The 144,179-nt window shown below is 39.1% G+C and overlaps 3 protein-coding genes across 3 annotated transcripts; all 3 read right to left on the bottom strand.

Moving 5' to 3' along the window:
• Positions 1 to 1,504: 1,504 nt before the first annotated feature.
• LOC137498581 (uncharacterized) lies at positions 1,505 to 5,590 on the bottom strand (the record flags this gene model as incomplete). Its single annotated transcript, XM_068226446.1, has 3 exons — positions 1,505 to 1,552; positions 2,531 to 2,577; positions 5,569 to 5,590. Coding segments are annotated over 3 exons (117 nt in total), but the record flags the coding sequence as incomplete, so codon positions are not given.
• Positions 5,591 to 7,921: 2,331 nt separating this feature from the next.
• Positions 7,922 to 60,838, bottom strand: LOC137502379 (uncharacterized). The gene is made up of 5 exons (XM_068229422.1): positions 60,759 to 60,838; positions 58,466 to 58,646; positions 44,645 to 44,768; positions 10,813 to 11,084; positions 7,922 to 8,254 (listed from the first exon to the last, which is right to left on the bottom strand). Exons 2-4 carry the CDS (start codon positions 58,607 to 58,609, stop codon positions 10,957 to 10,959), a joined length of 396 nt encoding a protein of 131 aa, XP_068085523.1. The 5' UTR covers positions 58,610 to 58,646; positions 60,759 to 60,838; the 3' UTR covers positions 7,922 to 8,254; positions 10,813 to 10,956.
• An 18,861-nt stretch (positions 60,839 to 79,699) lies between these two features.
• On the bottom strand, positions 79,700 to 112,748 carry LOC136881574 (hemolymph lipopolysaccharide-binding protein). Its single transcript, XM_067154161.2, has 5 exons — positions 112,662 to 112,748; positions 105,425 to 105,601; positions 93,017 to 93,140; positions 87,531 to 87,803; positions 79,700 to 80,005 (listed from the first exon to the last, which is right to left on the bottom strand). Exons 2-5 carry the CDS (start codon positions 105,566 to 105,568, stop codon positions 79,851 to 79,853), a joined length of 696 nt encoding a protein of 231 aa, XP_067010262.2. The 5' UTR covers positions 105,569 to 105,601; positions 112,662 to 112,748; the 3' UTR covers positions 79,700 to 79,850.
• Positions 112,749 to 144,179: the final 31,431 nt, after the last annotated feature.

Below are 144,179 nucleotides of genomic sequence, written 5' to 3' on the forward strand. Positions count from 1 at the left end.
TATATTTATCCTATATATTTCTAAGATCATAAATGGGACTTTTCACTGTTCATAGTTAAAATTTTGAGAGCATTACTGTAAGTTTTTTTTTTTTTAATTGGATTAGTTCGTTCTTCTCATAAGCCATTCCACTTTTCATTCCTTATTTAACTACGTCTTTTGATGGATCCTAATCCCTTTGTTCCTTGTAATATAACTTAATATTTGCCGCATTGTGTATTCCTTTACTTCTACCATTCAGATCGTGAACTTCATAAGCGTTGTTTCCAAATGACCGATGTATAACAAATGGTCCATCGAATAAATGTATGAACTTTGCGAATATTTTAGTGGATACGTTCGAGATTGCTGGCTTCCTTACTAATATAAGGATTGATTTCCCACGAGTCTACTCGTGTAATAACTATGAATTTTTCATTGCGTTTTCAACATTCTCCTTGTCTTTCTATAGATAAGTTAACATTCTTCTCCTTCCGTCTGGTAATCTTGACGTCCACTTTCGTTCGTCTTCTTCTCTTCTTGCTTTCGTTTTCACCTTTGAACATGGTTCTTTCTCTTCATACGTATTTGCTTGCCATTTCTTTGAAGTAACCTTCAGTTTTCTTATGAATCGTTTGGTCAGTACTGTGCTAGCCTCAAGTAAATGAATTTCTTTCTCTTCTTCTTGCAAATCTGCCTTATGCATGTTTACATGATTCTGCATCTGCCAAATTTCTGCTTGAACTATCTTGGTTTCCATTTTTCTTCTTTTTCTTTGTCTCTCCTCCATTCTCGCAATTTGCTTCATCTGCTTTCGTTGCCATTCTTCTCGTATGTCTGGTTTTTCTGGTTTTTCTCTTCTTATTTCTTCTCTGAATAGTTCTCGTTGTTTCTCCTTCGGTTGTTCAATTATTTTCAGTAGTTTTTCTTCTCGGTTTTCAACATCTTCTTCTTTCTTCTCCTCCGGTTTCTCAGCTTCTTCTTGTGATGATCTTCGTTGATTTTCATGTTCTTCTTTCTTCTCCATTCCTCCTTTAATTTCGGCTCTCCATTCATCTATAGTGTTAATGATCTCGATTGCAGTTGATCGTACTTTCAAGATTTCTTCCTTTATCTCCATTACCATTATTCTGTGTTTTTTTTCTCGTTCCCTAGTTATCTCTTCCATCTTTTCCTGATATTTGATCAATTCTTCCTTCTGTTCTTGATGACCTTTCTTCATCTCTTCCTTCATCTCCTGCTTCATTTCTTGTTTCATCTCTTCCATCATCTGCTTCTGCTTCTCTTCTTGTTTACCAATGATTTCTTCCTTCATCCGCTTCATCTCCTCCATCATCTGCTTCTGCTTCTCTTCTTGTTTCTTCTCCTTTTCTTCCTGTTTATTAATAATTTCTTGCATTATCTGCTTATGTTTTTCTTCTTGCCTCTTCTCCTTTTCTTCCTGTTTATGAATAATTTCTTCCATCATTTGTTTATGTTTTTCTTCTTGCTTCCTCTCCTTCTCTTCCTGTTCTTCCTTCTGTTTTCTCTCCTTCTCTTCTTGTCTCTTCTCCTTTTCTTCCTGTTCCTCCTTCTGTTTTCTCTCCTTCTCTTCCTGTCTCTTCTCCTTTTCTTCCTGTTCCTCCTTCTGTTTTCTCTCCTTCTCTTCCTGTTCTTCCTTATCGCGCTTTCGGTTTTCTTCCATCATTTGCTTTATGGCTTGCAACATTCCCTGTCGCTCTTCTTTCTGCTCTTTCTGGTATTTTTCTTGCTTCTCCTCCTGTACTCTCTGGTACTCTTCAAATTGTGCTTTTAATTGACTCAATGTTGACATCTTTACTTTTACGTTTTATCTCCGAATTCTCTATTATTTCAGAAAATACTCTAATTCTGCCCTAATTCCTCTATAGTTCAATATTCACAAATATTCTTATCCTTACTCACTCAACTGTACTGATACAATGCTTAAATATAGGCTTAACTACTCTGACTAGGCTTTGCTTACGAGGATGACCCAATTACTCCACAAAATATGAAACATTTACCTTAATGACTAAGATTCCAAATCCTAATTCTGGCCTAAATAATTAAAAAAAAATTCAAATAACTCAACTTATCATCTACTTCCTATATCTAAGTTATTTCATAATAAATGGTGACCAACATGTTAGTAACATCCCTTACATTCACTTACAATGTTTTATATTTACAATTATAAAGTCCTCATATTCTACTTCAGCTTCCTCTGGACAGAAATTCGATTTTTTTCTAGCCATCCTGAAATATTTTCTTCCTCTCATCCATCCGTTTCTCTCCCCTTTTACTTCTGATTATTATTATTATTGGGCATCTATTCGATTTCACAGTCCACTGTTCTGCTGTGCTTCCTTCGATCCCAATATAATATCTGGTCAAACGACAATTTTTTTTTTATCAGATATGACTAAATTTTGCATGATACCTCCATTTTCACTCCATTATCTGGTCCATACATTCAAAATCCTCTGTGAATCAACTCCTAAAATATACCTTTCCTTCTTATCAAGGCTCTCTCAGTAAAATTTGAAATTGCCACATGTTTGTGTAATTCTACAATACTCAACAACTCCACTTCTTGACCTTAATATCTTTCTCTTCATTCTGAATATGACGTAACATCATATGAATATGGTTTGATAACCAACATCTCTCTCCCACGGTGTTTTTCTCTTGAATTATTCCACTATTGCGGCATCAATTACTACATGTTTTAGCCACATTTTGCCCCACAGTGTCCTCCTATATTTGCTACAGATTACTCCCACGGTGTCTTTCTCTAGAATTGCCCCGCAGTTGGGCAGCCAATTAACTACAAGTTTTGGCGACCCTTTACTGCCACGGTGTCTTTCTCTATTTGCCACACGTATGGGCGACAATTAACTACATGCACCATCCCGCGTCCAGGTTGACTACACGAGTTTCCAGACTAGCTCTTGATAATACTTTCATCTGCCGAATATTCTTGGGTTGTGAGTTCCGCGTGAGAAAGAAACACCGACGGCCTACGGTAAATACCAACCTACGTAAATGAACGTCTTCAACACGCTATTAGTCGGTTACCGTATATTTTTGATACCAAAATTTATCGCAAAAATCAGATTATCGTGGCTTGCCAAGAACACCGTACATGATGTCATCATGATCGCAATGAAAATTAATCATTCCAAGCCTATATCTAGTACTTACTTTAAGCAGACATTGAAAGAATCCAATATTACTCTACTCAGTTTTTATTCATAAATTGATTTATGGATGAATTGGAATAAACGTTGATTACCTTGAAAATCATTTATACAGTATAGCAGGTTTCCTATTCACTCAGTTTCTCAATAATATAGATGTTGTCTTGAAGAAATAGGTTTGGGAAAACCTCTGATAAATAAATAAATAAATAAACTTAGGCCTTATTCATCTGACTCATAATCTTAGCCTATCGAAAAATTGTAATATAACTAAGTAATTACCAAGGGACTCAAATGAAAAGAAAAATAATTAAATTATATAATAAGTAAAATTACTCATCATAATTGTAAAAGTTGGATAATTGCAATAATTATAATTATTATAATGTTTGTAATGAAAGAATTATTTGGATGCATCCGAAAGTTCTAAGTAAAATAAACTATATTCCTACTATATACAATTCAAATTAAAGTTCAATTGGAAAATGAGGAAAACGCGAGGAAAATGGCCAATAATTAATCACTCAATTAATTAATTAATTAATTAAGATCTGGAATCTCTGAATATTTAGCTAAGTTGCTTCTCGAAATCATCAAGATTCAATTGCCTGAATTAAATTCACATACAATTACAGAAATGTATATCACTCGGTTGAAAACAGTTCATCTCAATGTCCACGCACAGTAGAAAAATCGTGTGAAAAGATTACTATTTGATCCTTAGGTATTTACTCTATTCGAAGTTTCAATTTGTTCAATGTTTCATATTTTGTACCAACTAGCCTCCATATAAGCAAAACTAAGTCCACTTTAAGTCGTAAGCATTTTCAAATTATTTCCATCGTAAGGATTACATTGCTAAATTATTCAATTATTCCTTTAATTCATGGTTAAATTTCAGTTAAAGTGCGTATATGACTTACCACAACATTTCCAAGTATATTACGATTAATATTCCAACGAAATACCATGTGTGGAAAAACTGACACATAGGAAGACTCTATCCTCATCTAAAATCCACATATGAAATTCTAAGTTACCAGTGATGTCTAATATTGCTCCAAAGGAAAATAAATAAATCGTAAGCTGACTTGCCGTAAGTGAGAACATATGAAAACAGTCGTAGTTATGTCAGTGGAGGTCTAAATGTTTATGTAAGTGATCTCTCGGCTCTTCGAAGATCCTACTTATTCAATTAATTCTTTAGTGATGGCATTAAGATCGTATCCTAAACTGTATCATATATATATATTAGGGAATAAAATAGCAATCAGAAACAGTACGTTTCACCTCCGACACCTTAGCATGTGCAACCCACACATACTACCATTTCTCGAAGAAATACTATGACCGACACCTTAAATAACAGTAACTATCACCATCAAAATACACTAGCAATTCATATGCTAACTATATTCATTATTTAACACTTCCATTATCGCGTAGCATTTATAATTGAAGCACTCATTCCATCAAAACACAACATATGTACTATCACCTGCACATATATATATATTCATTACCATTACTGTCATAGTATCAAATAAATAGTACACTGTAACCTTAAAATTGTGCCATCAAATTTCCTTGTAATACTCCCTAAATACGATCTTTACGCTTGCTCTTAGTTAAAACCATCATGCATATAAATATTAGGTTCCTCATAATACTCTAATATTTCACTGACAACAAATTATGAAAAATATCAATCACTTCTCCACTCTCATATTGACAGATTTACGAACGGCATTTCACTGGTACTTTAACGCCTATGTTTGGAATTTACGGTAACTTTGGATGAATACCTATTTCCTTGTGAACACACACACGTATATTAATTACGCACACAAAATGTTACTACATATATTATACATTAACCCAAAGAATAAGGTTTTCTACTTACGATACGACTTAAATGGGGACTTATCTTTGCTTATTGGATCTGGCTTCCATTTCGCTGTTGATCGTCATGGGATGGTAGGTCTTGCTCCCTGGTTCGGCTTAAGTAACAAGGAATCATCTCGTCATCACAGCTGACTACTATCCTCCTGGATCATCCATCTCGTCAAGCGTTACCATAGCCAGAGTAGTCCTCGCCTCAGCTTCTTAGAACATCATGACGGCCTCCATTGCATCAAGGACAGAATAATACAAGGCATTAGTGGATTTATACATGGTAATCTGCTTAGTAATGCTAATGTGGTCAGTATATTTGTTTTCTGTTCCGCTTAATTTGCCTATAAGACTCTAAATATCGTCTTGTTTCAAACTGCCTTGCTCGCCGAAACGTTATGAATTTTATGTGCTTTAAGGATTGCACTCTGTTCCGTCTACTTCAGTTCTCTTGATGTTATGCAGTATCGGGCAAATAAAATGTTCCGAGCCCAACCGTGACGTAGTGAAGCTCCAACTTGACGTTTCTTATCAGCTGGTCTTTTATCTCACGTATATGTCAAATACAGCTGGTGTTCGGCGGGTTATCGTTGACTTGATCTTATCTCTAACAGTAGACTAAACTCTCCAATTATTACTGGGTTTCTTTACGCGATTCCGTCTTTCTTGGTGTAGTGCTCAATTAAGAATCCTTTCTTTAATGGAAGATTTTTTTTTCAATAATGGATTTAAATAATCCGCTCTCGTCATTCTTTCGCACTGCCTTCTAAAAAAAGAATTCCTTCTGTGATTGCCTTTTGAATTTATCATCTCTTCAGTTCATACAGCTGTTAATTGTTTTTATTCTGACCCGCTAATAGCCGAAGCGCCATTTTTGTTCCAAATATAGTAACTATAGAACGGTGAAATGGCACACATACAAGTTTCAACATCTTTGAACTCTCCCTCAGTCTTTCTTCCTTAGCTATCATGCACTTTCTATCTAATTGATTATTTATTCGCCTGTATTGCTTTCTGCTTACATCACATTTGTATTAGTGTACCGTCACAATTAGTCAGCAAGTCTAAAACCTCCTGATACTTACATGATCTTGTCCTTCGCCGTAATACACCTGCAGCTAATCTACTGATCACAGCTAATGTTCATCACAGTCTACACTTGATTTTTGTGTTTCAATGAGACGTTTTATTTAGTGCTAATATAGTACGTTCTTTGAAACAATCCTTCACTCTCTTTTACATCAAATTATATAGATCCCATCCCCATGAATTTCTTATACATTAGAGATTGTTTCTGGACCATCAAGATGTGGTCAGTATTCGCATCACCGCCCGGGATGGTCTTGGAATCAAACACATTGTTTATGAATCTCTGTCTAAACGTAATGAAGTCTATATTATATTTTAGTGCCTCCAAATTTTGCTCACGTATGCATCCGTCGTTTGTTGTGTTTGATCCAACTATTAGCAAGGACTAAATTAGGATTTCAATATCCGACTACGTCTTACATTCCCTTGTTCCAGTCCGAATTCTCGTAGAATATTATCTTCCCTTCCTAGGTCTTCCACGGCACTTCATTCATTCACCATAATTGGATTCTCATCTTCTTTTCTATATTGCATTATTCCTGTTTCTCTTCATGATCCGCTGCACTAGTTGCAAATAGACCTGCAATATTGTGATGGTCATTTGCTTATCTTTCTTGATAACAATAACCCCTTTCAATATGCTGGTCGTAGTAGTTTATCTGCTGGCCTACTTTCTTATATATTTTAATCCAAGTCAAGCATTTCCCCTGTTTGATTTTATTACTGACCATTCTGAATTCGCCCGACCAAAATTATGCTCTTCCTGTCAACATACTTCGCTTACAACTATTATATCTAATTTTCCATCTATCCATTTCTCCTTTTGCCCCCCCCTTTTTTTTTTGCTAGGGGCTTTACGTCGCACCGACACAGATAGGTCTTATGGCGACGATGGGATAGGAAAGGCCTAGGAGTTGGAAGGAAGCGGCCGTGGCCTTAATTAAGGTACAGCCCCAGCATTTGCCTGGTGTGAAAATGGGAAACCACGGAAAACCATTTTCAGGGCTGCCGATAGTTGGATTCGAACCTACTATCTCCCGGATGCAAGCTCACAGCCGCGCGCCTCTACACGCACGGCCAACTCGCCCGGTTTTGCCCTTTTTGTCTTGCCTACTACAGCAATAGAAACATTCCAAGCAGCGACTCGCAGAATGTAAATATTTGTCTTACTGATGATTGCCCCCATCTCGTGTGGCGCCGACGCGGAAATCGGAGTGAGGCATTGTTTGATCGCTGCAATATTTTACACGGTAAGTAGCCATCACTAGTACATCATACATTCATCCAGAGAGAGAACTGTATGCCCTTAGGACTTAGTTACGGTAGTATATTTCCTTTGCGTTACAAACAGAGTTCAGCCAAGTTAAATACTGTAATATTACAAGACCATATCAGTCAACCTTCCAGAGTGACTCCCTTGCAACTTCGGAAAGACTTCCCATTTTTGGATGAACAACTGATTAATATTTTCTCTCGATATCTATAATATTTTCTCTCGATAACTACACATCTGATATGGTTGCACCTACGGCTCGGCTACCTGCTTCAATACGGAGTGCAAACATCTACAGCTCTCCAAGGTCATGTAGTTCACAGTCCACGTGGCAGAAGAAAGCACCGTAAAATATTATTTTATTCTGATATTATTTTGCTCTCTTTTATATAGGTAGTTAACTCAGTGCGCGCTCGTCAACTATGTACACTCAGACACTTTATTAGCAAATATTTGGTAATTCGATAACAAATTCACACAATATCTCCAGATTTTTTAAAATAATTATACATGAATATTGTTTATTAGTAGCCATTTTTTACAAATTCATTCTTAACATATTTTGATAACATCATTAAAAACAATTATTGAAGAATTAACAAATTACTGTAACATTTCAAACAGTTTTCATTTACTCTCTGAAACAACATAATATATCAGAAATATCACAGCTCATGTTCACATATGAATCCAAGTTTCCAGTTGTTGGGAACATCCACCAGCAGACTCCGAGAATCAAGTCCGCCGAAGTTTCTGCCAGTACCTCCATCAGGCTCTGTAGGGGCCCACTTGCTGTAACCGGATTTTGAAAGAGAAACACCTAAAAAGGGAATTGCATCTCTCAGATTACTATAATTTTGTTTCATATATTTCAGTGGTGTCAAATCAACGTTATTATGCTAATGTGGATTCCATTATCCGTAACTGAGGCACTTGGTGCGGCAGAGCGCTTAGCTCTACGCCCAGCAGCCTTTGCCCCCAGGAATTAACACGGTACTCATTTTGGTGTAGGGTGAGTGAACCTTAGAACCATATGCACCTCGTTTCTTAACTTTTTAGACTTCCTGACTGGGATTCGAACTCATGTCCTTCCGGGTGAACCGAACATGCCTTTACCACCTCGCTCAGGCAGCCTCTTAGTTGTGTAAAATACCGTTATAAAATAGAAACGAAAGACGTAACTGGATGAGAGATATTACACTGATGAACAATTGAGTTATATATACATGGCTAGTAGGGTATAGCATACAGTCTAGCACTGATGATCAGTGCCACTTAATACGGACAGATATTAGACAGGACAGAATCCACGTTTTGCACAACTCAATCGACAGCAACCCAGCGACTGAAGTCGAATAATCTTTGGAGCGAGGCAAGTTCCTTTATATCCCATGGCTGTACATTGAACCAGTCGACTACAATTTGGGAGAGATGCGCCGGTCCATATTTTTCTGTAACCCTGCTGGGAAGAGGAATCCATTGCTTCATGTACGAGACGACTCACGTGTGCCCTGCATTCCGAGCTTACCGACTGGTACATCCAGGTGACATTTTTCCATGCTTCGAGAGTCTTATGATCGTGTTCCGTTTCTGACTAGAGATTTTGAGCCTTGTGACGAGTGGAAAACAGAGGTACCTCAGAGTTACGGTGGCTTCGGTACCTCATTGAGAGAGAGAGTAGTTCTTGATAGAATGGCTGCCCACTCTTCCTGGTAATCCAGTACTGAATCTGCAACATAAATACTTCAGGAGCTCTAGATAAAGCAGACGTCCTCATCTTCACAACGCAAAACCACGTCGGAGCAGGAATGGTAGTCGAGAAAAACTCGAAGGAAATCTTCAATCAAATAAAAAGGTTAGATATCAATTGCTCGGTATTCCAAGCCGACCTATTGGGCATCATCATGGCTGAGGAATGGATAGAACTATATAAAACCTATACTTCAACTTATGCTATTCATGTTGACTCAAAAGCTACAATTTTTGCCGTAGCTAATAATAGACCCACCCATCCTCTCGCCACTCAAATCAGAGACAAACTTATTACCCTTAACAAAACGAACAAGATTACTCTTCACCGGATTAAAGGACAAAGGACTTCGGGGGAACGACAGAACTGTCTATCTTGCCAGGATTGCTGCCAGCTATAAATCTACAATAGACTACAAATCACCACCTCTAAAATATGCCAAACAAGTATTAACTGAATACTATACAACAATTTGGAACTCCATATATACCAGCTCCGAAGATTCCTTCCATACAAAATTATTCATTCCTAATATACCACACAGACTGACCTCATCTATCTGGCCCAACTTCATAACCACCCAGTTTATTACAAATCATGGTCGCTTTAAATCCTATCTCCACAAAATGAACATAATGGATTTACCACTCTGCAGCTGCCCGGAAAAATCTCCACGGACTGCTCGACACCTGTTGACTGAATGCACCACGTACTCGAGAGAACGACCAGCTGTGCTACGATCAACTCCCCTGCCAACGATTGTGAAATACCACTGGAACACTGTCCAAGTAACAGAATTCCTCAATAAAATCTTCCATTCACTTCATTAATTTCTCCATATGTTGTTATCATAACTGTAAATATCCCGTGATATACCTGTAGGTGAAACACGGGTTGTAAATATATTAGCTAAATTTAAAAAGAAAGGGTCTCTGCTGGACTGTAGCCCTCATATCCACTCTTACTTTCCAAGATACCTGACGTCGACTCCCGTCATCAATTTAAAGAACACTACAGCAATTGGTCGTAGTGTCGGTGGTTTTGGACGAAAGCATGTACTGATGGTACAGTCTTGCCACTATGACCTGTGGAACACCTAATACCTGGCCGTCTTCGAAGCTTGATTGGCCCCTATATATGTAACTAAAGATCTAGCCGCAATCAAACGAGCTGAGTTATCGTCTCTTACCCATTCTTTGCTCATTTGTTACTCAGTCATCCAGTACCATATCTAACAGTATCGCAACATCTACCCACACCATACTATATACACGTATATTCACTATGACGACCACGACGTCATTTCACTAAAACGGCCGCTATTTCTAATTCTGTTGCTCAACAGTGTAAATAAATAAAATGTGCAGCTGGTAAATAAGTATATATCACTTGATACTCAATGAGGTCCGAATACCTGGGAAAACGATCAGCCTAACTGCCTTAGCTTTAGAGGGCTCCTAGTTTGATCCACAGTTGTTTCGTGGAATTTACCAGTGTCTACTTTTATCCTTTGATAGCGTACACCTGAATTGTACCATTACAAAAAGACTGCACAGTAATGAATTTCAGCTCACGGAATCAGAAATGATGTTCAGTTTCCCAATATATTTCATAATTTATAAACATACCTGTAACAGTAACGTAGTCCCCTTCAGTATATTTATCGTGAAAGCCAGCGTAAACCCATACTGAATTCGAAGAACCAGAAAATGTCGGTTTTCTTGAGAAGTAGTCCTTCACAACATTGGCCTCGGCGTCAGAGTTGATAACAATCAGATGGGTCCCTCGCTCACACAGATCTCCCTTGCTGTTTCCCATAGCTGGGCTTTGGTGTGTAGTTTGTAGTAGCCTGTACCAGGAAACAATTCGTAATCATCTCTTCGAAGGGTTGTTTCTAGGACTGAAACATAAATAAAGCATCTTATTTAAACATTCATCGGGTTGGAAACAGAGGAACCTTAATCCTGTTTCTCTACTTTCTAGGAGACCCAGAAGACGCTAAAATGACCGTACATTTTTAGGTTTTAGCTAGTGTGGCATGGGTTTATTAATTGAATATTGCAGTAGAAATAAATGCAACTGTGCTTAATATGTAGGTTACAGGGTCTTTTTAAGCTTCATTCAGCTCTTCTGGAGTGTAGAAGAAAGTTGAATTCCTCTGTTTCAAACCCGAGGAATGATTATGCTAAGTCTGCTTGCTAGTGTTTAAGAAGGAAGAAATCCATAATGTGTTGTTTACCACTAGCAACATTGCATTTCACCTTGAGCTCTTATTAATTTGAAATCAATACATTTTTAGCTTTGTCGTCATCTTCATGTTCTTCATGGTTTATCTCTGATTTTCCGTGTCCGCCTCCTTTATTCTCCCAAGTAACATAACGTTCTCTCCTTTATTTACATTCATACAGCCGTTTTACACTATAACAGCTCTTCTACACAGAGTTCATTGCCTATATTATATCTGTATTGAAATCGTGCAGTAACCTGCCCAGGTACATTTCGCAATATCATGTGAATAACTGATCTTATTTTGATATTTCTTGTTTTTATGGTTATTTGGAATATTCGTATCATACGGACCGCGTACCCGATACGACCAACGCGTGGCTGAGCCAAGACCCGAATGTTTTAGGCCCCTGAACAAAGACCTCCAGTGGCTGGCGCAGCAGAGAGACGGAATAGTTGTTGCAGTCAAAACAGAGAGAAAGGAGAGGCACGCGGAGTTGTAGTCTGCATCCAGCCTCTATGGGAGTAGCCTATTTGCAGTGATCCAACTAATCAAGGGACGATTTCCCGTCCGTATTTACAGGCAGATTTTACATGTATAACCCACAAATTTGGCGAGCATGGAATAGGACATGGGAGCTTTACATATAAGAGCTCATTAAATCGAGCAGAATGTATACAGTCCAGTAGTATATTTAATTGAACATCTTTAATGAGATCAACCAGAGCATAGGACTTTTCCACTACACCAGATGTTGATGAGCGAAGAACCGTCTTCGCGGAGGATTCCCTGTCCAAGAAGCCCTGCCTGAAGAACACTTCCAAAATTGCACAATTTCAAGCTTTCGACTGTGAAAGAACGCGTTATCCAATTGAAATGGCAAATAGCTCTGTGGATCGACCGGGAGAGAAGCTACTATATGAATATTTATCGAGCTCTGAATTCCCATTATTAACGGAGCGATATTTTCAGAACGGTGGAGTCAACGACCACTCGAGCTTAAGTCAGCACAGTCCTGTAAAAGATAAGCCACCCCAACTAAAATGGTCTCTGGTATTCAAATATTCGTTGTATCCAGTGCATCTATTTTATTGTCACTCATGGTGTTCAGTTTATACGCTGTGTTGAGTAATTCATTGTATTCACTTTACTCGCTGCATTGATTGCTTGTAATCATTTAGTCAGCCAGGCGGCCATGCCACGACGTTCCTGCTTGTGGAAGTAGTTTTGCGAGATATAGTCAGCATTCTATAAGTTCAAGCGCTACGTCGTACATAGACAAGTTATGTGATACGGTGAGCGAGTGTTAATAGCTAGCAGAGAAACTTAGCAAGTTAGCCAGGAGTGTGTGAAATAAGGGATACAATTTAGCGTTTTGCGTGATAAAACAATCAAGACCTTTGTCTCTAATGAGGGACTGATTAGCAATCTATAGCAATTCGTTGCTATTCATAGTAATCTAGCTCACACCCTATGAGTAGGTTACCATTAGTATCTCGATAAACAAAGATAGGAGCTCACATGAACAATACTAACTTTTAATATAACATATTATATTCGCTTCCGCATGCCCCATAACGGCGAAGCAGTAGTATGGATGTCGAGATCCAAATCGCGCCAAATTCTTAGCAATCGTCGGGATACGAACTCGCCGTAGTGCCTGCAGAATTTCCAGTGCGTCAGAGAAAGCGTGGGATCGCAGCAATCCCGATTGAAAGAAGAAAACAACACTCCAGCGCTGTCGCGCAGACTTTGGACTTGCAGGCAGCGAAATGTTAGCCATGAGTGGTTAAGCTACCACGGAGACATCTCCAGGGGATGGTCTGATCACAACATTCCAGTAGATTAATATTTCATAATAAATTCCTGGCATGAATATATATAATAGCTTCAAATGTTAATTTAAGTTCCATGTTAAAAATTTTCTTTAGTGCCAAGATGCATTTGAATTGGAATTTTATTTGTATGTAGCAAGATGCTCGAGTCTCGAGTCTCATGTTATTGTTAACTTTATCTCTTTATTTATTTAATTAATAATTGTATTCAGTTCATTTGCATGTGGAATTGTTAAATTGTGTCCCAAATGGGCAATAATTATTTGTTTGTCGAAGCACTATTAGAAATGGGGGAAGCTAGTTAACAATATGGTGTACAGCTCACTTAATTTTCCGTTGACTCAAGTGAATAAGTTAGTTGGCAAGATCTTCCTGAATCATGACCATTAATTACGAGAAGTAAAACAGCACAGCATTTATGTCATAAGTGTAAGTGCATGAATGTAGGTACTCTTCATATAGGAGTTAGGCATGCCATATTTACGAAGAAGGAAAAATTGACCTGACCGAGGTACGAATGTGAATTAGCCACGAGCATGGCCGTGACGTTTTACAGTAGAAATTCCTTCGGTGGGGAGATCATTAAGATCAATTCTAAGAGCATTTGATTGGCGTGGATTACCAGTTCATGCGTGTGTGCGTTGGCGTATAGAAAGGTGTACAGGTGAAAGAAGTTCAATAATTAAACCGGACGAGGGTACATAAGTGATGTTCAAGAGGCATTTGAAATAATTGATATGATGAGAATATGTGACTGTTGTCCGCGGAAGATATCTGTGCTAACTGAGACGCGATTACAGGAATGCATTAATTAGGTCGTGTTAAAACACCGGATCCCGTGAGTTCTCCGAAGTTAAGCAACATTGGGCGTGGTCAAGATTTGGATGGGTTGCCACGCGCTGTTGGTGGGGGTTAAGGGAATGAAGGAGCGGAAAGGAACTGGGAACCCTACCGTACGTAAACTCCGGCTCAGGCACACCTCCGCGGAGGTTCGGACCTGCCTTCGGGCAGGAAGGAATTGAGCTGCGTTTTAGAATAATCCATCCCTTTATAAAAAGTGCTGCGCGGACCTAACCCCAAACCTGGACATATCCATTGCCTCATGATGAAAATAAAGCAAAGGGAGAGCGGGTGTACACTCTCCTTGCTGCCGACTACACGATGAAGTAAAGTCTGTTATTTTTACTGCAAGCTACTCCTCTCCCTCGTCCTAACTCACAAAGAGCGAAAATATTCATTTCATACTCCACCTGTAATTTACCACGGAGAACGCATTCGAGAGAAATGTAGAAATGACAATGTTTTCCCACCATTCCTTATTAAATGAGCCGTTAGATAGCGGATTTCAGATACCTACATCGGATCAATGGAACAGCGGTTCGATCCCAATCCAAGTGGCGGGTTTCAGGGTTGGATGTTTGAGGCCTTGCTGGGTCAAGATGACTTCAAGTGTGTGAACGGTGCATATTCATGTCTGTTTACAGGATGCGTTCCATCAAGCAGTGTATGATCGTTCTCTTGTAAAGGGTCTTACCTATTCAAGTTTGAAGAATCAAACTGGAGTCGAAAGTCGCCAATGTTGCTTTTTCCCCGTGTGTTTTATATATCGATTGTAAGTGATTCACCCAGAAATACCGCGTTATCAATACATTATTGATTTCTACTTAGGAATTTATGTATTTGTAATTCCGGGTATATGCGACCACGGTTTCATTGCTAATTGATTTATTAATTCATGTAGAAAGTATTCGTAGTTTTAACGTCACAGGTAGTACGACTTGTTTGGAAGTGCCACCTATTCTTATGTGTGTACCTATAAATATAAAATAACATGTCCTGACTGACTGACACTGACTGACTGACTGACTGACTGACTGACTGACTGACTGACTGACTGACTGACTGACTGACTGACTGACTGACTGACTGACTGACTGATTCATCATCACCGAGCCAAAACTACTCGACATAAAGAAATTAAATTTCGAAGATACATTTTTATTGCAATGTAGGTGCTCACTAAGGGAGGATATTTGGATATTCCGTTGCTAAGAGGGTGAAAAGGAGGATGAATTATAAAATCGGGTGTATCTATGTCTCCAAAAACACAGTTTAAAGACGTGAAAATTGGTATTTGAAACTTCTTTAGAAATAAGGAAACACGTATTTTTTTGTTTTCGGAAAATCCTCTTACCGGGGATGAAAAAGGTAAAAAAGCTTTTGAATACCTTTAATGAGAATACTTAAATCTCAAAAACTGAAGATGTTACAGTCATGAAAATTAGCATTTGGAATCTCCTTTAAAAATAAAGAAACACGTATTTTTTGTTTTTGGAAAATCTATTTAAGAAGGGGTAAACGCGAGTGGAATCGGGGTGAATTTTAAAAATGAGTATGTCTACAATAGATCTCAAAACCATAACTACAGACGTGAAAATTGGTATTTGGAATATCCTGCCCAAGTAAAGGAACACGCATAATTTGTTTTCTGATATCCACTTAAGTGGAAGTGTTAAAGGAGGTGAATTTTTAAAATGAGCACATGTACAGTATATCTCAAAAACTTAACATATTACAGGCGTGAAAATTGGTATATCTCTTTTAAAAATAAGGTAACGCGTACGTTTTTGTTTTCGGAAAGGACAATTAATTGAGGTAAAATGACTGAGAAATAGGGTTGAATTATTTTAATTAGATACTGGTGTCTACAAAACTGAAGATATTACCGACGTGTAAGTTGGTATATGCAATCTCCTTTAAAATTAAAGCAACGCGTATTCTTAGTTTTCAGAATATTCATTTAAGGGGGTTGTACAAAAGGGCTGAATTTTGGGTTGAATTCATTTTATGAGGATACTTATATCTCAAAAACTGTAGATGTTACAGACATGAAAACTTGTATTTGGAATCTTCTTTAAAAAAAAGAAACACGCATTTTTTCTGAAAATCTAATTAAGGGGAGAGGGACAAATGAATTGAAAAATGATTTGAATTCCTTGTTTAAGGATATTTATATCTCGAAAACGAAGTATGTTATGGACGAGATAAATGGTATTTGGAATATCCTTTTAAATAATGTCACACGTATTTTGTGGCATGGGAGGATGGGGGTTGTGGAATTGACTTAAGGAGTTGAATTCTGTTTAGGAGGATACAAATAAGAATTTGACTTAAAACAATAGACCCCTAAGGGGGTTTTGATTGGCGGAGAGTGAGGAATGATGACAAAAATATGCATTGTGGCTACTCCAACCACTACTCTTATACTTACATCTCCTTCACACAATATACATAACATTTGTTTGAGCGCCAGTTGCTTTTTTAAGAAAAACAACAAAATTCGGTAGAGCATACCTCTTATATCAATTATCTCAAGGCGTGAGGTGATAAACTCACATATCTGGCAATATACAGGGATATGGATCAGGAAAATATTAAGTTACTGTTGCATTTCCACAATTGAGGATTGTACATGGAACTGGAATCACTTATTATAATTAAAAATAAAACTGAGTTTATGACTAAATTTACGTCACAATGAACAATCATTGACGTCTTTTAATTTAACTAAAGAAATATATTGTGAGATTTGCGGTACTAAGAAAAGGAAAATTTAATCTACACAAAAAAAGCTATTGGCATGAACTTGAAGTGAGATGTGATATCGCCGCTGATTACACTCTTCTTCATGTTATGAATGCATAACATGTCTGATGCTTTAATTACCTGTTGTCTGCATACACCGCTGTTGAACTTGAAAATTCTTGGGAAAACCTGTGAGCTGAAGTCGGGAGCCGTCTGCTGTAATCTTCTTATGTCACAAGGAGTTGGCCTACATACCATGTACGCGTGTAGGGAGCTCCAATGTAATTACGTCCACTCAATATCTTTTAAATAATTGGAAAATATTATTGGAACATCTTGTGAAGTCCATCCTCACAAGAAAATGATGTTTCTTTATCAGCATAGTACCCGTCTCTGCTCGGATACAAGCACCACTTGTAGACCTCCTCGATTATTACCGGACCTCTTGAAAACACAACTCTTAGCTCTGACCATCACTCGAAGACCACTTCTTCCATTTGATACATCTGACTGTTACATATGATCTGCACGATATCAACTGCTTATGAACTGAGTAAGAACAGAATACCTCTCCCCACTGTCGCCTTGACTTTATATCACCTCGCGATGACGACTCCTCTCCCTACTCCTGTTCATCCCTTCCACTTCCACATACAGTAGCTGGCGAATACTGACACTTGGTCGCAATCACGTGTCCACGCACTGATGTCATCAGTCATGTGTCGTCTAAGCGTACCCAAGCGGTCCGAGAATGGCTATACCGAATGCGTCACCGGGAAATCTCCTTGTACACAACATTCCCAGTTAAACATAGCCTCGATTGCAAAATACTATGCCAGCTCATCTAGCCAAAGTTACAAGCCACAGCATGACAATATGAAACCAACAAATCTCACTTACTACAATACAGAATAATTACAAACATATTCACTTAACCTATGATGAAATACAATAATATACGTGATACCTAATTATTACAGTCTAAATGATGAGAAACAGAATATAAAAAATCAAATGAATCGGGTTAATAATAATAATAATAATAATAATGATGATAATAATAATAATAAATAATGATTGGAATCTGTAACCCTGTTGTACGGTTACAGAACGCCTCCCTCATGAAATAATCGATTAAATGAATCGATTGATTCATGAAATATCTACACAATCACCTGAAATCGAGTACACCATAGATACATGTATAAAAATGCCCTTTACAAATTTGGGTACATAGTATCATCCATCTGTATGTTCGTTGTTACACATATAAAACATTTATCAATTATCATTTTCACTTTGATTATACAGTATTATTTACATACAGATTACATTTCTTTCTCACTTCTGTCGTTTCAAACGTTCATTGAGTGTTCAAAAGTAGTTCTCGAAGACATTTCATTATATACACTGTCTCCAAGCACTGGAGTTTATTGCACTGCCGTGCCTCACTTATTATCACAACACACGCTAATTTCACTGAAGTCCTGTTCGCAATGCCAGCTTCATAAAACATGGTGAATTAACATAATAATGAAAATTAATCAACAAACTCACATGATATATTTCTTAAGATTTCTTATATTGTATGTGCCTACGATATTTCCTTCCTTGTCTTCTAATGAATAAGCACATTTCCCAATCCGTTTCACTACGGTGAAGTATCCCTGATATAACAAGAAAAACTTAGAAAATTGACCAGCTTCTGCTGATGACGGGAGTGGCACTCTGAGTAAAACCTTGTCACCAAGCTCAAATTCATCCAATATAATCCTACAAAAGTTATCATGCACAATCTTACCGTGTTATCCTTCTTAGGTATAATAACAAGTGGATTTAAATTAGGACTACATGATGGTTCAATTATATTATAATCTAGCATAATGTCAATCTGCTCTTCAACAGCGCTAGCGTATTTTAACGGAATGGGATATTTCGGTCCTACAAAAGTTGAGTTATCAATAACATTAAATTTGTGTTCGTAAAGATGTGTTCTACCAGGCCGATCGCTAAAAACATCACTATGTGATATCAATAATTCACACAATTCGTCCTTCTGACTTTCCGCTAAATTACATTTCTCCACTGTCTCATACAATTCATCTCTAGAATCTCTCTGTATAGACACATGGCAGACATCAATATTTTTCCTCATATTAGGAATTTCACAAGATCCTTCCGTACTAGAACACACTTTATTCGCACTAATTTCTGACAAAACATCATATGGTAAACTGACTTCCCTGCTACTCTTTCCCCAAATAAGATTGACATTACACAGATCAAAATTTAATTTAGCCTTGTGACACGTTAACCAGTCGGTACCTAAAATAACGGCATAAACTAAATTAGGCACTACTAAGCATGGTTGGAAAATACATTCTCCACTTATGCTAATGGGGACAGCTATTTGTTTATTCACTCTTTGAGACTTGTTTCCAACAGCTGTTACGATGAACGTATTCCTCACTGGAATTTCCGCTACCTCATACTTCTCTCTTAAAACTTCCTCATACAGCTTGGAATTTACACATGACTTCTCACTACCAGAGTCCAACAAAATCTTAACTTTTCTGCCCCATATCAGCAGTTCAATCGTCGGTGTAACAGTAACACTACTTAAATTATCCTCATTACATAATATAAGATCACTTAACAAATCTTGCCTTATATCTAAATTTAAATTACACTTATAAAATTTATTGTCTACGATTAAGTCGTCACTTAAAACATTTGAATTATTGCTACTTAGGTCACAATCATGTTCACTTACAACTATAGGCTGGTCGACATTAACATACTTATCTACCTTATACGTGAACTCACCATTTACGGACTGTCTCAGTGACCTGTTTATACAGTCCGTTGCGCGTTTAAAGTACTTGGTTCGGTTACGACTTGTTGGTTACACGCCTCAGTCGGCCTCCCCTGTTGCCTATTTCCTCTAGCGTCATTATTATTATTATTATTATGGCCTGTATTCTCTCGCCTCCCAGCTTCTGGTTGATTACCATAATCACGCCTCCCAGTCCTGAAATTTTCCGAACTATATTGATAATTTCTCTCCCTGTGGAAATTATTATTAGGTCTCTCCTGATATTCTCTTCTGTAGTTACGATTATTCATAGTCCTGTCCTGATTATTAGATTGGTTACCCCTTCCTTCTACATTCCTATTTAGTGTCCTACTATTATTCAAGCTACTACCTAAAGCATCAAAACTTTCCAACAAAATCTCCATTTCCTTAATAGTCTCCACTCTTTGCATACAAACAGCTTCTCTTATTCTATCGGGATAGTGCTTAGCCATAAGTCTAACTATATCAGCCTCAGGTCCAATACATTCTAAATTTCTCCACACCAAAACATGAGCCAAAAAGTATTCAGTCATTCTAACACCCTCGTTAGAATTATACCTGCCAAACATTACTCTCTCTCTCTCTCTACTCTGAACACCTTCACTCCAAAATTTAGCCATGAATTTCTCCTTAAATTCAGTTAGACTAGACATCGAGCTTTTATATACTTGAAACCAAGACTTAGTCTCTCCTACGAAAGCATTAGATAAGATCTCCAATACAGTTTCCCAGCTAATAATATTGTCTCTTAATTGAACAGCAAATTTCTTCTCTACTACTCTCATAAATTCCATCGGGTTAAATTCTTTCCCAGAAAACTTAGGTAAATCATGATCTCTAGTGATTAAACCATTATTTACAATTATCTCACGTACATTCTTACTATCACGCACTTCTTGCTGGAGTACTCTCTGGCAACTCAGAAATTTTTCTTCCACTGTTTCCTCAGTCTTTTCTTGAATTTTTCTTAATTCCTCCAACTTTTTTTCCGATTCTCTCACCTTCTGTGATAATGATTTCTGCTCACTCCCTAGATCACCTACTTCTCCAAGTTTTCTTTCCACCAGTTCTACCCTACTAATACATTTCCTAGTTTCTTGCCCCACTGTATTGGTTATCTTTTCAAACCTTTCTTCTACTAACTCATTGATTTCTCCTTTATTGGACTCGATCTTGGCGCCTAATTCATCAATCTGTTTGATGCATGTCTCACTAATTTGCTCTATTTCAGTATGGAGATTGCTCCGACCCAATTCCATCTCAGCTCTGATGTCACTACACTCCCTATTTACCTTACTTTCTAAATTATTAATTTGCTTACTTATTTCTAACACCTTATGATCTATCTTATTACTAACATCATCAATCTTCTTATTAATACTATTTATGACCTTACTCTGAGCTTCAATTTTCCCACTCATAATATTATTCTGAGATTCAATTTTCTCACTAATGACCGCTTCAATTTTCTCACTCATAATATTATTCTGAGATTCAATTTTCTCACTAATAACCGTTTCAATTTTCTCACTCATGGCATTATTCTGCTCAGTCATTTTGGACATCAGCAAATTAAATAAACCCACGTCAATCACCCCTTTACTTTGATCTTGCGTGACAGCGTTTTCCTCAGTTTCTACTATTTTCTGACTTTCAGCAGGTCCCACCTTAGTCACCAACTTCCTATTTATGTTACCACCTTGGATTTCCTTGGACACAATAACCTCAGCCTCATCACCTGACTGCATATTGCTATCCTTGTCCATCTTCGGTTTCCTACTAATTTTTCGCGATCTCAAAGCTATTTCCCCTTGCACTTCCTCTGACATTACCCCTTAAATACAAACTTCAACAAAATGACCTTCCTAAAATTACTCGGTGAATTTAACATGTGCGTACTCATTAAAAGAACTGATCCATGTATATTGCCATTCAGAAACACTTTTTCTGACCCTTTCGAGTCCCACGTTGCTGGCGACACGTTGTGGCTACTCCAACCACTACTCTTATACTTACATCTCCTTCACACAATATACATAACATTTGTTTGAGCGCCAGTTGCTTTTTTAAGAAAAACAACAAAATTCGGTAGAGCATACCTCTTATATCAATTATCTCAAGGCGTGAGGTGATAAACTCACATATCTGGCAATATACAGGGATATGGATCAGGAAAATATTAAGTTACTGTTGCATTTCCACAATTGAGGATTGTACATGGAACTGGAATCACTTATTATAATTAAAAATAAAACTGAGTTTATGACTAAATTTACGTCACAATGAACAATCATTGACGTCTTTTAATTTAACTAAAGAAATATATTGTGAGATTTGCGGTACTAAGAAAAGGAAAATTTAATCTACACAAAAAAAGCTATTGGCATGAACTTGAAGTGAGATGTGATATCGCCGCTGATTACACTCTTCTTCATGTTATGAATGCATAACATGTCTGATGCTTTAATTACCTGTTGTCTGCATACACCGCTGTTGAACTTGAAAATTCTTGGGAAAACCTGTGAGCTGAAGTCGGGAGCCGTCTGCTGTAATCTTCTTATGTCACAAGGAGTTGGCCTACATACCATGTACGCGTGTAGGGAGCTCCAATGTAATTACGTCCACTCAATATCTTTTAAATAATTGGAAAATATTATTGGAACATCTTGTGAAGTCCATCCTCACAAGAAAATGATGTTTCTTTATCAGCATAGTACCCGTCTCTGCTCGGATACAAGCACCACTTGTAGACCTCCTCGATTATTACCGGACCTCTTGAAAACACAACTCTTAGCTCTGACCATCACTCGAAGACCACTTCTTCCATTTGATACATCTGACTGTTACATATGATCTGCACGATATCAACTGCTTATGAACTGAGTAAGAACAGAATACCTCTCCCCACTGTCGCCTTGACTTTATATCACCTCGCGATGACGACTCCTCTCCCTACTCCTGTTCATCCCTTCCACTTCCACATACAGTAGCTGGCGAATACTGACACTTGGTCGCAATCACGTGTCCACGCACTGATGTCATCAGTCATGTGTCGTCTAAGCGTACCCAAGCGGTCCGAGAATGGCTATACCGAATGCGTCACCGGGAAATCTCCTTGTACACAACATTCCCAGTTAAACATAGCCTCGATTGCAAAATACTATGCCAGCTCATCTAGCCAAAGTTACAAGCCACAGCATGACAATATGAAACCAACAAATCTCACTTACTACAATACAGAATAATTACAAACATATTCACTTAACCTATGATGAAATACAATAATATACGTGATACCTAATTATTACAGTCTAAATGATGAGAAACAGAATATAAAAAATCAAATGAATCGGGTTAATAATAATAATAATAATAATAATGATGATAATAATAATAATAAATAATGATTGGAATCTGTAACCCTGTTGTACGGTTACAGCATTTATCTGAAAGCGTTTGAATTATGAGGTTAAAATTTCAAATGGTATCCTAGGAGTTAAATAACAGAAGGTTTAAAACAAATTTAACCGCTCGGGGAGTTAAATGGGGGTTAGGATCCGAAAACAAATGTATTCATTCCCTCCTCCGAAACGGTTTAACGTATGAAGACAAAATTCCAATAGCGGTATATATTTTAAATCCTAGGTGTGAATTAGGAACCATTTATCAACGTTTCACTCCTAAAGTGTTAAATAGCGCCGTGCACCAAATTATTCATCCCTCGAAAACTGTTTGACGAAGAAAGTCGTAATTTTATGAGAAAGGTCTTCTTTTATATCATAAGTGTAAAATATGGTATAAATATTTCTCCCTTAAGGGGTTTAGATGTTGGTTGACCCTCAGAAACACAATATCCATTCTTCCGAAACAACTTCAGGCACGATCTTAATTATTTATATAAGGGATAGTCTTTTATACCCTAGGTGTTAATAACTATTTTAAAACATTCACCCCTTAATAAAGTATTCATTCCTCCATTACTGCACGACGTAAAAATTCTAAATGTCACATGTTGGTCGCTTTTACATCCTAGAAGTTAAATAAGATAGGGTTTAAAACATGCAAATTATTCCCTAACGGGTTTCAAATTAGTGTGAGATCAGAGAATAAATAAATATTGGCCCCAAAACCATTTGATGTACGAACAAAGGGCGTATTTTACAGGCTCAGCTGAAAGTGGACCCTCAAAAATGTAAAACTTTGAATAATAACTTTCAGTTTTAAACCGTAGCGAAGCACGGGTATCTTGCAAGTTAGGTAAAAAGTATAATTTGTGTTTCCTGTGAATTAAGAACGTTATTGAAGTGAAGGCGCGATTTTTCCAAGAAATGTCAGAGACGTTCTAATTGTTGTATTCTGTAAATATGTGTTCAAATAAAATCAAAATCTCTTTATTTGCAAATTAGGTGTCAACCTCGGTGGCAAATGGTAAACTAAAATACATTATAATCAAGCACTAAATTTTAAATTAACAATAGAAGAAAAATTTCTTTCTAGAATACAATAATATACAATTTATGCTAACAATTGTTTCCTATTAAACAAACAGATCATCCTTAATAAATTTATATTCTTTACAAAATTCTACTTATAATATCTCCTATACTTACAAACATAGTCAACTCATATATGTATGTGGAATTACTTCAAATAATACTATGCGACTGGTATAAGATTAAAATTTACATTGCATTTATTTACTTTTTTTTTACCCATTTTGGAACCTAAGTAGCATAACGACCTGCTGCGTCTTAACCAGAGCCCCATTTTGCCACCACTTTTCAGAGTTCCTGAAGGGCCTTCACAGCTACCGTAGCGGTCCCAGGGCCCTCGAAGTCCCCACTGTACTTCACCCCTACAGGCAGTCCCCTACTTTGGCTGTCCAAACTCCATGGGCCAGGAGATGGAATTAATTTTTTTTACACACATTTTTATTTACAATAGCCTGCACTGGTCGAATGCCCTCTAACATTTCATTTATTTTCCCTGTTGCTGTTTATTCTCTTCTTGAATACCTGTACAGATTTTGAAAAGGATCAAACACTACCCCTGGTAAACTGTTCCACTCCTTCACGCCCTTCCCAATGAATTAAAATTTACCCCAGTCGCTTCTGCTAAAATTCCTTCTAATTTTATACTTGTGGTCAGTTCTGCCAATATAATTATTTTCCAACTGAAGCCTCTCACGGATTTCTCCCCATGCTGCTTCTCCTGTATAGGCTCTATATAATCCTATAAGTCTAGTTTTCTCCCTTCTCTTACTTAAAGTTTCCCACCCAAGTTCCTTTAACATTTCTGATACACTACTGTTTCTCCTGAAATCCCCTGTTACAAATCTTGCTGCTTTCCTCTGCACACTATCTATTTCTTTTATTAGGTATTCGAAAGAGACAACGTAGGATTAGCTTAAGTAAGTAAAGGAAGGATTCGAGCCAATTTATAAACGGCGAAATGAAAGAGAGAGTGGCATGCCACAACGAATAGAACGTACAGTATTTAAAGCGTGTAACATTTCATGTATCGAATTTGAAAATAATTGCCACCATTGCAGATTAGTTGGCATTTCGAGTTATACAGGGTTTTGATAAATATCACGTCAGTGAATAAATTATTGTCTAAACCAGATAGAATCAATTCTTATTCCTTGTAGATTACTATATTCCTCTTATCACAGTTACCCTACTTTCATTTGAGTTAATGTTTCGTGCCCACTTATTTCCTTCTACGGACGGTCTGCTACCCGTATACTCTGAGCTTTAGCTGGTGCTCAGTAAGAAATTAGGGGAATGGTACTTGATGATGGGGTCACATGTATTTGAGGTTTTTACTATCCCTAATTTCTTCACCGTGGGCATGTGTTCTGTGGCCCGAGTTACGCGAGGACCCGCTAATGTACATAATGGCTTCCGAACGTGGGCTGTGTTTCCCCAGAAAAGTCCTAAATTGTACATAATTAGGCGCCAACGTTTCGGGCAAAATGTTATTGGCGAGGTAGGTCTCTGTTGTCCACGTTGACCAAATGGTATATTTGTTGCTATCAGTGCGAGGACTTCGCTTTAAATGGGAATACCCATCGGAAATATATTATCAAGAAATCGGTGTGATTGAAAGCGAGCGGATGAGACATTAAACACAATTTTCCAATGTTGGTATTTTGCTAGGATTGAAGAATACAGATATGTATAGTCAGAGCGTGTGAATACAGAGTGTAATTAGTGAACGTGTCAGGTGTGCTTAAGCCACGACAAAGGACGATTGTTTCTCACCTGATGACTCTAATAAGTGTGACACGATTAAAGTAAATTAAAATTTCGCAGACAAAGTGGAAGTGTCGTGTGCGCAGTTTAAATGGAGATTCGCATGCCTGTCACTGGAGACATAGCGGAACTGAGACATTCTGAGGACATAATGAGGATAAAATGACTGGAGAAAATTCTTCAAATTTTACCAGTTACGGTTATATGCTAAATGTGACGCATTGTGTGGCAAGGCTTGGTAGTTTAGGGGACTTGTTCCAGGGTTAGTAAAATTACATATCGCGGTTATGAGGGGAAGCCTCATCCTAATACTCTTATTTCACATCGTAATCAATGCAATCTTGCCAGTTTGGGACGGGCAACTGCTTGCTAACGCATCTTGTCAAACTCAACGCTGATGATATTCATTGTCTACTGGGTATACCATGTTTCCAGTATACACAGACACCAGGCCCACTGTAGGTTGCAGAGTTGCCGGCTATTTAGTTATGGGAGAGGCTAAATTAAAATCATAATTTGCTTTATCGGACTGCCGATGTTGAGATCTTTCCTATCTGCTAAAAACGATCTGCATTCTTTGAATTATTCGTGACCAGGTCTGAACTGGTGGATGCCTATATTTATTGGTCAGTGATATTGTTATAGTGTGGGCAAGGATGGCCGATGTGAAGGGGGTGAGTTCATAGGATTTGATGGTGTGTAAAGAGAAAAGCAAAGGCATTTTAAGGGAAGACGAGAGGAAAACTCGTCGAGATATAGCAGAAAATTCGCAGCTTGCGCGAGGAGAAAGACTGTACCAGAAACGTAAGGAACTGTCGGAGATATTGACAGATGAAAGCTCGAACATGGAGAACAACGGCAAAAAAGACAGGGTTCTACTCGATGCAAAATGTCCCGAGACACAGACTCAAGATAAAGAACGCGAAGATAGGCGAGAATAGAGGCATGAGGAGAGGAGACAGCGGCAACAGAAGGAGAAGCTTGAGAGAGAATCACAATACAAGATGAAACTTTTTTGATAGACAATTGCGGAATAAGCGGGGGTTCCTTCCAAGGTTCAAGAGCCACTGCGAAAAGTTGGTAGAAAGGGTCGCCAAGTATGGCCAGTTGTACTGGAGTACCAGCGGGACAACATAGAGGTGCATAAAATATATGAAGAAGTAACTCCCTGAACATTATAGGAAGGATATAGCTTACGAAGATGCAGAGATGTTGAAGACACGCACTGGGGCACAAAAACTTAACCGAGAATTTCGATGCTAAATTATAGGAGATTGAATATCCCATTGCTGATATCATTCAACCAATGACGCAGTGGACTGCTGAATACGAAAAAGTGGAACTGGTGCCCAAGGTTTCCATGGAGCAGACAATAAATGAAGACACGAAATGTAAGTTAGAGAAGGTAATTTCTACGTGAGATGCAGAAATAAATATATTTGATTCTCAGGGTGACATTCAAATAGAGAAATCTGATGAAACGCGACCATAAGGCTCCGGAGATGGGCGATGGAGGAAAGATCGAATCAGATTCAGAGACTGATAAATTCTAATTAAGAACGGGGAAAATAGTGAAGGACGCAAGACATGGTGTAGTAGCAAGCCAGATGAAGTCAAAATGAGACGAAGTAACGATCAGGTGGGATTAATAACGCAGACTACACAGCATGGCATAGATGAGATACGGTCAGGAGTGGAGAACAGTCAGGGAATCATCCATAAGGGAGCTCAAGAGGTCATACAAGATGAGTTCAAGAAAGTTGAGCTTATGCCAGACTAGAATGAGCAAAGAAAGGTTACCGAGGAAGCTGATATGACTAACTCATCTAACGACGGAAGCCAACCTAATTATAAGCACTGCAGACAGGAACCGAATGCAGATGTGAAGACACACGCGACGCAGTGCATTTCAGAGGGAAAAGACGCAGGACCACGCCGAAAACTGAGCAAGGAACTCAAACGGCGGAAACAAGAATGGTGCAATGATAATGAGTTAAATGGACTGCCTAAGCAGTCCAGCCCATCGAAGAACTCGGGCCAAAAGTATAAGAAGAAGAAAAAGATGGCGACGCTGCGCAACATGAGAAGGATTTATTGAGGACCACGTCGAGAGTAGAATTGGAGACCTGGACGGCGATAAAGAGAGAAGCGACGTTACGAAAAAAGTATGAGATGGCCACCCGTACAGCATACCCGACGTAATGACTGATCACGGAACCAGGAGTACCGATATCATTGTGAGAACTCTGACAAGAAGGGGAAGAACAAGAACTTCGAACTATTTCCACCGTAAAGCAAAGACAGGGGCAAAAAATAAAATTATAATGTCATAAATTATGATTCTGCTACAAAAGGCTTAAATCGTACAGTATCTCCATCACGAGTATCTATATTTGTTCATACTTATGTGAACCAGGAAATGCCTCATGACTTGGGTGTCTACTAGCTTGAATCTTACATCATTTATGTATTTGTTTCTGTATATTGTAATGAAATAAACATACATACATACATACATACATACATACATTTTCATTATAGACTGTTATGCTTTCAGCGTTCAGTCTGCAAGCCTCTGTGAATTTACTAAACGTCGCCACAATCCTCAATTTGCAACTAGTGTTGAGGCCTCATTTAGTTCTATACCTCTTATCTTTAAATCGTTAAAGACCGAGTCTAACCATCGTCGTCTTGGTCTCCCTCAACTTCTCTTAGTCTCCATAGCAGAGTCCATTATTCCCCTAGGTAACCTGTCCTCCCCCATTCGCCTCACATGACCCCACCACCGAAGCCGGTTTATGCGTACAGCTTCATTCATCGAGTTCATTCCTAAATTAGCCTTTATCTCCTCATTCCGAGTACCCTCCAGCCATTATTCCCACCTGTTTGTACCAGCAATCATTCTTGCTACTTTCATGACTGTTACTTCTAACTTATGTATAAGATATCCCGAGTCCACCCAGCTTTCACTCCCGTAAAGCAAAGTTGGTCTGAAAACGGATCGATGTAAAGATAGTTTCGTCTGGGAGCTGACTTCCTTCTTACAGAATACTTCTGATCGCAACTGCGAGCTCACTGTATTAGCATTACTACACCTTGATTCAATCTCACTTATTATATTACCATCCTGGGAGAACACACAACATAAATACTTGAAATTATAGACCTGTTCTAGCTTTGTATCACCAATCTGACATTCAATTCTGTTCATTTCTTACCTACTGACATCAATTTAGTCTTCGAGAGGCTAATTATCATACCATACTCATTGCACCTATTTTCAAGTTCCAAGATGTTAGACTGCAGGCTTTGGGCACAGTCTGCCATTAAGCCCAAGTCGTCACCATAGGCCGGACGGCTAACTACATTTCCACCTAACTGAATTCCTCCCTGCCATTTTATACCTTTCAGCAGATTATCCATGTAAACTACAAACAGCAAAGGTGAAGGATTACAGCGTTGTCTAACCCCTGTAAGTACCCTGAACCAAGAAATAATTCTACCATCAATTCTCACTGAAGCCCAATTGTCAACATAAATGCCTCTGATTGATTTTAATAATCTACCTTTAATTCCATAGTCCCCCAGTATAGTGAACATGATTTCCCTCGGTACCCTGTCATATGTTTTCTCTAGATCTACGAAACATAAACACAACTGAATATTCCTCTCGTAGCATATTTCAATTACCTGGCGCATACTGAAAATCTGATCCTGACAGCCTCTCTGTGGTCTGAAACCAAACTGGTTTTCATCCAACTTCTTCTCAACGACTGATCGCATCCTCCCTTCCAAGATGCCAGTGAATACTTTGCCTGGTATACTAATCAATGAGATACCTCGATAGTTGTTCCAATCCTTCCTGTTCCCTTGCTTATAGATATGTCCAATTACTGCTTTTGTCCAATCTGAGGGTACCTTACCAACACTCCACGCTAATTTTACTACTCTACTAGCAAATGCACCCGTGCTTCGCTACGGTATTCTACATTGTATACGGATATCGACGTAAATACTGTGCGTGCAGCAAATGAGATTGTTTTTAAATTTCATGTCTCTTGGCCTTATCCGAGAAATAGCATGGGGAGGTCCACATACGTTGTTTCCAATGTAAAGTGAGGGTTGCGGAGTTGTGATGATAACGCCAGGCTCACTTGCCTACTGCCATTCACAATCGAGTTGGCAAATTTACATTATAATTGCAGGCCGCAATGCATACTGAGCGGTCACAATCGATTTGGGGAGTTTTAGTTACAATGGCAGACCCATTTCCTACTTTCAGACAGGTTACAGTTGAGGAGTTTTTATTATAATACCAGGCAACTTCCCTACCACCAGTCAAAATTGAGTTGTGCAGTTATCATTATAATGACAGTCCCTTTTTACTGCTGCTAGCCAGTTTACTGCCAGTCACACAGAATTAGTGAGTTTCCATGAAAATAGCAGGCCACTATGCCTAATGCTAGTCAAATTTTAGATTGGAACATTTGTTTATAATGGCGGGCACCCTGGCCTAGAGCCAAACACAATAGAGTAGGGGTCTTTCGAACAAAACTGCATGATCCCTTGCCTTCTGCAAGACAAATCGAAAAGTGAATTATTCATTAAAATGGTAGGCCCTCCTTACTAATGCCAGTTACACAGGAGTTGGAGAAGGACCCCATTCCTACTGCCAGCAGTCAAAGTCGGTGTAGGGAGTACTGATTACAATAGCAGACACATCCTTTCTCGATCGCTACAAATCGACATCAATGAATATATACAGATGGACATACGAAAGTATATGAATGTTTACAATATTGCAGACCTTCATTTACAGATTAACTGCTGCTAAACGGTACGTCATATCGACAAAGGATTGTACCGTAAGGCGCAGTATTTAGCGATCTAAATGGCTGGTCCTATGATATTTTCTCGCATCTAATCTATTCATGGGTCAGATTGAATCAGAAACGTTGAATAGGTTGAAATTTGTGTAAGATTATCTTACATTGCATTACTTTTCGGATAATTATGTGACATAGCATTTGGCTCACATATGGGTACTGGGTGGGCCAATGTTCGTGTAGAGTTTGATCATACTATCTTTTCTGTAAGTGATTGAAATGATGCACATGAGAAGAAAAGGTTTAGAAATTAATTTCCATTAAGGCAGGTAGATTTCCATTAAGTTTGGTTGTGTGTATTTTGAGGGAGTGCAAAATCACGGTTTCGGTTTCGTATAAACCCCCAATTAGTTCAGGGATTTAGAAACAATATTTGCCCTAAAACCTCCCCAAAGGATAGGTGGATTCTAAATATGAAGTTTGGTGGAAATATATCCAGTAGTTTTCAAGTTAGAGAAAGACAAACAGACCAAACAAACAAACAAACAATCAAACTAACTAACTAACAGACACCAAGGAAACCTACCCTTGGACAGATGGATGCTATATATAAAATTTGGTTCAAATATCTTGTTAGTTTTTAAGTTGTAAGAAGTACGCTTTACACGCACCCGCTCTTGCGTTAAGTCCGCTGGGATTTGTACCGAAAAACGGTCCGTTAATGATATCTCCCTTACTAAATCCTGTTATCGAAATGATGCACATGAGAAAAAAAGGTTTATAAATTAATTTTCATTAAGGCAGGTTGATTTCCATTAAGTTCGGTTGTGTATACTTTGAGGGAGTGCAAAATCACGGTTTCGGTTTCGTAAAAATCCCCACTCAGTTCAGGGATTTAGAAACGATATTTGCGCTAAAACCTACCCAAGGAGAGGTGGATTCTAAATATGAAGTTTGGTGGAAATATATATTTAGTAGTTTTCAAGTTATAGAAGGACAGACAAACAGACAAACAGTTAAAGAGACTAGCAGACAAACAAACAGACAAACAGACACCAAAGCTAAAAATGATGCAGATGGTCATTATTACACCTGAAACGGATAACTATACGGAAATTTTGACAAAATAATCAATGTACAGACACACAGTCGTTACGATTTTATTTTTTTGCGCTAAAACCTACCCAAGGACAGGTGGATTCTAAATATGAACTTTGGTGGAAATATATCCAGTAGTTTTCAAGTTATAGAAGGACAGACAAACAGACAAACAAACAGAAAAACAGACACCAAAGCTAAAAATGATGCAGATGGTCATTATTACACCTGAAACGGATAACTGTACGGAAATTTCGCCAAAATCAATGTACAGACACACGGTCGTTAAGATTTTATATATATAGATGACGGATAAGCATGAGCACGTTCAAAAGTGCAGACTTCCACTTCGAGATTCATATCTCCTAAACGGTTTATGATATTAAGAAACGGCTTGCGCCATCAGACGCCTCATTTATTGCTATACATGTTTGTTTCTAAACCATTTCCTCGTATCTCACATATTAAGGGGGTAAATTGAGTTCCAATTTTGAATAGGGTGAAATTTGGGTGCATTTTTAACATTTTACATTACATTTTGCCTACTTATGTATAAGCTAGAATCATGAAATTTGGTACACATATGTCCCTTAATCGTACCAATGTGCGCACACAACTTGATAATCCTATCATTCTTATAAGTGTGTCAAACAATAAAATATACTTGTAAAAATCACCAAATTTACGAACAATCCAGAAATACGGCCAAATTTAACGTATAAGGGAGAGAGATACGACAAAATGTCACAGGACCAAAGTTGTAGATCACTCCGAATTGAAGCGACGTTGTGCCATCCGTTTTGTGATACGACTTACCGTTTAGCTAAAAAATAGCTCAAAAGGAATGTCTGCACAGTCATTAAAATTGCCTCCATATTTCGATATCTTTGGGGGTATAAAGTGAAAAATTTGAACATCTTGGAATTGTCCCGTCGGTTAGGGACCAAAAGCTATAATTTCACCAAATTTCAATTGTCTACCTCGTCTCGCAGGTTGTGCCGCCATCTTGATTTGGGGAGATGGGGGATAAAAATGAGGAAATTCCCGAAATTTTTTAAGCCCACAAAACCTATAGGTTATCGTTTTGGATATACTATACGACTGTGTTCTTATACTGAGCCCAAAATTTCAGCCCCCCCAGCGTGCCCCCTTCAGGAAATTTTGAGAATTTCCGATTTTTCTAGGGATCCTGGGGTCATCAGTTTCCCTCGTACCAAGTTTCAAATTTCTGAGATTTCTGGAAGTGCCTCATTAATTCACGTCTTATTTCATTTTTAAATATTTATATATACATGGCTCCAGCCCGACTTGCTTTTATACATATAGATGACGGATAAGCATGAGCACGTTGAAAAGTGCAGACTTCCACTTCGAGATTCATATCTCCTAAACGGTTTATGATATGAAGAAACGGTTTGCGCCATCAGACGTCTCATTTATCGCTCTACATGTTTGTTTCTAAACCATTTCCTCGTATCTCACATATTAAGGGGGTAAATTGAGTTCCAATTTTGAATAGGGTGAAATTTGGGTGCATTTTTAACATTTTACATTACATTTTGCCTACTTATGTATAAGCTAGAATCATGAAATTTGGTACACATATGTCCCTTAATTGTGCCAATGTGCGCACACAACGTGATGATCCTATCATTCTTATAAGTGTGTCAAACAATAAAATATACTTGTAAAAATCACCAAATTTACGAACAATCCAGAAATACGGCCATATTTAACGTATAAGGGAGAGAGATACGACAAAATGTCACAGGACCAAAGTTGTAGATCACTCCGAATTGAAGCGACATTGTGCCATCCGTTTTGTGATACGACTTACCGTTTAGCTAAAAAATAGCTCAAAAGGAATGTCTGCACAGTTATTAAAATTGCCGCCATATTTCGATATCTTTGGGGGTAAAAATTGAAAAATTTGAACATCTTGGAATTGTCCCGTCGGTTAGGGACCAAAAGCTATAATTTCACCAAATTTCAATTGTCTACCTCGTCTCGCAGATTGTGCCGCCATCTTGATTTGGGGAGATGGGGGATAAAAATGAGGAAATTCCCGAAAACTTTTAAGCCCACAAAACCTATAGGTTATCGTTTTGGATATACTATACGACTGTGTTCTTATACTGAGCCCAAAATTTCAGCCCCCCCAGCGTGCCCCCTTCAGGAAATTTTGAGAATTTCCGAATTTTCTAGGGATCCTGGGGTCATCAGTTTCCCTCGTACCAAGTTTCAAATTTCTGAGATTTCTGGAAGTGCCTCATTAATTCACGTCTTTTTTCATTTTTAAATATTTATATATACATGGCTCCAGCCCGACTTGCTTTTATACATATAGATGACGGATAAGCATGAGCACGTTGAAAAGTGCAGACTTCCACTTCGAGATTCATATCTCCTAAACGGTTTATGATATGAAGAAACGGTTTGCGCCATCAGACGTCTCATTTATCGCTCTACATGTTTGTTTCTAAACCATTTCCTCGTATCTCACATATTAAGGGGGTAAATTGAGTTCCAATTTTGAATAGGGTGAAATTTGGGTGCATTCTTAACATTTTACATTACATTTTGCCTACTTATGTATAAGCTAGAATCATGAAATTTGGTACACATATGTCCCTTAATTGTGCCAATGTGCGCACACAACGTGATGATCCTATCATTCTTATAAGTGTGTCAAACAATAAAATATACTTGTAAAAATCACCAAATTTACGAACAATCCAGAAATACGGCCAAATTTAACGTATAAGGGAGAGAGATACGACAAAATGTCACAGGACCAAAGTTGTAGATCACTCCGAATTGAAGCGACATTGTGCCATCCGTTTTGTGATACGACTTACCGTTTAGCCAAAAAATAGCTCAAAAGGAATGTCTGCACAGTCATTAAAATTGCCGCCATATTTCGATATCTTTGGGGGTATAAAGTGAAAAATTTGAACATCTTGGAATTTTCCCGTCGGTTAGGGACCAAAAGCTATAATTTCACCAAATTTCAATTGTCTACCTCGTCTCGCAGGTTGTGCCGCCATCTTGATTTTGGGGGGATCGGGGATAAAAATGAGGAAATTCCCGAAAATTCTTAAGCCCACGAAACCTATAGGTTATCGTTTTGGATGTACTATACGACTGTGTTCTTATACTGAGCCCAAAATTGGAGCCCCCCCAGCGTGCCCCCTTCAGGGAATTTTGAGAATTTCCGATTTTTCTAGGGATCCTGGGGTCATCAGTTTCCCTCGTACCAAGTTTCAAATTTCTGAGTTTTCTGGAAGTGCCTTATTAATTCACGTCTTTTTTCATTTTTAAATATTTATATATACATCGCTCCAGCCCGACTTGCTTTTATATATATAGCTGAATCCATTTCATCCCTGCCTTCCCACTATACTTCACCATATCAGGTCTAATTTCATCTATTCCTGCTTATGACAATGTAGTTAATTTACCCTCCTTTCCACCTCCTCAAGCATAACTTCACCAACATCATTTTCCTCCTCCCCATGAGCTTGACTGTTTGTAACACCACCAGGATGATTTCCTTTTACATTGAGAAGATGTTCGAAATATTCCCTCCACCTCTCCAGTGATTCCCTGGGATCTATTATGAGTTCACCTGAATTACTCAAAACAGAAATGTTTCCCTGCTGCTTGACCTAGCCTTTCCAAGTTAATACCAAAATCTTCACATGACTTCTTTTTGGATTGAACAACTATTTGTTTTGCTCTGTTTCTTTCATCTACTTACAAATCCCTGTCTGCCTCGGCCCTTGTTTGGAGCCATTTCTGATAAGCCTTCTTTTTACGTTTACAGGCTGCTCTCACTTCATCATTCCACCAAGATGTTCGCCTTTTCCCATCTTTACACACAGTTGTTCCTAGGCATTCCCTTGCTGTTTCTACTACAGCATCCCTGTACGCCGCCCATTCACTTTCTATGTCCAGAACCTGCTTACTGTCTACTGTTCGAAACTTCTCACTAATCATATCCATGTACTTCTGTCTAATTTCCACATCCTGGAGATTTTCTACCGTTATTCGTTTGCAGACAGATTTCACTTTCTCTACCCTAGGCCTAGAGATATTTCGATATCTTTGGGGGTAAAAAGTGAAAAATTTGAACAGCTTGGAATTTTCCCGTCGGTTAGGGACCAAAAGCTATAATTTCACCAAATTTCAATTGTCTACCTCGTCTCGCAGGTTGTGCCGCCATCTTGATTTGGGGGGATGGGGGATAGAAATGAGGAAAGTTCCGAAAAATCATCGAAAAATCCGCGAAAAACTCGTATATTCCTAACAGATTGTCTGAATTCAAATTCTGTTAAGATATAGTCTAGTATGGATGTGCTACCCCTAGCCTCCCATGTGTAGCGGTGAATAGCCTTATGCTTGAAGAATGTATTCGTAACAGCTAAACCCTTACTAGCATAGAAGTCCAGCAAACGCTTCCCATTCCCATTAGCTTCCATATCTTCCCCACATTTACCAATCACGTTTTCGTATCCTTCACTTCTATTCCCGACTCTCGCATTGAAATCGCCCATTAGCTCTATTCTATCTTTGCTGTTGACCCTGACCACGATGTCACTCAATGCTTCATAAAACTTGTCAACTTCATCGTCATCTGCACCCTCACATTGTGAATACACGGACATAATCCTTGTCCTAAAACCTCCAACTGACAAATCTACCCACATCATTCGCTCATTTACGTGCTTAACAGAAACTATGTTGCTTGCAATGGTATTCCTGATAAAGAGCCCTACCCCAGACTCTGCCCTTCCCTTTCTAACACCCGTCAAGTACACTTTATAATCTCCTATCTCTTCCTCGTTATCTCCGCTTACCAGAATATCACTTACTCCTAGCACATCCACATGCATCTTTGCTGACTCAGCTAGTTCTACCTTATTTCTTCCATTATCCCCATTAATATTGATAGCTCCCCATCGAATTCCATTTCGGTCGCGAAGTTGTTTCCAAGGAGTCCCTCGCATGTCAAATGGGAGTGGGACTCCATTACTCCCATAGGTCCGAGGCTTGCTTAAAATGTTCTGAGCTCGGTAAATTCATGAAGCAGGATGCTGCCCTACTTGCACATAGTCCATGTGAGGATCTCTCCTCTAACGGGTTATGGACCACCGGTGAATTGTAAAATCCTAGCCGCCTGAGCACAAGGAGAGCAATGACTCAGAATATGTCCGAGATGCCCACTTCCATTCCATAGCAACTTGTATCCCGACTCTCAGGACCACTTACTAGGCCACTCAGCCGTTGCCCATGTTTCACGAACTAGGACGTGACTACAGTAACCCACAAACATGAACCATTGTAATGAAATATATTCTAGGAAAAAGAGAAAATAATTGCCTCAGCTCAGAGATACAAGGATTTTTTTCTCCATTCCGTAGAATACGTGTCTCTAGTAATTACCGTGGAAGGAATTTGTGCGCCATTGAGACAAAATGGTCGAGAAATAAGAGAAAAGTCTACACTCAAGTTAGTGTAATCGTTCATATGTCAATACCACGTAATTTTACCTCCATAATATGTGTGCAACGCAGTAAAAGGTCTTCCATAAATTAACCTATCAAATTGTATATTAAATAAACAATTCAAAATAGTTTATGTTAGCTCTACTTTTTCAATACACTTTTAATGATTGAAAATTATTTATTCATTTATACATGTTTCAGGAACAATATGCATTCCTTTCATCATGCTCATTACCCTGTCCTTTGTCACAATAGGCAGTTAATCATAACATTGTCAATTGCTCTGATATCATTTTCGAAATATCAAATATTGGAAAATCATATATTTAAAAGAACCTCTTGATATATTATATCCTTACCAAATTTATTTCCATTGGTCCTGTAGTTCAGCATATCAATGTAATTAAAATATCAGTTTTTTTTTGGAAATTGTCGCTGCAATTATATAATTTATTTCAATAATTTGAAAGAAATCATACTGGTGTGATGTTCCCTCAGAGAATGTTCCTGCAAAATTTCAGGAATTGTCAGTCAGTGATTTAGACGTGATACCGTTACGGAAAGCAGGGGGAGAGAGAGAGAGAGAGAGAGAGAAAGTGGAAGAGAGTGTGAGAGTGTGAGGGAGAATCTCGTCTGAATTCTTTTTTTAAATTCTAGGATTCCTTATATTAACTTTGTAATCTGCAGTACATATTTCAAACTCTATGCTGATTTTTGTTACGGCGAATTTGAGAGAATGGCAGAACCGTTTGGCATCCTAAAGCATTCTGGCATTCTGACGAGCGCTCATGGCCTGCAGATTTGCCGAGTATCTTAAAAATAGCGTAAATATCCCTTGCCGTATATTGATTAAAGAAAAATATAGCATTCTGATTGGCTAAAGCGCTCGCCAGTACTTCAAGGCCATCTGATCCGTGAGGGTGCTGAAGCATGTTTCATGATAGAGAGAGAAGTTGGAAGGGGATAAGCACGCATGTGCTGTCGGACGTCTTTCAGGTCAGCTTGGCCGAGAAGAAGCTATTCGGCACAATTTTACTCCTTCATCTGTAGTTCTCCGTATATTTGCTAGCTTGAAGTTAAATTTGAATATTTTCTTCTCCAGGCCATCTCCCTACGTATTTGTTAGCTTGAGTGATTTCGGAGAAATTTTAACACTGAGTCTGTGAACCTTTCCCATTCTGGTAGTTAGCGAACTGAATCGATCCTCCGTGTCATGCTATTGTGCTAATTTTCAATTTCGATTTGGCTGACTTGGTACTCATAACAAATCAGGAACAACTTTCAGTGAAATGAAATGTCGTATGGCTTTTAGTGCCGGGATATCCTAGGACGGGTTCGGCTCGCCAGATGCAGGTCTTTCTATTTGACACCCGTAGGTGACCTGCGCGTCGTGATGAGGATGAAATGATGATGAAGACAACACATACACCCAGTCCCCGTGCCGCTGGAATTAACCAATTAAGGTTAAAATCCCCGACCCGGCCGGGAATCGAACCCGGGACCCTCTGAACTGAAGGTCAGTACGCTGACCGTTCAGCCAACGAGTCGGACAACTTTCAGTTATTAATGAAATCATTGCCGTGCTCCAACAAAACAACACAACTGTTAAGAATGCATTAATAATCGATCATCCGGGGTGGAGGTTAGGGAGTACTAGAGAAACAAGTGGAAAAGTGCTTCAGTTTAGGGCTGCATGTTATATCAGTAACGTAGATAGGATAGTCACTGTTTTGCTGCCCAGCGGTTGAACAGTGCACATTACATTTTAAATTACTCTAATTAAAATTAAATTCCAAAGCAGATGACGATATTCAATTAGCACGGATCAACAGGGATAACGTTATTTCATTCCTTCAGGTGGGTAAATTATTAATTTTGGGGAAGATTTCAGGAAGATTTTGTCTTTATTCCAACACGCTTATCGGCCAAAAAAATGTATTCATAATTGTATTATATACTCTTTTCTTTGACATTTCTTCAAAATACGCCTCTTACATAAAATATGCAGTCAAATCCCCCGAAAAAATGTTATTCACTGATTTTTTTGCAAGAAATCTGTAACGGCGACTATCCCTCCGTAGATGGTGACGGATCAAGTGTTTTGTAACTACCAGCCATAATTTTAGCACATGATGATATCATGATTGAAATTTATTTCAAAACGTTCACTTCTGCCAAAGAAGTAATCATTTTGTCGAAAGTTGCAATTCTCAATTAATTAATTTGAAAATCATTGGGCTTATCACTCGGTGTTTCAAAACCATACACCAATGCGTCAAAAGGATGATTTTGAGGATGAAACCTGGCTACTTCACTTTCATCCATACATCTTGAATTACTTGGAATTAATGTTTTGCCTGCACATATTCTAAAAATGTGGAGCCATAGGTATGTGTCTTAGAAATATGAACGTTTCCCAGCGGTTCCTAAACGGAACGACATTAGGGCCTAATTGTAAGAAGTATGCACGAAAATAAAGCTAGACAGAGAATTGCCTTAACATCCGATAAAACACTTCCAGTTTTTCGAGAATTTACAATTCGCTTGGCATTTTGTATCACGAACAGTAAACCTCAAGGGACGTGAGTTTAGTGAGTTTTCAGGCACGGCCAATCGCAATGTTGTAATGTCCAGGGAGGAGGCTGCGAAAGTGTCAAAGGCTGCAAGGAATGCACCGAGAAGGATACTCCATGGTTTGAGTCACGTATTTATATGATTGCATTCAGAAGACAATGTGTTAGTACCCTACTGTTGGCAGCCGTAATGATGGTTTTCCGTGGTTTCCCATTTTCACACGAGGCAAAATCTGGGGCTGTAACTTAAGGACTCGGTCGCTTCCTTACCACTTTTCCTGTCCCATCGTCAACCTATTCACCTGTGTCGGTGCGACGTAAAGAAAACACCATTCAGTACAAAACGGTCGTATATAAGGAAATAATTCCATAAATAGTTACCCCACTGATCGTGTGATCTTGGCAGGTTTCAGCTACTTGTAAGTTATTACGCTTATCAATTAGTTAAAGAACCGATTTTTTTCTGAAATATTGACAAGAGGAGTTTCCATTAAATCTGGCCTTTTCAATTTCAATCCTCTCGTTATTTTTAATTATACATCCAGCTGAATCTACTTTCATCATGTAAAAATACTTAACTCGAAGTTTATTTTTGCCTAACATGCAGAGGTCAATGTGTAGGACATTTCTGAAAGTAAAGTAACGATTTAATTAGGTTCTTCCTAGTTCTCTATTAAACCCTAAGCGTCTCATTCAGTTTCTCGATTATATTCTACCGATAATACCTCGTACCTTCTACCAGGTGTATGCATAAGTTCTTATCTCTCTATGTGGTAAGGAAAACACATAATTTTCAAGGGAATTTCATTTTGTGTTTATTCAAATATTGGCCACCAGCTGCTACATAGTTCGCCCATCTTTCAGGTAAGTTATGTATATCATGCCAGGAAAACTGCTTGTCTTTTGCGGCAGACCATTCGTCGTGCCATTTTCCAACTTCCTCGAAATTGCTCAAGTGCTGCTTTACGAGCGCGGGTCCCACTGATGAGAAGAGGTGATAGATGGCGGCAGTTCGGGGCAGTACGGCGGGTGATGAAGGATATCCTATCCAAGCGATTTATAGGTGTCGTTCACTGCTTTTGCTGTGTAAGACGGAGCATTGTCGTGTAACAAAATCACTTTGACATGTCTTCTGGCCCATTCCCGCCGTCTTTCGATCAATTCATGATTTAAATTATCATTTGTTGGCTATAGCATTGTGCATTAAAGGTTTCGCCGGGGTTCAAGAGTTCATAATATACAGTACCAATTCGGTCCCGCCAGACACAAAGCATGGTCTTCTTGTCGAAGCGATTTGGCCTTGACGTTGAAGGACCGGCTCCGCTAGGTTACAGCCAAGGTTTTCTCCGCTTCGGGTTTTCAAAATATACACAGTTTTTCGCCATCCGTAACAATATTTTACAGAAATTATTTTCTTTCGTGGCGTTGGAGCAGTATTTCACAAGTGGCATTACGATTTTCCATTTCCCGTTCATTCAAATCATGTGGGACCCATTTACGCGAGTTTACTGATGTTCTCCATTGCTCGTAAACGTTTATTAATTGTTTCTTGTGATACATTTAGTGCTTGCGATAATTGCCGATGAGTTTGAGTAGGGTTATCATCCAGTAACGCCTGCATTTGCTCGTCTTCGCACTTTTACCGAAACCATATCTCACATGTTCTAACCGTTGGAGCGTGTTCACCATATGTTTCTACCAGCAAACGATGACTTTCCTCGGCTTTTTCTTTTGATCAGCTAAGAAAAGCAATGCGTGTTCTTTTTCAGGCACGAACGTCGACATGAAAACTGAACGATACAACACAGGCGGGCTCAACTTGTGTGTGTTGGTAGGACGAACAAACTGACGTATGCGTCAAATTCATACGCTGCGTACTCTTCGCTGGCTCCATCTCTTAGTTAAACAGGAAAATACTTTTGCATACACCTGATACATGCACGACTACGGCTTTAGTTTTATACTATATAGTGTTTCGCTTCCTGCAACGTCCACTCCACTGCGTTATCTTTCTTTCACCAGGAATGTTAGCAGAAATCCTCAGACGACCCAGTTCATACTTTCAAGAATTCACACGGAAATATCGAATAACACCACATAACTTAATAAATTCAGTGAAATATTGAGAATGATAAATCTATGTATATAAAATAAGAGTTTTGTCTGTACATTGCTCAGAATTGGAAAAGAATGGTATTTCTATATCGGTCATGTCCACAGTAACAAGGAAATGCACTTTTTACTTTTCCGTAATGTCTGTCTGTCTGTCTGTCTGTCTGTACACGCATCACTTGAAAACGGCTGAAGATAATTTAATGAAAATCGGTATGTAAAGTCGGGGCATGAACCATTACAATCTAGGCTATAAATAATGTTATTCACGCTGAATAAAATGGTAGTTTAGGGGAGGGCCTGAAATTTAATTTTCAAATATTTACATCATTAGCGGTGCTATCGATAAATATTACGTAACTAAAGTAATATATATAATTAAACTTCCGATCATTTACGTCTCATACATGTTTACCGTACCGGCTATGATAACGAAGCTATTCATGAATTTGCATTTTTGCTGCTAAGTCCGTATCGCCGCCGAGCCAAGAGAATTTAATGAAAATCGGTACATAGAGTCGGGGAATAAGAAACTACAGTCTAAGCTATAAACAATTTTGTTCATCCTGGAATGAAATTGTAGTTTAGGGGAAGGCACCTAAATTTAATTTTTGAATAGCCTACGTACAGTATGTTATTGGTCCTATCGAAAAGTACTGCATAACAAAAGTTAGAGAGAATACAATTTCCGATCATTTATGTTTTATTCAGTTTTTCAGTACCGACTATGGTAAGAGTGGTATTTCAGGGTCAGAAGAAAACTAAATGTGTGCGGCCAGTGTCCAGGATTCGGGAGATAGTGGGTTCAAACCCACTGTCGCCAGCCCTGAAGATGGTTTCGTGGCTTCCCATTTTCACACCAGGCAAATGCTGGGGCTGTACCTTAATTAAGGCCACGGCCGCTTCCTTCCCATTCCTAGCCCCTCCCTTTCCCATCGTCGCCATAAGACCTATATGTGTCAGTGCGACGTAAAGCAACATGCAAATTAAAAAACTAAAAACACATTCTTCTTTAGCATTCCATTCCTCTGGTTCATGCATTTCCTGATACTGCTCGTACGTAACACACTGGTTCATCATAGTATTCCAGCCATTCGATCCCTACTCTGACGGGCTGTTTTGAATGAGCAGTGTGCACATTTAAGGCAGAGGATCAGTTAGTAGTATGACCTGGTCTAGAATTATAATTTAGGCCACTTCCAAATTATAGCACCACAATTCACTAAATAATTCAAAATTCAACCCTGAAAAGAGCCGTTTCTTAAGAAAAGCTTCTTCCGCTTCACTTTTATTAAATCTACATTCATTTTATTCCAAATTAGCAGTAAAGAGGGGCTTTCCTCACTGGCCTGGAGGAAGACTTTGCCTCCAAGTCAGATAGTTCTTTCCGCGCCAGTGTAGTGAATTGATATTTTCCGAATCATCGGGTATTCCTCGGAGACAGATTAACAAAAAGGGCATAGTTTTTGCCCTGGGACTCTCCACTATTGGATCTCCCACCCCTCCTCCCGCCCTAACGAAAAAGAGGCGAAGAGTGTTCACGGATCACGGCTGTCTGCGGCTTGGTCATTACAACTCTGAAAATTTGGTTTGTTAGATCGAAAGCGTAGTGCTATTCGTTGAAAGTGAGAAAATGTGAGGTTTTTAATTTCATCGAGTATTTCATATGAAAACATTTCTTTTAATCGTGTCATTCCTACTGACGTCATTGTAATGACCTATGTTCACTTCAGTTGGGAAAATGTAAAAAAGGCAGGTGGAGATTGAGTGACTGCCATTATAACGCTCCCCAACTTGATTGTGACTGATGGTAGGCAAGCGGGCCTACCGTTACAATGAATATTACCTAACCCAGTCTTAATATGAGAAGAGACGTTTGGTGACCGCTCCGTCGCGTTTCTAGGGTGACGTTAAGAGCTATGCAATTTAATACAATCTTGCTCACAACGTGTACACTACCTAACCAATAATACTGTATACAATGTAGAATTCCGCAGCTAAGCATGGGTACATCAGCTAGTATGGAATAAACATAAGCCCTTTTCGTTATTTTCCAAAGGAATCAACGGAAATATTTCGGCACGGATACTAGTAAAACGATCAGATAGATGGTGAGAGACAAGCGATATCTTCGTCTTAAGGACTACATTAGTAGTTGAGAATGTCGTAGAATAAAACTTGAGTTACTGTGTACCGCTGTCTCTCTGCTGCGCGGTAATATCTGTCCACACTCATTCGGTACAGCGCTATGACTGCACCAAACTGTACCAAGGTGATGTGCGTTGATATCAGCAGCTTGGACTAGTAAAGAAGTATATAGGTATTAGGAGGTTTTCAGATGACCGCGTGTTCTAATATCAGCACTTGGTCCTGATTTCATTTCTTCTGATACAGTAAGCCGTTCGGGAATGTAAGGGGAATATGTGTAAAAAATAAATATCAAGTTAATACTGTGTGTTATAAAAGTACGCTAGGTGTGTAAGTAATAACAACGTTAGGTCGTTAATTGATAACCTGTAATTACTGAAGCAAATCTCCTGCAGTACTATGCAATGGCTTGACGGATACAAGACTCAGTATTACCAGAGACTGTTGTGCTCAGCCGAACCAGTTCACTATTGTTGCACAACGATCGGCCGTGCTCAATATCCAAGGATATCTCCCCGCTGCTGTTTGCAGTTACATCTGTACCCTTCATCAGATCTACCTGTTGAGAAAAAAACTCTATTTAAAAATCGATCCTCTTAGTAGATAGCATCAGTTATTTCATAACAATAAATTACAAATCATACGGATATATTAGCACACATCAAAGAAGATAATTTGGATTTTAATATATTGTGGGGATGGGGTTTGGTTACTCCACTTGTGTCAAGTTTCATTCGGTCATAATACCAAACATGAATGAGTTTCTTCAGTTCCACTAAATCTATCTAAGATACGAAGTTTTTTATAAATGTAATCTTTTATTAAGTTAGCATATACACATGGTTCTAAAATCCGTATTTAAAATATCCTTGGCATTTCGACAAAGATGGTAGAATGTGTCTTCCACGGTTTCTTTGTGACGTCGAAACTAGTTTGTACATTATATGTATAAACCATATATATTACACATGTTATAGACGTAATTTTGAAACTGAGCGGACCTTATTACGGTTTGTATACTCAAAGGAGCACCTTCAATAATAATACTGAAAAAAGAAAACAGATGGACATTAAAATATTTTCGGCACTTGCCGTTAAAAGATAACAGAAAATTTCATAGCGAAATGTTCTAACCTATCATTACGTCCTGTATTATGGATAGCAGTGATTTGAAATAAACGGAGTTTGAACGAGGATATCAATCGAATGTATACCGGTACATAGAAACTTTCAAGGTTCAACGAACACATCTCTACTTAACAAAGGTGCACTGACTTCAGGCAGTCATCCAACAATAACGATGAAAACGTATGAGTATCTCTAACATTTTTAGTAATATATCTGCTGTTATACGCCCTTAAAAAGTACTGTATTAAGGAAAGGATAACTGTCATCTTTACACAAGGCTATCCCGTGAAATAAATATGAATAATTTACACAAATCCTTAGTAATGTAACTCGGCGGTTTGTGAACCTTCGCGGTTATATTCTTCCATTAAACTGTAGACGTCATATGTCAGAGACGAGTTTCATCACTTTTCATTTTGCAAAATTATTTATATCATTAATAATAATAATAATAATAATAATAATAATAATAATAATAATAATAATAATAATAATAATAATAATAATAATAATAATAATCAATCTCTACTGATCTGCATTAAGGGCAGTTGCCCAGGTGGCAGATTCCCTATCTGTTGTTTTCCTAGCCTTTTCTTAAATGATTGCAAAGAAATTGAAACTTTATTGAACATCTCCCTATGTTAGTTATTCCAACCCTTATCTCCCCTTCCTAAAGACGATTATTCGCCCCAATTTGTCGCCTTGAATTCCAACATCAACTTCATAATGGCATCTTTCCTACTTTTAAAGACACCACACAAACGTATTCGTCTACTAATATCCTTCCACGCCATCTCTCTACTGTCACCACGGAATATGTAACTTAGTCTAGGCAGATCGTCTCTTTTATCCAAAGTCTTCCCAACCACAACATTGCAACATTTTTGTAACTCTACTCTTTTACCGGAAGTCATCCAGCACAAATCGAGGTGCTTTTCTGTGGAATTATTCTAGTTCTTGAATCAAGTAATCCTTGTGTGGGTTCCATACATTAGAACCATACTGTAGTTTGGGGTCTTACGAGAGACTTATATGGCCTACAACCCCTAAATACCCCCATAACCATGTGCAAAGAACTGTACCCTTTATTTAAAATCACCTTTATGTGATTACCCCAAAGAATATCTTTCCTTATATTTACACGGAGGTATTTAGAATGATCCCCATAACGAACTTTCACCCCATCAGCGCAGTAACTAAAACTGAGAGGACTTTTCCTATTTGTGAAACTCACAACCTGACCTTTAAACCCGTTTACCATCATACCACTGCCTACTGTCCATATCACAACATTATCGAGGTCATTTTTCAGTTGCTCATTATCTTGTAACTTTTGTAGTACCCTGTATAAATAACACCATCCACAAAAGGCCTTATCTGTGATACCAATTCTTCACTAATATCACTTTATATTTAAGAAAAAATTAAGTTCCAATAATACTGCCTTGAGGCACTCCCCTCTTAATTATTACAGGTTCAGATAAAGCTCCACCTACTGTAATCCTTTGAGTTCTATTTTCTAGAAATATATACCTTTCCTAAACCCAAACTGCCTTCTATCAAAGCAGTTATTCATTTCGCAAACATGTCCGATTTAATCAGAAAGAATGTCTTCCCAAAGCTTACATGCAATGCATGTCAAACTGATTGGAATATAATTTTCAGTTCTATGTTTATCACGCTTTTCTTTATACACAGGGTCTACTATAGCAACTCTCCGTTCATTTGATATAGCTGCTTCATTCAAACAATAATCAAATTAGTACTTCAGATATGGTACTATATCCCAACCCATTGTCTTTAGGATATCCCCAGAAATCTTATCAATTACAGCTCCTATTCTAGTTTTCAACTTTTGTAACTTATTGTAAATGTTGTTGTTATCATAGGTAAATTTTAATACTCCTTCAGTATTAGTCACCTCCTCTATGTGGACATTATCCTTGTAACCAACAACGTTTACATACTGCTTACTGAATACTTCTGAACCCTGAAGATGCTCGAACACACCAGAATAATAGCCTATAGTAATAATAATAATAATAATAATAATAATAATAATAATAATAATAATAATAATAATAATAATAATAATAATAATAATAATAATAATAATAATAATAATAATAATAATACCTAGGCAGAGAAAGTAGGAATAAAAGGTTTCCTTTCCGGGCAGTTCTCTGTTATTTGAGGTAGATTAAGCCCAGTCTCACGGCCAGGTGTATTTTATGATTCTCCAATATGAGAAAGAGAGAGAAAAATGGAACCCAGAACCTATAGAACCGTAGCCCACTATCCGTACCATTCAGCCGTAGAACATGATTTCGAATACATTTTCAGACAAATAATATACCAATATTAATAATATTGATTATACATGTTAAATTTGATACAATTTATTATTTTTCAGTGCTATGGTGAGAAGGCCGTAATCTTAGTATAGCACAATTAATCAATCACTACTCATCTGCATAAAGGGCAGTCGCCCAGGGGGCAGATTCCCTATCCGTTGATTTCCTAGCCTTTTCTTAAATGACTGCAAAGACATTGGAAATTTATTGAACATCTCCCTTTGTAAGTTATTCCAATCCCTAACTCCCCTTCCTATAAACGAAAATTTGCCCCAAATTGTCCTCTTGAATTCCAACTTTATATTCATACTAGCAATTGTACCCGTGCTTCGCTACGGTATTTCAGATTGTATACTGTACCCGCTCAAAGCCTGAGTCCCAACCAGCATTTATCTCAGGGAGTGTTACGGTCCGTATCTATCGCAATTCATAAACAATAAAAAATAATTTGAGATATAAGATCTCAAACTAAATGTAAGGGCTCCATCCAATCAGTACTACAGGGTTGAACGGGACACTCTAATCTTTATCTTTAAGGCTCATCATAAAACACACAAATTATATATATATTCAGATCAAAGAGAAATTATGAAGGCTCCGTCCTAGGAATGAGGACGGATATTTAAACGGTCACCAAGGGTTTACTATTCTACAAGAACAAGAACCTGGAACTGTTTCCTTGCAAATGCTAAAGGAGCATTTTATTTAAGTAAACAAATTAAATTTTACACACAATCAAAATCTGTTGACCCTTGATTTGCCGGTAATTTGGCAAATTATTCCTGAAAAATGATTATATACTATTTGTCACATTTGACCACCCTTCCATTTGGGTGGTGGAACCGTTGATGTCTGAAGGTATCAGATTTACCTTCGTTAACACCATGACCATATTTGATCATGGACCAATTACCTGTTGGCTAAGTAGGCGAGATCACATGGACCATGTTACCGCCTCCACTTTGATTGAGATGAGACCAACCCGGGAAACTACAAACTCTCCCCGGTTTCCTAACCAAGATATGCTAATCGTTAGTTGAAGGAATACGACAAAGAGACTCTAACCTAATGGTCCGGATGTAGGGATTTGCCTTCATTTTACACATTTTAACTTAACATATTATTTACAACCAATTGACATTATTACGTTAATTCGCCAGCTGACTTCCCTAGTATCATCCATCATCGTCATCCGAAATAATAAAAGAAAATAAATTTAAAAAATATTTTATTTATTATTATTATTATTATTATTATTATTATTATTATTATTATTATTATTATTATTTGTGGAGATCATGATTATCGTAACCCGTAATCATCCTCGGAATAATATTTCAACTTTTCGCGATTTTTATTTTCATCTGAAATAAATAAAAGTAGCTTCTTTGATTATTATTCTTCTCCTTCTTCAAATATTCTCATTATTATTATTATTATTATTATTATTATTATTATTATTATTATTATTATTATTAGTTAAAAATCTCAAATTTTTCATATCAACTCCCAACATCATTATTATGTCCAAATTATAAAAAAAGTAAATTATTCTTCAAAAAGAAAAGTATTTATATATATATATTTATTATTATTATTAATTTAAAAAAATTAATTTCGCCTGTTACACGGTAGTCCACTCTATATATGTTTAACACATAACCCCTTTTACAATTCCGATTTATTTTGGCACTAATCAATCCAGATATGATTTACTTGGAATATTATTATTATTATTATTAATAGTATAATTATTCTTTCGAGAATCTTTATTTTTATTCTCCATCTTTATAATTTAGTTACATACGTTCTCTCCCAAACAGAAATCACCAAGATCCGAATTCACATCGGTCGGGACATAATAGTGTTCGAACCCGCAACGTTATTTTCACACTGTCGTTAATTCATGGAGACCATATGCTCCTAAGACAATTCTCAAATCCCATAACACCTCGCAGTTGGGCAAATACCTCCAATCTCTGCAAGTGTTGAATTATTCCTTCCTTTTCCATTTTGAAGTCCATTTATCCATTGGAACTCTTCAAAACATTTTCACTAATTAACCCTCGGTGTGTGGACTCTATTCTGCCACTCAATACACCGGTATATAAATACAACCTCTATGTGGGCCTTAAGATCCATCTATTTCTTCATCAACATCAGTACAATTCACTTTCATTTCGGGCCGGATTTCTGTCCCATAAAACTCCAAATCTCAACCTTTGGCTCAAATCACTCTGGGCTTCAAACATAGCGTGACCATATTATCAAAATGCCTATCTCGTTTCTACCACAATTTATTTATGATTATTATGGAGTCCAAAACGTTAAATCAAAAATTAGTGTTAAAACCGGATTCACTGCCCAAATTATAATTATTCACGGCACATGTGATTTCCACATTTAAATTACTTTAATTTGCAATCATTCTATCCAACTAGGCCCGTGCCTTTATTCTCAAAGATTATTATAAAACACGCCTTTACACATTACCAAATTTTAATGTACTACTTCGACACTTGTACAGATTATTATTATTTTGTCCACTGGCGAACTTCGCGATATTTACAAACAAATCAATGGACTTCATTCCGTCCCACAACCATTTAAATCACTTGGCAATACTATCTCTGGATTATCTTAACAACATGCCTTAATATCTATAAAAGTTCCGATAACGGAAAAACACTTTGGAAGCACTTCTAAATGAATATTAACATTATCTTTACGTGAAACGTGCTCCATATCATATCAAACAACTCAAGCACTTGAATGAACAACTCAACCCTACTATACTCTATTTAATAATCAAAATTATGATGAGTGCTCGATCTAATCATGTACATATTAATTTGTCCCTTTGTCTATCTATCTTTGAATTTATATCACAATCAAGATACCATGATAAAATAATATGATTTCCTCCCCCTAACGATAGCAATCTACAAATATTTTAAAAGGTTACTCATCACTGCCATTGTAGTCTGCTAAAACCGGACGAGAAGCACAGGCCCCGTCCAGTCTTTAGCCCTGCATTCCACTGGTATTCATGCCAGCTTGAAGAATTAATCCTTGACCCTTTTCAACTTTACACATTTTGATTAAAAACCAATAAAATAACTGTTGCACTCTGGAATAACTCCCACCCTAAATTCTACTCACAAATTTTACACTCTCGGCCTTGTATCTAGCCCACTTAATGTAGATATACATTCTTCATTCCTTTCCCGGACTCTAGGAACATGGGATACCTCGGGATTCCCTTTACAACGGCCCGTGCGCGCACTTGAATTTCCCGTCTCACGTTCGTGTAGCTGACCAGGTATCAGTTTAGAATCGACTGTTTACTAGGTGACATAAACACTCGTGACCGTTCTCATGTAACGCACTTCCTAATCTGTTGGTAGAATCTCACACTCCGTAAGTTATGCTTTACTGAGTCCTATCTATTTGAAAAACTTCAACTAGTATACTGCTCAAGACTGTAATATGAGCTACATCACGTCATGAATCACTGTACTATGTAACAATATAATACTTCGAACCCTACTCCAGGAGTAAGTACACACACGCACCCCTGTCGTAATCACGGCTCGAACAAAATATCAGAAGTTGTCACGCACCCCTGGCGTGGTGACCGCTCGAACGCTGTGTCAAAAGTAGTTACGCACCACTGGCGTGGTGACCGCCCGAACACTTTGTCAGAAGTAGTTGCGCACCCCGGGCGTGCTATCAGCTCGAACACACTGTCAAAAGTAGTTACGCACTACTGGCGTGGTATCCGCCCGAACACTTTGTCAGAAGTAGTTGCGCACTCCGGGCGTGCTATCAGCTCGAACACACTGTCAAAAGTAGTTACGCACCACTGGCGTGGTGACCGCCCGAACACTTTGTCAGAAGTAGTTACGCACCACTGGCGTGGTGACCGCCCGAACACTTTGTCAGAAGTAGTTACGCACCACTGGCGTGGTGACCGCCCGAACACTTTGTCAAAAGTAGTTGTCATCCTTGTCCACGACCTCATATTTATACTTGTAACCCCTCTCTTCCGAGTTCACCGGAGTTCATCTTGGGACGCGCAGTCCCGATATCTTCATACGACACTTTGCGGTTTGGCCCGTGGCTTTAATATATGATCCAATGATGTAATTATGTTCTCAAAGGCTCTATACCAATTCTCAACTATTATCGTTCGCTGGTAATCGTTATATTTGCGAATTTAGCTGCCGTATCCTGGCTCGGGGTTTCGCGCTCTATTGTGGCGTCCTTTGCCTTCAGCCAATCAACGAATAGCGTCCATGAATTCTCAGAATCACACCATGCAATCTCCCGCAATTATTAACCTTTTATAAGTTTTATGGTATAGTAAGGCTCCTAAATTCCACTTTATTCTGAATTGATAATTCACTTCCTTCTATCAGTTTAATCCACGGAGTTAGCCTCGCTAATGCTTCTTACAATACGAAGTTGTCGCCTTGCTTTGGTCAAGTGAATTTTTCCATTGGTCCACCTAAACCACGTGACCGGGACGGCTCATATTTTTACTTCCAGTGCCAACCCCGCGTTCAACTCCCGCTAGTTACATGGAGATACCCGGCCATCATTTCTCAGAAATTTGCACCCGGATCTCTGCTCTCTTGTCACTACCTATTCGGCCCGGGGCTATGAAAACCTTCCGCAACTAGTCAACAACTCGTGCCTTTCTCTTTCCCCCTCGTCACGATTTCTGAGAATTCTAATTCTGCTGTTCATTGTTTTTGTTAATCTCAATGGAGACAACAGTCTGTGGTATGGTGAAACCTGCCATCACGGCCTGGCCTATTCGTACTGTATGTACAGTACGATCTTCTTGCTTCTGAAAATGAAATATATATTCCTCCATGACTAATTATAATTGCATGACGCTTATCACACCCCCACCAGGGCGCAATACGGATATCGAAGTAAATTACTGGCCATGAAGTGAATAATAATTTTTAAATTGCATGTAAATTGGCGTTATCCGAGAAAAAGCATAGGGAGGTCCGCAGACGATGTTTCCAATGTAAAGTGCGAGTTGTGGAGTTGTGATGATAACGACAGGTGCACTTGTATACCACAATTCATTATGTTTTAGAAACGTTGAATAGGATGAAATTTGTGTAAGATTTTCACACAGTGAATTACTTTTCAGATGCATATGCGACAGCTTCAAACACAGAATTTGGCGCACATATGGCTACTGGGTGGGCCAATATTCGTGTAGAATTTGATGATCCCATCTTTCTTATAAGTAAATCAAGCCATCAATTATACGTGTACAAAGTGCAAAATTTAGGTAAATTCAGAAATAGAGAAAAATTTAATGTATAAAGGATAGAGTTACGACAAAAGTCATAGGACCGAAGTTGTAGATCACTCCAAATTGAACGCTGATTGTGCCATCCGTTTTGTGATACGACTTACCGTTTAGCCACGAAATACATCGAAAGGAAGGACTGCACCGTCATTAAGATTGCCTCCATATTTCGATATTTTTCGGGGGGGAAAGTAAGAATTTTAAACATCTCGTAAATTTTCCGTCGGTTACATGCTAAAAGCTATAATTTTGCAAAATTTCAATTTTCTGACTCGTCTGGGAGATTGTTCTGTGATCCTTATATTGGCGAGTGGGTTAAAAATCAGGACTTTCAGGAAACTTTTAAGCCCATGAAACCTATAGGTTATCGTTCTGGATAAATATCACCGACTGTGTTCTTATGCAGGTATGAAACTCCCAACATGTACCCCTCAGAGAATTATGAGAATTTGAGATTTTTCTAGGGATTCTTGAAGTCATCAGCTTGTCTGGTACCAAGTTTAAAATTTCTAAGATGCCTAGAATGGCCTCACTAATTCACGTCTGTTTTCATTTTTATGCCTTAATTTATATATACAGTATATATATAGTACAGTATATATAGATCGCGCAAAACAGACTTCCATTTATTAGTGTGGATTATATTTCACCCGCTTCCCTAGTGGTTCTAGGGGCGTCTTACTCCCACAGAACATTTTCCAGGTTGTAAGTTATACTTGAATGTCATACTTGAACACACACGTCCATTACCTCGGTCATTTCTGACAATTTACTTTTTCACCCTTTCTCACCCCCTATGCCAAAGGGGGCTGAAGTTAGACTTTTAAATCCGGAATGTTACTATTCATCTCAGCGACCCGGAAAACTATGGAATCGGCAGTACATTCGATTATTATTATATCTCACTCCCCACTCCCCCACCCTAAAGGGGGCAAAACTTTGAGTTTAAAAAAATCGGAATGTTACTATTCATCTCAGCGACCCCGAAAACTATGTATTCGACACTATTTTCTATTATTTCTATATATCACTCTCCCATCGCCCCCCACCACGAAGGGGGCTGAACTTGGACTTTAAAAAATTCCGGAGTGTCACTGTTCATCTCAGCGACCCCGAAAAGTATGGATTCGACGCTATTTTCGATTATTTTTATATCTCAACCCCCTCGCCCCCCCTGCCCCTAAGGGTTCCTGGGCTGTCTTACCCCCACGTGGTTTGTCTCCTGATACTAAAAATCCAGAGTGTGCAATTCACCTTGGCGACCCCGAAAACTATGTATTCAACATTATTTTCGTTTAATGTTATATATCACCCCCATCGCCCCCCCCCCCCATATGAAAGGGAGCTTAACTTTGACTTTAGAAAAATCGGGAGTGTCACTGTTCATCTCAGCGACCCCAAAAATTGTGGATTCGGCACTTTTTCGATTATTTTTATACCTTGCCCCCCTGGCCCCCCCACCCCTAAGGGAGCTACGGATGGCTTACCCGCACGGTGCTCGTCTTCAGATAGTAAGTCATAAGTGTACCAAGTTTGGATGAAATTGCTCCAGTGATTTAGGAGAAGATGTGTCATTTACACACACATACATGCATACATCCATTTTATATATAGTAAGAAGAAGAAGATTATGCTTGCTTTATTATTACATGGAGAAATTTTATTTTGACACTGCAGACATCTAAACTTCACTGTATATCCGAAGAAATTATTCAAATCCGAGGAATGAATATTACTTCGCTCGCGGCATGCCCAATCACGAGAATGGCTTCAATAATATTAGTCATCAGTTTCAGAGTCGTGTTCATTGCAGAGGGCAGGATTCTTATTCTTAAGAAGGATAATTGGTGCCACAATCGTCCGCTCTAAGATGTTCGAAGGTATTCCAGGTGACTCCAAGTCTTTCGAAGCTCTGCCGTGTAGTCGATAGACTTGTAACTGTGTAGAACATCGGGTAATTCTTGTAAAAGTTGCTTGTTGAAAGAAATGAATGACATGATATATGATAGCAAGAATGAAGAGGATGAAACCCGCCGCCGGCAAATAGACCACTCCTCATAATAGCTCAAGACTTAACGTCCCGATCCGACGGACGAATCATCATCAACACCGTCATATGCCCTCACACCATATAAGGCCAAAAAACAGCTTCCTACTTCCTGGACGTAAAATGGCTCCTTGAATATTGTGTTCTCTACCTATCTTATGTACGTTGCCTAGCGACAGCGACTCTATGCATTTAATCTTGGTGACAGCACGTTGGGTTGTCATATCCCAATGCACGTTTTCCGATGATTTTTCGTTCATAACTCACCAACGAAAGCGAAAATGGAAATTCCGGCTTCGAGGTGCACTCGGACCCCCTTCCATCTACATATGTTCAAAATTTCAGATCTCTGCGTGCTGTAGATTTTGCTGGGCATCGCGCACAGACACACACACAGACAGATAGACAGACAGACAAACACTTCCTTTTATAATTATAGAGATTGTGACCTTTTATACTTTTAAAGACACCACTCAAACTTATTCGTCTACTGATGTCCTCCCACGCCATTTCTCAGCTGACAGCTCGGAACATACCACTTAGTCGAGCAGCTCGTCTTCTTTCTCTCAAGTCTTCCCAGCCCAAAACTTGCAACAATTTTGTAACGCTACTCTTTTGTCAGAAATCGCCCAGAACAAATCGGGCTGCTTTTCTTTAGATTTTTTCCAGTTCTTGAATCAAGCAATCCTGGTGAGGGTCGCATACACTGGAACCATACTCTAGTTGGGGTCTCACCACAGACTTATATGCCCTCTTCTTAACCTCCTTACTACAACTCCTGAATACTCTCATAACCATGTACAGAGAGAGATCTGTACCCTTTATTAACAATCATATTTATATGATAACCCCAATGAAGGTCTTTTCTTATATTAACACCTAGGTATTTACAATGATCCCCAAAGGGAACATTCACCCCATCAACGCAGTAATTAAAACTGAGAGGACTTTTCCTATTTGTGAAACTCACAACCTGACTTTCAACCCCGTTTATCATCATACCATGGCCTACTGTCCATCTCACAACATTATCGAGGTCACCCTGCAGCCGTTCACAATCTTGTAATTTATTACTCTGTACAGAATTCATCGCCTGCAAACAGCCTTATCTCTGATTCCACTTCTTTACACATATCATTGACATCTATAAGAGAACATAAAGGTCCAATAATACTGCCTTGAGGTATTCCCCTCTTAAATACTACAGGGACAGATAAAGCTTCGCCACTCTAATTCCCTGAGTTCTATTTTCTAGAAACCGAGCCACCCATTCAGTCACTCTTTTGTCAAGTCCAATTGCGGTAATTTTTGCCAGTAGTATCCCATAATCTACCCTAACAAATGCCTTAGACAGGTCAATCGCAATACAATCCAATCGACCTCCTGAATCCAGGATATCTGCTATATCTTGTTGGAATCCTACAAGTTAAGCTTCAGTGGAATAACTTTTCCTTAAGCCAAACTGCCTTCTATCAAAGCACTTATTAATTTCGCAAAGATTTCTTATATAATCAGAAAGAATGCTTTCCCAAAGCTTACACACAATGCATGTCAAACTGACTGGCCTGTAATTTTCAGCTTTATGTTTATCACCCTTTTCTTTATATACAGGGGCTACTATAGCAACTCTCCATTGATTTGGTATAGTTCCTTCATACGAACAATAATCAAATAAGTACTTCAGATATGGTACTATATCCTAACCCATTGTCTTTATTATATCCCCCGAAACCTTATTAATTCAAGCTGCTTTTCTAGTTTTTAACTTTTGTATCTAACTGTAAAAATTGCTATCATAGGTAAATTTTAATACGTACTGTGTTTAGTATTAGTCACCTCCTCTATCTGGACATTATCCTTGTAACCAACAATCTTTACATACTGCTGACTGAATACTTCTGCCTTTTGAAGATACTCGCATACACACTCCCCTTGTTCATTAATGATTCCTGGAATATCCTTTTTGGAACCTGTTTCTGCCTCAATGTACCTGTACATACACTTCAATTTTTCACTAAAATTTGTATGGCTGCCAATTATGCTTGCCATCATTTTATCCTTAGCTGACCACTTTGCTAGATTCAATTTCCTAGTAAGGTAAGGTAAGGGTTGTTCTGCCCGAAGGCAGGTCCGAACCTCCGCAGAGGTATTCCTGAGCCGGAGTTTACGTGTGGTAGGGTGGCCAGTTCCTTTCCGCTCCCAATGTTGCTTAACTTCGGAGATCTCACGGAATCCGGTGTTTCAACACGGCTACGGCCGTTGGGTAATTTCCTAGTAAATGCCTTTAATTTCTCATTATTTCCACAGCCATTTCTAACTCAGTTTCTTTCCAAACTCCACCTCCTTTGTCTCTTCATTTCCCTGTTATAATATAGTGGATCTTTACCATTCCTTACCACCTTTAAAGGTACAAACCTATTTTCACATTCCTCAGCAATTGCTTAAATCCCTCCCATAGTCTGTTTACATTTTTATTTACCGTTTTCCACCGATCATATTTACTCATTGAAAACTCCTTCATGCCTGTTTTATCAGCCTTATGGTACTAATAGTCCTGATTTTGATATCTTCCATTCTTTCACATTTATTTTTAACTACCAAAAAAACAGCTTCGTGATCACTAATACCATCTATTACTTCGGTTTCTCTGTAGAGCTCATCTGGTTTTACCAACACCACATCCAGTATATTATTCCCTCTATTTGGTTCCATCACTTTCTGAATCAGATGCCCTTTCCATTTAACTAATTTGCCCTTTATTGGTTATGCTTCCTGTAGTTCTCATTACCTTCCTAATTGACTTTGGAAAATCGATATCACCCGCTACAATCACGATCCTTTCCTTATCGTTTCCCACATAGCCCATTACCTTATCAAATAATTCTGAATCAGCCTCTGCGCCGCCTTTTGCTGGTCTGTACACTCCATAGACATCAAGTTGCCTATTATCTTTAGAGATGAGCCTTACCCCTAGAATTTCGTGTTTGTCATCTTTAACTTCTTCGTTGCAAACAGTTTTTCTTTCACCAGAATTAATACTCCCCCTTCTTCCATTCCTATCCTATCTCTACGATACACCCTCCAGTTCCGTGAGAAAATTTCTGCACCCATTTTATAATTTCTCAGCCATGATTCAACTCCTATTACAATATCTGGTAAGTATTTATCTATTAAGTTAATTAATCCTATTCCTTTCTTTACAATACTTCTACGGTTGAGCACTAAGATTTTTATGTCATCCCTACTTGATTTCCAGTTCCCTGTTTGAGGATAAATATAATGACGAAATTACGCCAAATTTGTTCATCATCACAGTGTCTATCGGTGGTGTATGCTTTGTTTAACCACAGTTTTGTTTCTTAATATAATATTGTTAAGATCAAACATACCTGCAAAACACGATGAAGCGATGAGTTCTTCTTACTGCTTATTGAAAAATGGAATATTTCTTCATTCGATGAACAAGTTGAAGCTTTACTGCCCTCAACAGCCAGCAATGCCATCACAAGTGCACACAACACTGAAGGCAACATGTTATCATGCAGTCAATATAGTACTGTAGTATGGATTCTGAAATGAAATATCCCAAGAGGAAATGAAAACAACGTTTGCAGGGAAGTAAATGGAGAAAGAATATTCACTGATTTTAAAAGTTAGTGCGTGATGGCCTAATGGAATATTATCAGCATTCTCTCTCAGGTGGAAATGATTAAAATCCTAGCCAACATATTTGGAGCCTTTAAAATACAACTGTGGTTATCATTCGGCAAAATTGTGAGATTTATATGAGCATGATCGTATCAGCAGGTCTGTAAAACTATACATATGCTCACTTACTTTGTTATTCGTTAAATGTACAATTATGGGGCATAACACTCCCTGTACACGGGGTACCTAACTACAGATTATTTCAATATTCTTCAGAACAGGAAAATTTTATCATAGGCTACGTAATAGCTTGCCCTTTGTTTAGAACTGCCTAATTGTAAGAAAACACTTTGCTCAAATTTGCCAGAATTAACATATCATGCTGTCGTCTTAAAACGCGTCAACATGTTTAGCTACCATTTATTCTGTTCGTGTATACAGATGCCAGCTCTTGTCTGCAGTTCCTTTAAAGTGCTGAATGAACAGCTAAGCTTGTGTTAATAACGGGATCAGCTATTGATAATTCTGACTAAGAAAAAAGTCCTTTGCTTATGAACGCTTTTCAGTACATTTTTCCTTGCGTGCTTGCTATTGCTTGCACCATAAGTGAACATATTTGCTTGTATGTAACTTGCTAAGGTAGGTTTAAGAAACCAAAGTATCGTCATACAGCTGTTCTTCGCGAAAACAATTTCATAACTTTGTTGTTACGGTAAAAAGTGCATAATATATAAAAACATTCTTACAAAGCTATCATTCTTTTAAGTAATACATTTCAGTGAAATTATTTAATAATCGAAGAAAGCTGAAAACAGCGGCCATGACATCCGGTAACGATACTGACGAAGCTCGAAGAACTTCAAATTTGCACATTTCAAATAAAAAATTGAATATTTTAATTCTATAATAACCGGGCGAGTTGGCCGTGCGGTTAGGAGTGCGCAGCTGTGAGCTTGCATCAGGGAGATTGTGGGTTCGAACCAGACTGTCGGCAGCCATGAAATTGGTTTTCCGTTGTTTCCCATTTTCATAGCAGCCAAATGCTGTGGCTGTACCTTAATTAAGGCCACGGCCGCTTCCTTCCCAGTCCTAGACCTTTCCTCTCCCATCGTCGCCATAAGACCTATCTGTGTCGGTGCGACTTAAAGCAAATAGCTAAAATTGTATAATACTAATTTATCAAGAAGTCGATTTCCTAGAATGAATACCTCGTATCTCACAAAGTTCTTCCTATCCATTATTTCCCTTAAGACTGGTTACGCCCCCCAGTCACACATGGATATGCAGTCCATCAGAACAATGTTCGTTGTGTTCTTTTTTCCTATGCCGATGTGTGAAGGAAAATGAACCTTACCGTACCGTACTATAGGAACATATGTTTGCGTGACGTATTTACTAACTCCTAGAGTATAATTTTTATAAGGTTCATTTTCCTTTACCCGCACGCATAGGAAAATAAATCCAATGAACATTGTTCTGATGGACTGCATACCCAAATGTGGCTGGAAGGCGTGACCAGTCTTAAGGGAAATAATGGATAGGAAGAACTTCGTAAGATCGAGGTATTCAATCTAAGCCATCGAAGAGCATCACAAAAGGATGAATCTGGAACCCAGGTTCAATTGCTACAAGTGAATTAGACCATTATTAAAATTATTCAGCGTTGCCGGAAACCATAAAATATGACCGTAGGAAATATTCCTTCGTCCTTATTTTGAATTGTTGTATAACCTGGACGTTTCGAGGACAAGATCGTCCTAAACTATTAGTTTCTTAGGAATTGGAACTCCGAATTATCGATAGCCTCAACCGTCTGAGCTACTCATCCCGGCAATAATACTCACCCAAAGTCTGAGTTTTGTTGGAAGTAACATAATAAGAAATAAACTCATCTATAATGACACCTGATATTCTGCGAAGGTACAATTGATTGCACGGAAAACACAAGATATGTTTATATGCCTGTTAAGTTTCTAAGAAGTGAAATAAATAGATATAAATAATTTGTATGAGGTGAAATTTTTAGAATCGTACCTGACTGTAGAATATATTTCCTGTGATATGCATTCTGTTCTGATTCGTTCAGTATTTATTACCAACAAATGCAGTGAGGTTATTCCCTGCCATCGCGAAGTTTATTCGGCTGCTCTGTGAAGGTCAATCAGATAGCAGCGTGGAGTCAGTACTCACGCAATCAAAGTCAAGGTTATCATCAGTTTCAGGAAGCTCTTTTCTTATCCAATCTAAGACCCATTTAAGTTAGATCGTCCATTCAAAATACCTGTATTTCATGTACCTTTCTTCCGTCACGAGTGTGGCAATTCCAAATCAGACGGATAGAATTAAGGGTCATGAGTTTGTACGCTTGTAGAGAAGTAATTATCGGTAAGTACAGTACATTGGTAGGCTGAATGCCTTATTTGGTACTTCTGACACGATAAATAAATAAATATTCAAATAAGCTTCTGCAGTTAATGGTATTCAAAATAAGGATAGATGCGCCCATAATCATAAATGCTTACTTTCCTTAGAAGTCATCCACATGGTGGTGAAAGAATTCCGAGCAAAGATTTTTCTGTAGCCATGTCAAATATTTGACATACCTTTAGACACTACTAGTTATGTAAGACGCCAGAATGCTGGAGAAATATCGGTCATTACATTCACAAATTGAGATCCTGTTAAAAAACGGAATTCGACGCAGATACAGTTTATGAGGAAGATTACACATTTACTTTTTCAGGACTGTTAGAAAATTTATTTCCGAAGTTTTTGGCTCTTAAATTCAACAATAGACGCAATAAAATTAAATGAAGTCACCAAGGGCATTGTATTATTCCAAGTGAGGAGCCTACCAGTACTGTGAGGTGAATGGTTACGTTTATATATTGAGAATTGCATGCTCCTTAACGTGATATTTTATGTTTGCAAAGTTGAAGCACGCATGCATCATCTGAGCATCATTTTCCCGAGTATGGAGGCCGTATACCTAAGGGTTCTATATGCACAGATTCCCTCTCGTTTTATCAGGATGGGTGAAAGTGATCGCAAAATCAGATTCCAGCTGTTCTGATTAACGGAGGTGGAAATATCAAGCCCTTTACAGTAAAAAGTGAAATTTGACACAAGTGTTTCTCATAAGCTGCTTAGGAGAGTAGAGATGTTTAGTGAACAAGGTAGTGGAATAGGGATAATTCCCCTAATTACAATATAATTAATATTCACTCATCGTTTGAAGCTAGAGGGTTGAAATTTGTTCAGGTGCTCCTACCTAAGGAAGGAAAGTGTACCGGGCGGTACACCTCCACGACGCTAATTTAAAATGTGCGCCAGTTGAAACTCCTCTGCTGGAGGAAGTCTGAACTTTATCTACGGTATTAATTTTCTACTTTCTCAGAAGAAGTCACTACCTGGAAATTTTGGAGTTTTTGGACTGTGTCATTTTCGACGTATTTTTGTTTTGCTTGTAGTAAGAAGTGTGAACTTTCTCTTCTAGAGGACACTACTGAAGATCAAAAATAGTGCACCCTAGTGCGGAGTGAAAGAACTGTTTTTTTTGGATAAATTTTTATTTCAAAAGTTTGTTTCTTGTTAAATTTCTTTCTGTTATTGTTTAAGTTGGCTGTATACCCCTCTCTGTTCCCCTTGTTTTGTATTTAGCCAATCCCGAATTTCTTTTATTGATTTCTGACCAATCTGATGTATCTTCCCCCAACTTGAATATGTTGCTGTATCCTACCCAATAAAGTGATTGTGGGCGGGTGTTTTCTTCCCTAAAACGCCTCGAACTTTCCGCGAGAGTATATAAACTGCTGATTTTTGGGTCTCTGCGCCACTTCTGTTCCATCTTTCAGTGTGTAAAGTACATAGCAGGGGGCGGGAAGCGCCTCTTTCGTCGGCAGCGGTCAACAACAAGGTAATGGCCGATTAATTACTTCTTTTCTTGCTTGCTGAGCAGTTTAACTCTCGGGGCGGGTCCGAAGTTTTTCCATTATGTAACCTTCCTTAAAATGTAAAGAAACTTGTATCTATTCTATCTTTTAAACTACATATTGGGATAGAGAGTGCTTAACCCTCTCGAGCTCCCACTCATATTGTTTTGAGGTGAACTTATTTTCTCAACCTATTCTTCCTTAACATTATGTAAATTTGTTTCTTTTCTAAAGTCACCTCCGTAGTATGGGATTAGCCCTTGCATCAGTGGCCTAGAGCCAAATTAGGTTTTGAAACAAATATATTAGGAGTGCAGATCGCCTCCTCTCAAATTGTTATTTTAGAGGTCATTGTAATTACCCTTTTTCATTTAATTGACCTCAGTAGGTTGGGTATGTTACCCCTGTGTCTATGTCCTGAGAGGACAACTTGAAGGTGGAGTTTGGTGTGGCCTTTGAGAGGCTTAAAGTTTGAGAGCGTGTGGCTCTTTCTTGAAAATTAAGTGTTGTATGCCTCGAGGAGGCTTTTCTGTGTAATTTGGAGCAAGTGCTCTTGAACATGAATGGGGTTTTCTGCCCCTCTGGTAAAACTTATTTTGGAGTAAAGCTGGGCTAATTGCCCTAGAAGTGTGAATTCGGGGCTCGAAGCCCAAATACTGTAAATACTGTAATTGCACCTTTTGTTGCCTTGCTACTCTGCATCTGCCGTGATTGTTATTTCTTAATTTCGAAAAGAAAATATAACCTTGTTAAATTTTAAATTAATTTTACTTTCGTAGCTTGAGACCTGTTCACTACCCCGCACCTTCTTTCACCTCTACCTACCACCAAAACACGGTAACAAGTGGTAGCAGAGCGTGGTTGAATGGGTCTCATTTTAGCCCCTTTTGACGGCTAAACATTGTTTTGATCCGAACTCTAACCATTTTCTCAGTTGCTGGAATTTTTTGAGTTTTTCAAAATTGTTCTGTCATCATGCCCGGCCCTCGCGATGTTCTCCATCTTAACTATTTGCGCAAGGAGGAGTTGATCTATGAATTGACTATTAGAAATGTGCAATCTGGAGGCACGGTTGCAGTAGACACAAATAAGCTTAGAGAGTCCCTTGATTTAACCATTTCCATCCCCACCTTGGGAGAGAAAGAAATTGACGACTCTCTTTCCACGATCGTCGGGAATATTACTGGGCTAGCATCTGTAGTTAGTTTTTTTGATGAAAATGATCCTTCTCCTAATCAAATTAAGCGTGTGCAAGCCAGGCTTTTTCATTTTTCAAATAGAGTTAACGATCTGTTGTCTCTAAAGTTGAATGACGTTCAGAAGAAGGAAGCTAGTACGCTGCTTGAAAATATTTCTGAATTATCTAGCAAGGCCACTCAATTGTTAACTGGGGAGGTTCCTCCCAAAAGCGATCTACCCACCACAGTGAATGTAGGTAGTGAGGAAGAGCCTCCTAAGGGAGAAGTAAATAGGAAAACCATTGCTGCTCAAACAACCTCTGCCCCATTGGACAACGAGTCTGAACGCCGTGCATCGTTGAATAATATACGTTCGGAATTAACTTCCTTGCCATTGAAACCTTTACCTACTATGTCGCCCGGGTTTAGCAGCTTGCTTCATCCATTGGCAATGTTGCTCAGAGGTATTTCTAAGTTTTCCGTTAATACCACCAGTTACGTAATTTCATTTTTAAGATTTTTAGTTGAATTTCAGGATCATGCCCTTGTGTTTTCTCTTTCTCCATGTCAAATTTTGCAAATCATCTATCCTTATGCAATTGGTATTCTCTCTGACAAAATAGTAAGAGCCAAAGCTGAACAGTCATCTATTGAAGATTTTCATGCACACTTGCTTGCAAATTTTATTCCCACCCGCGCGAGGTCATCTCTGATTCAGAAGTACTATTGTCGAGTACAGAGATTGGATGAAAATCTGGCTGATTTCATACAAGACATTAAGTTTTATACTAGGGTGTTTGCCCTTCATTTTCCTGAAGATCAGATAGTACAGGCTATTGTAGAAGGAATTTCACCACCCTATAGGTCATATTTGTGTTTCGCGGCGTGCCCGCAAACTTTCTCTGAACTTGAAGCGTTGGCCGTCTCAGCGGAAGGAGTGAGATACGCCGATTCCTTGCGTGTCGCGAAAGAACCCCCGCCTTCTTTTAGTAATACTCGGCCTCCACCTCGCCGATCAGCCACACCTCGTAAATGTTATGCTTGCGGGTCGCCTGACCATCTTCGCAATAAGTGTCCACTGATCAAGTCTAGTAGGGCAAATAATGGAGCTGGTTCATCACAAGGCTGTTTTAAATGTGGGGCTTTCTCACATATCGCCAAGAATTGCCCAAACTCAAATAGCACCCCCTCCTGCTCAACTTCTGGCGCAAATTCCACCAATGCCAATAATAAAATGTGACTAGCGCCTTCGGCTGAGTCGACTAATTCTGCTTCCCAAGGCTCAGCCCCTGGCAAAAAGGTCGTGAATTCAGGGAACGTTCAATTTGCAAATCCATCTTTCGAATGCCCCAAACAATGTCTTAGGATTGCGGCGGATACCCCCGCACCTGTTCCTTTTCTTAAGATTGAGTTAAATGACGAGCCTATAACCGCTCTATTAGATTCAGGCAGTGTTTGTTCAATTATTTCGGACCAATGGTATTCAAAATTGAAGTCTGTTTGTAAATTACCTGACTATGGCTCATCTACTGTTCAATATGTTTCGGCTAATTCATCTCCATTAGAAATTCTAGGTTCTGTACAGGTCAAAATACGTATTTTTAAGTTTACATGGAAAATCAAACTGTTTGTGGCTAAGCACTTGTCTTGCCCCATCATACTGGGAGCGGACTTTATTTCTCACACTGGTCTTGTGCTCGATCTCCAGTCTAGGTCGTGCACATTCAAATTTGCTTCTAGTTGTAAAATTCCACTATTAAAGTGTAATTCTGTATCATGTTCGTCTATTTCGCCTACCCAGGATGAGATGTTGTTAGACCTTAGACATCTACCTGAGGAGCAGGCTGATAGTATTCGTAAATTATGTCAGTCATTTCCAGAGGTGTTCTCGGATACTCTTAGTGTTACTGACCTTATTGAATACAAAATTGAGGTCACGGATTCGATTCCTGTCCGTTTTCCACCTTATAGGCTATCTCCACCTAAAATGAAGGCTCTGAAAGAAATCATCGATCAGATGTTGAAGGACGGTATTATTAGGCCCTCTAAGTCGGCGTATTCGTCACCTATTTTTCTAGTCCCGAAACCCCAAGGAGGCTTTAGGCCTGTCATTGATTATAGGGCTCTCAATCGGAAGGTGGTGTTGCAATCCGTGCCCCTTCCTGACCTTCATTCTTGTTTTTCATGGTTTCGTAAGGCCAAGTTCTTTACTATCTTGGACTTGAATCAGGCCTATAATCAAATTCCCCTTGCCGAAGAGTCTAAACATCTTACAGCGTTTGCCACGGACTGGAACTTGTATGAATACAACAGCGTGCCGTTCGGGCTTCCCACGGGAGCAGCTGTACTCACTAGGCTACTAGATAGGGTCTTCTCCGACATCAAATTTGAGTACTTATATCACTACTTGGATGATGTCGTCGTATTTTCAGAGACTTTTGAAGAACACCTAGATCATCTGCGAGAAGTTCTCGATCGCCTTCGTAAGACTGGGTTAACTGTCAAGTTGTCCAAGGTTGCCTTTGCTAAGCCCTCTATGTCATTCCTAGGGCATATTGTGTCACCTGATGGTGTAGCAGTCGATCATTCTAGAACACAGGCCATCCGTGATTTTAAACCTCCGAAGGACATTAAAGGTATCGCCAGGTTCATTGGTATGGTGAATTTCTTCAGGAAGTTTATTCCTAACTTCGCTAATAGAGCGGCGCCCTTGAACCTTCTTCGTAGGAAAGGCATCAAATTCGAGTGGGGACCTTCTCAACAAGCCGCTTTTGAAGATCTTAAATTAGCTCTCTGTAATGCCCCTGTACTTGCTATGCCTGATTTCTCAAAGAAATTCATCGTCCAAACCGACGCGTCGTCGTCAGCAGTAGCTGCAGTCCTTCTTCAAGAGACTGAACTAGGGAGGCGACCCATCGCCTATGCATCTAGGACTCTATCGGCTCAAGAAGCCAAGTATTCTATCTATGAGCTCGAAGGGTTGGCAGTCTTATTTGCCTTAGAGAAGTTCCGTCTCTATCTGGAACATGTCAAATTCGACCTGGAGACAGATAATCAAGCCTTAAGCTGGGTCTTAGGTAGGCCGCGTCGTACTGGTCGTATAGCCCGTTGGGCCATCCGTATTTCTGCCTTCCAATTCGATGTCCGGCATATCAGAGGTACCGAAAATGTTGTTGCTGATGGACTCAGCCGAATGTTTTCCAACGACGTTGAGACCCATGAACCGGTCAACAGTTCATCACCTTCCAGGTCCATACTATCTGATGTTAATGCCATCTTAACAGATGCTCCCATGCTCTTTAGGGATATCGAGAAATACCAACGTGAAGATCCGACGCTGGCTCCGATAATGGAAACCCTTTCTTCTGGGGAACATGTTGTCCCTTATGTTCTGAGGAAATGTGTTCTATGTTGCCCTTCGAGGCATGATAAGATGATGAAGGTTGTCGTTCCAGCTGTTCTTGTGCCTATGATCTTCAAATACTATCATGAGACCCCATTAGGGGGGCATCTTGGAATCTTTAAAACTCGTGAAAAGATTCGTGAAAGGTTCATCTGGAAGGGTATGGACGGTGAAATCCGTGAACTAGTAAAAGCTTGTAAATCTTGTTTGCTTAGTAAACCAACCATGTCCACCAAGGTAGGCCTTTTGTCTTCTCATCAAGCGTCGCGCCCCATGGAACGCCTGTATATTGATTATGTAGGACCCTTCCCCCAGTCAAAGGGGAACGCCAACAAGTTCATCTTTGTATGCGTAGATGGTTTTACAAGATTTTCCTGGTTATTTCCGACTAAGCTGGCTACCGCTCAGTCCACTATTACTTGCCTAAATTCTATTTTTGCTTCTTTTGGTCCGTGCCAACATATTGTGTCTGATAATGCTAAGGCGTTTACATCAAATCTTTTTCGTAAATTCTGTTTTGACTTGTCCATCTCTCATGTAACTACTTCTGCTTATTACCCTCAACCATCTCTGGCTGAACGGGTTAACCGTAATCTCAGGTCCGCGCTTATTGCCTATCACCATGAAGATCATTCCAGGTGGGACACGTCCCTGCATTGGTTAGCTTTTGCTTTGAATTCGGCGGTTCATGAATCACATAAATTTACTCCAGCCTCTTTGATGTTCAAGTTTGTTACCAACACGCCGCTCTCTAACCTCTGGTCTCTGAGTGACATTCTACCTGAGACAATAGATCCGGACAACATTAAAGATCTTTGGAAGAAGGCTAAAGCCAATCTTAAAGTGTCTCATGAAAAGGTTAGGGAAAGGTATGATCGTGGACGGAGACCCACCCCTTTGAAGGTAGGTGACCAAGTAATGGTCAAGAATTTTGTTCCCGCGGGCAAGCTTGCACCCAGATTCCATGGGCCGTGTGTCTTTCTCGATTTCCTTACGCCGGTTACGTTGTTATTAAGCAATCCAGCCACCCAGAGAATATTTAGGGTTCACCTGTCACAGGTGAAACCGGTGTAATTTCTGGGTTAACTTGCTTCATATAATCGTGAAAGGAATATGAAGGTTATATTTTTTTTGAGTTTCACTTTTAAGGCTTTCTTCCCCTTCTCTAGTATTTTGTTTTATATGTAAGCATTTTTTGTGAAACCTGCCCCGAACCATTAAACTGCCATCCTGTCCTTGCCACGGCCATTACCACGCTCCCGTCTCCTGCTCCACTACACACAGTGGCTCGCATCTGAAATGAATTTCTGCACGCCGCTGGCCCCTCAACCTCTCCATAAAGCCTGTGCCCTCAAAAAATGATGATGGTCCAACAATTCTGCCGCCTAGCTTTAATGTTTCAGTGCCCCCGCAGCCGCGCGGCGCCGTGCTGCGACTGGGTTAGAGGATGGGCCCCCTCTTCCCCAGCGAGGATCACATGTGCACGGCGAGCCGGAGCCCTCCTCCCGGCCAAGGCTGATGTGCGGCGCACAACCTGCTACTTGCCCGCAGCCTGTATATGTTCACCGCGGGCGCGACGTGCTTCAACACTACTGCTCCCCTCATAGTGCGGGCGAGCGGTATCTCAGGGTACTTGAGGGGTCCGAGCGGCCTCCTCTGGACGCAAGCTGCAACGGCCGGTCTGGCCATCCAACTTAATCAACATCAACTACATGGACAGTTACTATCAGCAATTACTACACCTGAGAATTCAACAACAATATCTGGGGGACTTAGAAAATTTTTCCTCAACTTTAAAACTAAAGTTACCTTCTGAATTCAACTTCTACAAACATAAAGAATTTACTTCGCCAGTCACAACAAAAATTTTGAAACTGAATCAAACCACATTAAGAAAATCTTATAAATGCTTCTGCAATCAATCTTCATATCAACATCAAAACTTGAAACTTGTTTCCAAACAAATTGCCAGTGTCACCCCTGGAGGAACCTTTGGGGGGGAGGTCTGTACCGGGCGGTACACCTCCACGCCGCTAATTTAAAATGTGCGCCAGTTGAAACTCCTCTGCTGGAGGAAGTCTGAACTTTATCTACGGTATTAATTTTCTACTTTCTCAGAAGATGTCACTACCTGGAAATTTTGGAGTTTTTGAACTGTGTCATTTTCGACGTATTTTTGTTTTGCTTGTAGTAAGAAGTGTGAACTTTCTCTTCTAGAGGACACTACTGAAGATCAACAATAGTGCACCCTAGTGCGGAGTGAAAGAACTGTTTTTTTTGGATAAATTTTTATTTCAAAAGTTTGTTTCTTGTTAAATTTCTTTCTGTTATTGTTTAAGTTGGCTGTATACCCCTCTCTGTTCCCCTTGTTTTGTATTTAGCCAATCCCGAATTTCTTTTATTAATTTCTGACTAATCTGATGTATCTTCCCCCAACTTGAATATGTTGCTGTATCCTACCCAATAAAGTGATTGTGGGCGGGTGTTTTCTTCCCTAAAACGCCTCGAACTTTCCGCGAGAGTATATAAACTGCTGATTTTTGGGTCTCTGCGCCACTTCTGTTCCATCTTTCAGTGTGTAAAGTACATAGCAGGGGGCGGGAAGCGCCTCTTTCGTCGGCAGCGGTCAACAACAAGGTAATGGCCGATTAATTACTTCTTTTCTTGCTTGCTGAGCAGTTTAACTCTCGGGGCGGGTCCGAAGTTTTTCCATTATGTAACCTTCCTTAAAATGTAAAGAAACTTGTATCTATTCTATCTTTTAAACTACATATTGGGATAGAGAGTGCTTAACCCTCTCGAGCTCCCACTCATATTGTTTTGAGGTGAACTTATTTTCTCAACCTATTCTTCCTTAACATTATGTAAATTTGTTTCTTTTCTAAAGTCACCTCCGTAGTATGGGATTAGCCCTTGCATCAGTGGCCTAGAGCCAAATTAGGTTTTGAAACAAATATATTAGGAGTGCAGATCGCCTCCTCTCAAATTGTTATTTTAGAGGTCATTGTAATTACCCTTTTTCATTTAATTGACCTCAGTAGGTTGGGTATGTTACCCCTGTGTCTATGTCCTGAGAGGACAACTTGAAGGTGGAGTTTGGTGTGGCCTTTGAGAGGCTTAAAGTTTGAGAGCGTGTGGCTCTTTCTTGAAAATTAAGTGTTGTATGCCTCGAGGAGGCTTTTCTGTGTAATTTGGAGCAAGTGCTCTTGAACATGAATGGGGTTTTCTGCCCCTCTGGTAAAACTTATTTTGGAGTAAAGCTGGGCTAATTGCCCTAGAAGTGTGAATTCGGGGCTTGAAGCCCAAATACTGTAAATACTGTAATTGCACCTTTTGTTGCCTTGCTACTCTGTACCTGCCGTAATTGTTATTTCTTAATTTCGAAAAGAAAATATAACCTTGTTAAATTTTAAATTAATTTTACTTTCGTAGCTTGAGACCTGTTCACTACCCCGCACCTTCTTTCACCTCTACCTACCACCAAAACACGGTAACAGAAAGTATACGTGTTTAATTTCAATTTAATACAAGAAGCGCGGTAGAATTAGGGTAACTACATAAACATCACTAAATATCACACTTCCCGCAAAGACCGAGTGCTGAAAGGTAGCTCAAATATATCTTATAACCTAATTAAGATGTTCTTTTGTTCATATGTTTTGTGATTAATAAATTAAAGATTGTGCATTATCCCGTGCGAAGTATGGGCATTCAGCTAGTTCAAAATTAAGTCAGTGAACGTGCATCACAAGTCAGTTCCACCTTCACTCATAATATCTTGTGTGGCTAAATAACGCCGGTCCATCCTAAGGTACATTTAGACGTCCAGCCGGAGTTCATAGATTCAGAGCGAGTTCGACAAGTATTGCTCCTGGCCATAAACTTTATTTTTATTTTTTAAGTTTTATGTCCAAAGGTGAAGATGGCACTCAATAATTGACAAAGAATTAGAATTAAATATTCTCAGAAGCAGTGGTGTCAGTCGGTGTTCGGTAAATTTTACTTCTAAGTTACCGCGTTTTTCACGCATTGGTTTAGAAGTGCACGAGTTGTTAGTTGTAACATGCATTTCGTGTACTGAGTTTATTACGTGTTACGTGTTATTCTGCAGCGCTGAGAATACATTAAATTGCTAAATAATTCCAATAATATTTTCTGTAGATATTGAGGATGTGTTTCGCAAAGCATACATTCATCCAGGCTCATGAAGACAACCTGTTGACAATTTATCTAATTCTTGCCTATCTTACTCGTCATTCGGTTGTGATATTACTTGCCTTGTAGCGGAGATTAGATTTTTATGATTTTGCATGAATAAGATTTTGATTATTTTCCTTATTTTCGTTGCCAGTCGGGTGTATTCATTTCTGATGGACTTGGATCGTAAATTTGTTTTTCCAATGTAAAATTTATCTTTCTTATTTTGTCCTGTACTCATTTTATTTCTATTTCGATTTACCTTTATTTTATTTACATGTCATGAACCTACTGGTGGTTTTCATGTTTGGGGAGCACATCTCAATAGTAAATGTTATAAATGAAATTCTGAAGTAAGTTAACTATATTCTGCCCAAGGTGAAATATCCGTTTGTAAATTAATTGAGCTGACTGTGGGAATGTAAGACTTATAATTTAATTTAATGAAATATTTATTACAGGTTTGGTAGTAATACTTTGGTTCTGCAGATGAGATGTGTTACCTTGGAGCGTTTCTTTGTCACCTCTTCCATTCTGTACAGGAGCTTTATCTGGATAGTGTTGAAAAGGATTTGACTTAAAAACATGATGGCTAATGTCGCTGCTATTAATTAATGAATGTTATTTCAATTTGAGAAGCTTTCAAATGTAACAGAAGAATGCTGAAGGTAAAATTGATAGATCGAATCACAAATGAAGAGGTACTGAATCGAATCGGTGGGAAGTGATCGATTTGGCTAAATTTGACCAGAAGAAGAGAGATAGAAGAGATAGAATGATAGGAAACATCTCAAGACACCCAGAATTAGTGCAGTTGTTTTTTGAAGGAAGGAAGGAAGGAAGGAAGGAAGGAAGGAAGGAAGGAAGGAAGGAAGGAAGTGTAGGCGGTAAGATCTGTAGGGGTAGACCTCGGTATGAATATGATAAGCAGATTAGATCTGATGTAGGACACAGCAGTTACGTACAAATGGAAAGGTTAGCACAAGATAGGGTGGCGTGGATATCATGGAGAATCAATTCTTGGATTATGAGAGTGATTATCCCCAATAGACTAAAACAGAAATTCGGATTCCAACTTCGATTTTAATTTCAATATTATGTAACAATATTTGATTATCTGTCTCTTTGAATGTCTATCGAAGGTGTTAACACTCTGAAATACGGTCTGGCTTTATTACCTTATATCTCAGTTGTATTTATTTTTCTCTCGTCCTCATTTAAAATATGGTTTTGTTTGAAAACTGAGTTCTCTTAGGCCTACTTCGTGGGCAGTTCTCAACCAGAAATGATTTTGGGATACCGTGGGATTGTGTATTCAGATGTCTTTTCTTTCAGTGGATGAGATTTTGCTTCCAGATTTTAATTAATGTCGGCTGGGACTAGAGGTTTGAAGGTGGTTCTGGTGTTATTATTTTGGTATTTATTAACGTGAATTTTATCCGGTTTCGTTGCATGCTGGCCTTTGGTCCAAGTGTTCCTGGATTCGATTCCCTACGGGGTCTGGAATTTAACTTTCATTAGTTAATTCTTCTGGCTCAGGGGATGGGACTTTTGTGCCGTCTTCCTCATTATAATTCATCCTAAGTAGGGCACCATCCTCACAAACGTACAGGTCGCCTATGTGGAGTCAATTCGAAAGTCCTGCACCAGACCTCTCCGGAGGCAACACTCCATGAATGTATTGTGAATTATGCCTCTCGCGTGTATTCAACTTTCATTTGAGTGCAATTTGATTCTTATCTGTGATCAATTTCTTGATTAATGTGATATAATTTTATTTTTACCAAATCACGGCGGTTGACGTTATTTGTATGGTCACGATAGATTAACTGTCCTTAATTGTCGATTCACTTTTAACTGTTGATTCTCATAACTCGGAAATATTTGACCGTTATTCGGATCATAGCTTAATAACTACTTAACTGATATGAATACTGAATACAACGTCGAGATGGACTGTAAAAGTATTTGATGCTGCTACGTACACGTGGGTCTCGACAGTGCTGACTCCAGTTTAATACATGATGAGATATCAATGGAGTCAGCTGGCTAGACTTCTCTCTTTATCCCTATCATGATATAACCACTCTCTGTTGAATAAGAATTTGCGTGTTGCAATTTTCCTATTTAGATGAAAATTTTGGCACGTTGTGGAAGAAGAGTTGAAAATTATCGCACGCCAACCTGCGTGATTTTGTTATCCGTATTGAAGAAATGATATATATCAATGTGTCCATGAAAGAGAAATAGAACATGTATTCTGTCATGCGATTATATTCCCACTGTTGATGTGAGAGCTGGATGCTGAAACTGCCAGAGAAGAGGAAGAACGATGGTTTTGAGATCTAGATTTGGCCAAGACTCCGATGAAAAACATGGACTATATAAATCAACAATAAGGCAGTTTTAGAGCGCATCAAGCACCGTATGTCACTGGTTGGTATGATTATGGAGCTGATAATAGCGTACTGTGGCTACGCATTGGAAAAAGCAATAATAATAATAGGAATGATCAGCGATACAAAAGGACAGGTCAGCAGATGATTCGTTCGTTAGACACCATTAAAATAGACACTCCCCTCACCCTGGAACATGTAAGGGAGTAAATGTGGAACAGGTCAACTTGGAGACCGCTAGTTCACAGAATCGCCTATGGTAGGATTCGCCTTAACGTATGACATCATCATTGGTAAATTAATTTATAATTTCACGGGGTATAAAATTGAGGAGTGATAGAGTCTTAAATGCACGGTGAGAGCTTTGTTTTCTCTCTGAGTTGGAAATGGTTAATATTTAATGAATTTCAAGGTTGATTCACATTAAAATTTACCCTCATTGCCATTTTTCCAGTTCTATTCCCCACTCCAAAGAAGCAATTCAGTGGTAGAACCGGGAATCTAACCAAGATATGTTGGCTGTGAAGCTGTGTTTCTCAGCTCTTCTGAAAAACTCATATACTCATTAAGAGTACACGACTCTCATCCGCCGGTTTGGGGACCTATGGCCCCATGCGTTGGTTGCCATTGACACCAGAACACCAACACCTGCGTTTTGAGTGGTGCCTTGCCCGGGAGACATGGACAGAGGACGACTGACGTCGCATCATGTTCAGTGACGAGTCCCGCTTTCCCATAACCTCCAGTGATCATCGTGTGTGGGTTTCGCGGCGTCGATGCCAGAGAAAAGATCCTGCTCATATTGTGGAAAGAGATACAGGCGTAATCCTTGGCATCATGGTGCGGGGAGCCATAGGATATGCGTTCGGGTCACCTCTAATTGTGCTTCGGCAGACTTTGAGAGTACAGTGGTACGTCACAGACATTCTGCGTCCGCACGTCCTTCTCCCTTATGGCACAGCACTCTGGGAAAGTGTTCCAACCAGATAATGCACGTCAACTCACAGCACGTGTGTCTATGGACTGCCCAGAGCATGTTGAGGTCATCCCGTGGCCAGCAGGATCCCAGGACCTCTCCATCATTGAACACGTGTGGGATGACATAGGAAGGGGACTCCGTCCCAGTACTAACCTCCGTGATCTGGATGGACAGCAGCAACAACTGTGGACGAACTTGCCTCAGGAGAGGATCCAAAGGCTGTTTGACACCATTCATAACCGCATAAAAGGACATGCAGCCAGTGGGTGAGTGACACCCTACTGAGCAGATGCCAAAATTCCACCTGTAACTACCAACGGCCTTGTCTGTTTCATTCCATATTATAATCAGTTCCATAAAGGCACATGGTCCTTCAGCATATGTACTTTCATTCACTTTCAGCCACTACTTCTGGGTGCTTAACTTTTTTGTCAGGCATTGTATGGCTATACCACCGTTTTCTCCTCAAATACATAACATTTTACTATTCCGTTATGGTTTTCCCACTTCAGAAATGTTGATCAAATGGAAATCCTACGTAAATAGAATTCGCTTGCTTAACTATATTATCGAAGGACTGGATAATGCTGCTTCGTCCTTTAGGCATAACGGTGGTAGTAGTTTACGGGTACTACACTGAATTTTAATTCTGGACGTATGTAATGGATGCACGGGTATTCTGATCAGTATACAATGATGCGGACCTCTGCCTGGTCTGCAGTGAGCTAATTATCGCGAAGTTAGGATAGACGAAGTTAAATCTGTTTGCAGACAGACAGGAAATTCAGAATGATCGAAATAGACGGAAATAAGCGAATACCATTATATGAAGAGTTCCAAGTTATAAAAAGTGAAGAAGGCCAGGAAAAGGTAGGAGAACTGACGACAGGTATAAAAGAACGACAAGGAACCGTCTTATATAAGCAGTGTTTAAGGGTGGGAAGAAGCGCGCATCTTAGCATAATGATTAAATCGGGGAAAAGGTGGCCTTTTATGACGCGCATATTTCTTTTAGAACTGGTAAGTCGGGACACCTTCTTAACTTAAAAGGTACCGTAGACTTTTAAGAATCGTAAATTTTCCTGGAATTATTTAAGTTGGGAGAGCTCATTTGCTTAGCTATTCTTTGAGCGTCAAGGGATGATTTTTCATTCCTCTGTAAACTCGCCGAATGTGCCAGGAATGATTCTTCATCCCTCGTGCAGACAATTTTAGAAACCGTCCTAGTTCTTCCTTTCCGTTAGATGCAGCACATATCAGTATATTCTTATCAAGAAAGGTGTGCTTTCTCCGAATTTACCACTAGGAGCCGCATAAATTTTTTTTAACGTGTGACGAATATATAAATATGTGAAGGTCGTGTCCGCACATCTTGCCCACATATCGACAGTGATGGCGGACTTACGCAACGACGTATTTGCTATCGATGATGATCTAGTTGATTTCATACATAGTTTAGGCAATGTCGATGATTATGTTGAGTCAGGAAGTAAACTGGACTTTATAATAGTGTTGAAAATACTTCTAGTGAGGTTATAGTCAGTGACAGTGAATCTGAAAACAATTTTGTAAGTGGAAAACCGCCAATTGCCGTGGTTAGAGATAAGATTTCCACGGTAACATTAGTATTAACAATATCACCGCATTGCCATTATTCAGTGAAATTACCCCTGATAGTGATTTACCATACTAACCATCTCACCCCTTCCTCGAGTTACTTGGACTGTAACATGCCCCTCGTCCTGATGCTGAACCTACAGATTTTAGTTTGAATTTTATGACCTATTATTACTACAAATAACATAGTTTTATCCAAAATGACGGTCTAGAGGGCGAACTACAAGAAATACCAACAGTTAGTGTGTCATGCTGATTTTTAGAACTACATATTTGCATTAAAATGTGGAGTTCATTAATTAAATTTTTAATTTAAAATTCATGTTTTATTTTAATTTTAACTATAAATGTTTTTTGAAGTAAAGTGTCGTTAATTGTAAAGGACATTCTTTTTATATAATAGAAAAAGTTTCACTTAAAATGTGTATACATTGCCAGAGTAATATTTCTTTTTTCTAGAGAGTTACAAATCGGGCAAAATTGGGTGGCACTCTTGGCTAGCACCTAACAAATATGCGTGACACTGATTTGCAGAGTTATCTATAACATATAGCAATCGAAGGAGAGAGGAAACAGCACGCAGAACTGAACAAACAATATCAGTTTTGAAAAGGAAAATTTTTGTGGCATTTGAATTGAAACCTAAAAGGCTGAATCATGTGGTGGGGAATCCTGTCAATAATACTGTATACCGTATTGCACTCTAGCAGCAATGTCCGCACTGAACCCCTGCAGCTTCATTCCGTTCACACAAATAGAAGTCTTGTCGTGCGCGTAATTGGTATTAGCACGTTTACATAGTGTCTTCAAATGGTTTCTCTCTACTGTCACACTTTCCTTACACATTTGAATAATAATTTTATTTACACCTCTGCTGAAAATAATTAATTAACCTGGCCTTACGTCACGCAGCAGCTTGTAGATTATTTCAGCAGACTGCACTATTTTCAGTTACAACAGACATGATGCTTACACTGTAAATTCAGGAGAACATATGGACCATGAACCTATTCTACAGTGGTTTTTGTCATAAAAAATAACAGGTATTGAATACAAGCATAACGATCATTGTCTATTGTTAGAGAGTCGTACTTAAAATGCCATTCGTTACCGGAAATCTGGTCAAGAAACTGTTCAAGAAACTCAGTGTGTACTTGTGTGTCTTCTTGAGTGAATTTATCCAATTATTTCATCAGAAGTTATGGCACAACATACGCAATGCAGTAAAATTAATCCTTTAATTTGACATTTAATTTGACATTGGTCTGAATTAACATGTCCATCCACAAGAAACACTGTGTGTCTGAGATGATCGATAATAATTGGGAAAATACGACTTTAAGGGTGATGTTCTGAAAAGTTCAATTAAAAGTATTCTTAAAACGTGTTGTGTTACGTGGTTGTAATTTTTGTACAAGATAGCCGTTAAAATATTTAGGTGCTTTGTCATATTATAATTTTTGAGACACCGTTTTGCCGTACAAAATGACACAGAGATTTAATAGGGAGAAATTTATCACCTAGTTATTATATAAGTGGCAATCAAAGAGTTTCCGTTCGATGGCCGTTTAGTTCTGAATCAGGATGCCAATTAGGCAAAATCGCCATGAGCATTGAGCCACTCATCCCACCGACGCACCAGGTTGAAAATCCCAGTACGTTAAAACGCCATGTTTCGGATGGTGATAGAGTGAAAGATGGCCTTCAGATTTCAGGCCATGATTCTGCGTCTGACGAGATGGTGGATTCGGATTGCAACGATTCGGCTGGTGGCCTGGCAGGCTTAATTTGTGGACAGGACGGTATGACAAAATGGATTTCCCTTCATTTATTCTCGAACAATTCTTATCCGTCTGCAAGAATGTTCCTCAGATCACTTGCCATGGAACTGCTCAAATCTGTAGTGAGACACAAGTAACACAATTATGTTTACCACGCATTACTTAGGAAAGTGCTCGGAGTCGAGACCGGAAAATCAGGAATACCTGTGTGTTGTGTGGAAAGTAAATCTGCCAAGACCACATAAATGTATGTCGTGCGGAAAAATTATCACATCCGTGGCAAAGAAGGCAAATGGAGTAAAAACTTCGTCACTGCACGGATTGTGAGCAATGAAGTTGCCTTTTTATAAGCATCTTACTTAGATGTACTATAAATTGAGAAGATTTTACAGAATTCTTACAAACTGCTGAAACTACGAAAATTGTTGTGTACCTTAGATGTGATTAGTTATCATGTGGCTGTGCATGTTGTATTGCGTCATATTCTTACAAACACTTTAAGTTTAAATTTTATTTACGTCATATGTGATACTGAATAGTCCATTCATTCCGAAGAGTCATTAGCGTCATAAGGTACGATTTCCTCGACACGTCATACCATACAATCCTTTGAGGTAACAAATTATCTCACGCGCCAAGTGGTGGAACTAGATTGGCTTAAAGATGATAATGGTTAGTGTAGAGATGGCCAGGCGTCGGTAAATATAAAAAATAAGACGTGGCTCAACAGTGAAAAGTATTTCGAAGATCATCTCCATTCCCGGACATAGAAACAATGAATAATTAATGTTCGTTTTCTATAATTATTTGTACTTATTTAGGTGCCGTCCTTCTCATTTGAGATTAAAATAACGTATATAGTATTTACAATTTCCGACTTACACAATGGTATCTCTCATTAAACAGACGAAACTCAAACTCATTTAAATGCAGGTATGTGCTTAGGTCTGGTCTTTGAGGCATAAGTTCCATTGGTACAGCTTTTAGTTTAGCAGGAAGAATATTTAAGTAATTTGAGACCACGCCAAACCGTACCACGTACTTCAACAATATATTTGTTTTACTGAAGATATTGTCTGTGGGATGTGTTTAACTGGTTTTTTTTTTTTTGCTATGGGCTTTACGTCGCACCGACACAGATAGGTCTTATGGCGACGATGGGATAGGAAAGGCCTAGGAGTTGGAAGGAAGCGACCGTGGCCTTAATTAAGGTACAGCCCCAGCATTTGCCTGGTGTGAAAATGGGAAACCACGGAAAACCATTTTCAGGGCTGCCGATAGTGGGATTCGAACCTACTATCTCCCGGATGCAAGCTCACAGCCGCGCGCCTCTACGCGCACGGCTAACTCGCCCGGTTGTTTAACTGTTGCTGCCCTCCTTGGTAATATAGAACCGTAACTCAAAGCTTAGCCAATTGGCAGTCTCAATGTTCAAAAATAGCACCTTGCTAAATGGCACACCTTTGACGATGATTTACTGCCTTTATTACATAAAACAACGCTATTATGTCCCACATGAGCACACAAAGTCAATAAAGTTATAGTTTTATACTTAGATAGTAATTTCACTCACTTTATTTTACATTTGTGTTGGTACAGTCATGAAACATTTTCTCCTCGTAACATCATATATACCGCCATTGTCACAGCTCCTGTTCACATACGAAGGGAAGTTTATAATTGTTATCAATGTCGTATAGAAGACCTTCAGTAGAAACAGCACCGAAGTTCTGGTCTGTTTTTCCATTTGGTTGTCCGGCATCCCATTTTATATAACCGGATTTTGAGAGTGGAACACCTGAAAATGAAATGTAATATGTTAGAATTCCACACGGTGTGTGCAGAAGCCATTCACTGATGCGAAGTCTGAGTAATCACAATTACCTGGTGATCCCAGTGGATGAACATGTCATGAAGTTCAAAAATGTATTATGAGGTAGGTTATCGTTTAATTTGCAAAGAATGAAATATCAGATGGAAGAGAACATACAATTCACTACACGGTACACCAATGTGGAACTGAAGTTAAAGACGTGTTTTAATAGAATAAATTAAAAAATAATCGGAATAACGAGCACCTGGAAAATAAAATAATATACTAAAGGATAACCACCGTAATGTTACGTTGAAGGGTTGAATTGTGGTTTCGCGTTCCAGTAATCCAACAAAGAATTAAGATGCTGGTCAAATTAATTCTAAGTCTTACTTATTTAAAATCTATTTATTTATTTATTTATTTATTTATTTATTTATTTATTTATTTATTTATTTATTTATTTATTTATTTATTTATTCATTTTATGGAAACATAGCTATCCAATTCATTTGAGGAATAAAGTGCATCTAGTGATGGAGAGAAGGCAAATATTGGTCCGCTGCTGAAGCATTTGCATGCTGAGGGACGTTTTGACTGGGATGAAGAAAGCAAACATTCCTGGAATGCTTTTAATTCAAAGGCTATGCCAAATCACAATGTAAACAACATTAAACATTAATGGTCAGCATTTTTCGAAAATTAACAAAAGATTTGTAAAGCAAACAAATTATTAAATTAACCGTTACAAAATATTAACTTCCCATTAAGAATAAACGAGATATGTAACCGGTCATGAGTTCATTGATGGTTTCAACTGTGATGTGATTAAGCTCTACACAGTTTTATCTATGTATTTTTTATCTAGTTTCTGCTATCATACCGCGCAAAGGGAAGGTCCCTACAAGGAAAAAATATCCTAGAAGATATTTTAAAAGCATCCACTATACTCGTGATGACCAAAACGGCTTCTACAAACATGTTTTATTTCGACCTATATTTAACGGATTCGAGAATAGTGAATTTTATTTGAAGCATTCTTTCCTGTGCGTGTGCGGAACTCCTGAAATGCATATATTTCTTTTATATTTTAAACTAAATATAATCTCCCTATTTTAGTAGTTATCCTTAATGTAGTTGTAATATATAGTTTCGGAGAGATATTGTAATAAGTCTGCAAATACTAATTTCGAAATTTTTAGCATTGTTTTCTAGTTGGTGTAAAGAAAGGAAACATTGAAATAAATGTTGCTTTCTTTGATGCTGTATATAAGGAGAATATTTTAAAATAATCCTGTTTGCTTAGTCACGAAAGTTCTTTAGGTTAAGTTCGTAACTGTAAGGTTTCACGTTCAACTGTTATTTAAAAAATAAGCAGTTTCATTTTATTTTCCAAAAATAATGCTTCATATAATATTTTCCTATTTAATATCACCAATTCTTTGAAATGAATTTCACTTTCGTTTCTAGGCAATAACACAGACTGAATGTCAACATTTGTTGGCAGGGAGTGCAGATGACCCTCCTTCATAAGATCTACATTTTGTAGTGTTGAGACTTTCATGGACGTGAGGCTCAGAAGGGCAGTATTATTTATTTATTTATTTATTTATTTATTTATTTATTTATTTATTTATGTATTTATTTATTTATTTATTTATTTATCGTATGGCATATGCATGAACAGTGAAAAAAATTACAGGTTTATATCTACATTATTCACATAGTTAATCGCCTGGGGCGTCGCCAGGAAAATTTCACTCCTTTCTCCATTGAAACGTCTCAGTGGGTATTCTTGTGTGATGTGCTTCACAGTTTGCCTCTCAGCACCACAGTCGCAGCAGGATGATGACTTTCTCCTCCATTTATACAGCATATCTGCACACACACTATTGTTAGTCCGGATCCGGTTTAACATGGACCGTACTTTCCGAGCTTTTTCAAAGCCAGGTACCCTCTGTGTAATGCACGGCATATCTAAGGATTCTGCTGAAGCAAATTGTCTCCATTCATTAGACCATCTATCAGTCAGATTGAAATGACTGCCTATAAGGTTCTCCGCCGTACAGGTGGGTGGACGTCTTGACTTAAGTCTGTCTATATGTAGGTGGGGGGATATCCTCATGAATTATGTTGTTACGTGTCTGAATCTTGGCAGAGCTCTTTCTCAGATGTTCTTGAAATGATAGTGTTCTGTCAAGTGTAACACCTAGATATCTGGGGTGTCTATTGTGGCGCAGGAGGGTGTTATTGAAGTATACTTTGAGGTCCCTTGAAGCCATTCGGTTGTTCAGATGAAAACAAGAAACTTCTCTTTTATTCATACTTCGTTGGGGTCTCCATTTTCGAAAGTAATTTCCTAAAACAGAAAGATCTTTTGTCAACGTATTTCTGTCCACCATCTCTATGCTTTGAGCGAAAGGACGGCACACTGGCGACGTCAAATGAAGAAAATTGCAGCATTCTGGCAGATTACTTCAAGAATTTACTTAATTGCTCTAAACCGCAAAGCGCCATTGAGACCAAGGAACCCTTACTCAGGTACCCAGATTCCAGACCACCCGACAGAGATGAAATAAAGCGCCACATTGCCCGTCTCAAAAATAACAAAGCGCCGGGGGAAGACTCAGTAGTAGAAGAACTATGGAAATATGCCCCAGAGGAATCACTTGATATCTTGCAAAAGCAAATAGAAATAATTTGGAACAAGGAGACCCTACCCGAAGATTGGAAAATAGCTTTGATCCATCCATTACACAAAAAAAGCAGCATGAAGAACATCAACAACTACAGAGAAATATCTTTGATACCCGTGACTTACAAAATTCTATCCCTTGCCATCCTGGAGCGTTTGGAAGCACAAGTCGAACATGAAATAGGTGAATACCAAGGAGGGTTCAGAAAAGGTCGCTCAACAGCTGAACAGATCCAAAATCTCAAAACGATCATCAGATATTGTACACTAAGGTCCAAGCGGTATGTGTCCGTCTTTGTGGACTTTAAGAAAGCGTACGACTCCATTGACCGGGAAATCCTGCTAAACATCTTAAATGAATTTGGAGTTGATTTGAAACTGCTGGCATTAATTAGAGCCACCCTGACCGATACAAAATCCAAGGTGAAGTTCCACGGATGTCTCTCGCATTCCTTTGACATCAAAACAGGTGTCCGACAAGGTGATGGGCTATCCCCGATACTCTTCAACTGTGTTCTTGAAAAGATCATCAGAACCTGGCGGGTGAGATTACAGGAAACCAACTACAGTCCATTAAGAATAGGAACCAAATCCAAGGGGATCGCAATAGACTGCTTAGCATTTGCCGATGATATTGCTGTTCTCTCAAACGACATAGAAACCGCTAGAGCTGAAGTTGAAATTTTAAAGGAAATTGCCGAACAAACTGGTTTGCAGATATCGTTTTAGAAAACAGAAGTAATGACTAACATCAAAGAGGCTCCACCAAAACTCCATACAAAATACGGGGACATCACCCGAGTAGACAAATTCAAATACCTGGGTGAGATCATCATGAAAAATGGACTGGACAAAGAAGCACTTCAGGAGCGAGTACGCAAACTGGATATAGCCAACCAAACATCCCAAAACACCAGGATTCGTCACTATGAAACGGTTCTGAAGCCAGTAGTTCTATATGCAGCCGAAACCCTGTCTCTAAATGCCAACAAAGGACTCCTTGCAGAAGTGGAGAAAAGAGAACGCAAAATTGTAAGAGGAATCTTGGGATCAAAGTACAGAAATGGAATCCATCAAAAGAGATCCAACAAGGAAGACTACAGCAAAATAGAGAAAATTACCGACACAATCAGAAAAAGTCGGGCACGATTTTACGGTCATCTGAGAAGAATGAACGGAAGCAAGTTAACTAAAGAAATCTTTCACTTTTCTGATTCAAACCCCAAAACCACAATTCCCTGGTTTAGAAATACCAAAGAAGACCTGCAAATGCTACATATCTCAGCTGAAGACGCCCTTAACAGAGATCTCTTCCGCAAGAAAATATTGACGAACGGGCTAAACCGAGACGAGCAACCGAAGACAGAGGAGCGTAAGCAGGCCCACTCACAAAGAATGAGGGAAATTTGGGCTCTAAAGAAGGCCAAGTTCAGTGTCAAATGCAACAAGACTTAACGTGGTCCTTGATGGCCCCAGCGAATTATATATATATTATAATAATTGAAAACTGAGCGAACGCCACAATATACAATTGAACTTATCGTCGTCCCTAGTTTGCAAGTTAGCGAATATAAAATAAATAAATAAATAAATAAATAAATAAATAAATAAATAAATAAATAAATAAATAAATAAATAAATAAATAAATAAATAAATAAATAAATAAATAAATAAATAAATAAATAAATAAATAAATAAATAAACAAATAAATAAATAAATAGACCTATAGCAGGATTAAAGATTAAAAAATTACCTAAAAAGTAATCCGCCGGGAGCAACGATCGTATGACAAAAGCAGTCTCATAGGAATTTCTACAAGTCCTTCCGTGAGAATTTATCCAGTTTATGTTTCCATCGAGCAGATGGAACATTGGAAACGAACACCAAAGATAGCTGCACAATTCTACCGACTACTTCCGAGACCTCCTCAGCTGTTATCTTCCGAAAGAAAGACAGATCTTCGAAAATCCCATACCAAACCCTAATGCACAACCCCCGACAATACAGGAAACAGCCAAGAGCTCTAAAAATACGGGCTCCGGACGTTTCCGTGGCACCACCGAGAGGGAGGACCGCCGTATACGGCGTATGGCTGTGGCGCAGCGGACTGCGTCTGAAGCAGAAATTCGAGCGGCAGTTTGCACCACCGTAACGCAATGAACTGTTCGACATTGGTTACTTGAAGGATTACTTGAAGGACAGCTCTGAGCCAGACACCTTGTGGCGCGCATTCCACCTACCCTAAACCACCGCCGTCTACGACTTCAGTGGTGTCAAGCGAGAGCTCATTGGAGAATGGAGTGGAGGTGCGTTGTGTTTTCCGATGAAGGCCTTTTCTACAGTACCTTGGTGCCAGTGATTGCAGTGTGTTGGTCACAAGGAGGCAAGGGATTTGCCTGCACTCTACGTGCCTGCGGTGTCGATCCACTGGACCCACACCGGGAGTTCTTGTCCGCCTAGCAATTTCCTATGACAGCAGAAGCACGCTCGTGGTTATCCCACGCACCCTGAATGCAGATGTGTACGTCCATCTGGTGATTCGACCTGTTGTGCTGCCATTCATGAACTTAATAATAATAATAATAATAATAATAATAATAATAATAATAATAATAATAATAATAATAATAATAATAATAATAATAAAGTTCCCGGAGGTGCTTTTCAAACAGAATAATGCACGGTCCCATGACGCTGTTGTAACTCAACTTGCTCTATAGAGTGTCGACATGTTGCCTTGGCCTGCTCGATCTCCCGATCTATCCCAAATCGAGCACGTATGGGACATCATTGGAAAACCCCAGCGTCATCTGTCGTGTACCTACCTCCTCAGGCGCTCGAACCGGCGGACTGTCAGATGAACGGCAGCCGGGATCCGCAGCCGATATTCGATCTCAAGGTGTCAAGGGAAACAAACTAGTATCAGAATAATAATCAGTGATATGAGACACCTTGTAGTATCAGAGTAATTGTATAATAATTATAGTCAGTTTTAATAATTAGAAAGAAGAAGGAATCTTTCAATAAGTTACAGAGCCTTAATAGGGACGAGGGCTTGGGAAATGCGCCTACGAAAACATGTTGACAAGAACGGATGTTTACTTGTGTATTGACAAACAGAGTTGGTATGTGAGTCGGGCAAAGAAACAAAGCCAGTACCGTTGCACTTTAGAGAGACGAGGAAAGTGAAGTGCAAAGTGAGACAGAGACGGCAGTGCTCAGAGGGCAGCACGTACCGCGATAATTATTTGAGAATAATTAGTTGAGGGCGCCACCGACTAGGTGAGCAGCGAAGTAACGCCCATAAGACCCAACCCCAAGGTAGTGGGAAGGGATCAACCTTTGACCATAAGAAACGAAGAACATCACAACAAACAATGCTCAATGTAAAGTTATTGTTGATCAGTGTTATGCGCCTTCGACATTGTAGGCCTTCTGAAATACCACTGTTATCATAGTGGGTACAGTAAAACTGAATGAAACATAAATGATCAGAAATTGTTTTCTCTATAACTTTTGTTATGTAGTACTTTTCGATAGCACCAATAACATATGTACCGGTATTTAAAAATTAAATTTTAGGCGCCTTCCCCTAAACTACCGTTTCATCTCGGGCTAATAAAATTATTTACAGCCTAGACTGTAGTTTCTTATTCCCCGACTCCAAATTCTGTTAAACCATTTTCTCGTGGCTAGGCGTTGATATGGACTTAGCAACAAAACTACAAATTCATTAATATCTGTGTTATCAGAGCCGGTACGGTAAAAATGTACAAGACATAACTGATTGGAAATTTAATTCTATATAACTTTAATTATATAGTATTTATCGATAGGACCGCTAATAATCTAAATATTCGAGAAGTAAATTTAAGGCCTTCCCCTAAACTACCATTTCACTCGGTGTGAATAAAATTATTTATAGCCTAGATTGTAGAGGCTCATCCTCCGACTTTACATACCGATTGTAATTAAATTCTCTTCAGCCGTTTTCTCGTGATGCGTGTACATACATACATACATACAGACGGATAGACAGATAGACAGAAATTACGGAAAAGTAAAAAGTACATTTTCTTGTTACTATGGACATGACCGATACAGAAATACCATTATTTTGAAATTCTGAGCAATGTACAGACACAACTCTTATTTTATTATATATATAGTAGACTTGGTCGTTCTAGGTAATAAAAGACAGTAGAGAATATTCATTCTTTCATTTCGTGAGTTGCGGGACAGAGTTGCACCTACAATTACCTCCCTACTTTCTGCTTGGCAGGACAGGTAATACGTCAACTCAACATCCAACGGCCTGGTGACCAACCTACTAGAACGTCTCACAGGACAGGTAGGTCACGACACATCCACAACCAGCATTAATCGTCCCTGTATTCACCGACCAAGTGCAACAGGCATGGAACACCATCCCACTAGTTGACATCGGGCACCTGTACGACACAATGCAAGCACGTTTGCATGTCTCCATTCAACAGTCAGGCTATTATTATCCGGTTATTAATGGACCAGCATGACACATTTGCGGCGGCTTTTCTCGCGCGGATATTAACCTGTAGTCTTGTACCTTTGATCAATTAAATATATTACCTTGAAAAATATATTGCCAAAATGTACCTATTCTACATTCATTGTTTCATGATGTCTGGATATCTCTCCCCTTCCCCCACCCTCCCTCCCTCTCCAGTGTAGTTAAATAGACCAAATATATAAACTAAACGTAGATCACAGAATTAAAGCTTTTGTACTTATGATATCCTATTACACTGTATCTCTGTGTAATTAATTAACATACCTGTGACAGTAAGGAAATCTCCTTCTGCGTATTTATCATGAAAGCCAGCAAAAACGTATGATGAATGTGAAGCTCCTGAAAATGTAGGTTTTCTGGAGAAATACTCTTTCACAACATTAGCCTCGCTTTCTGAATTGATGACAATAAGGTGGGCACCTTCGCTCACACAGATCTGTCGTGCTTTCTCCCATCGTTCTGCTGTAGTATGTAGTTTGTAGTAGCCTATACCAGGAAACAGCTCGTAATCACATCTTCTAAAAGGAGTTTCCAGGACTGAAACATACATAACATAACACTTTTACAAGCAACTACGTTTCACTGCCCTCGTTATAATTGCGTATGCGCATGGAGAAAATCACGGATATACCTTTATTTGCAACCAACACAGTAGTCTCTTTAAAGCATGCCGTATTTTAGTTTTAATGATCTTCTTCTATGTATCACTCACTACCGTATCTCGCCGTGCCCCTATCCATCATTTTCCTAGTTAATCTACGCACCCCTCTGCGTCTCACATTATCCACCCGCGAAGGTGCTCTATACACTCATGTCCATGCGTCGAGTTCTTTGCTATCCTTACCTTAATCTCGCCATTGCGAGTGTCTGTTACTATTGCTCCCTTTTATTTGAACCCTGAATCTTCTCACAACTCACGTCTCCACTATCTGGTATATTTTAGACTTGGTATCTTGTTTTACTTTCTCGTCTAGTTTTGCCCAAACCCATCCACCCCCCCACCCCACTGCGAAGTGGCGCAACAGCCCTGGAGGGTCATGTCCTACCAAGAGACCGATGCTCAACCCGAAGAGCTGCAGATTACAAGGTTGTGAACAGTCAGCATGACGAATCCCTTAAGCCGTTATTCTTTGCTTTATCTAACGGGGCCGTTATGTCACCTTCAGACATCTCTTATTTCAGAATGTCCCTATGTCTACCACAGCTTTTTTTGGAGACGATGGGACAGGGAAGGGCTAGGAGTGGGAAGGAAGCGGCCGTGGCCTTAATTAAGGTACAGCCCCAGCATTCGCCTGGTGTGAAAATGGTAAACCTCGGAAAACCATTTTCATGGCTGCCGACAGTGGGGTTCGAACCTACTATCTCCCAGGTATTCTTTACGAGAAAAACCATTTATTATTCTGCCGTAATGATTACTTCTTTGCTTACTAGAGGGATCCTAAATTATCTGATAGTCTGCAAAATTTAAGAAATATACATTCACAACAACTCATAATATTAAATTAAGTTGCTGGGACTTAGGATCTTTCTTCAATAATTCAGTCTTTACGGTTCAAAAATTATCACTATTTCCTTTATAACGGATTTCAATATAACTGTAGATATCTATTTTACACACAGTAAACATTAATGCAAAAGAGCAAGGTACACAGTTTAGGTAAATTGGTACTTAAAAAAATCATAAAAGTACGGAAAACACCTTCAGAAATGAACTGAACTTACCATCTTGTTACCCCTTCAATGTGCCTTCACTCCGTGCTCTTCATTCTGTTGATCATAATATCCCAGAACAGGTTCCTCTTGCATGATTTGGGACATAATATTAATACCTGAAGAAAGAATCAGGATGACTTTCTTTGAAAAGATTGTGCATTATTATTCTGCTTAGGTCAGCAAATGTATCCGGACACCTATCTGATTTCTCACTTTGAATTTACCCATGCCATGACCTCTATTATTAGACATTAATATGGGGTGGGTCCACCCTTCGCCTTCATGACGGCTTCAGCTCTTATGGGGACACATTCAATGAAGTATCTGAATGTCTGAGGTGGAAGGGCAGCCCATTCTTCCTCAAGAGCCGAACCCGAGAAGGTAGTGATGTTGGACGCTGGGGTCTGGAGCGAAGTTGACTTTCTAACTCATCCCAAAGATGCTCCACTGGGTTCAGGTCAGAAATTTGGGCAGGCCAGTCTATTTCAGGAATGTTATTCTCCACAAACCATTGCTTCACAGATGCAGATTTATGTCAGGGTGCATTGTCATGCTGATACATACATTCATCGGACTGGTACTCTACTGTATGCAGTACACAATGACTTTTTGTATGTTCATATCCTTCCACATTTAGAGGGGACCACACCCCCATACCATAACATAACCTTCCCCGTACTTCACTGTTGTCAATACACATGACTGCAGGTAATGTTCTTCAGGAATTCGCCAAACTGAAGCACTTCAATCGGATTGTCACAGGTTATAGCATGATTCATCACTCCAAATAACTCGTTTCCAGCCCTCCGCTGGCCAATGGCGTCGCTCTTTACACTATCTCAAGCTTCGCTTAGAATTGACTGCAGAAATGTTTGCCTTATGAGCAGCAGCTGGACCGTTGTACCCCGTTCATTTTAACTCCCGACGCACAGTAATTGTGTTGGCTGGACTGTCGGTCCCGAACTCACGAGTCATTCCTTCCGTTGATTCCTTGCAGTGTTTTACAATCATATTCCACAGTTCTCGGCGGTCACTGTCCGTCTTTAGATGAGGTCTGCCTGGTTTTGGTTTAGCTACGGTTGTTCCTTTTTCGTTTCCACTTCACAATCAAACCACCAACATTCTTGGGCAGTTTCAGAAGGACTAAAATTTCCATGATGGATTTGTTACTCAGGTGACATTAAACCATCAGTCCACGTTTGAAATCAGTAAACTCTACTGACTGCCCCATTCTGCTGTTACTGCTTCTCTACTTACAACACAATACTCCCGCCTACTTCTATACTGGCGAGTCTGCCTCTCGTGACATCTAGTGTTCAATCCCGCATTACACAGGGGTGTCCGGATAATTATGATCAGGTAGTTTATGTTCATGAACCTTAGCAAGTTCGTAATCAGTCATGCATTGCAACCTATTCCTTTGCTTCTCCCATCTTTGAAACTTTTGTCATGTAGCAGACGCTGACGAATTCTTCTGACTCGTTTAACTCCGACTGCGTGCAAGCTTAAAAATGTCTTCCCGGCAAACATGGATACGATTTGTTCCAATCATGCAGTGATATTTGAAGGAGTGGTTCTTTGCGTTCTTCGCTTGTCTCGGTCTGTGACGTTTAACATCACCAGATAGATAAGTAAATGCCTTGCTTTTCTTTTGAACTGAAATCAAGGAAGCACTTACTGTGACAACTACTAGGTTGTCCTACAGTTTTGGCAGTTTGCCTTTGTGGATTTTATATTGTTCAACCTTTACTTTCGAGTATTTTAATCACATTTCACTTACATGTAGAAGGATGCGTAATATGTGGTTTACTTTTCCTGGTACTAGGAACTGGTAACACTTCACCTTCTTTCAAAACTGACTGATATTACTGTACACTCATTTTCACAATATGTACCAAAGCTAAAACACTAGCCTCCTGAAAAGTGATCCACATTATTAGTTGGGTAGTACTATAGCCAAGAATACATTGAGTGCAGAAATACTCTATTGAAACTCAGCGCTAAATTCTCGTTATTATATCTGACATAATTACATTAATACACAAGTCATTACTGCACTCAATAGTGGCTTTAACCTTGAGAACTCGTTTATGAAAAAAATACAAAGAGTAGACCTAGGGCCTTTCGGATATAAGCAATTTAATTATAATCACATAGGTGGAGTGAAGCTCCAATCGGCCCTCTGACCTGGCTGAGTATCCAAACCATTGCCTCCACATAACGCTCCCCAACACCACGGGCCGGCACTATCTGGTCTTACGTGTCTAATAATCAATTCTGATCGGAGGGAGGGTGATACTCGCTTTCCCACATTATTTATAAATTGAATGTTCTGAACCGCCTTTGTTATGTAGTGATTAGTGTGATTAGTTGCCACCCCTGGAGGCCTGGGTTCGATTCCCGACACAGCCACGAAATTTGAAAAGTGGTACGAGATCTGGAGCGGGGTTCACCCAGCCTCGTGAGGTCAACGGCGTAGAGGGGCATTCGATTCCTACCTGAGCCATCCTTAAAGTCGTTTTCCGTGGTTTCCCACTTCTCCTCAAAGCAAAATGCCGGGATGGTACCTAACCTAGAACCACGGCCGCTTCCTTTCCTCTTCCTTGTCTACCCCATTCGAACTTCCCATCCCCCCATAAGGCCCCTGTTCGGCATAGCAGGTGAGGCCGCTTGGGCGAGGCACTTGTTCTCATCCCCAGTTTTATCCCCCGACCCTAAGTCCCGCGCTCCAGGACACTGCCCTTGAGGCGGTAGAGGTGGGATCCCTTGCTGTGTCCGAGGAAAAAACAAACCCAGGACGGTAAACGAATTGAGAAAGAAAGCTCTCAGAGAGTTAATTGAATATTGAAATTTATCAGTTTTAGTGGGATAATGCTATATATTTACACTTAATGACGATATGCTCCACTTTTACGGACTATCACTGGGAGATACTGGACCATCCTTGACTAACCTGACACCAGCTGTTATGAGAAGCTTGGGCCTTAAATACTCGTAAGTATCGTATCCAGTTTGTAGATGATAGATAGATAGATAGATAGATAGATAGATAGATAGATAGATAGATAGATAGATAGATAGATAGATAGATAGATAGATAGATAGATAGATAGATAGACAGATAGTTGTTCAGTGGAACACCGAGTCTTGATATTAGCCCTCTGTACTGATTTCTTCTATACAGGTATGGGAGCGATGTGTAATGAATAACGTACCAAATTCATATTAAGTGTTATAAATGTATGTATGTGCTGAAACCTGCTGTTACTTTGTTTATTGATATTTATTTATTTATTTATTTATTTATTTATTTATTTTATGCCTTTGTATGAGGCGAAGTTAGGGCTCACGGCCCTCTCTTACACTTAACCACTACATACAGTACATAATCAAATAATTTGGAAAAATAACATTAACAGTCCATAGGAACTACCTAAATTTATGGAGTAATATTATAAGAGATTAGAGTTGTTGTTTTTAATGATTAATATTATCTGGCCTATCTACATCTACATCAGCTAACAATAGTTCTAAATCACACTTGCATTCACACACACTAACATTCATACAAGCTGATCACGTATTTAAGAGGAAATCTCGACAAGACCGTTTAAATGAGACTGTTGAGGTGCTATTACGTATACTGACTGGAAGTTTGTTCCATAGCCTTGCCGCAGACACTTGGAAAGAGTGGCTGTATAAATATGAATGATTAACCGGTATCATAAGAGTAGTAGTCGATCTGGTATTATGTTCATGGATAGATGAGAGGAAGTTAAAATGCGAGGATAGGTATTCAGGCGTAAATTCGTTCAGAAGTCGAAAAATTAGTGTCGCAGTATGCAAATTTCTTAGTTGATCGATTTTCAGCCAGGATAGCTTCTCATAATAGGGGGAAATGTGTGTCCTAAAGTTCAAGGAATATATAAATCAAATGCAAGAGTTCATTTCCCTTTGAAGTTTCATAGTTCGTATTTTTAAACGAGATCTCTAGGAATAATATGAAGTGATTTGAATGACACAAGGCCAAGTATTACCAGAAGCTGAAGTGCTCAGACGAATCAGTTCACTGTTGTTGTACATGGATCTGCCATGCTCCACTTCCAAAATTATCTCTCCACTGTCGTTTGATGTTGCCGCTTTTCCGCTTTTTACATCTACCTGTTGGATAGAAACTTTACTTTCAAAATCCATCACTTCAGACTGCCAAAATTGTACAACAAATACGTTAAATGGTGTTTTTCCAGTAAGAGGACATGAAATGTTTTTTTTTCTATCATCCAGTATCTATATAAGGATAGTTAGAAATGCGGTTTTAATAGGTAACATATTTCTAAAGTAAAAGGGAAAAAATAAATAACATGAAAAGTCTAAAAATCAACTATATCTCTCTACATAAAATAAGATTGATGTCTCTACACTGTAAGAACAAAATACAATTTTTATTTATTTATTTATATTTTATCGGTCTATCTCTATGTATATATTTATGTACATGCACGAGCCACGAGTAAGTGGCTGAAGACAATTAAATGAAAATCGGTATGTGAAGTCAGGAAAAAGAGCAGACGTGCTCGTTTATTAGCAATAAAGGAATACTACATTTAGTACCCGTCATTGGCTGGACGATCACAAAACTTGTGCAAAGTCATCAAACTCTCCAGTTACTTTCCTCCAATTTTCAGTCATGCTGTTTTACGCGGGATGGAGCAGCAATCCCATCTGATGGAGATCAGTGACAGCAGAAGAGACAAAGCACATCACAACAATGGTCAATATCATGTTATTTTAGGTAAGTTTTATGAGCGTTCGTTAGGACTATTGTAGGCATTCATATTTAGTTTTCTTCCGACTCTGTGATATTAGGGAGTCCTTGCTTCTTTTATGACTCCCTTTTGTCTTCCTCAAGCGCTCATTTCTTTACATTTTTTCATTATTTATAATCATCTTCACAATTTTCTTTGTCGGTATGGACCACGCGGTTTTTCACCTTAAGACAATCATGTCAACACGCGTAACAAGTTTGAACAATGTTAGCAATGCTCGGGATTAATATGGACTAAGCAACAAAAGTCTAAATTCATCAATTCCTTCTTTATAGTAAGTACAGTAAATCTGTATAAGATTTAAAATTGTATACTCTGTAAATAGAAATTTTCGATAGGACCAATAACGCGGGTATTTAAAAATTATGTTTTACACCCCTTCTCCTAAACTACCGTCTTATCCGGTGTGAATAAAGTTACTGATAGCCTAGACTGTATTGCCTTATTCTTGTATTTACGTACCCATTTAAATTCAATCCTGTTCACACATTTCCTTGTGGTTCGGCGTTGATGTGGACTTAGCAACAAAAATCGAAATTCATCAATATCTCTGTAATCATAGCCCGTACTGTAAAAATATATAGTATGCAGTTAAGTAGCATTTATCGATAGGGACACTAATAACATCTATTTTTTGAGAATTGAATTTTAGTTCTTCCCCTAATATATCACTTCACTTAGCGTGATTAAAATTATTTATAGCCTACATTTAGTGCACCATTTCCCTACTTTACATACCGATTTTTATTTAATTCTCTTCAGCCGTTTTCTCGTGATGCGCGTACAGACAGACAGACAGACAGACAGACAGACAGATAGATAGACAGACAGACAGACAGACAGACAGACAGACAGACAGACAGACAGACAGACAGACAGACAGACAGACAGACAGACAGACAGACAGACAGAGATGACGGAAAATTAAAATGTGCATTTCCTTGTTACTGTGGACACGACCGATACAGAAATACCATTCTTTTAAAATTCTTAGCAATATACATACAAAATTCATATTTTATGTATGTATATACACTGGTAGATAAGGAAGATGACTGTTGAAATGAGAAGGAAAACGCGATCACTCGAAGAATTAGGGAAAAGGTAATCTTACGGCGGCTGATTTGAAGCCTAAGTCTAGAATGCCGTAATATCACCGCACTCTAAATAAACAAATTGTGATTGATTACGATGTAAAACTTGTCATCTATAGCGTTACATTGACTCACTGCTGTTAGATGAGGTGTTCTGCCACTCATCTGCACTAGATGGAATTACAGTCTCAATTAAACAAACAGCTCTCCGTCAACGACGGGTACGACAGCTATTATTTTATGAAGACGAAACAGTCTAAGTATCAGTTCCGCGGTTACTACACAGGTATATATTGCACCCGGAAGGCGATTAGGCTCATGGTAATTGAATCAATTTAATAGATATACGGTGAATTCAGTACATGTATTTCGCTGGAAGTTGGCAAAGGATCTCCCTACTTGCACGCTTATCAATCGTACTTGGTTATCCGCAAGTATGTTATTGCACTTAAGTCATAAAAGCCTCCAATAAAAATGAATGGGCCGCCTTGTGACAGCGTTCACAGGAAATTCTCACGACGCGCCGGAAATGGCGCCACACCTAGAATGAAAACAAGGAAAAGACAGCGAATACAGAGATAAAGCTATAGGCTACACACCTTGTCACAGTGGTTCAGTCCAACTAGCACTACGTCAAAAGGTCCGTAGGCAATATTCGACCAAACAAAATATTGTAAATTTGGACCGTCTTACTGGGAAGGAAAAGACAGTTAAGTTCATTTCGCGACTCGGAGGTAAGTTAAACGCGAAAGAGCTCCTGTCTTCAGGAATGAGGTATAATTTTTGTGATATTCAAGTGCCAAATTTTAACATGGATAATGAACAATACGCAACTACGTCAATAAAGAGTGTGAAAAGGATTCGTCCAAGAGAAACTGCAAAACTCTTCTAACTCTTAGTGATCGCTAGGAGAAGTTACACCGCCAACGCATATCATTTCATTTAAATGTGCACGAACAATTCTAATAATAATTTGCATTTTGCATCAGTGAAGTGGCACCAATTTTAGAAATCATGGACAACATTTAATTATTAATTAAGCCACTGACATGGGAAATATCTGTTGCATTAATCCGCCTCCAAAATCTCCAAAGATAGTTCCGGGGCGTGGCTAAATAAACTACAAATAATCAGAGGACCCTGAGAAACCGTCAGTCACGAACTGTCCACCAGTTAGAGTCGTCCGTCACTTTGTGTCGTCCGCGCCGCAGATGACAATAGCCTTTCTGAGTGAAGAAGATTGGTAAGATGTTATTCATACTATGGAGCAATGCCATGCCGTTTTACATCACTAATATCACGAACAATAATTGTTCGTAAAATTTCACAAGCCTTGAATAGACTTGTAATAGTGGTCTATTGAATTTAGGATAAATCACCAGAAATGTATTCACAAACTTTATTCATGAATTATGAATGTAGTGTAATAATAGGGAACTTGTTACCAAACTCATGTTAGAACCGAAAGGAATGGGAAAATGGTTCTGCTGTACGCTGTACAGAATAAGACAGTGAAAAGGACACTGATGGAGAAGAAATTTGAGCAGGGATTGTGCAGGTAGCTGGGGTGGATGGTCAAGGCCAAACTCCAAAGCCTGTTCATTTAACAGCAACCTCTAAATTTTGTTTACAAACACGCTAATGACAGTGTGACTAGTGATCCAGATTTGTGTAAATGCCGGATCAGCTGCTTCAAGAGACATCGTCGTTGGGATAGGAGACAGGTAATCCAGAGGCAAACTTGGAAGTAAAAGGTAATTGTAAACTAGCATTGGTTACTGTATTAGTAGATTAAGCATCGAGATAAACGTGTGAAAATTTGGGTGTGTTATTACTGTTAATAAGAATGTGTTGTATGGGAGTATACTACGTGTGCATCACCATGATTAAAGCCTTAGTTATGGCTTAAAACGACATCGGTACGAGAACAGGAGGAATGCAGTGATTGCCCGGCGGTCGCCACAAGGTAAAGACCCATGTTGAATTTATATTTGTTGTGATTAATCTTAAGGGAGGCTAGGACTGAGTTTTTGGTGAAAACAGTAAAAATTTTCGATTTTTCAATTTGTGCATATTATTGTAAGCCGGACTCTTGCGGATCATTTGGCGGTGGTATTTTTCGGGTTCCGCCATTTTTAAAGTACTAGCGTGACATTTAAATGTCCGGTTGAGTCCCCATCCACTAGCTTTTACGAAAATGTTTTTTTTTTTTTTCATATATACATTTTCAGGTATTTAAAATGTTCCACCTGAACCAATTTGATTTCAAATTCCATGAGAATTTCGTGGGTTGTTAACACCTGTATTGTCTTGATATTAACAGAAGGAATTTTTATAATGTTGATACTTTAAAAGACAGTAGCCTTCATAGGGGTATTTTTTAGCATAATTTGAGAAAAACATAAACACATAAAACACATGTTTTCCTCACATTCATGGACTACATATGCAGACTGTTAAAATTATTTCCATACCTTGAAGTGCCTGTACATCAGTTTTCAATGTGATATTTGAAGTAACTGTTCAGCTGGAGCCATTTTTATGCTTATCGATTTTTAAAAATTTTATATTGTATGTGTTAATTTCTCAGAAAGTTATGTTGCTATTTTCCTGAAACTTGGTATATGACCTTATTTCACCATTAGGAGACCATGAACCAAATTTCATTCAATTCTATCAATAATTACTATTTTTTATCAATTCAGTCCTAACTTCCCTTAAGGTGAGCACAGTGTGATCCGGTGTACATTAAAATAAATATGGCATCCCCTATGAGAAGTACTAAGTGATTATTCAGAAAAGAAAGGAGCTGAATTCACGTACGTAACAACAATAATAACAGACCATGTGCAAAGTTGAAGTAATTGAATTTAACTCGACCGGGATTAGATTAATTATTTATTATAACGTCAGAAATACTGAATCAAAAATCAGCGTCAAAATTGTCTTTGTAATTGTTTTAATATTAAGGGTACGTGAGTACTATTTACCGCTGTTTTCAGTGGACATAAAATATTCTTGCATAATATTATCTAGTGAAATATGCAAAATGGTCAGGATAACATATTTCTGAGTATGGTATGTTATCATAAGCAATTTTTAGTTTTAATTCATTTTCATTTTAGTTTTAGTTCCAATTAAGTTCAGTTTTATTTAACTTCATTTTTTATTCATGGCAATAAATTTATTTAGTTTCAATCAGTCTGCGGTACGTAATTGTAGATTAGATTGACCCATGAACTATTATAATCGAGGACCATGAACCACACCTGAGATAAGTTTCTACGTGCAAAATTTACAAGGGGATCACTGCCACACATGCTATAAAAAGGGTACGTTATAAAGGTCATTTAAAAGTCTAAAAAGCATGCTTACGTTTCGGCTATTGAGGCATTCTCCTTCAAACATATAATGTACCTAGATATTGCAATTGCCTCACATTAGAAGAATTTCTGTATTTGAAATGGTATTGCCATCGAGAGATATATCATTGTTCATGTACAACATTAAATTTAGTAATACAGAGAGTGATGATTTCCTCAGAATAATTCATTTCAAAGTAAGTAAATCATATTTAAGTAGCCGAACATACTTTTAGGAGCAATCAGCCTTCAGTGATTGTAACACATCACAAATATTACCTACAAATAATAACGATCGCAGAGATGAGTAAGCTATCCAAGAACTACAACGTACTCGTAAATCTATGGATCTCTTTAGTTAACTCTTCAAAATTATATCAAACAGGCTCATGTGCCCGTGCTTCGCTACGTAATTCCACATTGTATACGGAATTCTAGGTAAAATATTACACATGTTGTGAGTAAGATTATATTAAGTTATTTAATTTGAGTTGATCTTGAGTCGTTATCATGTTACGCATAATGAGGTGATAGTTTCTTTTAATTTTGTTAACTTGGAGGATTTATTACACCATAACCATTTTAAGCACCACGCGTTTCTCATTTAAAGTCCCAATTGGGGAGCTTTCATTATGACTGCCACAGTCGAGTTTTGGAATTTTAGATTTTAAAGGCAGGCTCCCTTTCCTAATGTCAGTCGCAAACCATTTTGGAAGTTTTATTTACAGAGGCAGGCCCCCTTCGTACTTCCAGTACCATTCTAGTTGGGGAACTTTAATATAATAACAAGCCTCATTTTCTACTGCCAGTCACGGTGGAGTTAGGATGCATTCATTATAATGGCAGGCCCCTTGTCTACTACCGGTCACACTCGAATATAGAAGTTGCCATTATAACAGCAGAGTTCCTTGTCTACAGCTAGACCCATGCCTATTGCCTATCAAATGATGTCCGAATTTTTTTGTTGAAGTCACAATCGATTTGGGGAGTTCTCATCATTATGTCGGGTCCCCTTATCTACTGCCAGTCACAACTGATTTGGGGAGTTTTCGTTACAAATACAGGCTCCCTTTCCTACTTATAGACACATTCGTGTTGGAGAGTTTCCATAATAACGGAAGGCTCCCTTGCCTATTGACAGTCACAATTGATTTGGGATGTGTTTATTATAAGAGAAGGGCCCAAAGCCTACTGCTAGTCACACTCGACTTGGGGAGTTCTGATTATAATGGCAGGCTCCCTTGCTCACAGCATGTTGCAATTAAATTATTCTGCGTTCAAGTCATGTTGTCCAAGGTTGTTTTTGAAATGAGGTTGTTATATAAAACTTCCTTGTTAACTATAGTTTTCGTTAACCAGCGTGACAGCAGAATCACAAGGCTGTCAGGAGAGTTTACACGTGAACAGGCTATGTACAACTAGCTATGGGAATATCAATCATTCCTTAAATGCACACCAGCAACTTTTAAAGAATGTCCGTGAGTCTTATTTATTGTCATTGTAGTTAAAGGGAAATTGGAGTCGTCTGAATAGGAAGTGGTAGTCGGAGGGAACGAAAGAAATGCGGGGGATAAAACTGTCACTTCCGCACTACATTACGTGAAGATGGTTGCTTAGAAAAGGTTACTATTTTTAAGATTTCACTTGCATTCTGGTGCCGTTACAAAGGTTAGGAGATATCAGATTCCGTAGTAGTATTATAGGTGCTCCAACGTTCAGACTGAGATTGTGAGGTAGAAAACCTGGCGGATTTAAAGTGTGGAGGAACTCGATAGGCTAGTGGACCGAATTCTCTATCTCCACCACAGAGTCCACTTACTTCTATCTCACCATCTTAGCAGGACGTTTGTCCAATAAGGAGTCACTGATGCTTGATGCGATGTCGTTCATAGGTGCGAGAGTAGCACTGCCAATTTTTCCAGTGACTCAGTGCCGTACAACAAGTAAGACGGGGAATACAAGAAGCAGGTCCCGTCTCTCCTCGTCGGTACAAAACCGTGAGGTACTGTAGCCGTTCATCACCATGCCATAGGCATGTTAGCAGGTTTAGTCAACCATATATGCCGTTTTCAGCAACATATAATGTCGTAATTTGCAGTTTACGTTCCAAACCGGGACACGATTTGCGATACGTAAGCTCGAAGGGAGCAGAGAAGTATAGCGTATTACTGCGGAACCTTGAAATTGCGCTCTCACTCAGTGCGAGGGAGGAGGAGAGATAACGCTACGCGTGAAAATGTATTTTGTCAGACAGTGGGGTGAACTAAGGTGTGTTAACCCCCAAGAAATAAAAATTCTTACTGATTTAACACCGCATTCATTGGTGCCAATACACTATATTTAACTAACAAGTGGGAGAAGAAGAATACCTTTTCCTGAGATAATGTAGGGAAATGTATAAGTCAGGTCTCATTCGAACCGGCGTATTTTATGCAAATTGTTGGTGCATTTGCTCGTAAACGCAATACTTTTATAGTGGATTGGTAATGACGCATGTCGTAAAGCAGTGCGCAGACTGAAACTAAGTGCTAAGATTTGGCCACGTGAGAAAAAAGGTGGGAGTAGTTACGAGATAAACCATGACGCATGTATTTATAAAAGGACGCTTTTGATATCGTGAACGAGCAGCTGATCGGATAGAAATGAAACTAGATCAGTGTAAAACAGGTGCCAAGCGCTATAATTTGATTAATGTCACGTCGCTGAAATATTACGTTTAGCGGAGCGGAACTTTTATTGGGGGCGTGGATTACCACCTCTACGACAACTCAGCCCAGATACTACAAATAAAACTCGGACCTAGAAGCAGGATCCCACCGTAATTTGTGCGGCCGCAGTAATTACGTGTCAGCGATGAACTATGCAAAAATGGATAACAGTGTGTGAAGTGCTGTGTCGAAGAAGAACATACCAGCGCGGTATAAATATCGCGAAATAAGCCGTGTGGTTCGAGATAAAGTACAGTAGAGGTTAATAGAGGTGTTATTTCAACATTTAATTTAAATATTTGTGACTTCAGTTACGGCTTATGATGCAATCATCAGAGAAAGGGCAGACGCATAAAGTTGCTTAGAATTATTAGTGAGACAGCCGATTACATTCAGTAATTAATAGTGGCCGATTTTAAGGCATTTAAACAGTTAGTGACGCTCAGTAAATTACAAGAACGGTGTTTGTGGTAGGAAAACCTTTGTGTACTCCATGGACACTTTTGGTAAGTAACAGTAACTATTAAGCAGGCTGTGTGATAAAGGGGAAATGAATACTGATTCATACAAACTTACCGCTATTCGGGTTAGTCGATTTGAATTAATGAATGGATCTAATCACCAGTAGGTTCTTTGAAAATGCATGAAAAGTGTTGATTAACCAATTTCCCAGTTTTGCCCTATGTTAACCAGTTATCGTAGAACCCAGGATTGGAATCAACTAGAGTCACGCCTAGTGTCAACATTCTTCTCTTCAGGGAGCGTCAGGACCTTCCAACAGTAGAAGACCTCGGTTCGAGATATGTATGGTATCATAAGGACGAGGAACCAATGACTATTTAAGAGTGAAGTTGTCGTAACGGAGGTCTAGAAACGCCAGGTGTACCCTTAAGATGACAGCAACCACACGCAGTATCGATAAGTACATTTTTAAATATACTAAAGCATGGAATCTACACGTTGATATAACAACGTATTTGTAAATAGCAGTTTGTTGATTTTATGTAATTAATAATATTAAATGTATGGAATACTATACGCGTGTGACTGGGAAAGATTATTTTAATAATTTAATTAGGATTTCTTCTGTGATTTAAGGATCATCACTAACATTTCAGCGGGCTTATTTGCATGAATTAGTCTATAAGGTCCCATAAAGTTTAAGTGCGTTTGAAGCATATATTTTAAGGGAGAGTGGCACTTCAGCTAAATTTACAATTTCTTCCTAATGTTACTAACTGGTAAGGATCTTCATAATAGTTTGAATATAGGATATGTATTCCCTTTGCATGGTAACGCGTGTATTTTATAAATCCCATAATAATAAAAATATGATCATTGAAGATATTCAAGCCCAAGGTGCAAGTTGTGAATTATATAGATACGCGAATGAGATGGAATTAGTTAAATGACCTGTGGTAATACAGTCTTTGATATATATGAATAAGATGGATTTGAGATGTAGTAGCGTGACAATGGGGAAGAAGAGACTTGTGAAATATCTGAGATGACAGAATGATAAAGAATTAAAATAATTATGGTTATCGCGACGTATTGAATTAGGCTGTATATGGCCGGAACAATAAGAAACAAGAATTGGCGGCTCTTGAATAATTGTGTACTTGGAAACGAGCAAAATGAGATAAAAGAAAGAAATAAGGAAAATAGAAACTGTCTTTGTGGCCGCAAGGTAGGATACTGACCACAACAAGAGGGACAGATTTAGGAGGAGAGGAGATTTGTCTGGCCCCATGTACGAACGGAGTTGTCTCTAAAAGCCTTCATAATTTTAGTCTTAGTAAGTTCCGTTCGCTTATCACTGTATTAATAATCCCATGCTAATGATATTTTATGAGTAGCGTTGATAACTTTTTGATTCTGTGAAGGACGTATTCCTCCACATTTTTATTTATTAAATTAGCTCGTGATAGGAGTTTCAGATTTTTGCACATTGGAAGCTGGAGAACGTGGGTTCGACCCACGTCGGAACGATGGATTTGAGCTGACATCACATGGCTTAACTAGGCCATATATTCAAGACGTGTTATTTGCTAATGTGTTTAATATTTCTTTTTGTGATGTATTCATGTATTTCTGCTGTTCTTTAAGTGTTCATGGTGATGGGTAGGAAACCAACGTTGTGTTAATTCGCTTCGTATATGAAAGGGTCAGGTAAACCAAGAATACGTGCATGTGTTCAGTAAAATATGTTATTGATAAGGTCAAGTAGACCATGTGTTCGATATGCGACGATGTAATCACGTGAGTATAAAAATTGTACTAATTTATCTGCCTAAATTCCATAATCATGACGGCCAACTACTAGAATGGCTTAATGAGATAATGTCATCCCGGCCTCGTGGTTAATCCATTCAAATAATAGATACCATCGAGTATCATTGCTCAGAGATAAATAAAACTTACGTTTGTATAAAATGCATATATTATTAATGAGCACTATTAAGGAATAGCCAAAACAGTGTATGAACAGACAAAGACTTTTGAGGCATACTGTATACAAATGATTTCTTCCTTATTATTTTATTTTTATGTGTAATTATATGGCATTATCTCAGGTATTTTATCGTGTGCTTCTATCAGTTTAATAAAAAAATTAGTAAACATTGGGAATAAAAGAAATTCTCATTTAATATATTAGTGTATTCCACTCACATTATAGGAAACCCTACTTTCGTTATATTTAATGTAGTGCCCATTCCCTTTTAAGAACATTCCATTACCCGTACGCTTCTGAGCTTTAGCCTTTGACGCAATGAAAGTAGGGAATATGGGACTTTGAACCCGGGAAGTGATTTCCGAAGGTTCTCATGCGGGAACTCTATTTATATATTTATTTTTGAAGCCGAATTATTTAATTGATGCCCTGATATGCCCGGGATGGGTACAGTACAATTACGACGTCAATAGCAATGAACTCCATGCCCAACGAATCCTATTAAGGAATAAAAAGGAAAATAGAGTCAGCTACGAGAAACAAGAAATATGGTACACAAGAGCTGTAGGTAGACGGGACGGAACACCTGGTAGAACAACTATAGCGTTGTGACTAAACTGAGTCTGAAAAAGTGAAAGGTGTTCAGAATTAAAGAAAAGAAGAATAGACGATAATAAGATGGGTATGAAGAATAAAAGTCACTTCATTGAGTTGTATGTAGCTGTGCGATAGGTCTCAGGAGCGTGTCCGATCATACTGTTGTAAATACGATAGCTGCACACAGAAACTCGTCTGTGCTTTTCTAGGTATAAGAGAAAATAGTGTCATCTATAAGTAACAAGAGCTACAGTATACAACAGTTATATGTAAGCCTGGTAGAAAAACCATAGTGTTGTGAACGAGCAAGTGTTAGCGCTGTTTCGGCGACGTAGCCATCAACATATTCATATTTCAATATTAAGCTATTGTCCGAAATTTATTAGCTGTATTGTATTACTATTCCATACCATACTGAAAATGAAAATGAAAACCGACAACCTGTTTTCCAGTCTTTGACCTCGTCAGGGATGTAATGAATGAAGCATATATAGGCCATTAGTACGATGGGGTCGCCACTCCCAAAGTGATTTATGAATGACTGATAGATGCTATGAAATATAATGGAGAGTGTTGCTGGAATGAATGATGACAGGGAAAGCCGCAGTACCCGGAGAAAAACCTATCCTGCCAATGCTTTGTCCAACACAAATCTCACATTGAGTGACCGGAATTTGAACCACGGTATCCAGTGGTGAGAGTCCAACGCGCTGCCGTCTGAGCAAGGGAGGCTCTTCCATAGCACATTAAATATTATTATATCTCGTATTATAGACATAATTTCATTTAATGTATAAAGCCATGACTTGTAGTTAGTTCGATATTTATTGTTATAATTATTGCAAGCAGCGAGGGGTACATTTTCAGTTATGAAGGTCCAGATATTCTGAAGTTGCCCTGATTACGAAAAAAGAGGGTGTTTCAAAAGGTTATTTAATTCAAATATAAGTATATCAATTCTGAATCAAAATAAACAGATTAAAGCAGTAATATTTACCGCAAATAAGAATGTGATCATTTCCGTACTTTGGCCGGAGTAACTTAGTGTACAATACCATATAAAATTGAAATTCGTGGAAGCACCACTCTTTTTTAGTCATATGATGTTTAGATATACATTGATACGTCTTGTTTGCCCCTTACAGTAATCATTTATTTCGATGTGATCTTTAAAGAACCATTTAGCTGACATTTATTGAACTTGTTCTGCTGATTTTCAGCTACTACTAAACAGAAGATGACGCGTGTAGCGTGAACGGTTGTTCACCGGGAAATAAATTTAAACCTAATAATGGTGCTATAATTAACCTCCGTTAGAGGCACCAATATTAAGTTCACCATACAAGTGATTTTTGAATGAAAAATAACAAATATTTTAATCAGACCTTTGTGATTAAACATACCTGTATAGTACGATGATGTGATGAATTCTTCTTACTGCTGATTGAAAAATGGAATATGTCTCCCTCTGATGAACAGATTGAAGCCTTACTGCTCTCAATAGTCAGTAATACGAGCAAAATTGTACAACACATTGAAGACATCATTTCACCCCGAAGTCAGTGCAGTGTTAGACGGCTCTACAAAAGAAATTACACTTACAGCAAATTAAGAGGAATGTCTTCAGGGAAAGACGTAAAAGAAGAATTGTGTACATTAAGTAATGAGCGTGGGTGGAGGGGATATTACTGGAATGCAAAGGAACTGGATTCTCAATAAAGCGACCTATGTTCTAATATCGGTTAGGCCTAGTTCATCCTGGATATTGTAAATGAAAAGTGAATTCTCCGTGACTCCATTTCCACGGAAATAAACATGTACGTACGTGAAACTGCAAATTCGTTTGCTTTCTCAGAAAATAAAATTATCCTTTAGTTTTATATTTACAGGTTTAGGATATGCTGATGACGGTACACGAAATACTCCGATAAGACAAAAATATGCATCCAGAAGTTATTACAGTAATCATTGATAGATTATGATTTAATTTTACGAAATGTTTTCTGTTTATTTTATGACTAGTTAGTAAATAGAATAAATAAATCTTTCTGTCACCTTAAAGATAGGCGTCGTTTACAGCCAAATTGTGTTGTTAATAACGTCAGTCCGATATCAACATAGTGTCTTAGGAATACTGCTCAACAAACTGTTAACCTTGCATAGGTAATAGGTGTTAAAAATAAAAGAAACTGCACACATATTTCATTGAGGGGAAGTCTATTTCTGGTAATATGTTTTGTGTGTATGGTTCCCAATGCATGTAAATGTGGGATGAAGAAAGCAAAGTGTCTGTTATAGGCTAAAATAGTTATCTTATTGATTTTCGGTGCATACTTTTGTATTCCCCATACATTTAAATCTCAAAACTGTATCTAAAATTAGATAGCATAGAAGGTGTAGTGAAAATATGATTGGTGATGAAGGAAAATGATGGTTAAGACATCCAGGGAGGAGCTTAGTTAAGCTGAAAGGACGTCCCGATTTACATTTTTGAAATATGTGTCAAATAGTTAAATTACTTAAATACTCATTATGGAGCAAATGTATTAGTAGAAATGGAATTGAAAACACCCCTGAAACTCTTGCTCCACTGCCACAAAATCCACAGCTCATTATTAAAATACTCCAAAGAATATACACTAAAATCCTACAAAATTAAACATAAAGTCCATTGCTCTGTTCCGTTGTGGTTTCCTTCACTCTTGAAGAATCCGTAAATGAGATATATATATACCTTATAAATGAGATATCTATAAATTACTAGTATTTTCGTCTTCATATTCTTCTTGTTCTTCTTTATCTGTTTACACTTCAGGGTCGGTTTTACCTTCGGACACAGCGAGGGTTCCCATCTCTACTATCTCAAGGGAAGTGTTCTGGAGCTTCAGACTCTGGGTCGGGGATACAACTGGGGAGGATGGCCAGTACTTCGCCCAGGCGGCCTCACCTGCTATGCTGAACTGGGGCCTTGCGGCGGGATGGGAAGATTGGAAGGGATAGACAAGGAAGAGCGAAGGAAGCGGCTGTGACCTTAAGTTAGGTACCATCCCAGCATTTGCCTGGAGGAGAGATGGGAAACCACGAAAAACCACTTCCAGGATGGCTGAGGTGGGAATCGAATCCACCTCTACTCAGTTGACCTCCCGAGGCTGAGTGGACCCCGTTCCAGCCCTCGTACCACTTTTCAAATTCCGTGGCAGAGCCGGGAATCAAACCCGGAACTCCAGGGGTGGCAGCTAATCACACTAACTACTACACCACAGAGGGGGACACTACTATTTTAGAACTCGACATATTTTGAAACTGGTTATTCCGAAGTATATACGGTTTACTGAGCGACACCATCACCGAAGAATATGTTATAAGACACACCACTCTACTTCAGGTAGTACACAGACGTGCTGGTACTGTTGGGATGATGAAAGCCATAGGGTGGGACGTATTCATCGAATGGACAACGACCAAAGACTCAAAGGGTATTTACAATCCTGCCTAATAGAAATAGAACTGGCGGCCTTTCCTGGGCGAGGAAGGAATCTCAAAATCCACAACTGGAAAATGGGCATTACAGAAAACCTGGAAGAACCAGTAGAACATTGATCGTTTCAAGAAAGTTAGTGGTAAATTGCATTTATTCCGTCTGTCGTATATTGATAATTATTAGAATGAAGAGGATGATCGTAAAATACATGTAGATATCGTGCGATTCAGCCGCACCTTCCAAAGTAGTTGTATGCAACAAGCAATATTAATTTCTTCCGGAAAACGTCTGTCCTGCCGGTATCCTCAGATAACACAACAGGATATCTTAGTATTTGTCGCCTCAACGTGATAGGACGCCGTAATATTATACTCGTATTCAACACTGGAAGGCATGCGTGTGCCTTCTAGATCATATGGACCTGACACGCCGGCAAGATACTAAATTGATATTGTGAACGCAGTAAACCTCATACGTGCTATATGATGCAAGATGTGCCTTAAGGAACTGTAGCGTAGTTGGTAGAGACGCGGAGTTTCGAGTCCGGGACGAAGGCCCCATATTTTTAAATATTTGTAATACGTACCGCACATAATACAACTGTAATTCCCGCTTTCATGCAAATTGTATGCTAATGAATGTTCTTTTTGCCCTAAGAAAGGCTGATTAGTTAGCAGGCCGGGCACATACGGACCGGAAATAATAGGAACACTACTTCCCTGACAATGTTTTATCGCAGCAAATGCTCGATGCGATGACCGTTTTGGTTTATGCACATTCGGGCCCGGTGTCCAATAGATCGTCTTGCACGCTGAAGAATTCCGGGTGTAATTGCTCGACAGGCGTCCATGATGAGTTGCCGAAACTGGGCGGGGTTTTCCGGCGCTTGAGTGTAAACGACGTTCTTCAAATACCCGAGAAGGATAAGCCTAACGGCGTTAAATCCGGGGATCTGGCGGACCAAGAAACAGAGCCTCCTCGTCCTATCCATTTCGCTCACATTTCCTCGTTCAGATGGTTAAGAACGGGTAAATTCGAAAATGGCGGAACACTACCCTGTTGCAACCACATCGTCAAACGATCGTGCAAGGGCACATCCTCCGGCAGCAGTGGGAAATCCTGACTCAGAAAGTACAGGTAGCGTTGGCCCGTCCAATGGCCCTCAAAGAAATAACGTCCAATCAGGCGATCCCTCTTGATTCCATACCACACTTTCACTCCCCATCGTACTTCACGGGCCTCACCCAGTGAGAAATGTCCGGACTCCAATAGTACATGTTGTAGCGATTGACGTTCCTGTTATTGTGGAAGCGCGATTTGTCTGGAACATGATGTGCGATACGAATGCTGTACCTTGGTACAGCCGACCTAATATCCACCGACAGAACTCCATCCGAGCTTCGAAATTCCGCCCATGGAGCTCTTGATGTAGCTCAAGAGGGTATGGGTGAAATTTATGTTCATGCAGCATTCGCCAGACGGGCGGGTAGCTGGTGTTCACCTGTTGTGTAATCGCCCTTGTACTGATGTGTGGATGTTACGAGTTGCCACCAGAACGGCCTCTTCTGTTTCACCTGATGTAACGGGCCTATCGCGGACTGGTGGCTGCTAGGAAACCACGCTTGTTGTCCTTAGGCGTCTTTCAACACGGCGGAATGTCGTAGCAGCCGGATGTCCCCTGTCGGTATACCGTTCCTCGTACAGACGTCAGGCCTCGCAAACGTATTGTCTTGCTTCCCAATAAATGAGGAGCATATCAAAGCATACCTCTGTGGAAAACTTGCCGAATGACAGCAGAGATTACGTTAAGGCCCTAACCAGCGGACTATGCGCAGGCCACATCATGAATGACAGTGTCGTTCTACTGTTTGAATGTGGCAATCGTTGGCCTGTGTTTACGTATTCAAACATTATACCGAAGCAAAAATATTTCAACGATGCAGTATTAGAACCGCCGATGGATCATCCCCTCGATTGCTAGGCGAACGCCTAACCACATCCAGTACGCTAGACTGCTGGGAACACGCTGGTAGTACGACAAGAGTAGAGTGTATATGCCATCCGGTTCGGTGTTTAAGACATTTACTCCACTGTTACCTAGTTTTATGCATTGATTCCCCTCTTCGTTACATCCGGTCACGATGAACGACACATTAACATAGTTATATACAGTAGTCAAAGGACGTCGCTGCATGATTTCAAGGGATCATGTTTTGCGAGCGGACGATATAACCTCCCGGTAGGATTCAGAATCGTGTGCAAAATGTGTTCACTGGACATTAGTACCATGCAGTACGCCCGCAGGAGAATAGCCACCTTATAATCATGTCGAACGTTAGTTGGGTTGCATCAAACTACATTGGAAGGAGCGGCTGAATTACATGCTGTTTGTGTTTACGAGTATAGGCTATTTATTATTAGTGGCGTGCATTGTTCGAACTTGAGACGGGTAACCACGAGGGAGCAACATGTGCCTTGCTGCATATGCAACCAATATCACGCATGAGTGGAGCGTAGAAGTTAAATGCAAGAGTTTGTTCCAGTTCATTCAACAGGGCATGTTCGAAGCGACGTTTGCTGAGTAGGGAGGATGACCTTGCTAGCTTTACTGACATTGCAATCAATGTGTTTCATCCAGACATGAGTCTGGCTCCATGGATAAATGGTTAGCGTGCTGGCCGTTATACCGGTGCGTTCCGGGTTCGATTCCCGGCTAGGTTGAAGATCACAGCCTTCACTGGTTAATTCTGATATCTCTGGGGCTGGGTGTTCGCCGTCTTCATCATTAGAATTCATCGTAGGTAAGGCCCCATCCTCAGGTCCACTCTATGTCGTCAACTCGAAGGACCTGCACCAGGCCTCTTCGGAGACCATACGCCATTATTATCCAGACATTAGTAAGCTCTTATTTACTAAAAGCAAAGGCAGGGAATTCGAGGGTATAAAAGGGTGATGGACCGGTCGAGTTGGCCGTGCGGTTAGGCGCGCGCAGCTGTGAGCTTTCATCCGGGAGATAGTGGCTTCGAATCCCACTGTCGGCAGCCCTGAAGATGTTTTCCGTGGTTCCCCATTTTCACACGAGGCAAATGCTTTGGCTATACCTTAATTAAGGCCACGGCCGCTTAATTCCAACTCCTAGGCCTTTTCTATCCCATCATCGCCATTAGCCCTATCTGTGTCGGTGTAAAGTAAAGCCAGTAGCAAAAAAAAGAAAGTGATGGAATGGTTGAATTAAGGGTCGGCGGATGCAGAGTTGGTCTCAGCCCACAAGTTGCCATGGCTTATTGGTGGTACGCCAGCTCTGCACTCGGATGGGTCAACCGAGCAGAGGACGGGTGGCCACGGCTCTACCGTAACTCCACGCCTCTGTATTCGGGAGACGGAAAGGGGCCGGTCAACACCGTCGGCTGTCCTTAGAATTGTTTTCCTTAGTTTCCCCTTCTCTCGGTGGAAGGAGCATGAATTTAGTCTTCCTACTATGTCAGTCGTACGTTGTGCATTCCAGCAACCAGTGGAAGCAGCGAAAGAGTAGTAAAGTGGAAATACTCTTAAGGAGCCTTAGGAGTTAGCTAGACCCATACCAGTTCAGTAACTTGTTATTAATTCATAAGAACGATAACATTAAGTACGTAGTTTTCAATTCATTCCCTAATTGGAGCTAGAGATTTTGCACTCCTCGGATAAAAAAAAACCTCATACAAGCAGGACTTTTAAAATTAATTTTGAGGTTTATATTTAACTTTATGTGATATAATGGTTTATTAATTAATTAATTAATTAATTTATTTATTTATTTATTTATTTATTTATTAATGGTTAATTAATTTTCACTTGGTATGGCTAGCAGTAAAATATATGGATTATGCATTAGCAATGTGTACTTAATTTCCTATATAGAGCAGTGAAGTGTGCTCGCCAGGAGTAATACACATGGCAACACGTGAACTTCATCGACCATTCTCCGACAGGAGTGATATTTAGTACATTATTTTCATTTTTACTTACATATTAGGTGGACCCTGTCCAGTATGGTGTAGAACCACAGTACAAAAATACGAATAATTATGACATTTTCATACCCAGTCATCAGTCCACAATTGTGGCACAAGCGTAATGTACGCGAGACAAACTTGAGTACGGCTACAGTAAACAAGGATGGAGGGAGGCGAGCACTTCTACCTGTGCCTGAGATAGCGCATGAAGGAGCGAGTATCCAGAGGCAAGCTCGAACGAACATTGATCTCCACACCTCAAAGAAGCGAAATTTGGTCATGGCCATGCTCTACAAATGTGAACGGAACACAGAGCGTGCTTTGCATGACACTAATATATATATTCTATGAGACGATTATTCCCTCTTAAACTCTAATGTGAACTAGGGGAGAACTAAATTAAATAATGTCGTGAGAAACATGGAAAATGGATAACTTCTCCATAATTAGAAAGGAATAAATTCTTCTTCTTCTTCTTCTTCTTAATCTGTTTACCCTCCAGGGTCGAGGGCAGTGTCCTGGAGCTTCAGACTCTGGGTCGGGGAATACAACAGAGGAGGATGACCAGTACGTCGACCAGGCGGCCTCACCTGCTAGGCTGAGCAGGGGCCATGCGGGGGATGGGAAGATTGGAAGGGATAGACAAGGAAGAGGGAAGGAAGCAGCCGTGTCCTTAAGTATCTTCCCGGCATTTGCTTGGAGGAGAAGTGGGAAACCATGGAAAACCACTTCCAGAATGGCTGAGGTGAGAATCGAACCCACCTCTACTCAGTTGACCTCCCGAGGCTGAGTGGACCCCGTTCCAGACCTCGTACCACCTTTTAAATTTCGTGGCAGAGCCGGGAATATAACCCGGGCCTCACACTAACTACTACACCACAGAGGTGGAGGAAAAGAAGAAATTCGTATCAAAATATAAAATTATTAAGTTCTTTCTAGTCCAAGCAATGGGAACAGCTCAATGTACGTCCATATAGTGATAAGACATACTCATCTATGATTACAATATATCATATATCCAACCACAAATTTTAAGTGGAAAAAATGAACTCACTGAAAACAAATTACATGGTAACATGAATGTGGAAATTCAGAGGAACGAAAATAATGGAATAAAATACCTTAGCTTAAATAATTAGAAATTGTGAATAAAATATAGAATCCTACCCGTCAGAAGAATATTTGGCTCCTGATATGATTTCTGTTCGTGCCATGCAGTATATATTTCAGAGGAGATCATTAGTGTTATTCCCCGCGATCTTCATCGGATTGCTTTGTGGAGGTCAAACAGATAGCAACCGGGGCACTTGACTTATGTAATCAAAACAAACACTATTAATATATATTGGGAGCCGCAATCTTAGTTTAAGAGCGGCTACATTTTAGGTCTTCTTTCAAACTACGTATAAATCTTGTCACAATTTTTTTACTGTCAGGTATGATATATCCCCTCCCAAACCACAACTGAGGACATGAACTGCGTTCTTACGTGTCCGTAGAGAAATAAATTTTACATTAATAAAAATATTGATTTTTATCTGCGGTCTTAAGGCCATTAACGGTTTAGTCTCTTTAGGTAAAATTATTGTAATGAACGTTGATGTTTCTACCTGAAAAAACATTTCTTGGAACCCGCCCTATTGGATGTCGAGAAAATGATCCGGGTTTGTGCGACTACACTGAAATTATTTTACAGATTATGTTATTCCAAATATCTGACAACAGTCATAAAACGCGAACCTCTCATTATTGCAGGCAGATTTCAACGGAAGTCCCTATCCAGAAGGATTATTTTACCACCAAAAAGTTCAGCGCTTTCGGTTAGATCCTTGTGAAGTTTGTCTGCAGCTAAGAGTGTGTGATGAGGGTTAATTTGGAGTTCATTCCACACTAATATATTTTTATGAGAGGGCTTTTGTTTCAGATGTGTTTGATTTTACGTTGTAGTTAGAATTAGCATTCAGAATTAATTGTATTTTGAGAACAGAATGAGGGTTTCTTTCTCCACTTAAGAGTGTGGATGCTATTCCAGTACGCTTTATTGATTGTAAGCAGCAATGTGGAGTGAAGATCAACGCTTTACATGTTTCTCCTGGTCCATCTAAAAAAGAACACTTCTGTTTTGATGTACTGCACATGTTCAGATTTAAGATATCACACCACGGAGTAAAGTATCGTCAAGTATTATACGGGTTTGCTTCTAGATTGTGTACCTTCAGCTTTCCACTTTGTAAATTAATTTTCATCAGATTGAACCCGTAATAATCACGAAGTTCATGGATTTATGTACGGCATAGCGTTTTGCAGACTATCTGTGTGTAAATACTTCTGATTCTGCATCTCTATTCTGGTTCCCAAGTTGGTGAATGTTTTCAGGTTCTCTGAAACAACTCATTATTGAAAATGACATTCGTGTCATGACAAATTTTATCTCCTTATGCCTATTGCTCACGGTAAAATGTTTCGTAAAATTTGTTGTACAATTAATTTTATAAAATTTAGGTAAAGCAAGTTGTGTTGCTCACGGTAAAATTATTTTTTTAAATCCTTCAAAGCATCAGGATGGCTATCTACGAACTCACTTCTGAACTAAGATTTGTATGTGCTGCCATCTATCGATAAAATTTTAAACCAAGAATCAGTTGTTCAACTTAACAGTGTGTTTGAGGGTATAGCTCCAACAAACAAAGCAAAACTTGCTGCTTTAGCTGCACTTATATGTTGTACAGTGGTAAAAAAGGAAGAAAAGAAATGCCAGGAAGTGCTGGACTCAGGATTGGTTCAAAAGAAGAGAAGAAGGTAGAGGATTGCTGTCCTTGGTCGAAAATTAGCTGAGGTTAGAAACATTCATATAGGGATTCAGCGATTGTGTTTTCTGCCTCTCTTCTTGCATTTCTGTTGTGGTAAAGTGGTGTTTTAACTTCGTACAAACAAGGATATTTCTGGTATTCGTCAGTAAAACACTTACAGCTTCCTTAGTCCACCCGGATCCTGCCATTTTAAAAGAAGTGTTTGTTTACAAGCGAGCTACAATCTTCTCACGACGTGCCGCCACGACATCGTGATGTCAGCTTCGCTGATTGGTTCGTTTCGTAAAATTAATTTTACGGAATAGAACATGTCCTATTTTATGAAACGTTTTATCAAATGTTTTATAAAACTTGAATTTGACCGTGAGCAACAGAAATTTTGTAAAATTAAATTATTGTACAATAAATTTGACAGAAAATTTTACCGTGAGCAACAGGCATTAATATAAATCCAGGTCGTTGACAGTTTCTAGAATGGTCTTACATAATACCCCATTCATAATATTTTGGCACCTTTCTCCCTCGTTAGAAACATTCATGGAGGGTTTCATCCTATCTTCCGTCAACTATTGACATTCTCTCAATTACCCCTCCTTTGCCCTTTATTGCGCTTTAAATTTTATATTTATCCTGCAAGTAGTAATTCGGTATAGGTCCGATGACCTATATGTTTACCTTAATAAAACAACAAACATCATCAGTAATTCGTTGGATATGCGCTTGTTTACTGCTGTAAATTCAAACAACAGTTATAATCGCATGTATTGGAGAATTGTTAGCAAATACACTCACGTTCATAAAAGCAGAACACCTTTAAAGACTATAGGTAGGAAGTTTAAATTTACAGGACATGTTTATTACTATATTCTTCAGAAACGGTTAGCATTTCAGTCACATAGGTTCAGCATGTGTCCTGTTGCCTAGTAGGCACTGCATTCTCCGTGGGCACTGCTCACCAAGTTGTTCCTTGCGGGATGGCATCGACGCGTATAAGGCGCGAATGGCTTGCTAGGGTGTAGCCATCCATGCTGCATTCAGCTGGTTCCGCATTTCATCTTTGGTGGTTGGCATTGGGTCACAGCACCGCACCCGTCCTTTCACCATATCCCACACAATTTCGATTGGCGACAAGTCAGGTGATCGAACAGGCCAGGGCAACAGTCTGACATGCTGTGACAACAAGAAGGCACGTGTTCGTGCTGCAACATGTGTTCGGGAATTGTCCTGCTGAAATATGGTGTCTGGAGTGTCGTGAAGAAAGGGTACGGCTACGAGTCGAAGCATGTCATTCATGTAGGACAAGCTGGTCACGGTGCGCTGGACACGCACCAACTATGATTTGTGGTTATACCCAATAGCACTCAACACCATAAGGCCTTAAGTTGACCCTGTATGTCTTGTACGAATGTAGTCAATGTGATGCCTTCTCCCCCGTCTGTGGCGAACCAAAATGCGGGCATCATTTTCAAACAAACAGAGCCTGGATTCGTCCGAAAACACTATCTGCTGCCATTTCTGTCCCCAGTGACGTCTTTCCACACACCACTACATTTTAGCATGTTTATGCACATTAGTGAAAGGTAGGTGGAGAAGTGGTCGACGCGCCGGTAACCCAGATCGTAATAGACGGTGACGGTCTGTTACTCCTGATGGTGTACGATGTGTTAGATTGTTCCACTGTTGCGCAAGAGCCGAGGAGGACGCAGATATGTGCTGCAATGCCATTCGGATGAGGTGTCGATCTTCTCGTGGGGTGGTCAGTGTGGTGCGACCATACCCGTGTTCTAAGGCCTTCTGGGATCCATTCTGTACACACCCATTGCACTGCCGACACCCTTCGTCTCACAAAAGCAGCAATTTCCCGGATGGATGCATCACGTTCTCTCATGCCAATAATGCGCCCTCTTTCAAACTCACTCATTTGATGACACTGTTCTCGCATACGTCTGCGATGCATCCTGAACGTCTACTCGAGTTACACTGATCCATTATTTTCGGTTTATAGCGACAACGAGAACCGTAGGAACAATTTTCCAGTCGGTGGTGGTGCGCCGATATATCCATGTGGACCTTGAACCTGAGGGTCGACATGGTTTAAATGGTAACTATTTCTTCATAACATACTAGTGCACATGTCCTTCGAATATGAACTTCCTATCTCTAGTCTTTCGAGGTGTTCTGGTTTCACTGAACATCAGTGTAGGTACTTGTTATTCATGAAAAAAATATGTGTTGTTGTTGAGGTAAATCGGTCTGATTAATCTATTACTCTGAAATGATGAACAATATGCTTCTCCACTTTACTTCAAAGGCACTAACGTATCTACCTTCGACAGATATCAAAATTTTATCATGAATTTCATTTCTCAGCTTAACGGCTGTGGCATTTTGCCCCATGGATACACATATAATGGCTTTATTTGAGGGTAAGTTAGAGCTCAATGCCATCTCTTATACTTAACCACAAGAAGAACATATATCTGCATGCCTTGTAAATAGAAACACTACCCAGTACTACTACTACTACTACTACTACTACTACTACTACTACTAATAATAATAATAATAATAATAATAATAATAATAATAATAATAATAACAGAATGCTTAATTTTAGCTAAAGTAATCTTTAATGACATAACATATTGTGGCGGATTTTACCATTTAACTTCAACACCTCCGAAAGGGGATTCCACGACAGACATTACCGAGTTAAGAACCAATCAGGAAGGATAGCCGCACGCATTGGACAGCACTCCTGCCACCACTGATCCCATCACCCTAATACCGCAGTGGAGGCCTCCGACATTGTCAGAAGGATCTCGAAGATGCGATCAGAGCATTCGCTTTAGGGAGGAGTCTGGAGGCGTCTCCTTTCTCGAATTAATTGGAAAGACCGGCCTCCCTATTTAACGCAGGCGAGACTGGCTTCAGAGTTTCAGTTGGAGTTAAAGTCCCTAAGCGATTGCGACGGAAAAGTAATAGCGTCGTCAGTTCAGTCTGAGAGTGCGTGTTGCTGTGGACAGGGACAACTCGAGTTGAGGTTTATCCTGAGTGAGGAGGCAGTCTGTGTGTCAGTCCCTGTGAGTGTTTTGTCCGTGGAACTGAAAGATCGTTCTGTCTATATGTCTGTCTGTCGTCGGAGGAGTTGTGTCTCTCAGTCCAGCTACTGTGAAGGAGTGTCGTATCGTGGTACAGTGTACGGGAGAGTTTGACATGATTGTGATCGGCTAGGGGCAGCGACGAAGAATGTTGGGAGTGAACGGATAATGTACGCCACACGGGACTGTGAGACTGTTGTGCGTAGACTGAGTGGCTTCGGCAGCGAGAGCGATAATGACTGTGAACTAATATAAACTGTCAGTGTCAGTTGTGGAAGAGTGAGTGGAATATGTGTTATTCTATAAGCGATACCGTGAACAATGAGTTTGAGTGAACAATGAGAAGAGAGAGTGTGCGAACCAGTGTAATCGTGTGTACTGCGGCCCAGATGTGCCAGTGCACGTGTGTAAGAATTAGTATCACTTAATAAAATTAAGAATAAACGCTACCAGTTGTGTATATTTACATACCCCACCAACATGTTACAATATATTACAGCTTTAACAGATGTGCAAACTTCTAGATTTATTCAAGTTTTAAATTTATTTAATTACCACGAATGATACTGAACTACCCAACCGTTTCCAATGCCAACCTGGCCAGTTTTAACGGGAATCGTACATCGTTCTCTGCACATAGGGTATCTTATCCATTAATACATTCCTTAATTATTTTTCTGAATACCATTGGGAATGTTTGCATCCGAAATCCTTCATATGATTAATTTGAATTTTGTTATGATCTAAATAGACCTGGGTGGATATAATTATCAGGTATTTGGGCTCTTATATGCCTGTTGAAGTCAACCGTTATGCGAATTTCTATACCTTGAATCCAGTGAAAGTAAGTTCCGAATATGCGGTATCTCATGTTTCTGGAGTTCTATCTATACATAAAAGAAGAGTTTTGTCTGTACATTGCTTAGCATTTAAAAAGGATTTTATTCCTGCATCAGTCGTGTCCACAGAAACAAGAAAATGCACTTTTTAATTTTCCGTAATATCTGTCTGTCTGTCTGTCTGTCTGTCTGTCTGTCTGTCTGTCTGTCTGTCTGTCTGTCTGTCTGTCTGTCTGTCTGTCTGTCTGTCTGTCCGTCTGTCTGTCTGTCTTTAGTGTACCCATACTGGGTAATTTAGGGCAACTATTACATAATTCGGTTTCACAAACAGATGCATTGATGGAATTGTTGGATGAGAACCTCCAAAAGTCACTTCCCAGGCTTGACGTCTCGTCCTCCCTACTTTCATTGCGTCACCGGCTGAACTCATAAAGCATACGGGATGGAATTTTCGAAAAGAAAATAGGCACTATATAAATATAACGAAAATAGGATTCTCTATAATGTGAGAGGAATACACTAATATTATAAAAATGAGAAGAATCTTCGTTGAAATATATTTCCTAAACATTTTATTATACTGATAAAATCACACGAGATGGTGCCATACTACAACATATAAACAAAGAAACAATCAAGACTAATGCAAAAATTATATATATAGTATGCCTTAACGTCCTTTTAGTTTATTCACAGTTGTAGCTGGTCCTTGGCATACCTCAAATCATTCGATTAATACTCACTGATGCGTGGATTTACTTATCTATAGCAGTGATACTAAATGTCATCTTTTATTTTAATAAGTTGATCAAAAATGGATATTAAATAGCATCCACCCTGTTAATTAATTAATTACTGTTAATGATGTATTTAATTAACATCATTAGTCATGTATTTAATTATCATGGTTGTGGAAAGTATCACAAGTACATCTACTTTACCCACGAGATTGCATTGCCGCATATCAAACACATGGTCTATTTGACCATGATAATTATATATTACACTGAACACATACGTGTATCCTGGGTTTAACTACAAAGTATATTTTTAAAAATCATCCAACGCTGGAATCGAACCCATCACCATAGAACACTTTGGGTAATAATAAAACACGTAAACGCATTACCTAGAAAAAATATCAAACATATATCACACAATACATCTTGAAGATATGGCTTAACCAAGCCATAGTATCAGGTTAAATTCTTCGTTCCAACATGGGTCGAACTCAGGTACTCCAGCTTCCGAGGTAAAAAATTTCAAACTCCTATCACGAGCTAATTTAATGCGTAAAGATGGGAAGGGGTTTAACCTTCGTAAAATCAGAAAATTATCCGCGTTACTCATAACGTATCATTAGAATGGAATTGAGACTGTATTGGCGAATGAAAGGGATCCTGCAGGTAAACATAAGCTTGTTGATAACGACACAATCTCCTCTCAGACCCTACAAGTCCTCACGTAGTAAATCTGTCAACCATGACAATAGCTGTATGTCTAGCTCTGCGGCTTACAAAAACACATTGATCTCCTCATTTCTTTCCTTCTTTCTTTCTTTCTTTCTTTCTTTCTTTCTTTCCTGTATATTATCTCGGCTCGTTATCAAGTACGCGTTCATTTGAGAGCCATTACTTAGTATTCATTATCTGGCTGTATATTCAGCCTAATTCAATATATCACAACTGCCATAATTATTATATTCTTTTATCATTCCAACATCGCCGGACTGAGTGGCTCAGACGGTTAAGGCGCTGGCCTTCTACCCCAACTTGGCAGGTTCGATCCTGGCCCAGTCCGGTGGTATTTGAAGGTGCACAAATACGACAGCCCCGTGTCGGTAGATTTACTGGCACGTAAAAGAACTCCTGTGGGACTAAATTCCGGCACCTCGGCGTCTCCGAAGACCTTAAAAAGTAGTTAGTGGGACGTAAAGCAAATAACATTATTAACATTCCAACATCTCAAACATGTCACAAGCTATACCCTTCCATATCATACCACCGCATCTCAAATCCGTTGTATTAATTTACAGAGAAGACTCCATTCTTACAGGTTATTTAATTCTTCTGGCATATCTATATAATTCACATAATACCTCGGTTTGAACATCTACAATGATCATCTATTATCATACGGGGTTTATAAATACCTGAATCACCTTGAAGCAAACATATAGTTTATATTCAAATGACTATGAAAATCTTTATCAGATAGTAACATTGAAGTTATAAATTTAGCTAAATCGCTATTCTTCTTAAAATGTGTACTTCATATACACTACAAATGTATGGGATCTATATAATAATTCATGCAAATAAGCCTGCTAAATATCAATGATTATTCTTAAATCACTTGAAAACCCTAATTAAAAATAATCGTTTCCAAGTCACGCGCGTATAGTGTTCCCTACATTTAATATGATTAATTATAACATTCTAATATTTACAAAATAAAAATTGCTACTGGCATGTAAATCTCGTGGTTTAATGTATTCATATCAGGTGTACTTATCAAATGCTGGGTATGGTTTGCCGTCGTCTCGAGGTACATCTTAAATTTTTATTCCGTCATGATGTGTGTTCTTCTCCCTGATAGTCCTGGGTTCCTCTTCATCCTACCACGATCGATGTCTCCAACTGTGGTCTTCTTAGTTGAGTCTCTGGACGTTCCCTGTAGAAATGACTGCAGGCACTTAGGCGCGATTCTTGTAGGCTCCAGATCTCGGGGTTCGACGATCACTCACAAACATTCAGGCAAAATGGGAAACCAGTTAGTAAACATTGTTTATGTACTTTCAAAGGAATCTACTGGTGAGAAGATCCACTAATAACTTTAAATAGATTAATGCAAATAGTGGCAAGTTTGTAGAAATCACTGTTCATTTCCCCATTAATCACACAGTCTATCACCACGAGTGTCCATGGAGTATGCAGACGCTAATTTTATCAGAAATTGTTCTTTAATTTTACTGAACGTCACTCACTCTTAAAATGCTTTAGATCGGTCACTATTAATTACTGAACGTAATTAGCTGTCTCACCACCTCTAAACAACCTGATGCGTTTGCACTTTCACTGCTATGATTGCATCATGAGCCGCAACTGACTGTCGTTGTTATTTAAAATATAACATTTTGAGATAAGACTTCTATTCATCAATACTGTACATTATCTTGTACGACACGGCTTATTTCGCGATATTTTACATCGCACTGATGTGTTTTTCTTCTCTGACACAACACTTCATACACTGATATCCAAGTTCACTCCTAACGTGTGAGTACTGCGGCTACACAAATGACAATGGGATCCTGTATCTAGGTCCCGGTTCCACTTATAGCATCGGGACAAAATGGTCCTGCTCAAAATGAAGGTCCGGTAATCGGAATCTCTCAGCGACGTGAAAACAATCAAATTATAGCTCGTGACTCCTACTTTCTACTGATCACATATAAAACCAAAGCAATCAGCGGGTCATTCACAATCTAAAAAGCGTCCTTTTAGAAATTAACGCGTCATGGTTCATCACGCAAGACAGAAACAAGGAAATGCACTTCTTAATTTTCCGTAATATCTGTATGTCTGTCGGTCTGCCTGTATGTATTTAATATACCCATACTGGGTAATTTAGGGCAAATATTACATAATTCGGCTTCACAAACAGATGCATAGATGGAATTGTTGGATGAGAACCTCCAGGAGTCACTCACCAGGCTTGAAGTCTCGTCCTCCGTACTTTCATTGCGTCACCGGATGAACTAATAAAGCATACGGGCAATGGAATGTTCGAAAAAGAAAATAGGCACTACATAAAATATAACGAAAGTAGGATTCTCTATAATGTGAGAGGATGTGATTTGCGATATTCCAGCCCGAAGGGAGCAGTTTTCTGCGCTGTAACGAGAAAAGAATAGCGCAGTACCGTTCAACATTGAAATCGCGCTCTCTTTTCGAGTGAGCGAGAAGGAGAGATGACGCTACGCGTGGAAATGCAGGTTGTCGGAGAGTGGGCTGAATTAAGGGGTGTTAACTCCTGAGAAATAAATATCATTTACTAATTCAACACCGCATTCATTGGTGCCACTTCACCATAATTCACTAAAAAGAGGAAGAAGAACAACACCTTCACTTGAAATAATTTTTGAAAATTTATGAGTCAGGTCTCATTCGAACCGATGTAGTTAATGCTAATTGCTGATGCATATAAATGCAATACTTGAATAGTGGATCGTTAATGACGCCTGTCATACAGTAGTACACAGATTAAAGATGACTGCCGAAATCTGACAACGTGTGGAAAAAGGTCGGAGGTCTTATTTATGGCCTAGATTATAGAAATTTATTCCTCGACTTTGCATACCGATTTTCATTAAATTCTTTTCAGCAGTTTTCTCGTTATGCATGTACAGTACATACATACTGTGACCGTTCGGCAGGTAGACTGCTAATTACTACATTATATGTCACAGAATGTTGCGGAAAACGGCATATATGATTGACTAAACCTCCTAACATGCCGTTGTGCAGGTGCGGGTCGACCAGTAAACGCCACCCCGAGGGTGGACCATCGTATGGGCACCAAGCATTGCGGTTTCCCATAACATCGACACCCTCCATCCGCGAACATGTACTGGAAAATCTACAACGTCCTGTGAGTTCTCGCACAGTGTATCGACGATTCGCATCCACCAGATTGGGGTTCTACCGCCTCATGAGTCGATTGCTATTGACACCAGAATACCAATGCCGGGGTTTGGAGTGTGCCTTGCCGGAAGGCATGGACAGAGGACGACTGACGTTGCATCGTGTTCAGTAATGAGTCTCGCTTCTCCATAACATCCGATGACCATTGTGTGCGGGCTTGGTGGCGTCGAGGGCAGAGGGCAGGTCTGCCCATATTGTCGAAAGACACACAGGCATAGTCCCTGGCATCATAGTGTGGGAAGCCATAGGATATTCGTTCAAGTCACCTCTAATACTGCTTCGCCAGACATTGACAGCACAGTGTTACGTCACAGACATTCTGCGTTCGCATGCCCTACCCCTTATGGCACAGCACTCTGGTACAGTGGTCCAACAAAATAATGCACGTCTACACACAACACGTGTGTCTATGGAATACCTAGAGCATGTTGAGGTCCTCCCGTGTCCAGCAAGATCCCAAGACCTCTCCATCATTGAGCACGTGTGGGATGACATAGGAAGAAGTCCGTCTCAGTACCAACCTGCGAGTTGTGGAGGGCAGCTGCAACAACTGTGCACGAACTTGCCTCAGGACGGATACATAGGCTGTTTGACACCATTCTGAACCGCGTAAAGGAATGCATTGTGGCCAGGGGTGGTGCGAAACCCTACTACCCTTGCGCCAACATTCCACCTGTAACTGCCAACGGCCTTATCTCTTAAATTAAATACTTCATCAGTTCAATAAATGTACATTGTCTTTCAGCATATGTAGTTTTATTCAATTTTAACCTCTTCTTATGGGTGCTTAACTTTCTTTGTCTCGCAGTGTAAATATAGGTATGTAAATCAGAGTTTTCCTTCTCCTGATATTCCTCCCATCTAATTTGGGGTTTGCAATCTTGTATTTAGCCATCCATTTGCCTGATCTTCAGCGTAGGCAGCTCTCATCTACTCCATCAGGCATTCCATCCACTGCTTTTTTAGGTTCACCTCAAGGCCTTCAACAATCTGGGCTGAGTGTAAGTACTCGCTTCGCAATGGATCGGTGAAATCTTAGGCCACGTGGACATACCATTCCAGTCTCTCACATCATTCATTTTGCCGGGCATCGGGGCAACTCGAAGAGTTTCCCTAACCTATTCGTTGTTATTGTGGTCTAGTCGCGTGACTCCCAGCATCCGTCTAAGCATGTGGACCTGCAGGTTCGAGTAATAACTCTTGGTCGCAACAGGCCAACATTCCACACCCTACTGTACACTACCACTGCAGGGACGATAGTGCAGTATATTTTCGATTTGAGTCACAGCAGAATTTTATGGTAACAATGGATACCTGTGACCTGGCTTCACGTAAGTACGTGGCGTTGACTCGTGCTCCAGCGTTCATAAGAGAGTCACTGTCAGCTGTCAAGAAGGAGTCAAGGTAACGGAACGCAGGTATGTTCGGTAGTGGGATGTCGTCGACCAATATTTTTCTATGTAGATTGCAGTTAATTGGAATTTCTACAGCCAATTAACAACAAATGCAGATCCAGTACCAGCAAAATAGTGACACAGGTAATTAGACTAAGGGGCTCTGGGCTGATGAATTCAAAGATTCGTTTATATCGCTGCAGCAACAATAACTCGCACGTTTTCTGGCATTTGATCTGATAGCCTACAGCATAGTTCATTAATGCCAACCAGTTTACTCCTTTGATGCACCATTTTCAGAAGAGAAATTACTACTTGAAGCAGGGAAGTTAATTTCTGGAACAACATCTACAAACGCGACAAAAAAAACATTCATGGGAAATAGTCTCCTGTAATGTTTGATAGTGACATTGATTCATTAATTTTGCTAACTGAAGAAAACGCTTTAGGCCACCTACACAGAATGCTAAGGGGTCTACGGAAATTCATGGAATGCTTCTGTTCTACAACGTTAAGCCATTAGTGAGTCACTGTACACTTCTGTCAACTGTGAGTGGTAGTGTTAAATCATTGGAAATATATTGGAAATTGAACACTTTAAAGTTTTTGAACCATCGCCTCCGTAATGCGCTAGTAGTTCTACGGATGTCTACCATAAGCGCTAGCCTCCAGGGAACCTGTTGTGCTACCATTTTGCGGCGTTTAGCTGAGCTAAACCAACTCGCGATTGTCTCTGTGGATAACAATAATAAGCGATCGTCAGCTCGGAGCTGTGAACAAATTATTGGTAGAAGAAGCTAGCTCTTGCTGTTACTCTTGGGTTTTTAATTATATTCTTGAGTTAAAGCAGAAAGAAGATGATGTATCACCTTGACACGGGGTGATCCGATCTCCGCGTGGCGTGGGCCACAAAATGTTTGGTTGAAATTTATTTTAATATTTCCTGCAGAAACTGTGAGTAGCCTTTTCAATTCATTCAACCCGGAGGTACATGAAAATGTGAAGCACTAAACGTAGTGGAACTGAATTGTGTTGTTCGGTATACTTTCAGCTGAATTTCTCTAGGTGTTATTTAAACATCGCAGTGAGTGAGAATAGTGACTATGTTAAAATTACCTTGGATGTGATTAATTATCATATTCTTATGGGGGCGTATTGTAATAATTTAGGAAATTATGTTTGTCCACCTATCACTCTGGAAACGTCTCCTTTAACCAAGCTATGACTTAAAAGGTGCTGTCATTGAGAGTATGTTTTACTACGATACTTAAGAAAGTGTATCGTATCACCTCCTGTGTTTTTCCTCGTATCTATTCTTTTGAGATAATTCTGTTAACTAGTTGGACTATCATGTAAAGGTAGATGAAAGCACGAGTGGAAAATTGTTTCTTTAACGGCTATTTTTTTCTTTGATGGTTATCCTTTGGATGGGGTGCCATTTTGATTTTTTTGATCATGTGACCCGGTTTCCATGGCGACCTTCTCAATACATGTGTGGGTGTTTTCTGCGCTACGTTTGTCATTTGACATTTCTTTGCTCTGTTTCTAGTGAACATCTGACGTACGTCATTTGATTTGGGATGTGCTTGTTTTCGGGTTTTGATGGGTGATACTAAAAACGTTCTCGGGTATCTCTGTGTTTTGAGTTTTCGGAAGTATTAATTACACTTTGCTGGTATTTTTTAATTATGATTATCTTGTAATTGACTTCTCACTTGTGTTTTGATTGGTTCCCGATTCGTTCTTGGTGGGATTTTGGAACTAATACTGATTTTCGTGATTCCTATCGGATTATTCTAAAGCCGTGATTAAGAAACATTTCTCTGCTCCGCTCTCATACTGCAGGGTAGAAACAAGGCCTTGAATTTAGGATTTAAATTAATTAGCGCTATTTCTTTTCTTCTTAAATGAAAAGTTTAAAACTGAATTTATGTACCTTAAGGTGAAAACAGTTTCTACCTTTTCAAAACTATTAATTTTTAATGGTCCCATTTCACTTAATTCTTGTTTTCCTTTGATTTAATTTGGGACTTACTATTTAATTGGTCTGTTCTGTTTTTTAGTTTTGATTGAAGTTCTTTGAGTTTTAATACCTGTTTTATTTTAGTCAGTAGTAACTTATTTTCTCGGTAATAAAATTTATTCCTAATCCACCTGACCTTGGTGGGCCCTAGCTTTTTCCACGCCTTGGAACGACCTTCTATTGGGAATTTCCTTGTTCTTACTGCCCAGGGTTGTCCAACAACTGTCGAGTTATACCTCCTTGAAGGTACGTGACAGAAATATTTCAGTTTTATGTAGATTTTACACATGACGGTATTGTATTTACATGGCTACTTGAAGCAAAGAAGTTAATTGGTGAAAAAACTTCTACAAACCGACAAACAAAACAGTCTGTTTTTCTTTTAAGGAATTGGAAATGTTTATCTTCTGTGTGAATTTATATTTGATTGCCGGAGTTGGGAAGTAATGGAGTAAAGGTAGTCAAATTACATGTAACGAACACTTTCTTAGTAATCGTACTCATCAGTTTTTCAAAATGTAATTTTTGATCGCAATTTTTCTTCTTCTTCTACGTCTAATCTGTTTACGCTTCAGGGTTGGTTTTCTCTCAGACTCAGCGAGAGATCCCACCTCTACCGCCTGAAGGGCGGTGTCCTGGAGCGTGAGACTTCAGGTCGGGGATACAACTGAGAAGTAGGACCAGTAACACACCCAGGCGGCCTCACCTGCTATGCTGAACAGGGGCCTTGTGAGGCGGATGGGAAGATTGGAAGGGATAGACAAGGAAAAAGAAAGGAAGCGGCCGTGGCCTGTAGTTACCATCCCGGCATTTGTCAGGAGGAGAAGAGTGAAACTACGGAAAACCATTGCGAGGATAATCTGAGGTGGGAATCGAGCTCCCCTCTACTCAGTTGACATCCCGAGGCGGAATGGACGCCATACCAGCCCTCGTACCACCTTTCAAATTCCGTGGCAGAGCCGGGAATTGGACCCCACCCTCCGAGGGGCAGCTAATCACGCTAACCACTACACCACAGAGGTGGACTGCTCGTAATTTACTTCTTTAAATAGAATTGTAATCGATACATTCTAGTGATCAATAAACATCGGAGGGAAGCAGAAACGGGGAAATAAAAAATGATGAAGATATGCTTTCCAATTCTACTTCAACTAACCCAGCAGCGCCACCAGTACTGAACAAAATACTTATTGACTTTTATGTACTTCCAAAAGCATCAGGCTTATCCTACAGTGCCCATCGCGGCTGGGGATATTGTCTAAAATTAAACGTAGGCATTACTTCAAGTGCCCATGTAGAAAGCCTTTCCAGTAAACATCAAAGTACACTTTGGTTATGCAATGAGTATTTTGAGACAGAATTACTTTGTAAAGTAAATGGCAAATTACTTGAAAATGCTAGAAATCACCAACTAAATTAAAAATTACGGGATAAGATATTTTCGAAGAAAATTCCAAGGTATTAGGATTAGACTCAGTTAGTGAATGCTTCTCTACTTAAGAAACATAAAATGAAAACGTTTAATTTGCAATCTTTGGCAGGATTTCAGTCGCATTCGCCAAACTTGTTGTCAATGATTTCTACAAGATTGGCATTTTGTGGAATAACTGTAATTGTACTTTTACTGATTACTTGTTGAGAAAGTAATTTTTAAGTTTAATTGAGCAAAATATTCCTCAGGTAATTGTAATTCAGCTCAATTACTTTTTCTAGAAATATTTCTTCTACAAGTTGCTTTAAGTCGCACCGACACAGATAGGTTCTTTTTTTTTTTTTTGCTACGGGCTTTACGTCGCACCGACACAAATAGGTCTTATGGCGACGATGGGATAGGAAAGGCCGAGGAGTTGGAAGGAAGCGGCCGTGGCCTTAATTAAGGTACAGCCCCAGCATTTGCCTGGTGTGAAAATGGGAAACCACGGAAAACCATCTTCAGGGCTGCTGATAGTGGGATTCGAACCTACTATCTCCCGGATGCAAGCTCACAGCCGCGCGCCTCTACGCGCACGGCCAACTCGCCCGGTACAGATAGGTCTTACGGCGATGATGGGATAGGAAAGGCTTAGGAGTGCGAAGGAAGCAGCCGTGGCCTTAATTAAGGCACAGGCCCAGCATTTGTCTTGTGTGAAAATAGGAAAAAGTTGAAAACCATCTTCAGCGCTGCTGACAGTGGGGTTCGAACCCACTATTTCCCGGATCCGAGCTCACAGCTGCGCGCTCCTAACCGCACGGCCAACTCGCCCAGTCTTCAAATGTTTCCATCAGTATCGATTGCCATGTTACTGTTATTGTGATACACTACTTGTACTGGATGTTTGGTCAATTTTGAGCCAATTTCTAAGTATCTACTTTGTATAGTTGGAGACAAAACATGACGGTCTCAGTTCCTAGAAACGAGCTGGAAGCCAGTAGTCAATCACACCCTGCACCCTGCTGAGTTAACGAGTTCTAAGTGATCCTTGTTTGTTTTGGAGAGGCTGCCAAAACACTTTCTTCCTTACTATCTGTAGTATTTACCCTTCCATCGTGTAGAGTGCAGTAGCCGATTTGGCAACTCTGGCTGTAGTAGAGGTAGTAAATCCTGTAAGTCGCTAATAGACACCGAGCTGCCGCTGGAAAGTGGTGGTGTGAGGCGAGGTCGTCATGATTTGTCCCCAACTATAATCATGTAACGCGATGTGCAAGGGAATATTTCATTTTCCTCAAATATCGTATTAATTCCCTTGGGATTGCTTTTTCATTAATACTTTATCATCATCATCATCATCATCATCATCATCTGTTTACCCTCCAGGTTCGGTTTTTCCCTCGGACTTAGCGAGGGATCCCACCTCTACCGCCTCAAGGGCAGTGTCCTGGAGCTTCAGACTCTTGGTCGGGGGATACAACTGGGGAGTATGACCAGTACCTCGCCCAGGCGGCCGCACCTGCTATGCTGAACAGGGGCCTTGTGGAGGGATGGGAAGATTGGAAGGGATAGGCAAGGAAGAGGGAAGGAAGCGGCCGTGGCCTAAAGTTAGGTACCATCCCGGCATTCGCCTGGAGGAGAAGTGGGAAACCACGGAAAACCACTTCCAGGATGGCTGAGGTGGGAATCGAACCCACCTCTACTCAGTTGACCTCCCGAGGCTGAGTGGACCCCGTTCCAGCCCTCGTACCACTTTTCAAATTTCGTGGCAGAGCCGGGAATCGAACCCGGACCTCCGGGGGTGGCAGCTAATCACGCTAACCACTACACCACAGAGGCGGCTAATACTTTATCATTAATCGTAATAGTATAGTAACGTGAGGGAGGGGGAAGGGTGCAGTAGGTAGATTATCAAATATGCAACTGGTAACATTTATTTAGGATTTATTATTTAACAACTAATTCTTTACATAAGTACACGGGCACTCCAGGACCACAATTTACACTACACTGTACACAAAATTACACCAGTTTTCGCTCTCCATGCTTTCACCACTCAGTCCCATTAGTTGCTCACTCTTTCACTTACACACTAAAACAATAACTCTGAACACATTTCTACAAAGTCTACTTATAGTCTACATTAGTTCCACAGTTATTCTCGTTGTACGCTATTACACCTACTTAGTTCACTTCTTCCGCACCGCAGTCTCACGATCGTGTATGTTGTCCACATTCCGTACACTCACATCAGACTTCATTCACTCTCCCTTGTCGATATCCAGTAGAACTCTCACACGCAGCTCCAGGGGCATGATGTTCACTTACAGCAGCTGGACGTAAAATACTACCCCTCGGTGACAGACACAACAGAAAGAACATTCACTTCACGAAGAGAATGGCACTCGTGACGCCACACTACTCAGATGCACTGAACCACACTCTGTCTGACACATGCAGACTGCCTGTGATTGGCACGCCATTACATCTCACACTCTGTAATCCACCACCGTTCGCTTCCAGACACGTTTTCATTGTTAAAAATTGTAACTCCTTCCCATCCCTCCACATCGTGACTGTCTTTTGTTTTCCTTATACTGTGACAGAAATGAAGCACTGAAGCTCATCCGGCCTGCCTTAAAGAAGCATCTAGAGTCCTGTCGAATACTAAAACTCTGGATTCACTATCTAGATCTTCCTTACACCACCGAAAAGGCTCTTATTTGACTCAAATATTTCTCTCATTAATAGCAATTGGTAAACACGATAAATTAAATGAATACAAAAAATGTAAATATTATGTGGTTGAGTGAACGAGAGGGCCCAGAGCCCTAAATTCGCCAATCTGTAAAGACAAAGATAGGCACATACTTGTACGTCATTTTCAATTGCAGGAAAATGTTCTTCCTACATTAATTACATTTTTATTCGTCTTTGTTTTCGTGAAATTTCTTAGTTTTCATGCAATTGTTTGTTGATTTCTGTTTCTATTGTTGTTCTAACACAATTCATACTTAAGATTAAATTCGTTATCATACAACTGTAACTAAGCATTACCACCGGGATTGCAATGAGTTTGTTAATAATCATGAGGAAATGTGTGGTGTGCTACGTAATTCAGAGTCCCGTTGTCTGAACACCACCGTGGCTTAGATGTAGTGTGCCTCATCCAAAGTTCTTGGATTGATATCCAGGTCAGTCCAGGATTTTAATTGTATATTTCAAGTGATTCTCCGTTAGAAACGGTAAAAGAGTTTCTTCCCTGTTAAAGCGAGTAAATATCTTTAAAATAGCTAGTATTATAATTTGTAAGGGATCAGAGCCATCTCCGTTTACGCCATGACAGAGCACGTGGTCCTGTGTTAGTTCCATGGACATGTACAGCAACAGACATTGAATTCAACTCAATCACACACATTATCGACTATATCAGGTTTCAAATTCAACTCAGTTATTACGTCGAGAGATATTTAACAGCTTTTATCTTCACGGCACTTGTTGAATATCAACGATGCTGCACTGTGCTAAAAGTCCAGGACGTGGTTTGATCACGGCAAGTCACGTTTTGGCAAGCATAATATATTGGCAGTCATACAAATTTTAGTGAAAAACGGAAGGGTATGTTTAGGTATTTTAAGGCAGAAACAGGTTCCAAGAGGGACATTCCAGGAATAATTAATGAACAAGGGTAGTGTGTATGTGAGGAACTTCAAAAGGCAGAAGTATTCAGTCAGCAGTATGTAAAGATTGTTGGTTACAAGGATAATGTCCAGATAGAAGAGGAGACTAAGGCTAAAGAAGTATTAAAATTTACATATATGATAACAATGACATTTACAATAAGATACAAAAGTTGAAAATTAGAAAGGCGGCTGGAATTGATAAGATATCTGGGGATATACTAAAGGCAATGTGTTGGGATATAGTACCATATCTGAAGTACTTATTTGATTAGTGTTTGGTCGGAGTAGCTATACCAGATGAATGAAGAGTTGCTATAGTAAACCCTGTGTATAAAGGAAAGGGTGATAGACGTAAAGCTGCAAATTACATGCCAGTAAGTTTGACATGCATTGTATGTAAGCTTTGGGAAGGCACTCTTTCTGATTATATTAGACATGTTTGTGAAACTAATAACTGGTTCGATAAAAGGCAGTTCAGTTTTAGGAAAGGCTATTCAACTGAAGCTCAACTTGTAGGATTCCAGCAAGATATAGCAGATATCTTGGATTCAGGAGGTCAAATGGACTGTATCGCGATTGACCTGTCCAAAGCATTTGATAGGGTGTATCATGGGAGACTACTGGCAAAAATGAGTGCAATTAGGCTAGACAAAAGAGTGACTGAATGGGTTGCTATATTTCTAGAAAATATATCTCAGAGAATTAGAGTAGGTGAAGCTTTATCTGACCCTGTAATAATTAAGAGGGGAATTCCTCAAGGCAGTATTATCGGACCTTTATGTTTTCTTATATATATAAATGATATGAGTAATGGAGTGGAATCCGAGGTAAGACTTTTTGCGGATGATGTTATTCTCTATAGAGTAATAAATAAGTTAAAAGATTGTGAGCAACTGCAACGTGACCTCGAAAATATTGTGTGATGGACAGCAGGCAATGGTATGTTGATAAACGGGGTTAAAAGTCAGGTTGTGAGTTTCACAAATAGGAAAAGACCTCTCAGTTTTAATTACTGCGTTCATGGGGTGAAAGTTCCTTTTGGGGATCATTGTAAGTATCTACCTGTTATTATAAGGAAAGATCTTCATTGGGGTAATCACATAAATGGAATTGTAAATAAAAGATACAGATCTCTGCACATGGTTATGAGGGCGTTTAGGGGTTGTAGTAAGGACGTCAAAGGGCTGCCTGGCCGAGGCGGTAAAGGCGTGCTCGTTTCGCCCGGAAGGACGTGGGTTCGAATCCCCGTCAGGAAGTCGTAAAATTTAAGAAACCTGATTTTCACTTCCGGGGGTGCATGTGGCCCTGAGAATCACTCAGCCTACAACAAAAATGAGTACCAGGTTAATTCCTGGAGGCAAAGGCGGCCGGGCCTAGAGCTAACCACTCTACCCCGTCACGTGCCGTGGTTAACAATGGTGGAAGCCTTTACCTTCCACTCCTCCAAGTGCCTTCATGGCCTGTACGGAGGTGACTTTGTCTTTGTCTTTGTCTTTAGTAAGGATGTAAAGGAGAGGGCAAGACCCCAACTAGAGTATGGTTCCAGTGTATGGGACCCTCACCAGGATTACCTGATTCAAGAACTGAAAAAGTCCAAAGAAAAGCAGCTCGATTTGTTCTGGGCGATTTCCGACAAAAGAGTAGCGTTACAAAAATGTTGCAAAGTTTGGGCTGGGAAGACTTGAAAGAAAGAAGGAGAGCTGCTCGACAAAGTGGTATGTTCCGAGCTGTCAGCGGAGAGATGGCGTTGAATGACATTAGTAGACGAATAAACTTGAGTGGCGTTTATAAAAGTAGGAAAGATCACAATATGAAGATAAAGTTGGAATTCAAGAGGACAAACTGGGGCAAATATTCATTTATAGGAAGGGGAGTTAGGGATTGGAACAACTTACCAAAGGAGATGTTCAATAAATTTCCAATTTATTTGAAATAATTGAGGAAAAGGCTAGGAAAACAACAGGTAGGGAATCTGCCACCTGGGCGACTGCCCTAAATGCAGATCAGTATTGATTGATTGATTGATTGATTGATTGATTGATTGATTGATTGATTGATTGATTGATTGATTGATTGATTGATTGATTGATTGATTGATTGATTGATATTGTTGTGTTGGTGAGTTTTGTTTTGAGATGATATACACCAGGTAAACTAATTGGCCTTAGAGCAATATCTTTACATATTTGAACCACATTTAACCACATCTCCCAGACCAACCAATAACCCAGACACCAGATATCTGTCAAAATGTTTGGTTTTTTATTTGAATTTCAAACCGAAGACGTCAGGAATTCAACAATTTTCTGAGGAGATGAACTGTACAGGTCAAATACGATTATACAGATTCACAAGCCCATAGAAACGAACTCGCATATCTTACGGGCATGGTTGACGTCTTATGTTAAAGGTAAATACATCGAATCCGACGCAGCAAATTCAACTTTTATGATCCCTTTTTTCATTGAGAAAACCATAAACGGCAATGTGTAACAAGAAGTTCCTAATTCCGTTAATTATTGAAAATGGATGCATTCACTTCCAGGAAGATATGGCACCACCACAGTATTACAACAAAGTTCATGCCCTACTCGATCAGTGACCTCAGGTTGCTAGAAAAGTCGTGAATGATGAATTGGATGGCCACTCCTCTCACCAGATCTGACACCCTCGCCTTTTACATGGGATTGTGTCGAAGATCGTGTTTATGTACCATCTCTTCCAGTGACTCCTGAGATACCGACTCTTGTGTGGGAAGAGATTACCTATCGGATTGATGTCTTCCAAATTACAAATGTACATAAAATCAATCCAAAGTAATCCTTTGATAGAAATTTGACCTGTTTTGCTTTAAACTAACACCATAACCATTTCTGTAAGGTACGCAAAAGATTCTATGGGCTTTAAAAATTTGTAAAATCATTTTGAGACACTGTAAAAATTAACAGTCACGTTGTGGTGGTGAATTTTGTGAATGCATAAAGCTAAACACAACAAGGTTTGAGGCAGCAAATTTATAAGAAGCCTACTTGTCCTAGAATAATGAATATAATTACAAGTAGGTGTAATGTCCTCTCCCGTGCTATTACTGTCTACGACACACTCATTTTGGTCATACCTGGTTCACCGGTACTCGGGCCTTCTCTTCTCGGCATCAGCTGCTGTACTGGCGAGCATCAACTTGCTCTGGGGGCTGCCGGTTACGTCACATCGAAACGTCGCACCTGCCAATCTACACCTCGTGTTATTTCCAGTTACTTCCACACGCCAAATTCTCTCCTATACATCCTCGCATTTTTCCCCGACTCATCAGTCCGGGATTCGACTGTGCTGGCATGTGGAGGCTCGTCCTTGCTTTCTACGCAGCGTGCTGGTCACGCTGGTTTTAATCTGGAAATTTTTAACAAGACAGATGGTGAGCTAAAAGTGTTAGCCGAATTATAATATCTTTTCGGCGGCTTTTGAGGCCTTCTTGGAATTTTCGCCTGGCCATTTTAAAACTCTCTATTCTTTCGCTTGTGCCATGGCAACAGTGTTCAAGTACGAAGATTTCGAGTGGCTGAAAACGCAGTGACCGACTCTGTGGAACGTTCTACCCTTCCTTAGAGTTTTCTCCCTTGGTTTTGTTCTCTTTTCTTTTCCCTTGCCGATTGAGTTGCGCGTCCCCTTTTGGCTTTTCGTCATCCCTATTATTTTCCCATTCGGGTTCGCCTTTTCTTGGTATTAATTTTCTACTTTGGTGTCATGTGTATTCAATTGTGTATTCATCCTCTGAAAATCAATGCTTAAAACAAATTTGGTGGCTCAGAAACAAAGAAAACTAATTACTTATGTATTGGCTTTACTCTTTTCTTGGTGTTTTCAATCTCTCTTTTTTCCTTACTTTTTGTAAGTCTATTCAATTTTGTATTCATCCTCTGAAAATTATGGTTCAAAACAAATTTGGTGGCTCACAAAGAAAAGAAAACCTAATGAGTGTGTATTAACTTTACTCTTTTTTCTGGAGTTTTCGATTTTTTTGTTCTTACTTCTGTGTAAAAGCGACTTGGCAATACTACAATATATTCACTTATTTAAAACTTGACAAATATTCTCACTTGCTTTGTACCTACCACGATCCCCTGACTTTCTTTCGCACGCTTCCCTCTCCATATTTGATAAGACTACGATCCTTTATGATTATATTAATTACAGCGTCGCAACATATGTGAAATATGATATCACATGTAGTAATATATAAATTGATGTGTTGTCGTGTAATTACCGTCTATTCTTAATTCAGCCTTTAAGTGAGACATGTTGTTAATGGTAGGACACCCCAAAAGAGTTACAACACAAAAGTAAGCATTAAATAAGCTAAGGAAAGGGAAGATACATGTTGTCCTAGAAAATATAGCATTTTTAACGTCTAGGACAAAATACATTACATTTAGTGTAGAAACAGTCAAATAATTACAAGAGGAATATGCATCAAAATAATGAATTGCAATAAGGGTGCTCTCTCCCCAGTTCCCAGATGATCAGGAACTATTGGAAGGGAGTATTCTATTCTATGGTGTTTTAAACGTTTAAATTTTGTCTTCTCGGAAACGTTCATTTTTCAGTTGTGTCACTATTCTTGCTTAGGTGCGATATTTTCTCATGCATAAATATTAAAATATATCAAAAATTTGTTTTTTGGATGAAGCAATTTTAGCAACATAAGAAGAAAATCACTTATATCATTAATTATATTTCTGATGAATTTAGAAGAAAGTGTGCTCGATTCGCCCAGGAGTCGCTGGTTCGATTTTCTAAAAGGAAACATCTAGAAACAGGAATTGCCGTTTCAGAAAGGCACATAGCTTAGGAGTTCATGCAACTTACTTTATGAATTAGAGCGGTCGTGTTTCCTAGAGGAATTGAGGTTACCACTCTTATCTGTCGACAGTGGAATTATTTATTTGGCAACGTGGTCATAACGGGCATGCATTTGCTTTTATTGTGAAATTGATATATATGAAATTTGTTGACAGTCATAATGTCCGTGTACAAGAGAAAATTACACTTAAAGAAGGCAAACAAGCTTTGATATTATTGAGACAGATGATTAACCTCCTTCCACTATTCGGTTGCCAGTATAAATTGTAACAACCATGCAATACATGCCCTAAGTAGGCAATCTTACTTCTTTTAATGACTGCTAGTTGTTCTATTTTGCGTGACTATTGACATTTTAAGTATAGCAGTTCTACGCGGAACCTATCAACTGGAACGTGAACTTATAATTTTGAAGTGTCCACATGCATAGACGAAATTCGAACGGCGGCCATATTGGTGATACGCCAAAGACAGTAATACTGAACTATCATGTTCCTAACATAGGCTGTACTGAAAGCCAATCACCTATTAACAGTGAATTATAAAAATACGATTCCTAAAATTCAACCTGTACTTACGGACTGTTTTTAAGTCTGTTATTTAAAGCCTTAGAGCCCAGTCTTTGAACCATTATCAAACACTGTTGTAGTGTAGATTTTATTACGTTGTTAAATTAGTCTATTTATCACGGTGGAGGCCATCCACGACTGACTCGTGATGGCGCATAAAATTTCTACATTCTTTTGTTACACTTTATATGGACTAAATTAAAAATATAGCAGCAACTACTCTTAGGAATTGAATCGCGTGATCGTTAAAAGTTCCGAAACGAACTTAATTGTATCAGGTATTCATTACGAGAAACTTTCTCACGTTAGCTATTTGTTACAGTATTAGCAGGAAAACTAAAATTGTTCCATTTGTTCCAAACAAAAGTCTATTTTGTCTTGTTATTTATCCATGCAGTGAACGATATACGAGGAGAAATGAAATATACTTTAAAAATCAGTGTTGCGTTACTTCAAATGGTAATGAAAACTAACTAATATCATAAGTGCTTGGGCAAGCGCTTCTTTGGGATATGTTCGGATGTCGCAATTTCAATAAGAGTAATTCTGTATTAAAAATATGCCGTGGACAATATCGAACCTATTTAGTGAATTCGTAATTAGTTATTAAGTGTATTACTTTGATGTCGAAAACTGTATTTTCTATATCCGTCCCTTCTTGGAAGCTACACTGTCTTGCACGATAACAACATATTAATGATTTCAGAAGTGAATTGCATCATATTTCATGCTAGAGGATCTAGATACTTGTGAATTATTAAACAAGTTGCCTTGAAAATAATTGATATTTTAAATTAGGTTCCATTATGTTAAGTGCTATAAACATTCATTTGAAGTGACATCAGTGGAAATTTTCATTATGATCTGGTCTATGTAGATCAATGGTAGAATGTCGTCCTCCTGATCCGAAGACAGCGGGTTCAAACCCGGCATGGTTGCCGAATTTTTGAAGAGCGGACCAAAGTCCATTGGACACTCCATGTCGTACGATGTCGGCATGTAAAAGATCTCTGGTGACATATTTGGTGTTTACCCGACAAAATTAATTAAATCTCAGCCATAGACACTCAAGAGAGTTTCGGTTTACACGTTCTGCCATCTAATGGGCTCGTTTTTTTGTAAACACAATTCAGCCTTTAAATAGAAAAATGTGGTCTCTAATTCTTGATAAATGGAGTAGGAGGCATAACAACAACATCATCAATAATAATAATAATAATAATAATAATAATAATAATAATAATAATAATAATAATAATAATTGTTACGGAGTTATCCATGGAAGTCAGAGGTGAAAGAAGGTGCGGGCTGGGATGGGTCTAAGAATAAGTCCGAAAGATGAATTTAAAATTTAAATAAAGGTTATATTTTCAACAGACAACAATATTTAACAACTTTTCACTAGGTGAAATAACAATGAAAATTCAGGTACAATAAAGGTTTTACAAACGAAAACAAGAGTTTCTGGTATTAACAAGTTCTGGGCTTCGTGCCCCAAATTACAATTTCTGATCCCTCAGCTCACAACCACAAATTACCAAAGGGCAGAAAACCCCTAATTACATGGAGCGTTTTCTCCCACCACGTAATGTCCAGCCTCCTAGAGGCACCTTTCAAAATACCAGAAAGAGCTGACCCGCTATCAGTAGTTCAAGCCTATCAGAAGGCCATAAAGAAACTTTACACTTGACTGCCCTTAAGGCATACTTATAAATAAACAGGGGTAACTAGTGCCCAACCTACGAGGCCTGAATAGCAATTTGAAGGTTAATTAAGTGGCCCAAACACAAAGATGAATGGAGGTGAGTACTTGCACTCCTACACTAAAGCTTGTTAAAACCTATGTGGCGCTAGGCCGATAACACAGGGGCTAATCCCAAGCTAGGGAGGTGACTCGTATGAGGAAACTTTAACACATTAAGGAAGCGTAGAAACGGTTATGAAAACGTAGTCACTTCAATTTCAAAAAGAAGGGGAGCTCGAGAGGGTAAAGCACTCTCTATCCCCGAATTACAGTTCAAGTTTTGTGAAGTTTTTACAAGGATTGAAAAGGCTTACTTATTTAAATATATAGGTTACATATTAAAGATTTCGAATCTTCCCCGCGAGTTAAACTGCTGAGCTAGCGAGAAATAAAGATGTTAAAGGGCCATTACATTGTTGAAGAGCTGCTGCCTGAAGAAAGAGGCGCTTCCCGCCCCCTGCTACATATTCACACACTGAGCTAGATGTTATACGAGTGGCCCGGAGACAAGAAAATCAGCAGTTTTATACCCTCGTGGAAAATTCGAGACCTTTCAGGAATGAGTAGACACACCCACTCAATTTTTATTGGTTGACTAAGAGTTACACATGGAAATTCGAAGAAGAAAGCTATGATTGGAGGAAAATTAATTACAGAAATTACTGATTGGCTAAATTCAAAATAGGCGGAAGGAAAGGATTAATATTGCCAACCCACAAACCACAGAACAAAATTTAGTAAAGACAAAACTTATGAATACAAAATATCTCCAAGAAAGTTCATTCCTTTACACCAGAGTGCGTTATCATAGTTTTTGGTAGAGACATCTGTTAGAGAATGTCCACACTTCTTGATCAATGAAAAACAAAAGCAAATTAAAAACACACAGTGACATCTTCTGATAACCAGTAGAGTTAGTTCAGTTGTTAAAGTTCAGGCTTTCTCCAGTAGAGAAGTTCTTTAAGGCGGAAAATTCAAATGTGCGGCGTAGAGGTGTACCAACCGGTACAATAATAATAATAATAATAATAATAATAATAATAATAATAATAATAATAATAATAATAATAATAATAATAATAATAATAATAATAATAATAAAAATAAAAATAATAATAATTGTATATCGCTCAAGTAGACATATTTAAGTATCAAGGTCAAATTATTCAACTAGCAGTGTTAAATCAGCAAACTAACAAGACATACTTGCAAAACTTCAAAGAGCGTACAAAATTACTTGGAACAGTTACATCAAAAAAGGCAAAATTACGACAATATAACACAGTAGTTAAAATGCAAACACTTTACGCATCTAAAACTATGTTACTTGGTGGAAGGAATCGAATAAAGATGATCGAAAACAGAAAATAAAAATCCTCATGAAAATCTTAGGATCAAAGTGCGAAAATGGAATTTGGATGAAAAAGAATTCACAATCTATCTATCATGTTAGAGAAAAAATCTTATATACAATCAGGAATTGGCGATTAAAATTATATGGTCACTTATAAAGAAAGAGTTAAAGCGTTAACAGTGAAAAATCACAATATGTGTCCAAAAGAACTCGGCGAAGACCTAAACGAAATTGATATTAATGAAGAAACCATTCAAGATAGAATAAAGTTCAGAAACTTAATTCATTAGCACATTTTTGCAAAGCGCATTCGACTAAATAACCTGAACAACTTAAAAAGGAACACGGCAAGAGGATGAAGAGATATTGGGAAGAGAAGAAGAAAAATCAAAACAGTGTTAATAAGTTCAAATATGCTCCTTAGTTGGTCACAATGAATCATTAATAATAATAATAATAATAATAATAATAATAATAATAATAATGCCGCCTCTGTGGTGTAGTGGTTAGCGTGATTAGCTTCCAGCCTCGGAGGTCCGGGTTCGATTCCCGGCTCTGCCACGAAATTTGAAAAGTGGTACGTGGGCTGGAACAGGGTCCACTCAGCCTCGGGAGGTGAACTGTGTAGAGGTGGGTTCAATTCCCACCTCAGCCATCCTGGAAGTGGTTTTCCGTGCTTTCCCACTTCTCTTCCAGGCAAATGCCGGGATGGCACCTAACTTAAGGCCACTGCCACTGCCGCTCCCTTCTCTCATCCTTGTCTACCCCTTCCAATCTTCCCATCCACCACCAAGGCCCCTGTTCAGCGTAGCAGGTGAGGCCGCCTGGGCGAGGTACTGGTCATTCTCCCCAGTTTCATACCCCGACCCAAAGTCTGAAGCTCTAGGACACTGTCCATGGGGTGGTAGAGGTGGGATACCTTGCTAAATCCGAGGGAAAAACCGACCCTGGAGGGTAAAGATAATAATAATAATAATAATAATAATAATAATAATAATAATAATTGTATGGCCTTGGCTATTGAGATGCAGGTCGTGAGTTGTCTGGGCGGTACTTCTCAAGTAGCTGTTAGCAGCTCTGAATATGGTTTTATATGTATTCCCATTTTCTCACCAGCCATATTCTTGGACCGTACGCTAGTTAAAGCCACGCCTAATTATTTCCAAATCTACCCCTTTCAAACCCCATTGTCACCGAAAACCGTGTGTTAGTGCAATTTAAACCGTTTCCTATCATTTTGAAAATGAGATATCTAGGCGGCCTGGCTTTCGATTTCGACATTCGAACTTTGCTGCTATCAAACAATGAAAACTGCATCTCAATGGAAGGATACCATAGCTGAGTTAATTCAGTTTTATTGCGTGACACTAACTGGGCCTACATGTAGGCAACAACGAAGTCGAGTGTCATGATTTTTGATCGTTCATCGGGTTCAAATTCGCGAACTTGGGATCGTGGTCTGGACACTAACACTGATTCACCGAAGCAGCCTATATTTCAGAAATATGCGTGCCGGGCTGAGTGGCTCAGACGTTCGAGGCGCTGGCCTTCTGATCCCAACTTGGCAGGTTCGATCCTGGCTCAGTCCGTTGGTATTTGAATGGCAAGAAGGACATTCTAGGAATAATTAATGAACAGGGGGAGTGTGTACGTGAGAATCTTCAAAAGGCAGAAGTATTCAGTCAGCAGTATGTAAAGATTGTTAGTTACAAGGATAATGTCCAGTATAGGAGGAGGAGACTAATGCTAAAGAACTGAAGTTTGCATATGATAACAATGACATTTACAATAAGATACAAAAGTTGAAAACTAGAAAAACGGCTGGAATTGATAAGATTTGTGGGGATATACCAAAGACAATGGGTTGGTATATAGTACCATATCTGAAGAACTTATTTCACTATTGTTTGGTTGAAGGAGCTATACCAAATGAATGGAGAGTTACTATAGTAGCCCCTGTGTATAAAGGAAAGGGGGATAGACATAAAGCTGAAAATTACAGGCCAGTAAATTTGACATGCGTTGCATGTAAGCTTTGGGAAGACATTCTTTCTGATTATATTAGGCATGTTTGCGAAATTAATAACTGGTTCTATAGAAGGCAATTCAATTTTAGGAAAGGTTATTCCACTGAAGCTCAGCTTGTAAGATTCCAGCAAGTTATAACAGATATCTTGGATTCAGGAGGTCAAATGGTCTGTATCGCGATTGACCTGTCTAAAGCATTTGATAGGGTGTATCATGCGAGACTACTGGCAGAAATGAGTGCAACTGGACCAGGCAAGAGAGTGACTGATGGGTTGCTATATTTCTAGAAAATAGACCTCAGAAAAATAGACTAGGCGAAGCTTTATCTGACCCTGTAATAATGAAGAGGGGAATTCCTCAAGGCAGTATTATTGGACCTTTATGTTTTCTTATACGAGTAGGGAAGTGGAATCAGTGGTAAGGCTCTTTTAGGATGAGGTTATTCTCTATAGAGTAATAAATAAGTTACAAGATTGTGGGGTGAAAGTTCCTTTTGGGGATCGTTGTATCTAGGTGATAATATAAGGAAAGATTTTCATTGTGGTAACCACATAAATGGGATAGTAAGTAAAGAGTACAGATCTCTGCACATGGTTATGAAGGTGTTTAGGAGTTGTAGTAAGGATGTAAAGGAGAGGGAATATAAGTCTCTGGTAAGACCCCAATTAGAGTACGGTTCCAGTGTATGGGACCCTCACCAGAATTACCTGGTTCAAGAACTGGAAAAAATCCAAAGAAATGCAGCTCGATTTGTTCTGGGTGATTTCCGACAAAAGAGTAGCGTTACAAAAATGTTTCAAAGTTTGGGTTGGGAGGAATTGAGAGAAAGAAGAAGAGCTGCTCGACTAAGTGGTATGTTCCGAGCTGTCAGCGGAGAGATGGCGTGGAATGACATTAGTAGACGAATAAGTTTGAGTGGCGTTTATAGAAGAAGGAGAGATCAAAATATGAAGATAAAGTTGGAATTCAAGAGGACAAATTGGGGCAAATATTCATTTATAGGAAGGGGAGTTAGGGATTGGAATAACTTACCAAGAGAGACGTTCAATAAATTTCCAATTTCTTTGTAAATCATTCAGGAAAAGGCTAGGAAAACAACAGATAGGGAATCTGCCACCTGGGCGACTGCCCTAAATGCAGATCAGTATTGATTGATTGATTGATTGATTGATTGATTGATTGATTGATTGATTGATTGATTGATTGGTTGATTGATTGATTGATTGATTGATTGATTGATTGATTGATTGATTGATTGATTGATTGATTGCTCATATACTTCAACCTTTTGTCGGTAGATTTACTGGTACGTAAAAGAACTCCTGCGGGACTAAATTTCGGCACCACGGCGTCTCCGAAAACCGTAAAAGTAGTTAGTGAGACGTAAAGCATATAACATTATCTATATATATAAAATAACTTGTCCTGACTGACTGACTGACTGACTGACTGATTCATCATCGCAGAGCCAAAACTACTGGACGTAACGAAATGAAATTTTGGGGATATATTCATATTAAGATGTAGGTGCTCGCTAAGAGAGGATTTTTGGATATTCCTTCGCTAAGGGGGTGAAAAGAGGGGTGCAGTTTTAAAATGAGTGTGTCTATATCTCGAAAGTTTAAAAGTTTACAGATGTAAAAATTGGTATTTAGAATCTTCTTTAAAAATAAGGAAACACGTATTTTTTTGTTTTCAGAAAATCCCAATAGGAGGGGTGAAAGGGGTGAAAATGGGGAAAATGGGTTGAATGCCCTTAATCAGTATACCAGTACTTATATCTCAGAAACTGAAGATATTACAGACCTGAAAATTGGTACTTTTGATCTCTTTTAAAAATAAAGAAACACGTATTTTTTTGTTTTTGAAAAATCCAATTAATGGGAGGGTGAAAATGGGGTGAATTTTTAAAATGAGTGAATGTATATCTCCAAACTTTTAAAGTTTGCAGATGTAAAAATTGGTATTTAGAATCTTCATTAAACATAAAGAAACACGTATTTTTTTGTTTTCGGAAAATCGCAATAGGAGGGGTGAAAAGGGGTGAAAAAGGGGTCGAAAGCCTTTGATGAGGCTACATATATTTCAGAAACTGAAGATATTACAGACCTGAAAATTGGTGTTTGGGATCTCCTTTAAAATAAAGAAACACGTATTTTTTTGTTT

The sequence above is a fragment of the Anabrus simplex genome, chromosome 1, assembly GCF_040414725.1.
Source record: "Anabrus simplex isolate iqAnaSimp1 chromosome 1, ASM4041472v1, whole genome shotgun sequence".
Taxonomy (NCBI): domain Eukaryota; kingdom Metazoa; phylum Arthropoda; class Insecta; order Orthoptera; family Tettigoniidae; genus Anabrus; species Anabrus simplex.

Coding starts and splice junctions, on each gene's coding strand:
- LOC137502379 (XM_068229422.1), bottom strand. CDS start 58,609: ATGTTGCCTTCAGTGTTGTGTGCACTTGTGATGGCATTGCTGGCTGTT. Junction 44,769..58,465: donor CGCTTCATCGTGTTTTGCAG/GTATGTTTGATC, acceptor TTTTCTCAACAG/GTAGATCTGATGAAGGGTAC. Junction 11,085..44,644: donor GCTGAGCACAACAGTCTCTG/GTAATACTGAGT, acceptor TTTATGTTTCAG/TCCTAGAAACAACCCTTCGA.
- LOC136881574 (XM_067154161.2), bottom strand. CDS start 105,568: ATGATGTCTTCAATGTGTTGTACAATTTTGCTCGTATTACTGACTATT. Junction 87,804..93,016: donor TCTGAGCACTTCAGCTTCTG/GTAATACTTGGC, acceptor TGTATGTTTCAG/TCCTGGAAACTCCTTTTAGA. Junction 80,006..87,530: donor AGATTTCCTTACTGTCACAG/GTATGTTAATTA, acceptor TTTCATTTTCAG/GTGTTCCACTCTCAAAATCC.